The following is a 144,179-nucleotide window of genomic DNA, read 5'->3' on the forward strand; positions in this document are numbered from 1 at the left end:
CTTCAAAGTGCCTGAAGAGGTATGGACAGGTTTGACACCTTCGTATGGTCACCTTCGTGTTTTTGGCTGTGAAGCTTATGTACATGTACCTAAGGCAAAACGCAGCAAATTGGATCCGAAGAGCAAGAGATGTATCTTCTTGGGTTATGGTAGCTCTGGTGAGATGGGTTATCGATTGTGGGATCCTATTGACAGGAAGATTGTGCGCAACCATGATGTTGTTTTTCATGAGGACTCTATGTATAGAGCATCACCGCGAACGGTTGAGGTTCGGCGTGTGATATTTGAGGAGGATGGTCATCGGTATGATGGTCCCATGGCTGCTCGTGGGCAGCCCATTGACCCTCAAGTGGGAGATCAGCCCTTGTTGGGAGATCATGTAGATGTGGGACAGCCAGATCAGCCCTTGTTGGGAGATCATGTAGATGTGGGACAGCCAGATGCACCTCCTGCACAGTCTTTGAGGCGTTCAGAGCGGCGTGCAAGACAGCCTCAGCGTTTTGTGCCTTCTATGGATTATGTATTGTTGACTGATTGCGGGGAGCCATCATGTTATGATGAGGCCATGTCTAGTGTTGACAAGCTCAAGTGGGAGCAGGCTATGCAGTCAGAGATGGATTCGTTGATCCAAAATGAAACGTGGGAGCTTACTCCTTTGCCAAAGGGTAAGAAGGCACTACCATGCAAGTGGGTTTACAAGATAAAACTGTGTTCAATGGATGCAAAGCCTAGGTACAAAGCAAGGCTTGTGGTTAAAGGATTCAAGCAACAGAAGGGCATTGATTTTGACGAGATCTTCTCCCCAGTGGTGAAGATGTCTACTTTGCGTATGTTGTTTGCTTTGGTAGCTACAGAAGACATGGAATTGAAGCAAATGGATGTAAAGACAGCTTTCTTACATCCGGACTTGCACGAGGATTTGTACATGGAGCAACCAAGTGGGTTTGTTATTCATGGTTCAAAGAAGATGGTATGCCGGCTTCTTAAGACCTTGTATGGGCTGAAGCAATCATCTCGTGAATGGTATCGTAAGTTTGATGCATTCATGAGTTCATTGGGTTATGTACGCAGTTATGAGGACCCATGCCTCTATACTCGCAAGGCTGCAGATGGTAGTCTTATTGTTTTGGTTTTGTATGTGGATGACATGCTGATCGCAGGGAAGTGTATTTCTGATGTGGATGCCTTGAAACATAGGCTACATAAGACCTTTTCCATGAAGGATCTTGGGGATGCCAGTCATATTTTGGGTATGCGGATCACTCGTGATCGTTCTCGCAAGATTCTCTTTCTTAGTCAGAAAGAGTACATTGACAGGGTGCTTGAGCGTTTTCATATGGAAGGGGGGAAGGCCATTTGTACCCCGTTGCCTCCATATGTAAAACTCAGCCATGATGACTGCCCTCAGACATATTTGGAGACTACAGAGATGTCTCAGATTCCCTATGCGTCAGCTGTTGGTTCCTTGATGTATGCCATGGTGGCTACGCGTCCAGATCTTGCTCATGCAGTTGGTGTGGTTAGCAGGTACATGTTTAACCCGGGCAAGCGTCATTGGGATGCAGTGAGAGGTATTCTCAGATACTTGAGAGGGACTTCAGAGTTGTCCCTATGTTATGGTGAGAAGGATATGTCTGTTTGCGGATATACAGATTCAGACTATGCAGGGTCAGTGGACTCGAGGAAGTCTACTAGCGGCTATGTGTTCACAGTTGCAGGTGGACCGGTTTCGTGGGCATCACGTTTACAGCCATGCGTTGCTTTGAGCACTACAGAGGCTGAATATATGGCTGCCACTGAGGCTGCCAAGGAGGCCGTATGGCTCTCACGACTAGTGGGAGATCTTGGTATGGCTGGTGATGCTCCGATTCTACATTGTGATAGCCAGAGTGTCATAGCGTTGGCACGGAATCCTGTCTTCCATGCGAAGACAAAGCACATTGAGGTGAGGTATCACTTCATACGAGAGGTGCTAGAGGACAAGCGCATAGAGCTTGTCAAAATACACACTGACGATAACCCTGCTGATCTACTCACGAAGTCGTTAGCCTCACAGCGGTTTGCACACTGTAGATCGCTGATGGGTATGGCTTGACTTCTTTTGCTGTACTTTGGCCACTTTAAAGGCACACTGCCTTTAAGTGGGAGATTGTTGGGTTAAAGGCCCGTGTGCCCGGCTGCCCGTTGTTCAGCCGCCCATGTACAGCCATTCATTTACTCATTCATAATAACTATACTCATAACTACACATTGTAGTGCGAGTACCGCCCCGCCACACACTGCGTCTATCTCCTTCTTCGTGCTGGCTCTCTGTGTGTGTGCTCCCCGATCCCAACACAAGTAAGGGTTTCTCTACTCTCCTCCTCCTGTGTTGGTACTACACTCATCCCCGAGATTCTCAAGAGGTGTCAATGACAATGTCCAATTTTGATAATTCCAATGGGAGATTGTCTTGAGATCTAGGCATGATGTATCTTGGGCTTATCTAGGATGAAGTTAGGCTTAAGGGGGCAATTGTTAGATCTAACCCTACATTCACCTATGAAGAAACCCTCTACACCTTGCACCCTTATCTCCATGCCACCTACAGGCTCTATTTATGAATGCCACCTAAATAAATTATGTGGCTTAATGCTGCACATGACACCTCTAATATTTGCATGCACCACTTTTGTCTCTAAACGGAGGTCATTTATACAAATCCGATCATCCCATGAATCATAATCTATTGCATCTTTTGTATAAAGTTATCAATGTTATTTTAAGTTAATGAAGCTTAAGATTAGTCATCAACTATCATGAATGTCAGCAACACTTATCTGCCATAATGTATAAGCTTGACATTGTTCTCTCTCTAGCTCTACAAAAGGGCAACCAATGTGCATACTCTAAAAGTATTTATCGAGTCTACTTCTGCACCAAGTCTCTCTCTAGATTTCCTTGTGTACTAATATTTAATTAATGCATTAGCCATGAATGGTTAATTAGTCTTTTTGCCATAAGTCTAACATTAGAAAGGTTGAAACAAGCTTGAGACACAAGCGCTTACTGACAATAATTATAATAGTAATGGGTTTGTAGCTACAAAATCACATTTGATGCTGATGAAGGGATGGTTACATATAATGATATGGAATCCATCTCTCTTCCAATCTTTTAGGACAGAGTAAAGACTACACATAATCAATTGCTACACATGCCTTGCAGCAAAATAGGATGCAAGAATAGAATCGATGCTTGAGCTTGAGACAAAGATCCTACTTTTGTATCTCCAGAATGCACACCCACAAGTTATGGTTCCTTTGCAAAGCAACCCCCCATGACTCTAAGAATGTTGTATAGTGAAACATTTGGGAGGTAATGCTACATAAGAGCATTACTAGGATGCATACCTAAAAAAGTGAAACATGATATGTAAGAGGAATTTGATGATTTGACACGACCATTGCATCCAAAATGCCTAAAAATGATTGTCCATATGTTTCTTGAAACTTGGAGAGGGGAAAAAAGGAAAAAAAATCCACCCAAAACCCCTTTGAAACATTTTGTCTCTGCATAGACTATTTTGGGATGCTTTGAAAATTGCCCAAAATAGTCTGTGCCAACATGGATTGTTTTGAGAGGTTTTTGAGTTGAAATTTTGCTTTCTCTCGTTCTCTCGGTGTGAGAATGAGACATGAATAGTTGTTGTAAGGGTGGTTTTTGGGAATTCCATATGCAACAACGAGGTCAAAATTATTAATTTCCTCTTACATTTTATAGTTTCCCATGTTTGACTTTTTTGAATATGCACCCAATAAAAATATTTATGCGGCACTTTCTCTCAAATGTTGCACAAGACGTTATGGCATCCTAAAAAATATGGTATATTGGAGCCACATCGATTACACACGATGTTGCACATATGTGCAAACACCTTTACTACGTGTTCTACCAAGTTCTTAGCTTGGCTCATGAGTTATGCACCTGATTGCCTTGATGAAAGTGAAGTTGCTAGAAGTAGTGAGCTCACACATCATCTGCATGGTTGCCATAAGTTTTGTGTTTTTTTTTTAAGGTCCCTTTAAAACAACCTTTAGGTGAATCCATTAGCCATTTTAATATTTTATGATCATTTAGCTTATTGACAAAGTGTGGTATAGTCAAGATGTTGATGCCTATTATCTACACAACACTACATTGATGTTCTTGAGAGATGCAAAGTGCATGCATTGCAAGCTCTACATCCCTACCCATTGACCTACTTACTTAAGGATTAGGCTTTGATTAAATAAGATGATTTTATCCTCATATTAATTACAAACAGAATCTCAAAGCTTCAATCCAATATTTTGTGCTCATTCTAGCTATGAATACATATATTCATCGACGAAAAGATCTTAAAGAGTCCAATCTTCATACACAAATCACATATACAAATTGTTGATGCACACACAACAATAATCAAATGCACTAGAAACATGAGTAAAAACCTAACCTACTACTACCAATTGATAGATATCACTAGGAGAAGGGTAGTGGCTCGCAATGAGCATGCCCAAGCTCTTATCATTTGCAATCAATTAGTAGCATACTCCTAAATCAATTGATCAATTTAATGCTTAGAGAGGAAGCACTAACTATAGCATAGATTAGAATTAGGATCTAATTAGATTAGGAGATACTAATCTAGATATAGCTCTGATACCACTTGTAAAGTCTATAAATTATGGTGGACAAGCATTGCTAGCATTCACCATGTTTGATGACTAATATTAAGCCTAATGAGCTTAAAATGTCACTAATAGATAATTTTGTACAAAAGATGCAATAGATTAGGATTCATCGGATGCTTAGCTTTGTACAAATGGCCTCCATTTATAGATGGAGTGGTGCATGCAAATACTAGAGGTGGCATGTAGATAGGGTGCAAGGTGTAGGGGTTCAACTTAGGTGAATGTAGGGTTAGACCTAACAAACAATGGGTGGCACACATGCACAACACATTATGTAGCTCGTTTAAAGCCTTGCACATCATTGGGTTGGCTACACTTTTCAACTCGCCTTTCACATCCGATACATCACATGGTTAGGCTTACGCATAAGCACATGATGTGGAGACAAGATTCTCACTACATGAAACAAAACTCACATCCAATATGTAATGGCAATGCCATGCTTTGTAGTGGCTACATGTGTAACTAGGATGATCATGCAATGCTTGAAAAGAATTTTGTTATGTGGGGTTGGTCTTCGTTTCCATATTGTCATACAATTGCAAATATGCCAATCTTACATCTTGATTCTCACAAGTTCATAGTCACATTCTTATGCTCAATAGTAGAAATGTGTGCTTAAATAGATATAGGTGTGTGCTACGCTAGTCTTTGATTGTCGGTTTTTTGTTTCCCACATGGGGACAAGTTTTTGATCCCCTTCCACTTCATCTTTGCTAAAGAAAGATCTAATATTTGTTGTTTTCTTGAAACAATTTTTTTCTTGGCTTCTGTGACACTCAATGTGTGTGTGTGTGTGTTTTTCTTTTTTTGGGGGGGTGGGGGGGGGGGGGGGGGGGGGCAAACTCCCCTTGTTTAAAAAATAATGGAAAAACACATTGTCCTTTTTGGTAATGCAAGGGGAATCCTAATGTTAGGAGCCAAATTTGGGCTTCTAGTGTTGGAAGTAAGAATTTCAAAAAGGGTCAAAAGAAAGTTAGACTTACGTTTCACTCAGTAAGGAGATATTGTTTTTTTTTCACTTATGTAGCTAGAACTACTTGTTTTCACAAAAAATAAGATAATTTAAAACTTTACTATATTAATACAAGATTTAATTGGAAATATGCTTGTTTTCACTTCATGAGTTGGAAAATGCACCACTCACCCATATTTTTTTATCCTTGTTGAGCCAAGTTGCTACATCGTGGCTACTTCCAATAACCTTCTTCATCATCATGCGTCCAATAAAGTGTGTTTGCTTCTATATGCAAGGTTATGAAAGATATATGATGGAACATTACATTGATCTACTTGCTCCATGCTAGAATTGATCCTTCAAGGTTTCAAATTTTTCCCACAACTCTACCTGCTTCTTTTGTGATTGCTGCATTTTATCAATCTCCAATCAACATGTTGGTTTTACTTTTATAGTCAGGTGTGGGAGAAGAGGTGACTTTGGGAGAAGAGGTGATTTGGAACTATGCAATTACTTGCAACAAAACCTTCATTAAAATCACATAGTAAGCATGCAATTGCACTCTTTCATGCTGCATCTGTTGAATAGCTTTACTTGATAATGCATGGGCTGGTCATTTATGAGTTTAACATTTCCTCAAGCTACATTATCAGAGTAAGAAGAAGAAGAGTTTTAACACGATAGGAAAAACCTCAAGGAACCTTAAATATCTATCCAACAAGTCTTGAACCCAAGACTTGTTGTGAAAGTTTGTTTGCTCATGAGTGACTAGGGACCCTCTCCTTTCATCAAAGTTCAATTACCAAACTGAAATCCTCTTGGCACCTTCCTCATGGTTGGCACCTATGATATACATCAAGCTCACCTCTTAGCCTTGGCCCCTAGCCTTCTACTTGGTCCTCTCCCCTCACAAGTGTTGGTTGTCTCCTTATGGGTTGCAACTCCATGGCAACCTCACTGTCTTGTAGCCCCTTTACAAGGCAATCCCACCTTCCTCTCGGAACTTGGTTGAATCCTTTTTCTCTTTGTGGTTGGGCACCCAAGAGCTGGTGCAAGCTTTCTATTTCTCATGCGTTTTTGCTTACTACCCCTACTTGACAACTCCATGCACAAGGCAACCTAGTTGTATTTGAGATTTGAACATTGTGCTAAAATCACAAAATTGCAAGTCTCAACTACTTAGAACTGAAAGGGATGAAAAAATGCACATATATAATGTCATTTTGATCTTACCCTCTGAGGAGAGGTGCCATAGTAGATATAAATTGCAAGGTAGAAGATCTAGAAGGTGCCAATGTTTAGCACAAAGATGCCACCATGTTTGAAGAGGCCATAGTAGGTCTAGAGGAGCCTTGTCAACAAGTTGAATATGTATGTGATTGTGTTTTCATAGATAGTTTGTGTGAGAGAGAGAGAGAGAGAGAGAGAGAGAGAGAGAGAGAGAGAGAGAAGCATCACTTGGACAATAAGCCATCTTTGTTGCCCTTGAAAGGTGAAAGCATCCAAAAATGGGCAAGATACACACATCTCCTAAGAGATAGTAATTGCCAACACATTGTGTTTCACATTTTTACCTAGCTAATTGTGTTCAAACAAGTTCTAGTCATGTTTGGACCTTGCCTACCCTACGTTGTAATCCCAGACAATGCCATTTGCAACCACTATAGTGTATGATATAATTCAGTGGAAGCCTTTCCTGTTGAAGTAGTCCTCATGATTGGCCCAAGGGGTAGTGATTGAAACTAGTTTTCTATCCAAAAGGAATTTCATGGATTGCCTCAAAATCTATGGCATAACTTTGTATTCTCTGTGTCATTGACCGTTTGACAAAAAGATCATGCAAACCAGAAGTAGTTAGTGCATCACAAAATTGAATGACAAAATTTTTTGTACTATTATAGAGATTGTCTATAATAACTTGCAAATTTGACCTAGAATCCAAGTAGTGTAATGCTACACATACTCTTTTCTCAATGGAGATTTGCCTTCCAAAAATTAGTGTCTAAATGTTGCATATTTGGAGCTACCCGTGTTGTCAAGAAGTTGAGGTGTCTCTGCTTACACAAAGCGTGCTCTTAAACATCTTGTTAGAGTAGCTACCCATCAAGCATTCCTCCATGATGTTACCAGACATATGTGGTACTGATGTGTGTGAACACACTTAGGACCGTCGAGGCATTTTTTCCATCACTAGGAGGCTCCCCCCCCTCCCGTGCATTGTTTATACTCCCATCACTCTAGGGCTAACTTATCTTTCATTTGTGCAATAAACAATACTACTCTCTGTTCTGTGCCTTGAGATTCTTTATCTTCTCCAAGCTGTGTGTGTTTTCCTGCAACCCTATTTCCAACAATTGGTATCAGAGCACGTTGCATCCTCCTGGGCATAGTCGTCAACATCGCCATCACATGCCTCCTCACTTTCTTTGATTTTGGTGAGCTTTGGTGAGCATCAGCAGGTTGTTGATAAATGCTTCGGGCTCATTTTGGTCTCCGTTTCCACTATAGGCAATATTGCGTAGACAATTTTGTCCTTTTTTTGTAGATTTTCTATAAGTGAATTTTTTTGCGTAATAGGTCCCTTACAGTCTTCTTTGGGTTGTGCTACATAGCCGTGTTAGTCCTACCTTGTTTCTCCTCTTTTCGTGCAGTTTTCACATCAAGTGCAGGCACTCACCATGGCTAACAATAACACAGATGTGTCAAGATGTTTGTTGCTACAGATAAATTGGATGGGGACAACTACCCAATGTGGGCTTACATGATGCAATATGTTCTTGTTTCAAAGGGCGCTCGGAATGTTGTGCAGGGCATTGATGTATGTCCCAATTCTGTGGATACAGGTGTTGTTGAGGATGTTGCAGGTTTTGGTGGCAGAGTTGTTGTTGCTAGAGTTGTTTTGCCTATGACTGAGCAGTCTTGTTGGGATGTTAGAGATGCACAAGCTCATGCATTGATTGTGTTATCTGTGAAGTGCACTATTAATCCTCACATTTGCTTGACTAAATCAGCTAAACAAGCTTGGGATATTATGGATGGTCTTTATGCAAGATGCAATGAGGCTAAAATTGCATTGTTGCGTAAAGAGCTGGAATCAAAGATTATGCATGAGGAAAATGACATGGACACTTTCATTACTGGTATCAAGGATATTAATGAGCAACTCATTTTTGTAGGTGGTCATTTCTAATAGTTTGCTTGTGCAGACTGTTCTTGATGCATTGCCAGATTCTTACTAGACTTTTGCTAGTACTTGGAGACTTATGACACAAGAAAATCCTGATGTTGTCAAGTTTGATGCATTAATATGCACATTGATGTTGCAAGAGTCACTTTCAAGAAAGAAGAGGGCTAAACATCGTGCAATTGAACATGCCTTTATTGCTGCTCAAAGAAAAGGAGGTAACAACAATGTAGACACTTCTCATGGTTCTTCAACAAGTGGCAAATCACATGTTCCTAATGCTTCTACTGGCAGCACTTCGTTTGGGAATTCTGGTGAAAAAGGCAAGAAGAAGATGCATTGCCATTTTTGTAAAGCTAATGACCACTTGATCAAGCAATGTCCAAAATTGAAGGCAAAAGAGGGCAAGAAGAAAGAGGCTGGTTCCACTACAAGTGTAGCTATTGTAGAATCTTCTGTGAAAGGAGATTGTGCTGCTGATATAGATGTTGAGTGGGAATTTAGTGATGAATGCACTTATGATCCTTCTGTCCATGATGCATGTATGTCAGTTGCTACAGATTCACATGTGTGGTACTTTGATAGTGGTGCTACAGAGCACATTATCTCTCATTTGGTGCAGGCATTCGCCATGGCTGACAACAACACAAATGTGTTCAAGATGTTTGCTGCTGAGAGGATAAATTGGATGGGGACAATTACCCAATGTGGTCTTACATGATGCAACATGTTCTTGTGTCAAAGGGCATTTGGAATGTTGTGTAAGGCATTGATGTATGTCCTAGTTCTGAAGATACAGGCGACGTTGCAGGTTTTGGTGGCAGGATTACTGCTGCTAGAGCTGCTTTGCCTACGGCTAAGCAGGCTCATTGGGATGTAAGAGATACGCAGGCTCATGCATTCATTGCATTATATGTGAAGTGCACTATTACTCCTCACATACGTTCAGCTAAATCTGCAAAACAGGCTTGGAATATTCTGTCTGGTCTTTATGCAAGTCGCAATGAGGCAAAAATTGCATTGTTGTGTAAAGAGCTTGAGTCAAAGATTATGCACGAGGAAGATGAAACAGACACTTTCCTTGCTGATATCAAAGATATTAATGAGCAAATTATCAGGCGAAGTCATTTTTGATAGTTCACTTGTGCAGACATTCTTGATGCTTTGCCAGATTTTTATTAGACTTTTGCTAGTGCTTCAAGACTTATGACCCAAGGAAATCCTGAAGTTGTCAAGTTTGATGCATTATGCACATTGTTGTTGCAAGAATCACTTTCCAAAAAATAGGGCTAAACAACATGCAATTGAACAAGCTTTTGTTGCTCCTCAAAGAAAAAGTGGTAGAAACAATGTAGCCACTTCTCATGGTTCTTCAGCAAGTGGTAAATCACCTATTTCAAAATGCTTCTGTTGGAAGCACTTTGTCTGGTAATTTTGGTGAAAAGGGCAAAAAGAAGATGCATTGCTGTTATTGTAAAGCTATCACTTGATCCAACAGTGTCCAAAATTGAAGGCAAAATAGGCTAAGAAGAAAGAGGCTGGTTTCATCACAAAGATAACAATTGTTGAATCTTTCGCTAAAGGAGATTGTGATGCTGATGTAGATGAAGAGTGGGATTTTAGTGCAGAGTGCACTTATGATCCTTTTATCCATGATGCATGGATGTTAGATGCTCATGTGTGGTACTTTGACAATGGTGCTACAAAACACATTACATCTCATCGTGACTTGTTTACCTCTCTCAAGGATGTGCCTCATGGGAATACAGTCACTTGTGCAAAAAATTCCTCTTATCCAATCAAGGGAATTGGAAAGATTGTGTTGATTTTTGCGAATGATAGTTCTTTCACGCTTGTTGATGCATTGTATGTACCTCGGATCAAAAAGAACCTTTTGTCTATATCTGCACTTTCTAAACTTGGTCTTGTTGCGAAATTTGTGGATGACAAATGTACAATTCATGATCTCAATTTTGGTGATGAAATTGTTGCATCCGACATTTTATGTCGTGTGTTGTATACGCTCACTTTGTATGACAAGTGTGGGCACAATTTTGCAAATGCAGTTGTGGATTCAAAGGTTGTTTCAGATGCATATATTTGGCAAGCACGTTTCGGGCATCCAAAGTATGCTTGTCATTAAATATCTAATATCTAACCAACCCAAATGATTTTCTCGTATTAAACAGATCATTTAATATGAGATAATAAACAGGAACAAGGGTTAGAATATAGACATGTGCTTACGGATCTATCTCAACACGGGCCAATGGTAAAGGGGCCCAAATGAGAGATAGTATGTCAAAGAGCAAGGTTAACTAATGAAGCTTAAAATACCTTAGCTTCATTAAAGACCTCCAATGGTTAGTGTTAAAAGCCCTTTGACCTTAAGCAAGCTAGGGCTGAGCTTGAGGTGGGAACCCTACCCAAACTTGTCTTTGACCTTAAGCAAGCTAGTGTTGTGCTTGAGGTGGGAACCTTAAGCAAGCTAGGGCTGTGCTTGAGATGGAAACCCGACCTAAAATTAAGCAAGCTAGGACTGTGCTTGAGGTGGGAACCCGACCTAAACTTGCCTTTGACCTTAGGCAAGCTAGGGCTAAGCTTGAGGTGGGAACTCCACCTAAGGTGCTTGTCATGCTTGATGACTAAGGTACTTGAGGTACTTGTCACATTTAATGAGGAAGTTGCTTGAGAAACTTCCTATGCATGGGGGTAAGATGCTTGAGTCAAAAAGAGAACCTACACACTTAATGAGGAAGTTGCTTGAGAAGCTTCCTATGCATAAAAATCTCAAAGTTAGGGGAATTCTAAAAGAGCACATAGGGCACATGTCAGACTCTCACTAAGCTTAACCACATGGTGTGCTTGAATGCTATTGGTTGGGCTAAAGAGGGGTCCAATGAGCTTCTACTTCCATCTAACAAATATCTAGATATTTTCAAGCTCTCCCTCTCTAAGGGGTAAGGAGAACACTTGTCAAAAGACTACCCATATACTTGACTGCATGTTGCATGTGATTGACTAGGGGGAAAGGGGTCCAATGAGCTTGCAACATGCAGAAAGGCCACCACTCGCCCAAAGCAAGGAGGGGGGGTGCTAGGGGGATATACTCTACACACACACTCATTTGCAAAGCATTCTCACTTGGTGAAAGTTGAGGAACACCACCTACTTCTCCAAGCTTGTGAGAGCCTACATCAACACTCTTGGCTATGGAATGCAAATCCAACCAAGAGCAATGCTTCCATGCTTAAGCTTGCCATCTTCTCCATCTTCATTACTATGCTATTATGTATGCTAGCAAGAAGAGTAATGATAAGTGAGGAACTATTTCTTTCTCCTATGGAATGTTTCTTCTTCCTCTTCCCTATCCTCATTCCCCGCTAGCTCTCTCCACCTTTGAAGGTGTTTGAGGCCTTGGGACCGAGGCTTGGGATAGTTAATGCTTTCTTCAAGTTTATGTTATGTTTGTGATGCATGAAGCTTTCCATCTTCATTGCATCACCTAGGTCACAAGGAACACAAAGATTGTATTGTACCAAGTCTCCCTTGATGGGAGAAACCATAATACAAATGCCTATTGGAGGGGGGACCGGCTCCATATGAATCCGGTCCTCAACTATTGTCATGTTCTCTAAACTCTCTCTCTTGCAAAAGTATTGTTCATGCCAAGTTAACTAAGTACCATGTTTATGTTGCTACCATCAATTAAGTTCACCCGCTATGCTCACAAAGTAATCTCTTAAAAGTGCTTCACCTAATTTCCTAATTTCGCTGTTTTCAAAGTTCATAGGCAATTTCCATTACAATGCTAGTTTGTTACGTTTGCAAAAATCTGATATGGTTGCTTCTTTGCTGCCTCTTGAAGCACCTGTGAAGCATGTTTTGTGCAAGCTATATTTTGAGTAAGATAAACTGTTTGAAGTTTCCAAAGGATGGTTCGGTTAGGGCTACACGCAGATTGCAACTTGTGCATAGTGATGTTTGTGGGCCTATGCAAACTCCTTTCTTAGGCAATTACATGTACGTGACTTTCATTGATGATAGTTTGCAGTCTCACAGGTCAGCAGATTTATGCATAGCCCAAGGTCTAAGCATTGGTAGACTGTTAAGAGGATCTTTTGCTACTTGAGTGGAATTTTACATCTTGGGTTGTTTTATCCCAAGGGGGGATCATTGGCACCATATTTACATGTATTTTAAACTCATATTGGGTTGGTTGTTTTGACATGCGAGTGTCCACAAGTGGTTTTTGTTTCATGCTTGACAATTCATGCATATCATGGTTGAGCAAGAAGCAACCTACTGTGGCCACTTCCATTTGTGAGGCTGAGTATAGGGTAGTCTTCACAACTATGGTTGAGTTTGAATGGGCTCAGACGCCTCATGGCTGATTTGGGTGTTGGACACGAAATTGCCAACATCGTCTACACTGACAATCAGAGCACATTGGTAGTTTCAAGGAACCTAGTTTTTCATGCTCGCATAGGCACATTGAGGTGCATTATCACTATGTCACGGAGAGACTCTAAGCAAGAGAGACCAGCTTGGCCTACTTGCCAACATAAAACAACCTTGCAGATCTTTTCACAAAGGCATTGTCTCGTGAGAAGTTCGAAGCTTTTTGCAAAACTTTGGGATTACTCCCCTTTGTGGACTGATCATGTCCTCATGGCATGGCACTTCCCTATACACTATGTGCCAGCTCTTGTTCACCATTTCACTCCTAGAGGGGGATTTGTTACCATAAATGTGTGGTAGTGATGTGTGTGAACACACTTAGCACCGTCGAGGCATTTTGTTCCCTCACTAGGAGGTTTCTTCCCCTGTGCATTGTATATACACCATCACTGTAGTGCTAACATATCTTTCATTTGTGCACTAAGCAATACTACTCTCACTTGTGTGCCTTGAGCATCTTCATCTTCCCCAAGCTATGCGTGTTTCCTTGCAACCCTATTTCCAACACATGAACATTTGTGGACTAGGATATGCCCAATATGCTCTATTGTCATATCTTCTGCTCCTGGTGTGAGACGGTTTCGTTGGGAAAACTTATCCCATGATTAGTACGAGGACATGAACTTTGTGTATGTACTCAATAATGCCATCATCGATATACTTTGTGAGCTATAGAGCTATGGTGTGGCCATAATTAATGCAACGAAGCCAGCAAGAACCACCACCTCATCCTCCATGGCCTGAAACAAAAGTCGAGGTCGCATTTCAAAGTCGAATGGATATGAGTAGATGCTACATATGAGAATTATTTAGACAACAAAATATAGGAGTACAACAAAGAATTTTTATTTGATCAACAATTTATATTAAAAAAGAGATCGATACAACATTCTTGCTTGAAAAATTCTAATACATCAAAAAATTAGGCAAATGCACTATTGAGAGATCCAAGAAGTTTGAACTTCTCAACTTTTGTAGCCTTGTGAGCCGCATCTAATGCCCTTTGCTGAGCTGCCATGATCTTCGCAGTGTTTGCACATCAACAAGGAAGTCGCACATTCCCCTCCATCTTCTATAGTATGTGTGTGTGTGAGAGAGGGACTCCTTCAATCTTGTATTAATGTCGTTGGAGCCAAAGCATACATGTAACTCTCTTAGACATTTAGTCTGGTAAGGCTCTTCATATACACAAAAATTCCTTTGCCTCCATATAATTCCCAAGACTTCATGTTAGGTGGTGGGTGGTCATGCGAAACTCAATTATGAGTTATTTGGGAGGATAATTGAGCCCCTTCGTGGTCACATAAATCCTACTATGCCAGCTCTATTCTACCGAGCACTCCCTTTTGTAACTATATGCCAATATCAGCATAGTTGCAAAAGAGAACTGAGAGAGACTTTATGAAGTGCACGTGAAGAAGGGCGGCACTAACGTCATCTTGCCAAAGGAAGCTCTCTTGGTGGCCCTACAATCTGCACAGGATTCAATTCTAATGACTCTCTCTCTCTCTCTCTCTCTCTCTCTCTCTCTCTCTCTCTCTCCCCCTCCGTGACACCCTGTACCAACCATAGTCAATTGTCATGCATGTGCGTAGATTTTTCAAGGTTGCAACTGGTTGGTGTCATGCACAAAACCTCTAGGTGGCAACGAGCTATGCTCAGTTATTTGTGCGTGACCAAAACGACGGCTCAGTAGGTGCATTTTAATTTGAAAAAAAACCAAATTGGCTCAATTATCAATTATCGATAACTGAGCCTCAATTAGGTGCACTTTAATTTAAAAAAGAGCATAGTAGGCTCAATTATCAAATCATAGTGGGAGATAGATTTATTACTTATTACTTACGAGGATGCATTGCCTTCCAGTAGACAACTCTAGATGCTCTCGATCTTAGAACCCCCCACAACTAAGGCGTTTGGATGGAGAGGAGGATTCTCTCTGTCATCCCCCATCCCCCCGCCTAAAGACATTGACCCGCCCCTTCATATCACTCTGAAGAGAAAGTGGAGGCATTAATTGGGACAGTAAAAAGTGGTGCTTTAAATTCAAAGCTATATGGTTTGCAAACATCCCTCCTAAAAAGTCTTTGCTGCTTTGGTTGATTCTACACAAGGCAATCTGGACAGGAGTAAAATGTAGAGATTGTGGTCAGGGTTCTGGACTGTGCTCCCAATGCGTAAATACAGAGGAAGACCTCCCTCATAAATTCCTCAATTGTAGATCCTCTATTAGGATCTTGATTCCACTGGCATAAGTTTTAGGGTTTTGGCCCTCTGCCAAACAGTGGCTCTTGGGAGACAGAGTTAAAATCATCTCTTCATATTGGGCCACAATCCGTTTCGAGTTCATTAGGAATATGTGGAAAGAGAGGTGTGCAACGGTGTTTAAGGAGTCTTACCAGACTAAAAGTCTAAGAATGATTTTTATTGACTTCAATTTGCAGATATTCCAGCTAAATTTGGACCAGTCCAGGATCTAACATGCTCAAAGCAAAGTGCTGGCAGTTGAACAACTGGACGAAGGCAATTCACTCTAGGAGGACTCTACAACAGAGGACCGAGGAAGTAGAAGGAAAGTTGGCAGAATACATAATCCGCTGCGATCAAGCTCATGAGGTGATGCTCAAAATTGAGCATCGAATCCAAATACTGGAAATGGGTTACTAGAGTATTGTTGTGATTGTTACCCTTGTTTTTTTTTTTTTTGGGCCCCTCCTCTACAAACTCTTGTATATCCCCTCACCCCTCCTGGGGTTCATGGATGTATTTTTTTAAAAAGTCTCTCTAATACAAGTCTGCTCTGTTTGGTAAAAATTATCAATTACTGATAACTGAGCCTCGCGTGACCATGCTCTTAGGTTGTTCCAAAATGCACATCAAGTGAGCCTTGCGGTTCATTTTAAGACTTTCTTTCCCGCTTCACTCGATGGATGGCGTCTCAACGGGCACCGAAGGAACTCTACATGCTCATTCTCGCCCTCGAAATTCCTGCTCCTGCAATCTCTGTTGGCACCATGGTTCAAGCTCTCCTAGCTGCCCCAAAACGCCCACCTCGGAGATTAACCGGGATCACCCCTGTTTGCATCATGAACGTTTTCTCGGCGACGTCAATGGATATGGGTTCAGCCCTTCGTTCTGGCAATCATTGAAGTCTTCGGCGCCACATCAACATTCCAGTCCTCTTTATTCACCACGAACCTCCAAATCAGATGGAACGGCTGTACCAGATTCTTGTGCCCATTTTCCTACTTCGGCATGGTTTTCTCCTTCCAGGTTCAGCCAGGTGGGTCTTAAAGCTTCACTTTTAGTGCACTTGTTTGATTTTTCCTGTTCAACTACTGCGCCTTTGGTTTGGAAATTACTTGCATGCACATAGCCTTTTTTCTGGAGAATATTCATTTTCCTGGCCAGAAAATTCTTGTGTGCACGCCCTTCCTTCCCATGCAGCTACATTGTGTCCTGGTACTATATCTCTACTGTTTGTTTGTTGGACCATCAATCCCCTTATCATGTAGTTCTGCCTTTTTTTGGGCCCCAAGTGTCTTATGCTATAAGCCAAATTTCTCATGAACCATAGAACGGTTGTTTTTTCAATAGTTTTATGGTAGCATTATAAAGTAATCCTATTTCTATTCTATTTTCGGGTGAAGACAGATGGTGGAATACTATGGCAGCATTGGTGTGTGATTAATTTTTTTCTTACAGCTGCAGTTAAGTGTGATTGATAATTCTTCTTTGTTTACTCTGAACTCCCATCTTTTCCAGTTAGGGCCTGGCCCTGCTTTTATCTCAAGATGTAATCAAACCGCACCCTTTTTTCAATCTGTAATAAAGTATTTATACTTCACTGGCTGTTGAGCATTTTGGTACTTTGGTTGCCCCCTTGCCCCTTCAGCATTGACATTTTTCTACTCCCTCACTCCCCACCTACCATAGGTATGTAGGTCCTCACCTTGTTTATGTAGCATAGGGTGGTCCTTGTCTGATTTTTTTTTTTTCATGAGAAAAACAGACATGGAGCGTTTCATTCGCTCCACAATCTGTAGAAATCAACAGGTCTATTGCCACCGTTTTTTCTCTACATTTTTCTCTTGAAAGCTCATGAATGTAAGACATAAGATAGCTACATCAAAGAATGGGAGGAAGAGAAAATCCAAACTGGGGCCATGTAGTGCCAATGAAGGCCATGTCACACTGTCAAGAAAGGTTTTGGCCACCACAAACTAATGAAAGCCTGGCATGTCTCTCAATCTTGTTTGCGTTGTCGTGTATGTTGTCATATTGTCCTCTAAGTGTACGTATAAGCTCAAGGCACGGTAAACTCGAGCCTTCTAAATGGATCAAAGGCATAGGCAATTGATTAACTGCCATTTAAGATCCAAACAATTGGTATCCCTATGGGCACCAATTGTGTTGTTTTTCTTGCTAATCTCTATCTTTTTACTTATGACTTTGATTTTATGGAGCGTCTTGTCCTTGCTAACACTTGCCCAATATTTTTGCACAAGTTATGCAATTTAATATGCTTTGTAGATGATCTTTTTGTTCATGACGTTCCTTCTTTTCAAGATTTTATGTACTTGAATTCGAAATCTGTAGGTGGAGGAATTTATCCTAAGGAGTTTGTGAACTTAACTGTACCAGAAATAGTGATTGTTGTCTTTTTTTAAACCTTAAGATTTTTCAGGCTCCCTTGGGATTGGAAGTAGATATCTATGATAAACGCCTTGAACCAGAATATGCAATCTAAATATCATGAGTATGTCTCACATTTCTTCGAACATTCTCTTTTAGCTAAGTACGGTGTCATTTGCTCTCAACTATTTAGAGTTTCTCATCTTTGTTCTAGTAAGTCTGCTTTTGTTGTTCAGTCGTGCCATCTTATTTCTTCACTCGTTGAAAAATGATACTCATCCAAAAGGATCATGAAAAACGTTCGTTCATTTTTGCATCGTAGTAAGTTTATTTTCAATGTTTCTTCCTTTGGAATGTTCAAATAATTAGTAGTAAATTCAATAAAATGGGGAGCTTAAAAGCCCACTATTTGTTTGACTGAGTAACACACTATTTGGATGTTTTGATCTCTAGCGCTTCTAGTATTTTTGCTCTAGCTTGACAAATGCTAGCCTTTATCATGGTTGAGTATGCCCATCAACTCCGAAAGTGATAGAAACTTAGCTCATTGGTTTTATAGAGTACATTCAAAGCATGAATGGCCTCTATACAAACCTGCACCTACTCTTGGGTACCGATGACGTGAGTAGGGATGTCATAGTTGTTGTCCAAGCTATGCATGATAAAGGTGATAATCTTATTCTTCTTGTTTGGACAAGCAACAAAGTTGAAGTCACATATTGTCAAGTTTGGATCTTTGATTTTCAACCTCTTCTCTGTAGGTTTGTAGTAGTATTCATTTCTAGTATTTAGCTTACATTAGGTCTCAAGAATTTGTTCCTTTATAAGTTGCTGTGTGGATTCTGATTTCTAGGATTAAGTCTTTGAGATGTCTTATCCTTTTTAGTTATAAGTTTACTTGTTTCAAGTTTTAGCCAAGTAAGCTGCTTCAACTTGGTTAATAGCAAATAAAGTGTTTTTTTCTCTTTTCCCTTGTGTCTCTTGCTTTTGTAGTTTTATGAGTGTTTTATCCCCTCTTATAATTCGTGAGTTCAAACTATTCTGAACTTATGAAGGTCTCTCTCTCTCTCTCTCTCTCTCTCTCTCTCTCTCTCTCTCTCTCTCTCGCGCGCGCGCGCCCATGGTCTTGTTGAGAAGTCTGACACATGGCATTGCTGAGGGTGCTCCATGTGGAGTCTAGTAGCTAGGTTGTGCTCCATCTCTTGGCCTACTTTTGACCATGAGCTAGCTGACCATGCTGTTGTCCTCCGAATGAAGATCGTGTCTATGAGGATGGAAGTCATCACAAAGAATCCTGAGCTAAATTTGTTGTGCGGCCTGCAGTACCATTGAGTCTCCATTGGATGCCCACTCCAAATGCAAACTGATGGGTGTCCATATTTGGCTAACCAAAATTCGTTGTCCTTGCTTGTGTAAGTAACCAATGGAAAGTTGTATTCTTGTGTGCTCGACGACTAGCCCTGAGTCATGATTAGAAATCAGCTAGAAAATCCTTAATAAATGCTCTATTGTTGCCAAAGCTCCATAGTCTCAGGAACAATCTCTAAGTTGAACATTTTCTAGGGTCCTACTGGGTCCTACACTCTTTAAGGGCCGTGAGCCAAGAGCCACTACCTCCGTCCTCCTACTGGGTCCTACTAAAGTTGCTCTAAGGGCTCCTACTAAAGTTGCTCTAAGGGCCGCGAGCCAAGAGCCACTATCTCCGCTCTCCTTTATTTGCCTCCTTAGTAGTTGGGTCAATAATCCACTAATGCTATACCATTGCAAGAACTTTATTCCTCTAGTAGGTACACTATGAGCATTGAGGCCAAGGAAGACTCACATTACAACGAGTTGCCTCTCCTCTTGAAGAAGCACCATTTTTCAATTGTGCATCTTCAATTGCAATCAACACCTTGAAAAAAAATTCATGAGAAAGCCCCTATCCATGCGGGAGTGTGAAGCTCCAAAGAAGTGTGCCAATCTGTTGGAAGTTGAAAGTACTTCCTGAATGCCTTGTCTCATAGTCAAATCCTCTTATTAGGACCAATTTGCCATTGCATATCCCTTGTTATGAAGTTGAAGCCGCTCCCCATAACTTTGGGCGGAACCAATAGACATAGGTAACCATTTCATTCACAGTGAGACGAACAAATTGAAATCTATTTTCAATTGACATCCAATGTTCCAAAAGTCTTATGTTTATGATCAACAATGTAAGTGGGAAACAAGGTTCATGGTGCCCTGAATAATATATACTCTAGTGCAATTGGTCGTACTCCTTATGAGGCACCTTTAGGTCGACCTCTTTAATCTCTCTTGACTAGGTCAATTTCAAAATTGCTTGATGCTAATCTCACTAGTCAAATGTATGTTGAGATTCTTGGGCTCAAGGCTTAAGAATCAAGATTCCTACTCTAGGCATCCTAATAGGCATCGTCAAGATGTCTCTTTCAAGGAGGCTGATGTTAAAGTTACACCATTGCTACTTCTCCTAGGGTTAGGGCAAGCTTGTGCTAGTGTGCTTTCGCGTTGGCCACCTATGTGCATCACATTTAGGTTGCATCTTGTTTGGGCCGATGTCACGAGGCTGTGGCAACCACTAACCTTAGTTGTTGGTTTCTTTCCCTTGATTTTTATTTAATTTTTGGGACCCTGTTTTTGAAGTCACAAATGGCCGGACATTGTGTGGCCAGTGTGAAACGGTTGACGGCCGAGAGTTTCACCCGCAGTCAGGAAGGGAAGGTCGCCACGAGATGGTCCGGGCCAATCGACACTGGAATCCGAGTAGTAAAAGGATGTCTAGGCTCTCTTCAAGGTCAATTAGGCCCCTCGCTACACTTCATAAGTTGGTGGGTACTAGGAATTTAACTCAAAAGAGGCAAAGTGGACACTTGGCGATTGCAGGTGATTTTGCCTAACCCATCAGGAAAGGAAGTGCCCAATAATGAGAGAGGCTGGATTTCACTCATTTGAATGCTACTGTGTGTGTGAGTAGTGGGTGCAGGTGATCACAGCTTCAATGGAAAGCTTGCCTTCTCCCTTTGTAGCGCGATGATTCTGCTCTCGCGCACCTCTCTCCCCCTTTGAATACAGAAACGTGATGCCTCGCTCGAGGGTTTTCCATCTGTATGTACAGTTGTGTGGGTTCATGCACGATTGCCGAGGCAAGAGCCTCTTGCACAAGTACTGGATTAGCTAGTTGCTAATCCCCCGTAGGTACAGGTCAATTCGGAGAGATTTCACGCAAGAAATTTCGTCCGATTCAAAGGACAAGTAGCCCTACAAGTGCGGGAGCTTGAGGGCTTGCTGCGGATGCGATCGGCACGTGAAACGGAGCCCAAAACAGAAAAATACAGCCTGCTGTGTATTTTTGCAGGTTTAGTGTTTTGGCCCTAATTGATCCTTAATACCCCCAAGAACTTCGGTGAAGCGTTGGGATCACTGTACATGTGATCTGGTGCATTTTTAGGGCATAAAAACAGAGAATTCAGCGTGTTGCAGATTCTCGCCAGGTTTGGAAAAGTGTCCGCATGCATTGGAAAAGAGTCCGTATGCACTAGGAAAGTCACCTTTGGCATGGGGATATTTTGTCTCTGAAGCCTCCTTGTCACGATTGTGACTATGTTGCAGTATTACATCTATTCCTAGTTGTAGATACGCGAAGTCGCCATGCCAAGGAGGACCCCTATGGTTGGATGGTCACACCCCTTCGCCCAAAAGACATGTAAGGTGCAACAGAAGTGAATGTTGAACTTTGCTCAAGATGAGTGCTCCGAACTGTGCTCAAGGTTCCTTTTACTTACGGAAGGGAGAGCCTTCGGTTCTTGAATGAGAGTGCAATGGACACAAATAAAGTGAATGGACACTGTGCATGAAGGTGCTTGAGGCTGAGATAGAGAGAGAAGAGAATATGACGCCGGGAAGTTGTCAAATTCTCCTCCAAGGGCCCCACTCTCGATGGCGAGAGTGGTCTACTATTGATTGCACAATATGATACAATGGCTCATGCAATGAGTCTAAATGCTTGCTATGTCGAGGTCGATGGTGTCGACGACGAGGACGAGTCTAATGCTGAAACTGAATGCTTGAATGTTGAAGGGCTGCTGTGGAAAAACGCTGATTTTGAGGCTGTTTTGTCGCTGGAATTCGGCTGCAAATAACGCTGTATTGCTGGCTGAAATTCTGCTATGGAATCGCTGCCTTGCTGGTGCTGAAAAACGTTGAGTAGGCTGGCTGAAAACGCTGGACAGCAGATCCAAAAAACGTTGTATTGCCGAGTCTTTTGCTTGATGAAAATGCTGGCCTGAGGTGGTCCAAAACACTAGTATGCATGAGGATATGTGGGCTGAAATTGCCAGGTTATATGGCTGAAAATGCTGGCTTTTAGGCTAGATCTCTGGTCTTAGGGGGTTGAAATCGCTGGCTTTTTACTGGAAAAACGCCAGGCTCTCTGGTTGGTCTTGCTTGAGAAGGTGCCTGTTGAGCAAGGTGCTCCTGCTGCCTCCTCTGCCAGAAAGTGCTAGCGCTAGGTTTCTATATATACAAACTTAGTAACTTTGCCCGCTGGCTTTTAGGCTCCAAGATCGCTGGTCTTAGGGGGCTGAAATCGCTGGCTTTTTGCTGGAAAAACACCAGGCTCTCTGGTTGGTCTTGCTTGAGAAGGTGCCTGTTGAGCAAGGTGCTCCTGTTGCCTCCTCTGCCAGAAAGTGCTAGCGCTAGGTTTCTATATATACAAACTTAGTAACTTTGCTCTACCTAGTTCCCAACAAAAGTCACTTAAAAATAATAAGTGAAAAATATCAAAGGGAAAATAGGTCTATGCACTGTAAAAATGCTCCTGATGGGTTCTGATGGAAATCTGATGGTCATGCTGTGTGCAACCAGAGGATATGTATCTACTTCAAGTGTCTGGACATGCACGGTCGGCGAACAAACTCACAAAAATGCCAGATCACTTCCTATTCTAGACTGACTTGACTGAACTGAACCCTTGTCATACTGTAGCTTGTCCAGGGACACATAGGGTTGGATGTGTCACATGACATCCCCTCCTTTTCAAAGTGAGGTACTGGTACCGAATTGTATGGCATCGAGGGAGATCGCCAACAGGGTCTGGAATCCTGTGAAGGATTCTTCGCCGGCCCACTATGATGTGTGGGTCTTGTGATACTTGAACTTCATAAATGCTTGCTTCTTTGGGCCGCGTCGAAAGCGACAAAGTCATCTGTGGCTCCTTCAATGCTTCATCTTCGTCGAGAGTCATGCGTCTAGCTTCATCAAGAATCTCTATGGCTGAACATTCCTGAAACCACTTCCAACAAAAAAACATGAACATATCCATTCCATGTAAAGTGACTGGGAAAAATCTTGTCTTCTCTAAAGACTATGCATGTAATGTAGATGAACAAATAGATGGAGTGCCAACCCGTTCACCACACATACGCAAACAATGAGATCGAATCTTGTGTTTCTGATCTAAATCAATCAACTGTGGCAAAACACAATGGAAATGCCTATGCTTGGTGCTCATACTCTCTTGTGCTCTTTCTACGATTGTGTCGTGCCGAGAAAGACACATGGAATGTGTAACCGGCCCGTGGGGCGGTAGGCGTTGGCTTTCACCCGATATTCTTTACTTTAGACACACACACAGAGCACTTCGCAAAGAGAACCTGCGACAGGAATTAACACTTGAATACACACAGCTCGGAAGCTAGAATGCTCCGAGCAGACACCGACAACTTGTAGGTCCCAAAATTGGCGCCCCTTTCGGTATTTCTTTATTCTTTAGGAGGGTAAATTACAAGGTAAGGTCCTGGGAATCCTTCACGTGTATCCACCTAGATACCATTTGATTTGGCCAGATTTCGGCAGCATAGCAGCCCCAAAACTTGCGCGAAACCAATTCCCCTGCTAGAACTCACTTGCACTGGCGTATATCCTCTGATTCCTGCCCAAAAACAGTAAATTCAGCACGCTGTATCTACTGGTTTTTTGCCATGTTTTCAGCCCCAAACAATCCCCTAATTGTCTTTTGCCAGTGGGGCACGATTCCCAAGTGTCCTGGCGTCCGTATGGCTGAAAAACAGTCAAATTACAACGCATACACAGCGCTGATTTTGCACCTGTATGGTGAGGTTATGACCCTCACCAGTGCCTGCTTTGGAGTAGCAGCTAGCTACCCCTGTTCCTGCTCAAGGAGGTTCTTGCCTCAGCACAAAAGCATGAACCCACACAGCTGTACATCAGTTAAATGAGGAGCCCTCTTGTGGGGCATCACATAACTGCACGTAGGGGAGAGAGAGAGCAGTGTGTAATGTGCAGGGCATCACTCCTAGCACCACACTGTACATGAGAGGGAAAGGAAGCACTCCATAGCTCTTAACCTGTGACAAATGAAGCCTCTCCCTTCTATAAATTCAACGCCAATTCTTCTGCAAGAGGAAAGTCCATGAAAATGTGACACTTTGGCGCATTTACAAGCATTTTCCCGTTTCGGGTTCGCCGCTTAAAAATATCCCAACCGACGCGTTAGTTGACTTCGCGGCAGAGTTATAAAATGTTCCCCTAGTCATACCGGAGGTAATGACACGAACACATTTCACGGCCCAAAATAGCAGTTTCCTAAATTTTAGGAGATGCTTCCATTGGGCTCCCACTGGTCTTCTGACCATCTATCCTCATTGGGACCGCATCCAAAAGTGCAATGTGGCCCAACTGTTGGATACTTTTTGTTGGTAGTCCCACTTTGACTTTACGCCTTAATTGAGTTCACTTCCTAGTATCCACCAACTTGCTAAGTGCGACGGGGGGACCTATATGATCTTGCTCTGAGCCTAGACATCCTCTTACCATATGAATTCCAATGTTGACCACTTCTCGTTTGCGGGTGAATCTACCGTTCACATTGGCCATTCAATGTCCGACCGTTTGCTACTTCAAAAAGAGGGTCTCAAAACAAATAAAATAAACCCCATTGGAAAGAAACCAACAACCAAGGTTAGCAGTTGCCACATCTCTGTGGTATGGTTAATAACTGCCACGTCCTCGTGACATACCTCCCTCTTGAAATCGCAAACGTCCTCGATTGCATACCATAAATACACGCCATTGATGATCTTGTGCTATTAACATTCTTTTATCATTGCATGTATCCGCAAGAAAGGTCGTAACATTCATAGATACAAATGACTTAATGAGACCTTCATACTTTTGCCATTTCCATCTATGGCACTGAATTCATATGTACATTTGATGTACTAGCTCTATCATTACCCCTCCTTTGCACACGTTGGGTTGGGGCATAAGTAGGCTGTAACCCAAAGGCTTCAAGGTAAAGCTGCAATACATTTGGTGACTTTGACAGTTCATGCTCTTCCATCCACTTTGCATCCATAGGCGGATAGTTCTTGAACTTCACCAAATAGCGTCTTGCAACTTGTCCTTTAACTTTTCTGTCCTTATGTGCCAAAACGTGCTCAGGTACCAGGATCTCATCAAGTTCCTCAACTTCTGGCTGATCCTCATCTGGCATATCTTCTGGCACATCATCCACGAAGGGTCTTAGACGACTCACGTGAAACGCATTATGAATCTTCCATGCATCAGGCAATTTCAGCCTGTAAGCCACATCGCTGATCTTGTCAAGCACTTGAAAAGGCCCATAGTAACGCATGCTGAGCTTAGGAAACAGCCGTTCTTTGCCCTTCATCTTCTTTAACCTTGCCTTTTCGAACCTTAACAGAACCCAATCACCAGGTGATAATAGCAATTCATGACGGTCACGATCAGCAGTCTTTTTTTGCTTTGCCTGAGTCTTCTCCAAGGCAACTTTAATCATGTTCTTAACATATCGATCTGCCTCAAAGATCTTGTCCTTTGTATGCAAAATGGGAGGAATTTTTTTGCCGCCTTCAACAATCTCAAAAGGTGCTTTTTCAGTAGACGAATGCACTGTATTATTGTACGCATACTCAAGCATAGGCAAATATTGTTCCCACTTGCCCTTATTATCTAACACATAGCATTTCAGCAGATCTAAGACAATAGAATTAGCCTCTTCTGACCGTCCATCAGTTTGTGGATGAAACGAAGACGAGAACTTGAGCGTAGTACCCATGTTCTCAAACAATCCTCTCCAGAACAAACTGGTCATGCGAGGATCACGATCACTGATAATCGATTGTGGCATACCATGGTACTTAAAACACATTGTACATGAACAAGCGTGCCATCTGATCAGATTTTATCTCTTCTTGACAAGGATAAAATGGGCTTGCTTACTGAACCTGCAGATAAGGGTCCATATACCATCATTCCCTGTTGGCGTCCTTGGAAGATCAAAGATAAAGTCCATAGCAATGCTTTCCCATGGCTTATCCGGAATGGGCAGTGGTTGTAACAACCCTGGTGCCTTTTGCCTGTCAAACTTGACCTTTTGGCAAACTATGCATGCTCGCACAAAGGCATCCACATCTCTCCTCAAGGTAGGCCAATAGAAGAATGTCTCTACCGCTTTAACTGTTGCATCAATGCCACGATGCCCTGCATACGATGGGACATGACTCTCTTCCATGACCTTATGTCGCAGTGGCCTAGTGACACAAAGTCTGCCATGCATCATCATAAAACCATCTCTGAGCAGGTAGTGCTCGTGATGTTGCCCCTCTTGTAACTGTTCAAAGATCCTTGCCAAATCTTCATCAACAGTATACTGTTCCTTCATGTCATCTAACTCATGATGATAAGGAATTGACACAGCTGAAATTTGTGGCTTTCTTGATAACGCATCAGCCACAACATTGTTCTTGCCTTCCACATGCATAATTTGGAAGTGGAACATGGAAAGAATGTTTGCCTATTGCATATGCTTTTCGGATAACTTTGACTGTGTCAAGAAGTATCGCAAGGTCTGATGATCTGTTTGGACAACAAAATCAGCACCTAAGAGGTAGTGCTTCCAGCTAGAAAGCGCATGAATCACGGCCAAGAGCTCTTTCTCATAGACTTGCATAGTCCTCTCTGGCCCTTGCAAAATTCGGCTTTCATAAGCTACTACCCGTCCGTCTTGCATTAGTACTGCTCCGATGCTATTGCCACACGCGTCACACTGGACCACAAATGACTTCCTGAGATCTGGCAAAACAATAATTGGATCTGAAGTCAACTTTTCCTTTGAGAGACTAAAAGCTGAAATCTCTTTTTGGGTCCATCTGAAAGTGACCTCTTTCTTTTGCAAAGCGTGAAGAGGCGATGCTATCTCTGCAAAATTTCTGATAAACCTTCTATAGTAGGAACACAATCCCAAAAAGGTTCTGACTTCGTGCACAGTCTTTAGGTCTGGCCATGTCTTGATAGCTTCGACCTTTGCGGGATCCATTCTAACACCATCCTTTGAGACTATGTGGCCCAGAAAGTGGATCTCTTCGAGGAAGAATTCACTTTTCTTAGGATTGACAAGTAATCTGTGATTGCGCAACTCTTCAAACACAATGGTCAAGTGACGCCTATGCTCCTCTTCATTCTTTGAATACACTATCATGTCATCGAAGAACGTTCCAACAAACTGTTGATGCGAGTGGAAAATCCGGTCCATCATTCTGTTGAACGTGGCAGGAGCATTTGTTAGCCCAAACGGCATCACTAGAAACTCATAAAGACCAAATGTCGTTCTAAACGCAGTCTTGTGCAGATCCTCTGGCCTTATACGAATCTGATGGTACCCACTCTTAAGGTCTATCCTGCTGAAAATTGCAGCACCCTCTAAACGATCGAGAATATCATCAATTCTAGGAATAGGGAACCTATTCTTGATGGTATTCTTATTCAACGCACGGTAATCAATACACATGTGCCATGAGCCATCCTTCTTCTGCACTAGGAGCACTGGGGAGCAAAAGGGTGAAGAACTAGGCTGAATCAGCCCCTTCTCTAATAACTCCTCAACCTGGCCCATAATCTCTTTCTGCTGCGCCGCACTAACCCTGTAGGGAGGTCTATTTGGTTGGCTACACCTTGGCACCAAATCTATTCGATGGTCCTCAGGTCTCTCTGGCGGCAATTGCGACGGTAATGAATCAGAAAAACAGTCACTAAACTTTTGCAAAAATGATGACCTTTCTTTATCTAACACAGATAAATTTGATTGATCACTATCTGAGACATCACGTGCAAAAATCAAGTACAGAGAAAGATGATTCTTTATTACAGAAGTGATAGCAGAAGCAGATACAATAGGGATTGACTCTTCTTTAAGCTTTACATCCAAGATGTGAGTTTTGCCCCTATGCTGTACAGTGATCTTTTTGTTGTAGGCATCCAAGACTCCATGCACTCGGAACATCCACGGGATCCCCAACAAGGCGTCACAACCTTCCAGCGGCATGATGTAAAACTCTTCTGTGTCCACATACGACTGAATATGCAGACGCAGTTTTCCAATGATGGGAGTAACACACTCTGAGTAGCCAGGATATGCCAACCCTGCCTCTGTTGTGTACCCCATCTCTTCAGCTCTGATGCCCAGCTTCATAGCTAACTTTGGTGAGATAAAGTTGGCTTTGGCACCTAGATCAAAGAAGATGAGTGTCGTCTGATCCCTAACTTTACCCCATGCCCTGCATAACTCATTGGCATCTGTGTTGGGTCTGTCGTCCACCATGTCTGGCACTAAACCTGCCGTGGGTTTTGGCTTCTTGCCTTTCTGATCTTCTTTATCCTCTGAGTCAGCTGGCCTTTTCCTTTGTGGACAATTGATAGAAAAGTGACCAGGCTGCTCGCATATAAAGCATTTGTTCTCAGCCATTAGGACCTTCTTTTCCTCAAGCGACTTGCGCACAAAAGGCTTCCTTTTCTGTTTCTTTGCCTGCGCTCCAGAAGTCCCGGTTGAATCCTTGTCTTTGGTGGCCTTTTCTGACCCCTGTGACGCATCAGGAGCCGTCTTCACAAAGGGCTTCTTCGCTGAATTTTTCTTTTGCTGCCCTCCTTTGTCACTGCTCGGAAATCCAGTGTCCTCTCCTTTCAACAAGGCAAGACCAGTGTTCGCAACTTCCATAAGCTGAGTAAGGGTAGCCACTCTGTTCTTTGTACAGTAATCGCGAAGCCCTTTAGGCAGCCCACAACAGTACTTCTCTATCTGCTCTGTCAATGGCACAAATCTGTAGGAGGTCACTGAGAGTAACGCTTTACAAAACCTTCTATTGTACTCCAGCAAGCTCTTGTACGAAGTTGAAGTAAGCTGGTGCCAATCTGTCAGGACGTCGGCTTCAAATTCATTTGATAGCCAAGCAGATGCAAACATTTGCTTGAAGTAAACCCAAGTGGCGGGTGCCTGTCCTTGCATTAACAATGTCGTCCACCATGTAAGTGCATTGTCCTTTAAGAAAGTGGCAGCTTTCCTGACCTTCGAGGCCTCTATAAAATTCCCTCCCGCATAAGCTGTATCAAACTGTTGGAGGAAAGTAAGGGCCTTTGTCTTATCCTCGAAACCACTAAAGGTACTGAACTTTACTGCTGCACCACCTTCTTTGTAAGCCTTCGGCTTCTCTAGTGCCCCCAAGTTGTCATACGGAATGGTTTGCAACATGGGCACTGTAGTAGGCATGATCGGCACGTGTTGGCCATTCACATTTTGCGTCAGAGGTGCGATATCTGGTTGCTGTCCAGAAAAACCAGCCATGCCAAAATGAGCCTATGGCACCCCAAACTGGCCCTGGTTGCAGTGGAAACCTTGTTGCATGCCGATACTACCATACATGGGGTTTGGCATGATGCCTTGCATACCCCCAAACACTGTTTCTGGCATGTACTGCTGACTTCCAGGTGCATAACTAGCCATACTTTGGAACATTGATCCACCCCCAAAATACCCAGGATATACCGTGGGTGGTGGAAAAACTGAATGCATAGCTTGGTATCCAGCTCCCTGCCCATTCAAGACAGCATGCTAGCATGCTGGCTCTGAAAGGTGGCGGGCTGAACTGGCATAACCTGTGGAATAGGCGTTCTAGCCACATGTTCAAGCACGGGAGGAACCTACTTTGCAGCCCCCGACTCTGCAACATTGGAGTGTTCCCTTTCCTCCTGCGCCACATGAAGTACCTGGGCTTGAGCATCAACAAGCTCCGTACGCGGCGTAGATTGCCTATTTTGCTGTTGCACTGGTGGCGCTTGCAAGAATTGCATAAACCTCGGATTTTGCACCAGCTGCGAAAAGACATTCACCGCAGCAACTAACTGAGTCTTGAACGCATCATCCTCAAGTTGCCCCGTCATAAAGCCTTGTACTACTGGAGGGACATTCACGTTGACAGGAGGTATAGACTGACATGGCCGTGAGCTCTCGCCAATCTCAAAAACCATAGGAATCTCTTGCCTGTCCTTTGAAGAGGAACCCTCTTCCATAATTCCCTTCCCCTTGTCGGCCATAGTGTAATCCCCGCGTTCCTGCACTCTGTGTCTTTACCCTAAACAATCCAGGCTCACTCTTTAAGGAAAAAGTGATTGATGTCCCCGCAACGGAACCATGTAACCGGCCCGTGGGGCGGTAGGCGTTGGCTTTCACCCGATATTCTTTACTTTAGACACACACACAGAGCACTTCGCAAAGAGAACCTGCGACGGGAATTAACACTTGAATACACACAGTTCGGAAGCTAGAATGCTCCGAGCAGACACCGACAACCTGTAGGCCCCAAAATTGGCGCCCCTTTCGGTATTTCTTTATTCTTTAGGAGGGTAAATTACAAGGTAAGGTCTTGGGAATCCTTCACGTGTATCAACCTAGATACCATTTGATTTGGCCAAATTTCGGCAGCATAACAGCCCCAAAACTTGTGCGAAACCAATTCCCCTGCTAGAACTCACTTGCACTGGCGTATACCCTCTGATTCCTGCCCAAAAATAGTAAATTCAGCACGCTGTATTTACTGGTTTTTGCCTTGTTTTCAGCCCTAAACAGTCCCCTAACTGTCCTCTGCCAGTGGGGCACGATTCCCAAGTGTCCTGGCGTGATATGTGGAAATAAACCCTATTGTGGCAGGAATTTTTGGTTTGCCCTTCTTTAGCCTTATCCCAATACCTAGTTTTGTAGACATTTTGACACAACTTGCATTTATAGAGCACACACGAACGTCATTGCGGTGGTGAATATAGGAGGGCAAGCACGATCAGGAACTCGTATGAAAGCTTTGCCTTGGTTTATAGAATAGTGAACTAACATCCTTGGAGTGATACTTATGAATTTTTTATCAAGTATAGACCGTATTGTAGGTTTTTGGAATTAAAAAAAAAAAAACCTACGAATTTTGCGTACCTAACAACTCTATCCATTCGGTACTACGTACAGGTAGTACCGAATACGTACCGTACCTTACGTACCTTAACACTTTGGTTTTGTCGCTGGAATTCGGCTGCAAATAACGTTGTATTGCTGGCTGAAATTCTGCTATGGAATTGTTGCCTTGCTGGTGCTGAAAAACGCTGAGTAGGCTGGCTGAAAACGATGAAACCAGATCCAAAAAAAGCTGTATTGCGGAGTCTTTTGCTTGCTGAAATCCCTCGTTGAAAACGTTGGCATGAGGTGGTCCAAAACGCTAGTATGTGTGAGGATCTGTGGGCTGAAATTGCCAGGTTACATGGCTGAAAACATTGCCTTTTAGGCTCCAAAAATGCTGGTCTTAGGGGGCTGAAATCGCTGGCTTTTTGCTGGAAAAACGCCAGGCTCTCTGGTTGGTCTTGCTTGAGAAGGTGCCTGTTGAGCAAGGTGCTCCTGCTGCCTCTTCTGCTAGAAAGTGCTAGCACTAGGTTTCTATATATACGAACTTAGTAACTTTGCCCTACTGTTATGTCCCGCTCACAGGAGGGGATCTAGCCCATATGTCGTCGGGATGGGTGTCCAGTGTCCGGGCAGACGTAGTGTGAACATGGCCAGTGTGGCCGGCCATTATTATAAAAGGGAGGCCGAGGCTTCATATGGAGTTATCGACCCCCACTGGCAGAGTGCCAATGGTTAGCCCGCGAGGCTAGGAGTGCGCGAGGTCACCTCGAGGAGGTGAGGCCGGGTGGACGCTCGGTCTTACAGGTGCACGCCTACGTCCTCGGACGTTGGCCCCAACACGGGGGAGCTGCCGGATGGTGGCTATGGTCGAGTGGTTCGTCCGACGCGTATCTGTAGACGGTCTTTGTAGTCGGGAGAACCTTCTCCTTGTTCGTTTCATGGTATCAGAGCCGGCTTGGTTGCACGTAGGACTGTGTGCACACCTACAGACTGATTCAAGTCGGATAATTACCATTTCATGCAATTTTTGATGAATTAACCGTTTACTTGATTGTTTTCTTCTCATGAGCATGTTTGCAGGTGAAATCTGATGTGCTTTTTGCTGAGTTTTGATAAAATTCAGCAATTCGGTAGGCGAGAATGCTGAAAAATGGAAATTTTCAATGAGTTATATTGATTTTTGACCGAAATTGGAGGATTACCTATTAAATCGCTGGTTTTAAACTCAGCATACTGTATCCTTTTGAGCTACCTCTCTCTGTGAGTCCCTCTGTGCGAAGCAGAGAGAGAGAGAGAGAGAGAGAGAGAGAGAGAGAGAGAGAGAGAGAGAGAGAGAGAGAGAGAGAGAGAGAGAGAGAGAGAGAGAGAGAACTACCTCTCTCTGTGAGCGAGCTTGAACCTGCAGAGGATGCGTGGAGCTTGCGTTGCTTTCCAACGTGGACATTTTTTCCCAAGTGTTGGCTCCAGGGTGGAGCCTCTGGCGTGTGTTGGGCACGCATACCCACAAGCCTGGGAGGGGTGCGTTATTTTTCTCCACGCGTCGCTTGCAGCAGATGGGCGCTCGTTTTTTTTTTCCCAGCCAGCGTTGGAGTTTTTTTTTACGCTACCTTGTTTTAATACATGACCATGGACTTTTTTATAAAGTGACTTGGTCACTTGAGGTTTTTTTTAAAAGTATGGGCAGGACACTTTAATTTTTTAAAGATGAGTGTGAAACCTGCACATTAATAAAAAACTCACATACAGACTTGCAGAGTTTACAGAACCTCACTTTTTGAGCTCCCTGCTCACTCTCCTGTCACTCCTCTCTCCCACCTACTCGCGCTCCCGCGCTCTCGCCATCACTTGCTCGCGTTCAGACGCTCACTCCGATGCGTAGAGCTCTTCAAACTTTAACTGTTCGTGATCGAAAAGTGCAGAAAAGGCTTGGTTTCGCGTGAATTTTTCAGTTTTTCACGCACTTTGCCATGGATTCCTCTAGCTCCGATGTGCAGCGTGACGACGCGCCAAGTAACATCCAAATTCCATTCACGCATGCTCTCTACACATGGATTACAACTACTTTCCAGAGTTTCGACCAGCGTGTTACCGCTCTGGAAAACGCGAATGTTTAAACGAACCTTCGTTTGGTCTCTCTCGAAGGGGCTCAGTTCCCGACTTTCTACTCTCGAAAATATGGCTCAGTCGACGACTGCGTGTATTTCCGAGGGGGAAATCCATCTCCAGCAATTGCGGATGCAGATTGCTGCTTTTGGGCGCTCACAGGGTGGTCCGACTGCCACAATCCCGTATAAAACTACAAATTTCTCAAGTGAAGAGGAGTGTACGGAATTGGCCGTAAATCACTCACTGGCTGCACCAATGGACCACATACTTTGATCTCCATGGGGAGCATGATGAACGGAGGATTCAGACGATTCCTCTCTATCTGCGCAGTAAGGCGCTTACCTGGTGGCGCGACATGACAGAGAAGCCTACGACGTGGGTTGATTTTTGTGTGAAATTCAAGAGGGATTTCGCTAAAATGGACCCTTTGAAAGCTTATGCCAAATTGCAGAGTCTTTCGATGAAACTCTGTCTTTTGATAAATATACGACAGCTTTCAAAGAGGCGCTCACCTTCTGCAAGGTAGATTTTACGCACGTTGTGCACATGTATGTGTTGGGATTGCATGAGGATTATCGTTGGGTCTTAATTAAGGATAAAGCCCTAGCTGACGTCGAGGATGCAATGGCAAAGGCCAGAACGTTCCATTTGATAAATGGAGCGAATTATAAGAAGAAAAGAACTGCAAACCATCAATCCGGTGAGGGTGCTTCGAGGAAGCGACCCCGATTCTAGCATAAGTCCAAATCACCGCCGAGATCTTCTCAGGAGAAGAAGAAAGCCAAAAATGCTTCAGTTGTTGATGCAGTGAAGAAGGGGGCTTGCTTCGGATGTGGCCAGATGGGTCACCAAATCAAGGATTGTCCCAAGAAGAAGAAGACACAGAAACCGCAAGGTCGTCCTTCGGTTCAAATCCACGAGATCTCAAGTAACTCTAATGTTGTTCAAGTTGAAATCCATCATTTAGCACACAGTTCATGCACTAACTGTATTTTTAGCACCAAAGTGTTTGATAAGCACTATCTTCTCCGTTTTCCTGGGAAGATCAATGGTCACGACGTGATCGTACTCCTTGATAATGGAAGCTCACACAATTTTGTGGATGCAAAATTGGTGCAGAAAATGAGTTTGCGGACGCGGGACAGTGACCATGAGTATCGTGTAAAAGATGGCTCGTGGCATCGATACGGATGTATGGAATCGGATGGTTTCAGACTTGTCGCTCGAGCTAGCTGATTACAAAGAGAACTTGGATTTCCACATCATGCGCTTGGACAGCAGATGTTATTTTAGGATTTCCATGGTTTTATGATAAACAAGACTCATTGTATATAGATTATGTACATCACTTTCTTGTTTTTGTTCAATAGAACATGCCTTATGTATCTGTGTCGCTTTGTAATCAGAAGTCTGTAAATAATGGTTTTGCAATACCAATTGTTATTGCTTTGGAAATGTATAAAGAAATAAAGTCTTCTGATGTTTACTTTTATCAATGTGTACCATTGGCTTGGTTTGATTCATTAGTGCTTGGTACTTCTGTCAATGAATTTCGTAAAAATGTTTCATGTTCTTCTGTTGAACTTGGGGATTTCGATGAATCCAACCTTATCCGAGAAATCATGACTAATTTCAAGGATGTTTTTCTTGATGATCCACCTCCTGGCTTGCCGCCTTCAAGAGGAGTAGATCATGGCATTGAGTTGGTGGCTGGTAGTCAGCCCTTCTCAAAGCAACCCTATCGGTTTAGTAAAACCGAGGAAGACGAGATTCAGCGACAGCTGAAGGATTATCTCGACAGGGGTTTTGTTCAACCAAGTAAGTCCCCGTGGGGGGCGCAGTTCTACTTTCTCGAAAGAAGGATAACACTATGCGCTTTTGCGTGGATTACAAGGGGTTGAATAAGCTCCATGTCAAGAACAAGTATCCGCTCCCACGTATGGACGATCTGATAGATCGGCTCCATGGAGCGTTGTATTTTACGAAGATAGACTTGCGATCAGGCTATCATCAGATATGGATCAAACTGGAAGATATTCCTAAGACAGGCTTCTATACGCGTTATGATCACTATGAGTTTTTGGTCTTGTCTTTTGGTTTGACCAATGCTCCAGCTACGTTCCAACAGATGATGAATGATCTGCTGAGACCATTTTTAGGCAACTTCGTTGTTGTATTTCTCGATGATAGCTTGATCTACAGCCGAAGTTTGTTTGAGCACCTAGTGCATATATGCAATGTTCTCGAAGTACTGAGAACTGAGAAGCTTTACGCTAAGGCTTCTAAGTGTGAATTCTTTAAGAAAGAGCTTCTGTACTTGGCTCACATCACTACTCGCGATGGAATTCGCGTTGACACTGAAAAACTAGATAAAGTGCGAAATTGGCCCATTCTGAAGAATGTACGCCAAGTAAAGTCCTGTTTAGGCTTTATTGGATTCTTTCGCAAGTTTATCAAGGATTACTCTAAAGTTGTTGCTCCGCTTACGCAACTTTTAAAAGGAGGGGTGAAAGGGCCGAAGACTTCGGGTCCTCATCGTAAAGGTAATCCCCCTATTGTCTAAAATGAGCGTTCGACGAGAGCTTTCGGACACTAAAGCACTTGGTGACTACTGCGCCAATATTACACATTGTGGATCCTAGCAAACCGTTTGTGGTTGAAATGGACGCTAGTGATTATGCTATTGGTGCAGCATTATATCAGGATGGACGTCCTGTTGCGTTTGAAAGTAAGAAGCTTTCTGACGCTGAGATGCGTTATCCAACGTATGAAAAGTAGCTATACGCTGTAATCCACGCCCTGAGAAAATGGCGGCACTACTTGTATGGCTCTACGTTTGTTGCATGGACGGATCATCACTCCTTGCGCTATATCTGTGATCAGGGTGATCTCAGAGGTCGGAAGGCCAGATGGGTTGAGCTTATGCAAGAGTTTGACTTTGAGATCCGTTATAGAAAAGGATCCAGCAATCGAGTTGCCTATGCACTCAGCAGGATTCCTGAGGTTAATGCCTTGTCTATGGCTGAAATCTCGACGGATTTCTATCTCTCTTTTCGAGGGCTATGTTGTTTTGATGGCCATTTTGGCAAGATATGGAACGAGGTCGAAGAGGGACATGACTCGTATACAGACTTGGGTGGTCCGGAGACCCAAGTGAGTCGTGCCGGAGAGGCAAGACAACGATAATATTCCATTAGAGGTGGACTATTGTTTAGAAATGGTAAAGTTTGCGTGCCGGAAATTGATGAGATTCGACAAAGGATTTTGTGCGAATGCCACGATGTTCCTAGCGCTGGGCACCCAGGCATCCAGAGAACTTTGGCTTTGGTCAAGCGATATTTCTATTGGCCAAGGATGCGCTCTTACATAGAGAGCTATGTGAAGAGATGTGCTCAGTGTCAGGTCAATAAGGCAGAGCGCCTTAGAAAAGCTGGCCTGCTACACCCAATGGAAATCCCAGATGCCAAGTGGCAAAGTATTTCCATGGACTTCATCGTTGGTTTGCCTAATACTAGTCGGGGCAATGACGCTATTTGGGTTGTGGTCGATAGACTCACAAAAATGTCAAAGTTTATATCAACGAAGTCGACAGTAAAAAGACATGAGTTGGCGGTTTTATTTGTCGATGAGCTTTATAAGCTGTATGGTTTCCCAGAGGATATCGTCAGTGATCGAGATACTAAGTTCACTGGTCGATTTTGGCGAGATGTGTTTACTCATCTTCAGACGAAGTTGAGTATGTCGTCTTCTGACCATCTTGAGTCCGACGGACAAATTGAGAGGATGAATCAGACGTTAGAGGACATGTTGAGAGCCTATGTCTCTCACCGGCAGTCTAATTGGGAAAGGTATCTTCCATAGTTAGAGTTTGCCTATAATAGTAGCAAGCATTCTGCTACTGGATTTAGCCCGTTCATGCTGATGTATGGATTTGAGCCTAACTCCCCAATTGCTATTGGCTTAGAGAAAGTCAAGGAACGCCAAGCTTGTGATTTCCTGTATGACATGCAGGAAATGCTCGAATTGGCTAAGGATAGTATAAGAACGGCTCGTGATCGAGTCACTACCTATGCTAATCAAAAGAGATCTCCAAGGACTCTAGATGTGGGACAATGGGTCTAACTGAAGATACCCAAGGATTCCAAGACTATGCGAACAGGAAAGCATTATAAGCTTTCAGCTAGATATTGTGGTCCGCTCTTGATCACAAAGAAAATTGACCAAGTTGCCTATAAACTGGCTCTTCCTTCCGATGTTAGTGTACATCCAGTGTTTCATGTCAGCCTTAAAGTGAAATTGGGCGAAGCCGACGTTGTTGTGCCTATCGAGGAAAATGTATGGCAGGATATGCAAAGTGAGTATATTTCTCGAGAACCCGAAGCAGTTTTGGATCGTCGTACCCGTCATTCGCGCCAAAAGGCTTATGACGAGTACTTAATTAAATGGAAGGGTCAATCTGAAAGGTTTGCTACTTGGGAACCTGTTAGAGCTTTGAAGGCTCAGTATCTCCACTTCATTGATGAGGACATCAATGGTTCTTAAGGGGGGAAGTATGTTATGTCCCGCTCACAGGAGAGGGGATCTAGCCTAGATGCTGTTGGGATGGGCGTCCAGTGTTCGGGCGGACGTAGTGTGAACATGGCCAGTGTGGTCGGCCATTATTATAAAAGGGAGGCCGAGGCCTCATTTGGAGTTATCGACCCCCACTGGCAGAGTGCCAGTGGTTAGCCCGCGAGGCTAGGAGTGCGCGAGGTCACCTCGAGGAGGTGAGGGCGGGTGGTATGGGACGCTCGGTCTTACAGGTGCACGCCTACGTCCTCGGACGCTGGCCCCAGCACGGGGGAGCTGTCGGATGGTGGCTATGGTCGGGTGGTTCGTCCGACGCGTATTTGTAGGCGGTCTGTGTAGCCGGGAGATCCTTCTCCTTGTTCGTTTCACCTACCTAGTTCTCAACAAAAGTCACTTAAAAATAATAAGTGAAAAATGTCAAAAATAGGGAAAATAGGTCTATGCACTGTCAAAATGCTCTTGATGGGTTATGATGGAAATCTAATGGTCATGTTGTGTGCAACCAGAGGATATGCATCTACTCTAAGTGTCTGGACATACACGGTCTGCGAACAGACTCACAAAAATGCTAGATCACTTTCTATTCTAGACTGACTTGACTGAATTGAACCCTTGTCATGCTGTAGCTTGTCCACGGATACATAGGGTTGGATGTGTCACGTGACAAGACATGCCTCTTCACCAAAAGCTACACTCCTTCGATGATTGGTCACACCCCTTTGCTCTACGGGTGCGACTCTTTGCCCAATGGTTGCAACTCTTCGCCGAAAGGATGTGTCTTTACGTCTAAAGTCGCGTCTCTTCACCGTGAGACATGTCTTTTCATTTGTGTTTCTTCGTCTTCTATATAAGGAACCCTTGTATCACACATTCAAGCAATCAACGCAGAGTTTTCTAAGTCTTGTTTCGGAGTACAGTTCAAGTTTCTTAAGTCTTAACCATGAGTTTAAGTAATTAATGAAGGATTAGCAACTAGAATCCTTACAGTGGTATCAGAGTAAATTTGTTTCCCCGGACCCGAAGGTTGTGAGCCTCTCACCCTTGTCACTACGCTCTCCCCCCCTCTCTCGGAGTTGTATGGAAGCAGAAGAAAGATTGAATTTAATCTCTTCCACGATGGTATGAGTTAACATGGTATTTGTTATCCTAATAATAACTACATAAGTACCAATTTGGTGTGTGAATGTGTATTGGAGTCTCTCACCGTGTATGAAGGCTTCATAGTGAACACGTGTACCCCTTTGCAAGAATTGCTGTGAATACACTCCTGATTTGGAAATCACATCTTTTGTGACCCTTTGAGGTACCTTTTCATAATATTAGCCTTGGCATAGATATATCTCAGCAAGCACACATAGAGCAAGCAAACAAAATCGTGGGTGACTTGCCTCTTCGATTACACCCTTTGCCATGACTCTTAGCACGCGGGAGTCTCTTCGTGAGCACACACCCTATCAGCCCTGCCTTCATGCTCTTTCAACATCGTAGTGCCTAGCAAGCACACATAGAGCAAGCAAACAAAATCGTGGGTGACTTGCCTCTTCGATTACACCCTTTGCGATGACTCTTAGCACGCGGGAGTCTCTTCGTGAGCACACACCCTATCAGCCCTGCCTTCATGCTCTTTCAACATCGTAGTGCCTCTTCATGCCTTGCGCTGTCTCTTGGATGAGTTTTTATGCTGGCTGAATTCTTATGTTGTGTTTTTATTCTACGCTGGCTGGACTTAATAATTCAGCCTCAACTTATTAAGTGACCAGCCGCCCCAAAATTGGGTGGCTGGTCACTATACTCACTTCAAGTTATTAAACCAACTTTGGAAGCCAGTGCCATGGGTCTATACCTTGCACTTTCCTTTAAGGGTGAATCTGGGCTTATCCTGGATTCATCTAGGTATATTTTTAGTCGTATAGCGGACATGCAGACTTAACCCACTATTGGGCATTGATGACCCATTACTCTACACCCACTATTGGGCACTGACGACGTTAGTGGGGATGTCGTGGTATTTAGTCAATACTATGCATGATGGAGCTGATGGTTATATTGTCTTGTGGGTGACTATCATGGGTCTATACCTTGCACTTTCCTTTAAGGGTGAATCTGGGCTTATCCTGGATTCATCTAAGTATACACTTTCCACAAGCCTCACATCACTTCACACTCGCTTGGATCGGATGCAGACGCAAAACACTTCTCGAAGTTGTCTTGCTGCTTTTCGGACTACACATGCAGCATCTTCGACACCTTCTTTTGAAGCTTCAGTGGGCGAACCAAACGAACCAGCTCTAACTGAGGAGGTAGACAATCGCGAACTTCAATTACTTTACAAAATTTTTAATGCTGTACAGAAGAAGAAGCTTGGTGTTAAACTGTCGGAACCGTACACTGGTCACCACGACAATCGCGTGCTGGACCAATGGCTATTCAAAATGGAGGTTTACTTATCAAACACAGATTTGGTCGAAAGTAAAAAAGTTGCACTTGCTAGTTCTCTGCTCAAGGACACAACATTTCTTTGGTGGCAACGACGGGTTGTTGATGGTAAACACACACCTTCTTGGGATAAATTCCGGTGTGCTATTTGCAAGGCGTTCAAACCTGCCAATGCGGATTTTCATGCTTGGTCCTCTCTTCGCCGCCTGAGCCAGACAGGTTCATTGGCGCGTACATCATAGAGTATCAAAGGCTAACTCTAGAGATAGAGACCTTTAGTCCCTCTGATAAACTTCATAGTTTTATCGACGGACTCGAACCCAACCTGAAGAACGATGTGCACAAATACAACCCTACCACCTTGGATGCTGCAATTGCCTATGTGGAGCGTCTTGGTGATAATTGGCGCCCTACACGGAATTTTCTTCTTGGTGACAGATCTTCAAATAGCGCTCGCTTTTCACAGCGCGATTGCAGAGACAGCTATAGCCAAAGTCAACATCATCAATCTCAGTTTAGACAGCAAGCAACAACACCTTATTCAACTTCAAGGTTCTATTCTCAAGATCAACAATCTCAAAGCAGATCTTCTTTAAATGTTCCTCTACTTGATCGTGATAAAGGACGTGATTTCTTTCTCAAGATCGGCATTCCAATACTCAGCAAGGCTCTTCCTCAAATGCATCTTCGACTTCAAAGAAGGATGATTTATTTACAATTTGCAGTGGTGACCATAGATGGTATGAATGTCCAAAGAGACCAAATCCGTCTAATTTGAAAAGAAATTCCAACGCGGAAACAACATCGAATGTTGAACAACCAGATTATGCGAAGGATAAAGAAATGAAGCATGCTCAATGCAATTCTTCAGTTTTGGAGCCTCTCTCAAAGCAAGTTTTTAGCCTTCTTGGAACTATCAATGGTCGCCGCATCAATATTTTGCTGGACAGTGGATGCTCGAATAATTTCGTCAGTACTCAGATAGTTCAACAGCTTGGCTTACCTACCTAGAAGACATCTCATTTATATGATGTGAAATTAGCAGATGGATCAATTTTGACTTGTGATCAGACAGTTCGACAGTCGCAGTTCGAGATTCAAACTTATGCAGATCAGACTGGATTTCGAAGTCATGCCTTTGTCTTACTACGACATGATTCTTGGTGAGCATTGGTTATTTCAGTATGATCTCGTAATTAGCTTTTGAGGACATACTATCAATTTGTTCAAAGATAGACGTGAATTGATTTCACACGGGCTTTATCATGCGGAACGAGTGATTCAAGCCTCACATGTACTAGTCAAATGACATGATACAGAGGATTATGAAGCAAATATGATCTCTGATGCAGATGCAAAAATTCTAACTGATGAATTTATGAATTCATTAACTTCTCCTGAATCAATTGCTGAAGACAAAGATGATCTCAAGCAAGAAGTTTCTCCAAGTGATACTTCGTTACCAAACAAAGATAAGAACCTAGTTGGAGATTCCGAGTCTGAAGACGACTATGCTTTCTTTGATTCTTTGCTGGATGATGATATGCCAATTACAAGTCATGAAGTGATAGTTTCTGAAGACGATTCTGAAGAATTTTGGGATTCATTATTGGAAGATGATTACAGTCTCAATCTAAAATCCTCTACAGTGATTCACAAAGTTGAAGTTACCCCATCTAAAGAGTGCCTTGAGAAGATTTCCTCTTAACCAAATATTTTGCAGTTACTGGAAGATTTTGAACCAGAAATCTTACATTGCATGAAGAATTTTAAAGAACAATCTCTTGTTGCAGTTAACTTGATCAAGCTAGATTCTTCTAAAAAGTCTTTGAATAATGCAATGACATTGGATTTAACAGTCAAAGCAAAAACGTTTCGCAAGAAGCAAAAGTTCAAGACAAAGATTTCATATAACTCAAAGATTGAAGATTTTCGACGATTCAATGCTTTTCTAGAGTTCTATCAACATCAAAAGTCATTTCTTTGGGGCTCTCATTTTAAATGGGAGGGAATGTCACGAATGTGACTATGTTGCAGTATTACATCTACTCCTAGTTACAGATATGCGAAGTGCCATGCCAAGGAGGAACCCCTATGCTTGGATGGTCACACCCCTTCGCCCAAAAGACACGCCTCTTCACCAAAAGCCACACTCCTTCGACGACTGGTCACACTCCTTCGCTCTATAGGTGCGACTCTTCACTGAAAGGATGTGTCTTTATGTCTAAAGTCGTGCCTCTTCATTGTGAGACATATCTTTTCATTTGTCTCTCTTCGTCTCCTATATGAGGAGCCCTTGTATCAGACATTCAAGCAATCAACACAGAGTCTTCTAAGTCTTGTTTTTCAGTACAGTTCAGGTTTCTATGTCTTAATCATGAGTTTAAGTAATTAATGAAGGATTAGCAACTAGAATCCTTACACTCCTATTGTGGTTATGTTGCTGAAATCGGGCTAGAGTAGGCTATTTCTAGCTCGGTAAAAGCGAGACAGCTTGTAGGAACTTGCAAGATTTATCCCAAGTTTTAGAAGAACAAAGAAATACCGAAAGGGGCGCCAGTCTTTGGGGCCTACAGGGTGTTGTTGTCTGCTTGGTAGCAGACTAGCTGCCAAGCCGTGCTTTGTTTGAAGTGTTAATTCTAGGCATAGGTTTATTCGTGAAGTTTTCCTGTGTATTGTAAAGTCAAGTAAAAGCTATCAAGTAAAGAATCCGGTGAAAGCTAAAGTCTAGCGCTCTATGGGTTGGCTTCATGGTTTCATCACCGGGACAAATTTACTTTTTCCTTTGAGTGAGTTTTGGTTGGTTTGCGGTAGAGACACAGAGCACAAGAACTTGGAATTACACTATGGCTGACAGGATAAACGACGCCAGGGAAGAGGGTTCCTCTTCACATGATAAACAGGCTATTCCTCCAGTGTTTGAGGTTGGCGAGAGTTCACGGCCACCCTTGTCTGTACCTTTTGTTGTTTTGAATGCCCCATAAGGTCTGACTGGGAAACTAGACGAGGATGCATTCAGGACACAATTGATTGTTGTTGTGAATGTGTCGGTTGGTGCAGAATCCTAGGTTTATGGATTATCTGCAAGCACCGCTAGTGCCACAACAGACAAGGGAACAGTCTCATGCAATAGAGCTTGTTGAGGCTCAAGCCCAGGCCCCTTGTGCGTTCAGCAGGGTGGGGAGCACTCACATGTTGCGGAGTCATGTGGGGCTCCAAGACAAGTTCTTTCTGTCCACGAATAGGTGGTTAGGATGCCTATTCCACAGGCTTTATGAGTTCAGCTAGCCACCTTTCAGAGTCCACATGCTGCATTAAATGGACAGAGAAGTAGTCTCCAAGGTATGCAACAAGTTTTTCCACCACCCACATACATCCTAGGTATTTTGGGGGTGGATGAGTGTTTTAGCGCATGGCTGGTTATGCGCCTGAAACGAGCAATATATGCCAGGAAGAATGTTTGGGGGTATGTAACTATGATGCCAAACCCCATGTATGGTAACATTGGCATGCAACAAGGGTTTCAATGCAATCCGGGCTAGTTTGGGGTGCCACATGGCAATTTTGGCATGGTTGGTTTTTCTGACCAGCAGCCACATATGTTACCAATGACGCAAAATGTCAATGGCCAAGAGGCGTTGATGATCCATATTGCCCATGTTGTAGATGCTTCCCTATGACAATTTGGGAGCACTGGAAAAGCCAAAAGCATACAAAGAAGGTCGTGTAACTGTAAAGTTTGATACTTTCAGCGGCTTTGAGGATAAGGCAAAGGCTCTCACTTTCCTCTAGCAGTTTGATATAGCTTATGCAGGGGGGGATTTTACAGAGGCCTCTAAGGTTAGAAAAGTTGCCACTTTCTTGAAAGGCAATGTCACAATCTTGGTCACCCCCAAGACGAGAATCTGACACGACACATGAGAGAATCACTTAAAACACTTCAAAATTTAAAATCATAGTTCAATTTTGGTTGACATGGCTCTGCGTAGTTCTGTGCCCAGAGAGATTGGCCCCAAGATTGGTGCTCCTATTGGTATTCCTTTTATAAATTTTTTTGATCAAAATACAACTCCCATGGGTCCTCGACTTTCAGACTTTGCGTCTAGATGCCTTGAAGAGTGAGGCCCTTGGGCCCTTTTTATTCTTACAAGGGATGCCAAAAGCAGAGCCCTAAAACCCATATACTCAAAAGCAAAGTACTCCAAAAGCAACTGGTCCTCAAAAGCTGGCCCAAAAAGCAACAACGCAAATTGTGAGAATCCGTACAAGCTGCCACGTCGTCAGAGAGTGCAAACAGCGGGATTTCGTACAGTTTGCCATGTCAGCCTGCCAATGAGTTTTGTGGGGGTCCATATTGTTGCCACGTGGAACTTTTGTCGCAGGGTCACTGTGTGTGTCCAGACAGGGTTGCCACGTCATCATTTTGTGACATACCCCCTTCTTGAAAGAATTATAATCGCCCTCGATTATGCTTGTAAAATCAGACATAAGCCATAAACCAATTTAATAGACATTGACTCTAAGTATCGACGCACTAGACGACACCAATCCACCACTTGTACAAAGACGATATTCACATCACTTCACATTCAGATCACAGTCAATTCATATTCAAATTACAGCCAAATCAAATCAATCACAGAAAAATTCGTTTCAAATCTCAAACCATGACTGCCAACAATGTATTTAGTGATCGCATTTAGATCCTCCCGAACCTCACTGATGTCGAATGAACTAATCCTTATTGCGATCATGTCTATAGAGATTTTCGGCTCAAGCACTGTCGTGTGCGCGTATTTAGTAATTGCATCTAGATCCATCCTGAACCTCATTGATGTCGAATGAACTAATTCTTATTGCGATCATGTCTATAGAGATTTTCGACTCAGGCACTGTCATGTGCGAGTAATCACTCGCCTCAAGCATTATTGTGTGCGAGTAATCATTTTTGGGGATCCCAATCCATCACTAAGTTCATACTGAACAGAGTGATCTAATCATTCAGTTCCAACTTTGTGGCTATCTCATCCTGTAGGAACTCTTGATGTGCGCAAGATAGTTCCATTGAATCGATCGTGATTCAATTATCAGGTTCATTCGCGAGCTGTCACTGCTTCAAAATCATCATCATCTCATTCTTAATCTTGTTATCTGCTCACAAATAGCAGGTTCTTTCATAAAACATTAGTTTCATTTAAAAATCATCTTCATAAAAGTCTTATTTCATAAATTCATAAAGCAAAACAATGCTAATTTATCCATAATTTTCTATCCATAAATTCATAAAGCAAAACAATGCTAATTCATCTATAATTTTCTATCTAAAATCTGTTTTGGAACAAGTATTGCCTCGTCTTGCTGTCCTTTCAATCTGTCAGTCGTCCTGACTCTTGTGCCTTTTTGGGGCTCTGTGTAGCAATATGTCCTTGTTCTCCACATTCAAAACACTTTCTTGCTTTGAAATATTATCTCTTTGGTCTTCTGTCAGTGGAGGTCGTCTATCTCTCTGTCGTTTGTTTTGTTCAGACTTGTCGAAGGTTCATTTGGTGGGTAAGTCAAGTTAACCCAATGTATAGCAAATCTATGAGAGTGAGCAACGGAGAGGGTGTGAGCAACGCACGCCGAAAACGCTTGAGGGAGAGAGAGAGAAAGAGAAAACACAAGTGCTCTACAAATGATGCTCTCAATACACAATGTATGACTACAAGACCCTAACCATTCTATTGATAGAATGTTAGGTTGAGGTAGGGCAAAATGTGTAGCTGGTGCAAAAATCATAAAAGCTCAAAAATGGCTAAAATTGTGTGCACCCAGCCAGGCTTAGGTCGGACACGTGCTAAAGTGTCCACCCATGCAATCTACATGATGTGTGATCGGTTGCCAACCCGGGACAATCACTGGCCGTACAAAATGCGGAAGCAACGGTGATGTAAGTCTAACACCCCCTCTCAGCACCGAATGCTGAGACAACACAGACGAGTCGAAGGTGAGAAGCCAAGGTCCGCTGAGGTACAGCCTTTACGAAGATGTCTGCTGCATTGTGCTGTAGGGACATACCCCAAATGAAGATCTCCAGCCAAAACCCGCTCCCGAACATAGTGGTACTGCACCTCAATGTGCTTTGTCCAAGCGTGAAAGATAGGGTTCGTGGCAATAGCAATGCAACTGTGATTGTCGCACAAAAGACGAGTCATAGTAGCAGTCTGGGGAAAACACAACTCTCCCAGTAATCTCCGTAGCTATATGGTTTCACAAGCAGCATAGCAAGCTGCTTTGTACTTTGCCTCTGTAGAAGATAGCGGCAATCCACTTACTGCTCCATGAAATGGGTCCCGAATCATGTGAAAACTGCTCCTTTAGTAGAGCGCCCAGTATTTGGATTTCCTGCCCAATCTGAATCGCACCAACCAAGTAAGGGGCAACCCTTGGAGCAACATGGTCGAAGGTGTCGTTGATGTACCGCAAAATACGCTGGGCACGTTGCAAATGTCGCTGACGAGGTCGAGTGTTGAAGGAACCGAGGACAAATTGTGTAACAAATGTTTGGTCGGGAATAAGTCAGCCATACGAGGCACCCAACAACATTCCTGTACTGCTCTAGGTCAATCCGTGTTGAGGGATCGTGAAGCGATATGTTCTCCCCGGGCTCAAGAAGAGTGCCAATCGGTCTGCAGCCTGTTATTTGGAATCTCTCCAGCATAGCCTTCGCATACTTCCGCTGAGAAAAGAAGATGCCTTCTGGTGTTTGAAAGATCTTGAATCCAAGACAATAGTGAAGAAGCCCAAGATCAGCTATCTCAAAACGTGTCTCGATAGCTTTCATGATCGACTTGATCTTGTTGGTCCATGAGCCTGTGAAAATGATGTGAAAATGAGATTGTCCACATAGACAATCACTATCGCAACCAAAGAGCCATCAGAGACAACATAACATTTGGAATCTGATGAGGTATGCCGTAACCCCAGCTTCACAAGAAACTGGTGAAGTGTGAGGTACCACTGTCGTCCAGTCTGCTTCAGTCCATACAATCCTTTCCACAACTGATAGACCCAATCCTCCTTGCCTGGTATACGAAACCCATGAGGTTGCTCCACATAAACTTCTTTATCCAAATCTCCGTTCAGAAATGCACTTTTGACATCTATCTGGAAGATAGGCCAACCAAAGTTGGCTACGAGAGCAAACACTGTGCGTATAGTAGTCATGCGAGCGGTGGGAGCAAAGGTCTTGTCAAAGTCCACACCTGGTCGCTGTGTGAAACCCCGAGCAACAAGTCTCGCCTTGTATTTGTTGAGGGAACCATTGGCCTTGTACTTGTCTTGAAAATACATTTCGTAGAAACCACTTTCCGCGCGTTGGGCTTGGGAACCAAAGTCTAGGTTTTATTTCGCTCGATAGCGTCCAACTCTGTCTGCATGGTACGCTTCCAACAATCATGCTGGAGTGCTTCCTCCATCGAGGAAGGCTCAACTGGTGAAGCTTGAATTTGAGACATGAGTGCTAAGTTCACGAACTCTGCGCCGTCATAAACTTGCCTCTGTTTTAGGCGTGCAGAACGTGGAGGCTGTCCAAGGTTTAGCGAGTCTGGTAACTTCGTGACTCTAGAGGAAGAAACCGTAGAGTAGAGCCAACCAAGTACTAACTTCTCCTTGCGAAGCTGGATCGTCTGTTGGGGTTAAGGCCTATGTGCCTTGACCGGTCGCCCAGGTCATGGGCGCCCGTCCACTGTTACCCTATACTTATAGTGAGTATACTGTATAGGGGGAGCTGCCACTTCATAGTCTCCCCACCCACATTGTGTGTGTGTGTGTGTCTCCTTCTCTCTCTCACTCTCCATCTGTGGTGCTCCCCGATTCCCTTCAATTGGTATTAGAGCGTAGGTGCGGAGGGAGCGCGTGTGGAGAGTCACGACGACAACGGAGAGCCAGTTTCATTCCCGAAATCGCGTCCGCGCGCGTGCGCACTTTCAAGAGTGCAAACAAGGTTTCGACTTCGGCATCGGCAAATTCAGCTTTCTGAGAGCGTTTCCAATAGGTGTCCTGGTGTTTTATCCCCCTTTCGAAGCCATTCAAGCCATCAAAAACCTCGTTCGAGCTACGGTTGAGAAGCTGCATTTTTCAGCCCTCTTTTGGCAGTTTATGCTGCGTTTTTGGGTCGAAACGGAGGTTTTTGGCATAGCTTTCACACCCGGACTCAGATACATGTGATCCAGGAGTCTACCTTGGGGTTTTTGCACGCTCCGGACGCGCTCGTCATATCAGAATTTTAAAATTCTGAACGTTGAATTTTCTGCAGCAGCAGTTGTTTATTGTGTGTCGAGGATTCCACACATGGTTTGCCCTCAGATGTGAGAGTGATATTTGCTGCAAGTTTCCTCATAGGTGGGAGGATACGATGTATGCCTTATGTGGTTTGATGCTCAGGGAGACTAATGTGATTGCATTTTGAGCTCGGCAATGTATTCCTCGAGCATGTTTTTTGGCAGTCACAGGTAGAGAGATATTTGTGTACTAGATTTGCAGGTGTTTGCAATGATGTATGCAAAGTGTGGAGATTGGTGTATGTATTTGGAGTGCGGTTTGATGCGCTTTGGTTGCTCATGGTTTTGAGCGTGCAGTCAGTTTGGTTACTGGTTTTGTGGCCGTTTTACTGACGAAACTCTGGCGAAATTTTCCCAGGAGTTTTATTATGCGTATCATTTATGCGATCTAGGTAGAGATTGCGGGTTGCACTCAGCATTTGCGTGCGGTGTTCTCTACAGGTGGGAGATTTGTGCGTGTGTATGCATCGATACCGCACAGTGTGGGCTTGGTGATTAGCTCACAGATTGCAGTTTGATAGTACAGCAGGCGAGGCTTGTATTGACATTGCGGGAGCTCTATTTTGGAGTGTGTCTCACAGGTTTTACATTGTGTTTCTGGCCATATTGGTAGACAGTTTCCAGGTGTTGTTGGTGAGGTGGTTTTGCTTTCTAGTTTGCTACATTGTGCTCATGGCAGAGACAGGTGATCGCTCAGATTATGATCTCTCCGAAATGTGTATGTTTGATGGGTCAAACTTTGCACCATGGAGAGAGTGTATGCTTGATGCATTGACACAACGAGGGTTGCATCGCCCATTGAGTGGTGATGCAGGTAGACCTTCAAACATGTCTGACGATCAGTGGCAGGAGCTAGAGGAGATGACACTATCTATGCTCTCTTTGCACCTTGCGGAATCTGTATATGCTCTTGTTATGTATGAGACTACTTTGAGAGCACTTTGGTGCAGATTATATGATATGTATGATAGATATGAGTCGTCACGGACTCGTGTGAGGCATGTACATTCACGAGTACGCCGACAGGTGACATGTTGGTATTGTGGTCATTCTGGACACGTTAGACGGCGCTGTTTTCGTCGTATGCGACATCGTAGGAGACATGGCAGTCTCAAAGATGTATGTAGTGATGCCATGGACTCAGCTGCTTTGAGAGTTGAGGTAGATGTAGTGTCGGAGTATACTAGTGACAGGGATGTCACTTTTACCGATTGGCTCTGTAAAAGTGCTTCCTTTTTGCATAAAACATATGATCTTTTCGTCGTTTCTTGCCCTTTCTGTCCTCATCACTCGAGTTAGAAGAAGATGAGCAGTCCGAACTGTTAGAAGAAGATGAGGATGAACTTGGCAATCCTTTGAAACGTTACATGCTTCTTTTGTTTTCTAGTGTTTCAAAAGAGGATTTTTGGCCCAAGTAACCGAGGAAATCATTTCCCTTGTTACGTTTCTTCAGTTGCTTTTTATTTTGACCCCAATAGTTGGTGGACCGTCAGCTGTTTCACACTGGTCACACAATGTTTGGCCATTTGTGATTTCAAAAAGAGGGTCCCACAAATTAAATAAAAATCAGGGAAAAGAAACCTACAACTAATGTTAGTCGTTGCCACAGCCTCATGCCAGACCCCCCTCTTGAAATCGCAAACGTCCTCAATTGCATGCTAGATATACATGCCATAGATGATTTAGTGTGATTAGCACCCTTTTATCATCACATGTATCCGTAAGAAAGGTCACAAAGCATAGATACAAATGACTTAATGAAGCATTCATACTTGTTATTTCATCTACGATAGAAGTGAGCATAATACCTTTAGCATTTGTAGAGCAGTGTCCACTTCTATTGCATATAATCCGTACGTACATTTGATGTGCTAGCTCCATTCGAATTGAGTTGGGGCATACGTAGGTTGTAACCCAAAGGCCTCAAGGTAAAGTTGCAATACATTCGGTGACTCTAGTAGTTCACACGCTTCCATCCATTTTGCATCCATAGCTGGATAGTTCTTGAACTTCAAGCTTGGGATGCTCATGAATTCATGTTTTCCACATAGGTTCTATATGCCACGACAAGCTTTGCGCCCAACTTCTCATACGAATTGATGGCCAAGGGGACCTCCTAACGGGGAGGTCACCCATCCCAATATTGTCACCACACAAGCGCGCTTAACTGTAAATTGGTCTAACAATCCAAACCCCAAAACCTTAAGGTGTTAGGGATCTTTGGTCTAACGAATTTATGTAAGTCTTATCACATGCTAGGCTTATCCCAACAAGTTTGAATCAGTCGAGGTTATCTTGTGAGATTTGCTTCACCGCTTTTTGTGTTTTGCAGGTTTCCCTCTTTGGAGTGAGAGCAACAACGATAGAAGGCTTTGGCCTTTGCTAAAGGGATTTTGGTACGGTCTTAGAGAAGAACTAGAAGGGTTGCCACACCCTCAAATATGGTTAAAAATCTTGGGAGTCGAGAGCTTTTGCTCAAGATTCAATCATAGAGAATTCTCCCAAGTACCATGAAGATCGATATTCATAATGGAATATGGGTAACAACCCCACCTTCCGGTTATGTGCTTTCTTCTTTTCTTCCCTATTAGCAAAAATATTCTTAAGGGGGGACCATCCCATCTTTTGGTCCCAATTTGGTGTTGATTCTATCCTCTCTTCTCTATTCTTATCTATCCAGCCTATTCTCTAAGAGATTCTTTGAGTACTAATATTCCATTTTGCTTCGCTTTTTGAACACTCTGCCACTTTACCTCTCTTGTCTCAGTGTATTTTCATGTTCAAGTTTGGTGTGTCTTGTTTAAGTTCAATCTTGTTGCCATAATTAACTACCCTGCCGGTTATAGTCACGCTTCACTCGCTTGATGATAACCTCCACACATTAGCATTTGGCCCCATGATGTCTACCATATTCAAGGCGAGGTTTGCATCCAAATCCACAGCCATTGAAGCAAAATGCCCCATGCCACTGCCCCGTCTACTACGAGATACGAGGCCGCTTCCACTGCTTGTTTATAGAGGGCTTTGGACCACTCTCCAGAGTCATGAGGTACGAGGATCAGAGATGCCTCGGTTTGTTTCTGCTCGAGCTGCACAGACACAGAGAGAGCCTGATGAGAGGAGAGGCTAGCCAGTCTGAGAGACACATCACAAACTTCTTTAGAGCAGACTCTGGACACCCAGAGGAGCTACTACCACAGCAGATCTTGTCGCCTCACACAGAGGCACACGGATCGATCGAGCAACTGAGCTTGGGAGATCGAGACACCCACGACTGCGGAGGACTACATAGCACCGACGGAGGCTACATTAGAGGGTTCGGATCACTTTGGCCCAACATGCACTACGCCCAGTCAGATTGCTTCCATGGAGGAGATTGATGAGATCCTCTAGCGATCGATGTTGGATCTCTTGTGACTTGTGATATAGCTACCCCAGCTAGCTGCTTAGTTCACGCCTACCGGTTTAGGATCCCATAGTACTTTTATTTTATCATTTTGTCATTTCATTTTGTTACTCAGACTTTGTATCAGATTCACCACATTGTAACGCTCTGGTCTCATAGGACATTTTGGCCTTTTGAAGATGTTAATATAACATTTCATTTCATTTCATTTCTCACTCTATTTCATTAAAGGTAGAAGCCAAAATCAATAATTGCAAACCATGAATTAGTGTTAGTAAACCCTAAAATAGTACGTGAAGCCCTAAATCAGCACTTGCAAACTTTAAAACGGCATGTGCAAATTTCTCATGAAAATCCTAAATTAGCACACCTACAAGCCTATAACAGGATTGACAAACCCTTAAATGATAGCAAAATACCCTAAAATAGTGGTTGAACACTCAAACACAGCAATATACAAGCTTATATACGAAAAACAGCCAAAACAGCACCAAGTAATGGTAAAAAGAGAGCGAAACCCCAAAATAACACACACAGAAGTTTTAAAAACCTAAAACATGGAAAATCAGCAAAACAAAACCGTAAAACTCATATGCAATCTCTCTCTCTCTCTCTCTCTCTCTCTCTCTCTCTATGATACCTCAGATGAGATACCGAGAGAGCTAGATGTCAGTGATATGGGGCTTGATAGACACTCACAAGATGAGGAGTACACCGAGTACGGGAGATATGTAATGGAGATGGGGGCCTCACATGGATTGGCCATACTTAATGGCCTACAACAATTCCTTGCAGCAGTTGGTTTTACTTGCTTCCCACACATACGTGGAGCCAGCAAAGTGGACTATGTCTTGACACAGCTGAGCTTCATCCCTTGCATTCAAGATTTCATAGTAGGACCCAGGTAGTGGGTGTAGTAGTGGATCATGCTCTCTTAACATTTTCATCTTCTTTAGTACAATTAGTTCAGATGTCAGGCAAGAGGACACATACCCGCTACACGTTTACACCAGAGATTGACTCTGTTTATATAGAGGAGATCTACGGTCGATTATGTACAGCAACGAGGCCAAGACTCTTGGTGGAGGAGATCACCACTTTGCTGACTGAGACACTGCACGATGCAGCAGTAGAGGCATATCCACATACTCAGCTAGCGGAGACGTCGTCTTGGAAGCATGTCTTAGAACACATAGTATGATGACTGAGAGACTGCATGATGCAGCAGCAGAGGCATACCCACATACTCAGCCTGAGCAGAGAGGTCGTCTTGGGAGCATGCCTCAGATCACCACTTTGCTAACTGAGACACTGCATGATGCAGCAGCAGAGGCATACCCACATACTCAGCCTGAGCGGAGACGTCGTCTTGGGAGCGGAGCATGCCTCAGAACACATAGTATGATGAGGAATGCAGAGAGACTAGAGCACAACTTTCAGAGGGATCTTCTCCTAGGGGTCATCAATTACAGACAGTCTCGGATAGCCTTCCGGCGCCTTGTGCGAGACGGAAGAAGCAAGCATTCCTACCTTAGATGGAGAAAGATTTATACCAGTTCTTCTTGAGTAAAGATTTAGGAGAGGCGTGGTGTCTCTTCCATGAGGACTTTCCTCCAATGATTAGCTCCCGTGATGTGTGGGGTCAATATGCAACATCCTTATATATGGTCCCTAGACAGACACCCCTTCCAGATCCTCCTGAGCCATGCCCATCTACAAGTACCTTCTTTACCACTGAGATGGTAAAGACAGCTATTGACGTGATGAAGACAAGGAGGACGTATGATCATGATGGTCTAGTAGCAGAGCACTTTATACATGCTAGAGATATGCTCACAGAGGTTCTTGCAGTTTCGTTCAATCGTGTCATGTGTGAGTGTAAGGTACAGCGGAAGAGAGAGCCTTCCGTTCCTTTAATGAGAGAAAACGATCACAAACAAAGGGAATGACACTGTGAAGGAAGGTGTTGAGACTGAGAGATAGAGAGAGAAGAATACCAAAATGTTGTCAAACCCCCTTCCAAGGGCCCCACTCTCTATGGCGAGAGAGGTCTATGCTATTGATTGCACAATCCTTGTACAATGGTCTAAATGCAATGGACTTGCCGCCGCCGCCGTCGACGAGACGGGCTGAAAACTGAAAACGCTAGGGGCTGAAATCTGCAAATCTTTTTTTCCCAAGAAAAAGATCCTTCTATTAGTTAATGAAAGTGCCCATAGGGCTACAACCACCTCTCCGAGAGAGGGCTACAACAACCATGATGGGGAGACTCTCCCAATGACAAAACATCATATGTACAATGAAACTAAATCAAGAAATGGGAGGAGGGAAAAGCCACACAGGTGGACGATAGTGTCATCTGAGTACTCCCTGGACCATGGTGAAGAAAGGCCCAGGACGCCAAAGTCGGAGGAAGGCCTCTTTGCGCTCCCTCATGCGGTCGGAGCTGCTCTAAAGTCTCTCGAGCTGTCCTCTGAGAGTGTGGATCAGCTCTAACCAAAAATCACGAACAGTCTCTGCTGGTGGTACATGGCGAGCCTCAAAGATGCGGAAGCAACGGGCCCGCCAAACGAACCAAAGTGTCAGGCCACTGATGAGCTCCCATCACTCCTCTCTCTCACTGCACCACTCTTGTGGAGTAATCTCTGTGGCAGACTGGAGTGTAGGTCGCCCCCCCTGCATCACTATCATCCTGCTGGTGGAAGATAGCTCAAACTGTAGTGCCGGACCCGAGAGTGGACCAAGCAGCTGCCCCCCAAGTGTACTGCCGAGCCGTGGAGAGAGCAGGCATCAGCCGAAGAACACGAAGCCACACCTGCTGTGCCAAGGGACAGTCCCAAAGACAGTGGTGCTGACTCTCCACAAGATGGTCACAAGCTGCACATGCGGCCGAGAGACCACTATGCACAAGCTAGCTCCCAACCCCTGTAGCTCTGTGTGCGACCAGCCACTGAAACAAAGTGACTCGCCTCGACTGTCTGGAGTCCCACAACCTCTCCCAAAAAGCTGCCAAGAACTCATTTGTGAGACCCTCCTCCTGCCAATGAGGTGCTTCAGTAGGGCGAGCCTCTCTATGTGCTGCGAGAATGTGACGTCCCAGTCGAACAGTGTACTGAAAGAAAGGGATACTTGGGTGGTCTATAGAAGAGAAAGGGTCCCTCCATAGCCACTCTCCAGGATCCCACTGTACTCGTGCTAGTGGACAGCACTCCCAAGCCCATAATCTCCAATGTCCAGTCTCAAGAGCAGCTGGGTCAGGATCGATGACACAAGTCCTCCCATAGATGCCCACTACTCGGATCCTTTGAAAACAGCACTCAGCCACCTGCGGGGCCTCTACTGCAACTCGTTGCAAATCTTGTATCTGCTCAATTCTGACTCTATGTCGGTGACAACGACGCGACGACGATGCGCTAAAAACGCAGATGCTGAAATCTGCGAATAGCGGGCTGAATCTGCAAACACTGATTGATCTGACTGTGCGGCGAGGATCTGCTGCGGGACGGTGAGATCTGCAAGGTTTGGGGACGGCGGTGCGGAGTCTGACTGCTGAAATCTGAAAACGTTGATGCAAATGATGGTTCTATCGCCAAGAAATTGAAAACGCTAGGATTGATCTGCTGTTCCAAAAATGCTAGGGCTGTTGTGGTATCTGTTGCAAAAACGCTAGGCAATCTATTGGAAATTGCTAACGCCATGCTGATCTGCAATCTGCAAAACCCTGGGGCTGATTTGCAATTGCTGAAAATGCTAGGCTTCTTGATGGCTGAAAACGCTAGGGATTCTGTGGGTCTTGCTGAGAAGGTGCATGTGAGTTGGACTTCTGTTGCCTCTTTTGCCAGAAAGTGCTAGCACTATTAATAATAAGTGAAAAATGGCTAAAATAGGGAAAACGGGTTCTGTGCATTGTAAATTGCTCTTGATGGGTACTGACTGTAATCTGATGATCATGCTGTGTGCAACCAGAGGATATGCAACTACTCTAAGTGCCTGGACATGCACGGCTTGCGAACTGACTCACAACGGTGCCAGAACACTTCGTAAGTTGACCTAAACCGTGAACATGAAGTAGCTTGTCCACATGCACATAGGGTTAGATGTGCACGTGACAGTGAGGGCTACTTGAGACTTGGAGATTGTCTACTATTGTGCCTATCTTCAAGGCAGGGGATCCTACGGTCTCACGTGACATATCCAACCCTATGTGTTCGTGGACAAGCTACAACATGACCAGGGTTCAGTCAGTCAAGTCAGTCTAGAATAGGAAGTGATCTGGCACTTCTGTGAGTCTGTTCGTAGACCGTGCATGACCAGTCACTTAGATTAGATGCATATCCTCCGGTTGCACACAGCATGATCATCAGCAGTCCCATCAGAATCCATCAGGGAAATTTTCCAGAGCATTAAACCTATTTTTCCTATTTTTGACATTTTTCACTTATTTATTAAGTGACTTTTGTTGGGAACTAGGTAGGGCAATTTTGCTAAGATAATATATAAGCAAACCAGAGCTAGCACTTTTTGGTAGAAGAAGAAGGAGAGCATTAAGCACTCAGTGCAGCAGGCCTCCCAAGACCCTTCTCAGCAAGACGACCCCCCCCCCCCCCCCCCCCCCCCCCCCCTTCAACGTGGTGTTTTTTAAGCCTAACAGCCAGCGTTTTCAGCCTTTGCAATCTGCGTTTTCAGCCAGCCTCATCAGCGTTTTTCCCAGCCTACAATAGGCGATTCTGCTCTAGCAAGATCAGCGTTTTTACAGCAGCTTGGCAGCGTTTTCCACGCATCATATCAGCGTTTTGCAGCAGCCTTTCAGCGCCATAAGGACAGCGTTTATGGACAGCCAGATCCAGCGTTAGAAGGACAACAACCTCAACGTTTTTAGGTAGCAAATTCAGCAGATAGGAAGCAGCGTTTTTGCGGCCATCAAGTTAGTAGATCAGCCCCCGACTTGGTGCAAGAGTTATCGATTCAAAGCACTCAGTTTTCAGCATTAGCCTCATCCTCGTTGTCCACACCGTCGACATCGACATCACAACATTTAGATTCATTGCATCAACCCTTGTATTAGATTGTGCAATCAATAGTAGACCATTCTCGCCATCAAGAGTGGGGCCCTTGGAGGAGGGTTTGACAACTTTCCGGTGTTGTATTCTCTTCTCCCACTATTCTCAGTCTCATGCACCTTCACGCACAGTGTCCATTTACTTTGTTTGTGTCCATTGCATTCTCTCACTAAAGGAACAGAAGGTCTCCCTTCCGTAAGTAAAAGGAACCTTGAGCACAATTTGGAGCACTCATCTTGAGCAAAGTTCAACATTCACTTCCACTGCACCCTACATTGGTATCAGAGCTTTGACAGTGTTCTGTATCACTCAAGGAAAGAACCACAAGAATTTTTTTTGCTTGTTGCCGCACGTAACCCAAGACTTCTTGGGCGTGTCGATTTCTAATCGTGTTTTTGAAGAGTGACAGGAATCCCAAGAAAGAAGGGCTTGTCCAGCCTTCCCTTGTGCCTCTTTTCACTCATTGAGAGCGGACCGTGCACTTAAGGTGAGGTGGGATAAAGCAACCTTGGTGTGAGCGCAAGGCCGCCTAGGGGTCCGCCCGCGCGGAAAAGAGCAGAACTCGGGTGAAGAGAAGATCCTTCTGTAACACAAATTGCAAGCGAAAGAAGAACCTCAAGAACCTCAAGAACCTCAAGAACCCCAAGAACCCCAAGAACCAAGACCCATAAGAACCCAAGTTCCTCGTGAACTTAAGACCACAAGAACCCACAAGAACCCACGACTTCAGAATGGTCATCACCCGAAGCGGAATGGATACTTCGCTCGGAAGTGATGAGCATGAGAGAGGCGAAGAAGAATTTTCCCCATCAAGAGGTTTTTCCGACCCTCTCATTTTCCCATCTACGCCAAGGATTGCACTAGATCCTATGGAGAAATTGGAGCAGATGTTTATGGACAACAAGTTAGAACGCGAAGCAAGGAAGTTAGAACAGGAAGCAAGAAAAGCAGAAATTGATCGTAAGTATGAAGAAAGAATGGTAGCCATAGAGCGCGAGAACAAAGAAAGAGAAGCAAAATTTGATCGCGAGAACAAAGCAAGACAAGCAGAATTTGATCGCCAGAACAAAGCAAGAAAAGAAAAGAGCGACCAACTCATGAAAGAGTTCTTGCGACTTTGTTCTATTGTGCAGGCACAGTTTGCACAGAATCAGGAAAAGGAGACTCTTTCAATCTCTTCTTCTCCCAAGCATGCCACACAAGAATTGAATGACAATGATTTGCATGATGATAAGCATGATGATTTGCATGATGCTCAAGATGTGATTTCTCACGAGCATGATGGTTTGCATGATCAAGATGTGATTTCTCACAAGCATGATGATTTGCAAGATAAAGATGATGTGATTGTTCACAAGAATGATGTGTTATTTGATACTTTTTCTAGTCAAGCTAACCTCATTGCAGATTCGATCAATCAGGAAGAATCGATCTTGGCTTTTGATTCGAGGTCCACAATACCCCCCCCCTGAGGAAGATTCGATCAAACACGACGAACCGATCTTGGCTCTCGAGCCTAGGTCCAAAGAACCCCAACAGGAAGTACTATGTGCTCGCATGATTAGTCAGCACGCATTGTTCGAGTATTTCATTCGTGATCGTTTCCTGTATTTTAGTCAGCGTCTTTATGTGATCCCTTTTTGTAGACATGACATATTGTACGTTGAGCACGTTTCACTCATGAATGAGCACGGATGTATGCGGATTATTCAATAAAAGCTGAAAAGTATGCATTCAAGGAAGTCACATTCCATGCCTCTTCCTTGGCACGACATAGTTGTTTAAAGAGCACAAGAAAGTATGAGCACCAAGCATGGGCATTTCCGTTGTGATTTTCCATAGTTGATTGATTTAGATCAGAAAGACAAGATTCGATCTCATGTTTGCGTGTGTGTGGTGAACGGTTTAACATTCCTTCTATTTGTTCATCTACATTGCATGCACAGTTTTTTAGGATGACGAGATTTTTTCCAGTCACCTTACATGGAATAGGTATGTTCATGTTTTTGTGTTGGAAGTGGATTCAAGAATTTTCAGCCTTGGAGGTGAACCTACGTCCATAGACGAAGTTGAAGCATTGAGAGAGCCACAGGATACTTTGTGTCGCTTTCGGCGCGGCCTAGTGAAGCAAGCATTGCAGACCTTTATGAAGTTCTAGTATCGCACGACCCACACATCAGAGTGGGCCCACGAAGAGTCCTTTGGAGGATTCCGGATATTAGGTGCAGCGGAATGAATGTTGTATTTTCTCAAGATTAGTGATCCTTATTGCTCAAGGTTCCTTTTAGTTCTTAGGGAAACAGAGAGCTTTCCGTCTTGTAGAGTGCTGTGGTCACGAACAAAGTGAGTGGATTGTGCGTGCAAGTGAATGAGACTGAGAGGAGGAGAGAGAAGAGATACGACACCCGAGAGGTTGTAAAACCCTCCTCCGAAGGCCCCACTCGTTGGCGAGAGTGGTCTATTCTTTGATTGCACAAAGGTATACAATGCGTATGCAATGGACTATGCAACATGGTTTATGCCTTTGACGATGACGACGACGACGACGACGAGGATGGTTGAAATCTGAGATCTTCTAATCGCTGAATTTCGGGACTGTTTCAGTGGCTGAAAATGACTGTTTTGACTGTGTTTTCTTGGTTGAAAAATGAGGTTTCTTAGGGCTGAAAACTGATGGTCTTTACGGGCTGAATTTGCTACACTTTAGGTGAATAATGCCGGTCTTAATTTGCTGCTGAAATCCAAAAACGCCAGGGGCTGAAATTGGTCCTTCTGTTGCCGGGGTTCTGCAAATGCAAAAATGTTGGGCATGTGATGGTCTTTCCGGCGACAATCTGATGCAAAAATGCCAAGGGCTTGGCTTTCCGACGATGAATGCTGTTGAAAGCGCTAGGGATAGGAATCTGCTGCTTGGAGAAAACGCCAAGGCTTGGGATCTTGCTTGGAGGGAATCCACCAAGGTTCTGCTGAGAAGTTGCCTGTTGAGCAAGGTGCTCCTGTTGCCTCTTCTGCCATTTAGTGCTAACTTGGGTTTGCTTATATAGAAACTTAGCAAAATTGCCCTACCTACTTTTGTTGGAAAGTCACTTAAACATAATAAGTGAAAATCCCAATAAATAGGAAAATAGGCTAAATGCACTAGAAAATTCCCCTAAGTGATGTGAATGGATTCTGATGGGAATTCCGATGATCATGTTGCGTGCAACCGGAGGATATGCATCTATGCTAAGTGACTAGGCATGCACGGTCTACGAATAGACTCACAAAAGTGCCAGATCATTGCTAATCTAACTGACTTGGCTGACGGGAACCCTACTATGGTGTAGCTTGTCCAGGGACACATAGGGTTGGGATGTGTCACGTGACATCCCCTCCTTTTCAAAGTGAGGTATTGGCACCGAACTGTATGGCGTCGAGGGAGATCTCCCACAGCATCCGGAATCCTGGAAGGAACTCTTCGTCGGCCCACTCTGATGTGTGGGTCGTGCGGTACTTGAACTTCATAAAGGTCTGCAACACCTGCTCTTTTGGGCCGCACCGAAAGCGACACAAAGTCTGTTGAATCTTCTTCCTTGCTTCAACTTCGTCTAGGGATCTGCTTCCTTCATCTTCAAGAATCTCCATGGCTGAAAATTCCTGAAACCATCTCCAACACAAAACCGTGAACATACCCATTCCATGTAAAGTGAAGGAAAAAAATCTTGTCTTCGCTAAAGATTGTGTATGCAATGTAGACGAACATAGAGACGGAGTGACAACCCGTTCATCCAACACATGCAAACAATGAGGTTGAATCTTTTCTGTTTGATCGAAATCAATCAACTGTGGCAAATCACAATGGAAATGCCCATGCTTGGTGCTCATACTATCATGTGCTCGTTCAGAAACTGTGTCATGCCAAGGAAGAGACATGGAATGTGACTTCCTGACATACAAACTTTTCATGCACAATCCGCATACATTCGTGCTCATCGATGAGAGAAACGTGCTCAACATACAATATGTCATGCCTAGAAAAAGGGATCACATAACGATGCTGACTAAAATACAGGAAACCTTCACGAATGAAACACTCGAACAATGCGTGTGTATCAATCATGCGAACGCACAATACTTCCTGTGAGGGCTCTTTGGACCAATGCTCGAGAGCCAAGATCGCTTCTTCGGGATCTATCGAATCTTCTTGTGGGGGATCTGTGGACCTCCACTCAAAAGCCAAGATCGATTCTTGGTGATTGATCGAATCGACAACGAGGTTAGCTTCGCTAGAAAAAGCATCAACTAACACATCATCCTTGTGAACAATCACATCTTCTTCATGCAACTCATCATGCTTGTGAGAAATCACATCTTGATCATGCAAATCATCATGCTTGTCATTGGCATCCAAATCATCATGCTTAGCAATATCATTCAAATCATCATGCTTCTCTTTGTCATCCAAATCATCATGCTTCTCTTTGTCATCCAAATCATCATGCTTGTCATTCAAATCATGATGCTTATCATGGTCAATCAAATCATCATCATGCTTCACACAATCATGCAAATTCAGTGTATCATGCTTTGGAGAAGAAGAGATTGAGAGAGTCTCCTTTTCCCGATTCTGGTGCATCTGTGCTTTGTTCTCGTGATAAAATTTTGCTTCTATGGTTGCCCTTCTTTCTTGGTACTCACGCTCGATGGCAGCCATATCTTCTTCGTAGGCTTTTCTTTCTGCTTCTCTTTCTTGGTCCAACTCCTCCATAGGAGTTAGTGCAATCTTTGTCGTAGATGGGGAAGGGTCGGAAAAACCTCCTGGTGGGGAAAATTCTTCTTCGCCTCTCTCATGCTCATCACTTCCAAGCGAAGTATCCATTCCGCTTCGAGTGATGATCATTCTGAAGTTGTGGGTTCTTGGGGGTCTTGGGTTCTTAAGTTCACGAGAAACTTGGGTTCTTGAGGGTCTTGGGTTTTGAAGTTCACGAGGAACTTGGGTTCTTGGGGGTCTTGGGTTCTTGAGGTTCTTGAGGTGTTCTTTCGCTTGCAAATCGCGTTGGAGAAGGATCTTCTCTTCACTCAAGTTCTACTCCTTTCTGCGGGCGCACCCCTTGGTGGCCTTGCGCTCACACCAAGGTTGTTACCATATACATGTGGTAGTGATGTGTGTGAACACACTAGGACCGCCGGGGCATTTTTTCCCTCTTTAGGAGGTTTTTTCCCCCGTGCATTGTATATACGCCCGTCACTCTAGGGCTATCTATCTTTCCATTGCACACTAAGGAATACACTCTCTATTGTGTACCTTGAGCTTCCTTCGTCTTCTCCAAGCTGTGTGTGTTTCTCTGCAACCCTAATTCCAACAATTGGTATCAGAGCAGGTCACGTCCTCCCGGGCTTAGTCGCCAGCTGCTCCAGCACACGCCTGCTCACTTTCTCCGATTTCAGTGAGCTTTGGCAAGCGTTCGCAGGTCGACAAATATTTTGGGCGAGCTCAAAGAGCTCGGTCTGCTCAGAATTTTGATTTGGGCTCATTTCGGCCTCCGTTTCCACTACGGGCAGTACTGCACAGGTTATTTCGTCATTTTGTGCAGATTTTCTGTCAGTGCCGTTTTCTGCATAACATGTGCCTTATAGTCTTCTACGGTTTGTGCTATATAGCACAAGTTGTTCCCGCTCCATTTCTCCTATTTTCGGGCACTTTTCACATCAGGTGCAGCATTTACCATGGCTGACAACAACAACACAGATGTGTTCAAGATGTTTGTTGCTGAGGACAGGTTGGATGGGGACAACTACCCTATGTGGGCTTATATGATGCAACACGTTCTTGTGTCAAAAGGTGTCTGGAACATTGTGCAGGGCATTGATGTACGTCCTGGTTCTGAAGATGTAGGCGATATTGAGGATGTTGCAGGTCTTGCTGCAAGGATTGCAGCTGTTAGAGTTGTTTTGCCTACAGCAGAACAAGCTCGTTGGGATGTTAAGGATGCGCAGGCTCATGCATTGATTGCGTTGTCTGTGAAGCGCACCATTATTCCTCACATCCGTTCAGCAAAATCTGCAAAACAGGCTTGGGATATTCTAGCAGGTCTTTATGCAAGCCGCAATGAGGCTAAAATTGCTTTGCTGCGTAAAGAGCTAGAGTCGAAGATTATGCATGAGGAAGATGATATGGACACTTTCCTTGCTAGTGTCAAGGATATCAATGAGCAACTCATTTCTGCAGGTGAAGTCATTTCTGACAGTTCCCTTGTGCAGACTGTTCTTGATGCCTTACCAGATTCCTACCAGACTTTTGCTAGTACTTGGAGACTGATGACCCAAGGAAATCCTGAAGTTGTCAAGTTTGATGCATTATGCACATTGCTGTTGCAAGAGTCACTTTCTAGAAAAAACAGGACTAGGCAGCGTGCAGTTGAACAGGCTTTTATTGCTTCTCAAAGAAAGGGTGGTAACAGTAATGCAGCCACTTCTTATGGTTCTGCTGCGAGTGGCAAAAATTATGTTCCTAATGCTTCTGCTGGCAGCACTTCGTCTGGCAATTCTGGTGATAAGGGCAAAAAGAAGATGCGTTGCCATTATTGTAAAGCCAATGATCACTTGATCAAGTCGTGTCCTAAGTTGAAGGCCAAAGAGGCTAAGAAGAAAGAGGGTGGTTCCACTGCAAATGCTGGTTCCACTACAAATGCAGCCATTGTTGAGTCTTCTGTGAAAGGAGATTGTGATGCTGATGTTGATGCAAAATGGGCTTTTAGCGCAGAGTGCACTTACAATCCTGCTGTCCATGATGCATGCTTGTCAGTTGCTGCAGATTCACATGTGTGGTATTTCGACAGTGGTGCTACAAAGCACATTACCTCACATCGTGAATTGTTTACCTCTCTCGAGTCTGTCCCTCATGGGAATTCAGTCACTTGTGCCAACAACGCCTCTTATCCAGTTCAGGGAGTTGGAAAGATTGTGCTCACTGCTGCTAATGGCAGTTCCTTCACACTTGTTGATGCACTTTATGTACCTGGGATCAAGAAGAATCTATTGTCTGTATCCGCACTTGCTAGACTTGGACTTGTAGTCAAATTTGTGGATGACAGATGTACAGTTCATGATCTCAGTTTTGGTGATGAAATTGTTGCATCTGGGCTTTTGTGCCGTGGGCTGTATAAGCTCACTTTGTATGACAAGTGTGGACAAAATTTTGCAAATGCTGTTGCAGATTCAAGGGCTATTTCAGATGCAAAACTTTGGCATGCACGTTTTGGTCATCTGAATTTTGCCAGTTTGCTGCGTTTGCAGAAATCTGATATGGTTGCTTCTTTGCCGCCTCTTGAAGCACCTATCAAACATGTTTGTGAAGGCTGTATTCTGGGTAAAATGCAGCGTTCTAAGTTTCCAAAGGATGGTTCAGTTAGGGCCACATGCAGGTTGCAGCTTGTGCATAGTGACGTTTGTGGGCCCATGCAAACTCCGTCCTTGGGCAATTACCTGTACTTCGTGACTTTCATTGATGATTACTCCAGGCATGCGTGGGTATTTCCGCTTAAAGCGAAGTCCGAAGTTTTTATGTGCTTCAAACAATTTTTGGCTATGGCTGAAAATGTCTCAAAATGTACTATGGGCACCCTCCATTCCGATCGAGGGGGGGAGTATATGTCTCATGAATTTAATGCATTTCTGGCTAGTCGTGGGATAAAACACCAATGTACAGTGCCTTATACACCTCAGCAAAATGGTGTTGCTGAGAGGAAAAACAGGTCACTAACGGAAATGGCACGATGTATGGTCAAAAGTCAAGCTTTGCCGCATTCTTTTTGGCTTGAGGCCATCATGTGTGCCACTTATGTACTTAACAGGTGTCCTACGAAAGCTTTGCAGTCTATTACTCCATATGAAGCATGGCATGATAGAAAACCTTCTATTGAGCACATGCGTGTTTTTGGCTGTTTGGCATATGCTTTGGTGCCACAAGTGCAGCGCAGAAAATTGGATGATAAGGCTGTCAAATGTATTTTTGTTGGTTATAGTGCTGAAAGCAAAGGTTACAGGTTGTATCATCCGCAAACAAAACGTATTTTGGTTTCACGGGATGTAGTGTTTGTGGAAGATTCTGTTCAACCCTTGCTGTCATGTACTAGAGACAGTAATGTAAGCTCACAGGACATTTATGACACTTTGTTGCCTCTTTTCAGTGGTGGAAATACGAATGTAAGTTCCAATGAGGCAAATGTACAGCCTATGGGGGTTTCTGAAAATGTTTTAGAACAGCCTATTACTGATGCAGATGTACATGATGTACTTGATGAGGAAAGGGCTGAAAATGAGCAGGCTAGAGGTATGCCAAAATGGCTGGTGCACACTTTGCGTGACAGTAAATTGGATGCACCTTTATCTAGTCGTACTCGTTCAGGCTCTCGCCATGCATCTTATGCATCAGATTGTTATGCTTTGGCTGTGTCTAGTTTACATGATGTTGAGGAGCCTCTGTCTTTTGATGAAGCACAGAATTCAGAAAATTGGATTGCTGCCATGAAATCAGAATATGATGCACTTATAGAGAATGACACATGGACTTTATGTGATTTGCCTCCTGGCAAAAAGGCCATTGGTACCAAGTGGGTTTACAAGTTGAAACGCAAGCCGGATGGTGAGATCGATCGCCATAAGGCTCGACTTGTTGCAAAGGGTTATGCACAACAAAAAGGCATAGATTATGAAGAGACTTTTGCTCCCACTTGTCGTATGACTACTGTGCGTTTTCTATGTGCATTGGCAGCTCATTTTGGTTGGGATGTACATCAATCAGACATTGTTACTGCTTTCTTGAATGGTGACATATTTGAGGAAGTTTATGTAACGCAGCCTCGCGGTTTTGTCATAAAAGGACAAGAGGACAAAGTGTGCAAATGTAAGAAGGCTTTGTATGGGTTGAAGCAATCTCCTCGTGCTTGGTATGAGAAAGCTGACACTCATTTGGTTAAACGAGGCTTTCGTAACATTCCAACAGAAAGCACATTGTATGTAAAGCGTGAGGATGATGTATTTCTCATTGTGGTTCTTTATGTTGATGATTTGCTGATCACTGGACCAAATGAGAGACATATTGCTGAATTTAAGGCTGATTTGAATGCTACTTTCAAGATGAAAGATTTGGGGCTGTTGCATCATTACTTGGGTATACAGTTTAAGCAGTGTGATGGTGGTATTGCCTTGTGTCAGAAAAGTTACATAGAGACATTGCTATGTAAGTTTGGACTTGAGGATTGCAAACCTATTGCCACTCCCATGGAAACAGGTTTGAAGTTGAGTCTACATGATGCTGGCGATCCTGCTGATGTCACTCTTTACCAAACTGCTGTTGGCTGCCTCATTTATGTATGCAACACGAGGCCAGATATTCAGTTTGCAGTCTCGCAGGTCAGCAGATTTATGCATAGCCCAGGGTCTAAGCATTGGCAGGCTGTCAAGAGGATTTTCCGCTACCTTAGTGGCACTTTACATCTTGGCTTGTTTTATCCCAAGGGGGGATCATTGCCGCCAGACTTACATGCTTTTTCGGACTCAGATTGGGCTGGTTGTTTTGACACGCGAGTGTCCACAAGTGGTTTTTGTTTCATGCTTGGCAATTCATGTATATCATGGTTGAGCAAGAAGCAACCTACTGTGGCCACTTCGAGTTGTGAGGCTGAGTACAGGGCAGTCTTCACAGCTACGGTTGAGTGTGTATGGCTCAGACGCCTTATGGCTGACTTGGGTGTTGGACAGGACACTGCCAACACTATCTACACTGACAGTCAGAGCGCATTGGCAGTTGCGAGGAACCCAGTTTTTCATGCTCGCACAAAGCACATTGAGGTGCATTACCACTATGTCAGGGAGAGGCTCTCAGCAGGAGAGATCAGCTTGGCTTATGTGCCAACACAGGACAACCTTGCAGATCTTTTCACAAAGGCATTGTCTCGTGAGAAGCTTGAAGCTTTCCGCAAAGCTTTGGGCTTACTCCCCTTTGTGGACTGATCCTGTCCTCAGGGCATGGCACTTCCCTTTACTCATGTGCCAGCTCTCGTTCACCGCATCACTCCAGGGGGGATTTGTTACCATATACATGTGGTAGTGATGTGTGTGAACACACTAGGACCGCCGGGGCATTTTTTCCCTCTTTAGGAGGTTTTTTCCCCCGTGCATTGTATATACGCCCGTCACTCTAGGGCTATCTATCTTTCCATTGCACACTAAGGAATACACTCTCTATTGTGTACCTTGAGCTTCCTTCGTCTTCTCCAAGCTGTGTGTGTTTCTCTGCAACCCTAATTCCAACAAAGGTTGCTTTTTCCCACCTCACGTCGATTGGCCGGTCGCTAAGTGCACGGTCCGCTCTCAATGAGTGAAAAGAGACACAAGGGGAGGTTGGACAAGCTCTTCTTTCTTGGGATTCCTGTCACTCTTCAACAAAGCACGATTAGGAATCGCCACGCCCAAGTAAACTTGGGTTCGTGCGATCACAACAAGCAAAATGATTCTTGTGGTTCTTTCCTTGAGTAATGCAGAACACTTCCAAAGCTCTGATACCAATGTTAGGTGCAGTGGAATGAATGTTGTATTTTCTCAAGATTAGTGATCCTTATTGCTGAAGGTTCCTTTTAGTTCTTAGGGAAAGAGAGCTTTCCGTCTTGTAGAGTGCTGTGGTCACGAACAAAGTGAGTGGATTGTGCGTGCAAGTGAATGAGACTGAGAGAAGGAGAGAGAAGAGATACGACACCCGAGAGGTTGTAAAACCCTCTTCCGAAGGCCCCACTCTCGTCGGCGAGAGTGGTCTATTCTTTGATTGCACAAAGGTGTACAATGCGTATGCAATGGACTATGCAACTTGGTCTATGCCGATGACGACGACGGTGACGATGACGACGATGACGGCTGAAATTTGAGATCTTCTAGTCGCTGAATTTCGGGACTGTTTCGGTGGCTGAAAATGACTGTTTTGACTACATTTTCTTGGCTGAAAAATGAGGTTTCTTAGGGCTGAAAACTGATGGTCTTTACGAGCTGAATCTGCTAAACTTTAGGTGAATAATGCCGGTCTTAATTTGTTGCTGAAATCCAAAAACGCCAGGGGCTGAAAGTGGTCCTTCTGTCGCCGGGGTTCTGCAAATGCAAAAACACTGGGCATGTGAAAAACGCCAGGCATGTGATGGTCTTTCCGGCGACAATCTGATGCAAAAATGCCAAGGGCTTGGCTTTCCGGCGATGAATGCTGTTGAAAGTGCTAGGGATAGGAATTTGCTGCTTGGAGAAAACGCCAAGGCTTGGGATCTTGCTTGGAGGGAATCCACCAAGGTTCTGCTGAGAAGTTGCCTGTTGAGCAAGGTGCTCCTGCTGCCTCTTCTGCCATTTAGTGCTAACTTGGGTTTGCTTATATAGAAACTTAGCAAAATTGCCCTACCTACTTTTGTTGGAAAGTCACTTAAAAATAATAAGTGAAAATCCCAATAAATAGGAAAATAGGCTAAATGCACTGGAAAATTCCCCTAAGTGATGCGAATGGATTCTGATGGGAATTCCGATGATCATGCTGCGTGCAACCGGAGGATATGCATCTATGCTAAGTGACTGGCATGCACGGTCTAAGAATAGACTCACAAAAGTGCCAGATCACTGCTAATCTAACTGACTTGGCTGACGGGAACCCTGCTATGGTGTAGCTTGTCCACGGACACATAGGGTTGGGATGTGTCACGTGACATCCCCTCCTTTTCAAAGTGAGGTACTGGCACCGAACTGTATGGCGTCGAGGGAGATTGCCCACAGCATCCGAAATCTTGGAATGGACTCTTTGCCGGCCCACTCTGATGTGTTGGTCGTGCGGTACTTGAACTTCATAAAGGTTTGCAACGCCTGCTTCTTTGGGCCGTGCGAAAGCGACACAAAGTCTTTTGAATCTTCTTCCTTGCTTCAACTTCGTCTAGGGATCTACTTCCTTCATCTTCAAGAATCTCCATGGTTTAAAATTCCTGAAACCATCTCCAACACAAAACCATGAACATACCCATTCCATGTAAAGCCAGATCACTGCTAATCTAACTGACTTGGCTGACGGGAACCCTGCTATGGTGTAGCTTGTCCACGGACACAGGGTTGGGATGTGTCACGTGACACCGGATGTTGTTGGCGATCTCCCTCGACACCATACAGTTCGGTACCAGTACCTCACTTTGAAAAGGAGGGGATGTCACGTGACATATCCAACCCTATGTGTCCGTGGACAAGCTATAGCATGACCACGGTTCAGTCAGTCAAGTCAGTCTAGAATAGGAAGTGATCTGGCACTTTTGTGAGTCTGTTCGTTGACCGTGCATGACGAGTCACTTAGAGTAGATGCATATCCTTCGGTTGCACACAGCATGATCATCAGCATTCCCATTAGAATCCATCAGAATCCATCAGGGAAATTTTCCAGAGCATTAAACCCATTTTCTCTATTTTTGACATTTTTCACTTATTTATTAAGTGACTTTTGTTGGGAACTAGGTAGGGCAATTTTGCTAAGATAATATATAAGCAAACCAGAGCTAGCACTTTCTGACAGAAGAAAAAGGAGAGCATCAGGCACTCAGTGCAGCAGGTCTCCGGAGAGCCTTATCAGCAAGACGACCTCCCCCATTCAACCTGGTGTTTTTGGAGCCTAATAGCCAGCGTTTTCAGCCAGCCTCATCAACGTTTTTCCCAGCCTGCAATAGGCGATTCTGCTCCAGCAAGATCAACGTTTTACAGCAGCTTGGCAGCGTTTTCCGCAACATCATATCAGCATTTTGCAGCAGCCTTTCAGCGCCATTAAGACAACGTTTATGGACAGCCAGATCCAGCGTTAGAAGGACAGCAACCTCAGCGTTTTTAGGCAGCAAATTCAGCAGATAGGAAGCAACTTTTTTGCGGCCATCAAGTTAGCAGATCCGCCCCCGACTTGGTGCAAGAGTTACCAATTCAAAGCACTCATTTTTCAGGATAAGCCTCGTCCTCGTCGTCCACACCGTTGGTGCAGCCAAAGTGTGTCGACTGTAGAAGGTGGCATGGGCAGATATATGCAGGCGAGCAGAAGCATGGCAAAGGGCTGTAGCAGCTAGGAAAATTATGGGATGACAGGTAGCAGCGCAATTGTATGCCTGATGCGGCTTATAGGCCAAGGAAGGCTCCATGAGGGGCTAATTTGGGTAGTAGATGAAGGAGATGCAAAGTGCAGCTTTTGGGTCTAGGAATGAAGAGCTTGAAGTGCTGAAGGAGTAGGTCTAGACGGCTCATCAAACGGAGCCCCGTTGTGCAAGTTTAAAGTTGGACTGTGTAGCAGATCTCCATCGAACAGGGCAATTGGGGACAGGTGGTCCAAGTGGAAGTTGAGGTACAGGTGTGTAGAGCTCAATTTATGGAGCCTACCCGTCTTTTCAGATTGCGGATCAGAGGCATGGTTTGCATTTTATGGCGAGTTGAATTTTTTTCGGGAGTCGGGTTTGAGCCCACTTGGCTGCATTGGAGGATGTGCCATCTGGCATCTTTTGGGCCTTGCCAAAGTTCTCGGTGATAGTGTATATCATGTGGAGTTAGCACGAAGTCACGACACGTGATTCCGATCCTTGAGCATCGAGTTATGGCTTGGGAAAACCTAGGGTTGTTGAAGATAAAGTGTTTGCAGAAGATTTTTCAAATTTTTGGTCGCCTTGGATCGCGGACCCAAGAAAGTTGAAATTCGACGAGCACGGAGAGAATTAAAGCCGACGATTGAGGCGATCGGGTGGAGGTTTTACTCTGGTCATTGGGCTTCTCAGTAGAAAATGGTAGGGTTATGAAGTGGGCCAAAAAAATAGTGAGGATGTGCATTTTTTATATGGCCTTGGAAGACATTCAAAGAGGGGATACTCCCCACAACTGCCACGTGTCGGAGGGATTATCCTATATGCGCAATGGAGATCCGGGGGGTTGCACTATATCATCAGGGCCGTGAGCCCACATATGAACACAAGGGAAGAGAGAGTGGAGCTCTCTCGTTGGCTATGGCGTGCGGGCGGCTGCCCTGCTAGGCGCTGTGCGGGGCGGAGCTGGTGATGGTTTTGGCAAGGCGAGGCGGCACGGCTGTGCGCGCCCGCGTGGAGTGGTTGATGACGTGGCGCTCGACTAGCGGTGAGTCCCGCGGGCCTTGGGGCCCCAAGGTTTTGAAGGAAAGAGGGAGGGCAATAGCGAGGTCCCCTTTCATGGAAAAGGGTGGTCCCACAACAGTGAGAGGGGGCCAGTTTGGAGCACGAAAAGGGCTCAAAAGGTCCGGCCAAGAGGCCAATCCCGCCAAAGTGTTAGGGAAGAACAAAATGGAAGAGAGAGAAGGTATTCAAAGGGTTGAATTGCCAAATAATGCAAGGCAAGTCGGACGGCCAAATTGAGAGGCTAAAGGAGTCAAGATGGTTTGCACTATGCAGATACCAAAAGGATCAAATGTGCCAAGTGGTGGCAATGCAAGGAAATTCTAAATGAAGCTACAAGTGAAGTGCACGAGAGGAGAAGCACATTCATTATTTCTTTTTTAAGTCTCCTAGACACACCCTTATAAAAGGAGGTATACGTTCATTTTTTGGGGTCTTTGACCAAGGTGGGCTTTTTTTGCCTGAGAGTGTGATTGAAAGTTGCAAGCCTGGGTAGTGCAAAGCTTGCCATTGAAGTTGCATACTTGATTGTACTATTCCCCTATGCAATAATACCAAATATTTGCCCCCATTTCTTGTGTTGCTTCTCCCCATTCCCCTCCTTTTGCTCTCGCTCTTTGTGTATTTGCCAGTGCTTGCACAAGGTTTACCTGCAGCTTGAAGGGTGTAACCAAGAGGGCAGAATCGAGGTGTTTTGTGAGTCGGAAAGGTTGAGTTGAGCAGGGTGGGTGCATTTGTGCTGCGAGGTGTTTTTGCAAGGTAGGAGATAGTTGTTATGTGTGCTAAAGTGGAGTTGTTAGTGCAAATTAGCCAATTTGAAGGGGTTATTTGAGAGGTTAGGGGTGCTGTGGAATCCCTGGGCTATAGAGAGGCAGACATTGGTGTGCTGGGTGTGTTCCCTATTCCCCCTCTCCACTGTTGACATCGACATCACAGCATTTAGACTCATTGCATCAGCCCTTGTATCAGATTGTGCAATCAATAGTAGACCATTCTCGACATCGAGAGTGGGGCCCTTGGAGGAGGGTTTGACAACTTTCCGGTGTCGTATTCTCTTCTCTCACTATCTCTCAATCTCATGCACCTTCACGCACAGTGTCCATTCACTTTGTTTGTGTCCATTGCATTCTCTCACTAAAGGAACGGAAGGCTCTCCCTTCCGTAAGTAAAAGGAACCTTGAGCACAGTTTGGAGCACTCATCTTGAGCAAAGTTCAAGATTCACTTTTACTGCACCTTACATATGGTGCCCGGAGACTACCGTACTATTATAATTGGACACACATTGGCACGGTTGTATGTATCTATCCTTGAGCAGCAATTGAGTAGATGGGCAGAGAGGGACTGCACACGGGCAGCCGGACAAGCTGATTTCAGGAGCGGCTTTTCCACACTCGGCCATATTTTGACACTTAGAGCCATCATTGAGGAGGGTAGGGCACATGGGAGACAAATCAATTGTAGCTTTGTGGATTTTTGCAACGCATTCGACATGGTGCCAGAGCCAGATTGATACGCTGAGTATAGGAGATGGGAGTGCCTAATGAGTTGATTTGGGGGATCATGGCTCTATACTGATTAGTGATGGGGCATGCACGTACTCCAAAGGGGGTATTTGACTTAGTTCACTCCACTTGGAGTGAAACAAGGTTGTCCATTGTCTTCTACTCTATTTGGTATGTATGTAGACGAGGTTTCGGATTACATTGACAGAGAGGGTGATAGAGGTGCCCAGCTAGCAGGGACATGGATTCCATTGTTATTTGCTGATGATATTGTGTTGATCTCTGACTCACTGGAGGGTATGCAACGACATTTGCATTCACTACATAGGTTTGCGGAGGATAGCGGATTGTTTGTAACCTTGGTAAAACCAAGGTTATGGTGTTTAACACCACATCGCAGTGGATCAGGAGATCAACACCGACATTCACTTATGGTCAGGGGATCGTGGAGTACACAGATTGGGGTAGTCTTCATTGGCCAAGGTTTTCTTTGAAGAGAGCAGCAGAGACTAGGCTGACCAGAGCGTATGCGGCCCTTGGAGGATCGGAGAGAATGTGTTCGTAGGTGTAGTTCCAAGAACCCCGAACAAAATTTTGGCTCTCTGATGCCTTGGTGGCTTTAGCTATGCTCTATGCGGTTCAGGTTTGGGACCCTCTCTCGGTCAGGATGGGTGGAGAGTCATCGAGAGGCCCTTGGTGTCTATGATTTCCCGATTGATTAGAGACAAGGCATCCATGCCTCACGAGATCATTAGAGCGGAGTTAGCAGCCCTCCCTATGGAGATAGAGGCGCTTACCAGAACAGTCTCCCTCATGCACAACTTATGGGATACTACCAGAGACAGATATCCCATATAAACCCCTTGAGTCTTCCAGACAGTTAGCGTCACAGGGGGACACATCTTGCTGGTATGCACAAATGTCAGCATGGTTCTAGACATATGGCTTCAACATGGAGAGCTCACCGCTCTTTCAATACTCCCTTGATGCACCAAATTCTGCCTCTTACTCAGATGGAGATTACTAGACTCATTCGCTATGATCTCTCACCAATTGGACACCAGGAGGACATGGATAGAGCCGGCACAGGAGTTGGACATGAAGATGGCTTTCTATAGAGAGCATCTTTTCCAACTCATAGGGGATGGATTTGTGATTCGACCTAGCTATATGGATACACATCTATCTCATGGGTTAGGGTGTGCCATTGGTCAGATACGAACATCTTCGTACCAGCTCGAGATTGAGACTGTAGATTCAGAGGGATTCCAACAGCCAACAGGATATGCCGCCTATGCCACACGAAGCCAGAAACGGAAATGCATTATATATATCATTGCACAATGTATTATGAGATACTGGGTCGCTTCCACTGTCCATTCAGAGAAGGCTTTGGACCTTTCTCAAGAATCATGAGCTATCACGACCAAAGATGTCTTGGATTGTATTTGCTAGCGTTACATAGACACAGAGACAGTGTACTGAAGAGATCTGGAGAAAGACAATCCCAAAGGCAGATTACTGATTTCTTTACACCTGACACTAGATAGATAGAGGAGCAGCCACCACTGCAAAGCTCAGCCCAGACTCACACCCAGGGCACTCTCATTGACTGAGCATTGGAGTTTCATTGACCGAGCATTGGAGTTAGGGAGATCAAGACCCCCTGAGTGAGCAGAGGAGCTTCACAACATCGATGGAGACTACAACAAAGGATTTGAGCCATACTGTCTCGACATCCAGAGTGCAAATAAGAATGGATTCAATGATCACTCATACTCCACACAGTTCCAGCTAGTAGTACCTCTAGTTTCATTTCATTTTTTGTACCTAGACATGGTATCAGATTCACCAGTTTGTAACGGTTTGGTCTCACAGGTCATTTTGGCCTCTTGAAGACGTTAATATATCATTTCATTTCATTTCATGTCTCTCTATAACCCCTTCTCTCTGTCTTTCTATACTTTATAAAGGTGAAAGCCTCTATTTCTATATTTTGGTCTCCATCTTTGTCACACTGTCTCCTCCATATTCAATGCGCTTTTCCTCCTACACGTTGCTCTCACTCTTTAGAAAGCCCATTTTGAAATTGATGAAGATTGAGAGTTCAAGAAGTCAATGCTGGTAAAATCTCAGTCTCTCAACAATTAGTGGGATAGTTTCAATTTTATTGTTCAGGTCTGAAGCTATTATTGCCAGCACCTTGATCCAGGCATTTTCGCTTTCTTGTATCTGTGCTTTTGTGAATGAGTCCTTTTCTGCAAGTGCCCTCTTTCTCCAATGCAGTTGATGACACAAATTCTCTTTGCGAGTGGGAGGGGCAAAAAGAAAGTTATCACCTATGCTTGGTTTGCACTTTCTAGAGCAATGGAAGCAATAGTGGTGCTTAATAGAAGAATGCACTTGCAAGATTGCTCCTCTCTTTCCTGCCCACATTCTTCAATCTATTGAGCATTTTGTAAGTATAAAGAAAAGGTTTTGCTTAACCTAAGCTGAAAATTCACGTCTGGCGAAGATTGCGTGGTGCTAATTAGTCTAATTGCTGGGATCAGCCAGTTTAATGATTTTAACGTTTTTCTGCATTTTAGGAAAAAGGCCAGGAGCAGAGAAACCTCGGGATGGAACCCCCCGCAGTGAAAGGATGTGGGGCTTGTGGTGCACAATCAACTCAGGTGCCTTGAACAATCTGTAAACTGTTTATTGAGAGGCTCAATTTGCAGCAATGACAAAGTCAGATTTGTTACAGATCACTCTCCACAGCTGGTACTTATTGAGGCGTGCTGGCTGTTCTGATAGTGTGGAGGTGTCAGTTGGAGGTGTCATTGGGTATACTATCTCCAGTTTCAGGTTTAACGCCATACCATATTTCTTTCTTGAAAGGGGGCAGTGCTTAATTTCTTGAGCTTTGTTCAGGACAGGAGGTATGGAAAGATTTGAGACAGGAGCAATCGTGCGGCGCTTAGAGAAGTGTAGACTGTTGGCACAGGATAAGGTTGAAGTTCGGCTTGTTGGACTGATTGATGATTGCACATCTGTTTCTAATGGTTTCTCTGTAAATGTGAGTTTGAAAGGCGTTGTTCATACTTGCTTCCTGATAAAACAACTCATTTAATTGTAGCTTTGTTGAAATGCTGGCAGTTAGTCCAATCATTTCTCTCAGGGTTCCCGTACACGTGGAACCACCTCCTACACAAGGAATTTCATACGTCAAGCACAAGTGGCGGGGACCATCAAGTTTTAGGGGACTGTGGCTTGGATGCAGCTGCTGAGGTGTCTCAGCTAAGTTCTGAAGGCTGCTGTTTAGACCAGGAAAGAAAAGCTCCATCCTTAAGCCAGAAAGAGGTTTCTTGTGACCATTTAGAGACTTGCACTGATGTGGAACTGAATACAAAACAAAGCATGACTGAAGAAGCTCAAACAGAAAAGGAAAGTAAAAGTTTGAGCACCCAAGCTGTGTCAGAAGACAATGAAAAATTAGAAAAGGGGATTCTGAAGGATGACCAGCTCAAAATTTCGGATGTGACTGGTGCAGTGGAGCAGTATATCCTTGATTCTAGCAATAAAACCATGGAAGGACTGCAAGAAAATGTTCTCATAGATCAGAGCAGATGCAATGCCAAAAAGAAACGAGTGAGTTAAACTATTTCTATTTCTGCTTCAAAGTTTTTTTGTCTTCTCTGAGGGTAGCCTTTATTAAGCGTCTTATTGAAAGGCCAAGAGCCAAAGTGTCTGATCAGTTGTCCAGGTTGTTTGCAACTAGTACGGCATAAATTCAAGCCTTGACACATTAAGGGTCTGTGTATCATTGTATGTGAAGGATCATTCTCCTACGTAACCGTAGACTTTTAAGGTGAGCTGTTCTTCAAAACGCCGGGCCTTTTTTTATACAGGTCAGAAAGTTTCGTCCTCATATTAGTGGAGATCAAGGTGACAATCGAAATACACCGATTGATGTCAGCAGGATTCAATCACCTCGCATTACACGATTGAGTGTCAAAATCAGCAGGCATGCTGTAAGTTGCCTGATTTTGATTACTCTTACCGTGAAAGTTGATTTTGATGTAAGGTTTGAACCGCATCTTTGCTTTTTTGGTATGACATCACATCTGGCTCTTTTGTTTTTGTTCAGGCTAGCAATGATGAACAAGAGGTTTTCAGGTCCCTTGTTGAATCAGAGATCTGCTCCTTTTCAAGCTCACTTATTCAGGAAAATGTGGATGAGGACAGTCATTCTGCAAGAAGATTCTCAAAACAGAACGTAAGCTTGATGTTTTATGCCGCTGCTGCCATGAGATACTTAAGCAAACTAAATATCTTTTGTGCGATGTACTACAGAATATTGACAAGGGTGATGGTAGCAAGGCTCTAAAGGCAGGTCCATGCCATAATCTAGAGGGCACTGAAACACATGTTGAAATTGAAGCTCAAAGACCAGAAAGGTCATTGAATGCTGAGGGTAGCCAGAGTTTTGAAGATGATGGTGCAATCATTCAGGTGTAACTCCGTGTCTGAATGGTTTTATTGCTCAAAGCCCTTTTCATATTTATGTATGATTTGCCATTAGGTGGCAAGATAATCATATCATTGTTTCGAACATCTTTGAGTTTTCAATCCCATTCGTCATGTAACTTTACTGGAACATGTCACAGGAGGAAAACATCGCTACAGAGGCTTCACCAGAAAATGTTTGTAATGCTGTTGCTGAGAAAGAAAGCTTACATATGGTCACCCAAGCATCAGATGTAATGGAAACTCTAGTTTCTAAAACATGTCCAATTAATCATAAAAAGGTAAAGGAATCCAGCAAGGAGGGTTCGATATCAACAAGGAGCTCAAGACAATGTAGCAAGCGACAGGTGAGCTGCTTGCTAAATTACCCAGTATTCTATTTTCTTTTATTGCTGGCATGTGACAAATAGGCCAAGAAAGTCTTCTTTGTGTTGGTTGAATCAGCTTGTAGAGAATTGTGAGATTCTGTTTTTACTCATGGCTCATCCAGCCTCTGCTTGCTATAACACACATGTCAAGTACTACCTCCTTAATTTGTTTTTTTGAAGACAGTACTGAACCTGTGGTTTACAAGGTTTAAAACACTCTGTATATATGTGGACTAATGGTGGGCTTTTGTTTCGTCAGTCCATACCACCACTTCCTTGTCCTAGAGTACCAATAGCGAAGGAGCTTATTTCAACAGCATTTGGATTGAAAACTTCACGCTCTGGTATGCTTTCTGTGGATTTCTGCATGTTCAACAGTTAGATAACAGCGGCAGTGGACATAGTATGAATTGCTTGATAAGTGTGTAACAGGAAGGTTGCTTGTTCCACCTTTAGCTCATTGGTGTGGTCAAAGTCTTTTACGAGATAAGGTGACTGGAACTCTGCATATGATGCTTGAGGTTTCAATATTCTGATTTGATTTTTCACATGGTTCCAATCATCTGCCAGGATGGAGGAATCATTGCAATTTCTGACGGTTCAAAGGACGTGAACAATGATGGCGCTGGTAAGATCCGTATCTTACGGGGCTTGTGATCTGTTGCCTAGTCTCATCTGAAGGGTTATTTCAAACTTCACTTTGTAGCTAGCTTAAGACAAGCACATGCAACCAGGCTACTTTTCTAGAGCACAAAAGTCAAAGAAGTACAAAAGAGTCAATGTTAAAAAGTAAGAACATGAGATCAGTCCTCATCTCACCACGGATACAATGTTGAATCGAGTCTTCTTAATAATATTTATTAAAGTAAGTAGCTCGATTGTCTTATTGTCTCTTTGCTCACATCATCTCCTAAGATTATACACTTTAAGTAGGCACCTCAATCAACAAGTTCCTTTCCAATTATTGCTGGCAAATCAGTTGCCTTTAACAAATGTGAGGCTTTATGTGCCTCATGAACAGTCTGTAACTACGTCAAAGTGCATTGACGTCTAGAAAACCCCAACTGATTATATCTGACGAGCCTTTTCTGTAGCTACAGTACAGTAGTGGAGATTTATAGAGCAGCTACAAAGTGTTCTAGTGTTCACAATGTGCAGACTATGCTAGACATTAAGGAATACTAGGGCTACCGTGGACCACAGTAGGTACAATTGGACACTAGAGAGTACTAGGCCTACTATGGACCACTAAGATTAGGGTTGGAATTTTGAAAATTGCGATTAAGTCACATTGGCCTTTCTAGATCACACCATGATATCCTGTTATCCTACAATTACCTTGAAATATAGCTTCTATGGCAGACTCGCTTCTAGTGTCACACAGTTTCATTGCACTCTCCATGCACAGTTGAGCCTCTACCTTTACCCTGTATGGCTCTTTCTCCATGCATAGTTGAGCATCTACGTTTACACTGTATGGTTCTATGCTGTGGAGTTGAGGGTGCTGCCAATACTATAAGGTAAGTGTCCAACTGGTCATTCAGTTCATCAGAGTTCTTTAGTGTTATTGTTGTCTACTGCGTTATTGGCATTGTACTGTGGTCTACTTGTTTCTGCCTACTGCGGCATGCTGTTGTGTACTATTGTACACCGTTTTCTATTGTGTATTCTTGGGAAATGGGCTTTAGCATATGAACTTAGACCTTTCTCTTGCATCCAAAGATCACCCCCATGAGATATTTTTTCTATGAAATGATTACCCCCATCTACTATGTGAACGCTCATGCATGCATGCTTACACAACCACAAAGAGATACATAGATTGCATTATCGTCCACGGACGTCAAATATGACCTAGGGGACCGGAAAACAAGATAGTACAATGGTTCCTTCCAACTGAAGACGTCAGATACATATCAATTAAGGATCGAGGGTCCATCAAAAAAGAAAAGAAAGGCAAAGACAAAACCTAAGGAGGGTCAAGAGGGGGCAGAGCCGGTCGTTGAGTTCGAAACTCTTGAATGACCACTTTGTGTAGCGGAGATAATGTGTCGTGCCCTCTTTAGTGGGTGCTCCTCAGTGCAATGTGCGTGATATCTCACTCCACAGAATGAAAACACAGAAGACATAGAACAACAGAGCAACAATAGTACGACTCAGCAGAGGAACATCACAAACATCGACAAACTCAAAGAAATCGATACAGACTCTGGCATGGCAACACACTCAGCTCCGGCCCAGATCTCATAGGTACAGTGGGGATGTCGAGGCTTAACTGTGCAGGGATGGTGCAGGCGTGCTGTGTACAACTCTATAAGAGACTCTAGATGACTGACCACACAAAAGTAGATAATCCATAAAAACCCAAACAACTAAGGATATATACAACCATAAAGAGCCACCAACGGCTCACCAATATCTTGTCCAGCTAAGCCTATCTCTGAATTGTGGTGGTGGTGCGTTGGCCACGGTGTCGACTGGACCACCGCTCGTATCCTTGCCACGTGTCACCGACCCGACAAGAGAGTCCGTCCAATGTGAAATTTGACCAACTGTGACTAACTGTCTGTCCGTGCCAGTGACACTGTAGCCCTGCTACAGGTTGCCCGCCACAAAACCACTCAGCGTCTCGGTGAGAGAAACACTGAAACTGTTAATAGATCGTAAGACTGCAAAATAAACCACTACTGCACTGCCCTGCCATGGTGAAAAGACTGTCATGCAGTCACCCAAGAGAAAGATTAGTCGCCACACCACCTGAAGTATCAGTCTTTGGAGGTGGAGTCATCAAATCAATGGTGGAACCCTACTGTGGGTGGGCTCTGTTGTCCATAACTTGGCCGCCTAAAAAGGGAGCAGCCACCTGTTGTAGGTCAGAGGGTAGCACCTCTCCTGTAGTGTACTCATGGACTTCGAGTAACACAGCCATGGCGGTGTGCATCAGCAACACTGTCGCAACAAGGAACGTTTTGCATCTGAGGCAATGGCAACGACTGCAACCCTGAGGATACTGTTGATTGTAGTATTGCACTGGAGGCTGTGTGTAGAGTCCCATAAATTGTTGAGAAAGACCTGTTGTTGCATTCTGCATTGGTGTATCTAATCCCTTCCATCCATACCCCACGCCCATCATTGTAGGCGGTTGGGTAGCCCGATTTTCATGTAGAAACAATTCTCTAAATCCTTGTACCTGAGCTTTAAGGTCATTAATCATTTGAGACTTTAACTTCAAGGCTTGCTGTTGTGCGAAAATATTAGCATCCCGATGGGTGATGCCACTCTCAGCGACTCGCTGAGATCCCTCCATAGCTACGTAAGTAGCGGAGCGACGCTGGTATGTAGCCACTAACTGCTCTGCTCCTAACTCTATGGTGGCGATAGCATTCTTGGAGTCCTGTAATATTTTCTCCGAAAGCTGAAAGGGAGAAGTAGAATCCGCCACCATTGAAGACGCAACAGGTGCATTGGTGCTGGAGGACATGCAGGACTAGGTGGCACTGTTGGTGGGTTGGGATTGTGTATGGGTGAAGTGGTTACTACTGGTGTAGTGGATAGATCTGGGAGGGTTGGTGCTGATGGGGTGGGAGATATATTTACTCGGGGAGGTGTAACAAACTGTTGACGTGTCAAAGCCCTGAAGAATGGAGTCAACTTGCAGATGCCGACTGTTATGTCGCGCTCACGGGAGAGGGGATCTAGCCCAGACGTCGTGGGGATGGGCATCTAGTGTGCGGACGGACGTAGTGTAAACCCGGCCATTATTATAAAAGGGAGGCCAAGGCCTCATTTGCAGTTATCGACCTCCACTTGCAGAGTGCCAGTGGTTAGCCCGCGAGGCTAGGAGTGTGTGAGGTCACCTCGAGGAGGTGAGGCCGGGTGGTATGGGACGCTCGGTCTTACAGGTGCACGCCTACGTCCTCGGACGTTGGCCCCAGCACAGGGGAGTTGCCGGATGGTGGCTATGGTCGCGTGGTTCGTCTGACGTGTGTCTGTAGAAGGTCCATGTAGCCGGGAGATCCACTCCTTGCGTTCGTTTCATGGTATCAGAGCCTGCTTGGCTGCACGAAGGACTGTGTGCACACCTATAGACTGGTTCGAGTCGGATAATACTTGTTTCATGCAATTTTTGATGAAATGGTTATTTAATTAATCGTTTTTCTTCTCATAAGTGTGGGTGCAGGTGAAATTTAATGTGTGTTTTGTTGATTTTTGATAAACTTCAGCAATTTAGCGGGCGGGAAAGCTGGGAAGTGCAAGTTTTTCATTAAATTTACTGATTTTTGGCAAAAATTAGTGAATTTCTTATTGAATTGCTGATTTTAAATTAAAATTCAGCATACAGTTAAAACTCTCTCTGTAATGTTCTCTGTGCGAAGTGTAGAGAGAGAGAGAGAGAGAGAGAGAGAGAGAGAGAGAGAGAGAGAGAGAGAGAGAGAGAGAGAGAGAGAGAGAGAGAGAGAGAGAGAGAGAGAGAGAGAGAGAGAGAGAGAGAGAGAGAGACATAAGAAGTTTGGCTCTCCTTCTTTGTTGCGTCCAGTGTGGAGCGAAGAGAGGGGGCTGCTCTCTGTATGTAGCGAAGAGTTCTTGCACTGCAGAAGAGGAGAGAGAGAGAAAGCGTAAGAGGAGAGAGAAAGCGCAAGAAGAGAAAAAGCCAGCGCGGCTTTTCTCGCGTGGTTTGCACAAGCGGGCACACGCCAAGATTTTTCTCTCTCCTCCCACGCGTCATCTGCTACCCACTCGTTGCTTGTGTTCGATTTTCTTTATCGCTGGCAGCTTTGCGTTGGAGTTATTTTAATGCTATGTGCTGGGAAGTTTAATAAGCAGCCCTTTTATTTTAAGTGGCCTAGTCACTTGGGGTTTTTTTAAGTAAGGTCTGAAACATGTACTTCATTAAAACTCACTTACAGAGAGTGAGTTTTTTGTGCAGAAACTCCACTCTTGAGTCTTCTGCTCCTCTCCCATTGCTTCTCTCTCTCAAGCGTTCGCACTCCCGTGCTCCCTCCATCACCTGCTCGCCTTCGGACGCTCAGGCCAACGCGTAGAGCTCCTCGAAGTTTATCTTTTCGCGACGCGAAAAATCCGAATTCAATCGAATTTCAATGTTTCTCTGAGTTTCTCGCAATGGAGTCCTCGACTTTTGATTTACCAGACGAACACACTCCAGGTAAGAAATTATTTTCTGTTTTTGCGTGCCATTCTCATGGAATACCAACATTAATATTTGTCATCTTGAGGGAATTATATAGCCTTTTGATACTCATATTTTGCTCCCGAAAACACAGCTCAGTCGACGACTGTGATGTTTTTTGTGAGCGGATTTGACAATCGACAATTGCCGATAATGCACGTCCACAGTTTGGACGAATCACTCAATTCTCTGCTGAGGAGAGAGTGCACAGAGGTTGCAGTTAATAATTGGCTTCGCCAATGGACAACCTATGTTGATTTCCATGAAGAATCAGATGCACAAAGGATGCAGATGCTTCCTCGATACTTGAAGGGTGCCGCACTCATCTGGTGGTGCAACATGACAGAAAAACCCGCGACGTGGGTTGATTTCTGTGCGAAGTTCTTTGATTACTTCGCCAGAAGGGATCTGTTGAAGGCATATGCTAGGCTTCAGAGGCTGTCGATAAAAACAATGTCATTCGACCAATATACTACCGCCTTCAAGGAAGCCCTCTGCCTTACTAATTTGGACTCCGAACATGCTGTCCACATGTATATCCTCGGCTTACATGAGGAGTACCGTTGGGCATTACTCAGAGGTAAACCTCCGACGGATGTCGAAGATGCTGTGGCTAAGGCCACGATGCTCTACAAGATAAGAGAAGAAAGTAATATTGTACCCATCCATCCACTCGCAGCCTTTCCAGCAGTTAATATCCAAATTTTTGGTAAGCTCATTTCAATTTGAAATCCATCATTTAGGGCACAGTTCATGCACTAATTGTACTATTAGCACCAAAGTGTTTGGTAAGCACGATCTTCTCCGTTTCCTCGGGAAGATCAATGGTCACGACGTGAGCGTACTCCTTGATAATGGAAGGTCACACAATTTGTAGATGCAAGACTGGTGCAGAAACTAAGCATGCGGACGCCGAACAGTGACCATGAGTATCGCGTGAAGATGGCTCGTGGCGAGGACACGAATGTATGGAATCGGATGGTTCAGACTTGTCGCTTGAGCTAGCTGATTACAACGAGAACCTGGATTTCCAGATCATGCACTTGGACAGAGCAGATGTTATTTTTGGAATTCCATGGTTTTATATAAACAAGACTCATTGTATATAGACTATGTACATCACTCTTTTGTTTTTGTTAAGCAGGACATGCCTCATGTATCTATATCGCTTTGTAATCAGAATTCTGTGTAGGCCACACAGGGTATCATCGCAGGTTTATACGCATGTATGCACAGGTGGCTCAACCCCTGACCCGTCTAACCAGTGCTGCTGTTCCCTTTCAATGGTCAAAGGCAGAGTCAGAAGCTTTTGCATACCTTAAAAAACGCCTTACAGAGGCGCCTATCTGAGTAGCTCCCGATTGGTCTCTCACCTTTCATGTGCATACAGATGCCAGTCAACTGGCTGTGGGTGCGGTGCTGACTTAGCCTAGTAAGGAGTATAACCTGGATCGCCCTGTTCACTATGCAAGTCGCCTACTCACCAAGGCAGAGTGTAACTATAGCACCACAGAAAGGGAAGGTTTAGCCATTGTGTATGCTCTGCAAAAATTTCGGCACTACTTATTAGGGGTCCACTTCACAGTTATTACTGATCACCATGCCCTCAGATATCTGCTCAACAAGCCGCAGGTTGCAGGTAGAGTATGGCGATGGCTACTCTTATTTCAAGAGTTCGACTTCGAAGTGGTACTCAGGCCCGGCAAACATCATGTCCTCGCCGACCATCTTTCTCGCGTTTACATTGGTGAAGAAGCAACAAGGGTTGCTGACGACTTTCCGGACAGCAGTCTTTTTAAGGTGGATACCACACCGGAATGGTACGGCAATGTTTTGCATCTGCTTTCTAGGGGCCTTTACCCTGAGAATGCTTCTCCCGTACAGAAGAGACGCCTGTTGCTAAAGTCTAGACCTTTCACTCTCATTGGGGGCCAGTTATACAAATCAAGGCAAGATGGTGTTCTGAGGCGGTGTGTCTCCCCTCACGAAGTCGAGTATATTTTAGAGGATGCCCATAGTGGTCCCACTGGTGGCCATTACCCTGGCCATATTACTGCACAAAAGATTCTCCAGTGTGGCTTGTGGTGGCCCTATATTTTCCGTGATGCAATCGCCTATGTAAAGGTATGTGATGTATGTCAGCGTTGTGGCCCTAAACCAAGCAAACAGTCAAACCGTCCTCTGCAGGTCTCTATGGCATGGCAACCCTTTGAGAGGTGGGGCATAGATTTTGTAGGCCCAATTACTCCCTCTGCCCAACCCGGCAATCGGAAGTATCTCTTGGTGGCTACCGACTACGCAACAAAGTGGGCAGAGGTACTTGCCACAACGGACTGCACTGGCACTACAGTAGCCAAGTTTCTCTATGAAAATATTTTGTGCAGGTTTGGATGTCCATTGGAAATCACCAGTGACAGGGGTAGTCACTTTGTGAATGAAACAATTTCTACCTTGCTGGCCAACTACAAGATTTTTCACAGAAAATCTTGTTCTTATTACCCTAGAGCAAATGGGCAGGCAGAGAGCACTAATAAGGTTCTGATAGCACTCCTGCGGAAAGCATGTCATCTTCATCCATCAACTTGGGCTCAAGCTATCCACGGTACACTTTGGGCATATCGAACTTCTTTCAAAGCCACAACCAATCACACTCCATTTCAATTGGCGTTCGGGTTGGAAGCGATAGCACCTTTCGAATTCAACTCAGGGTCCCCGCGAGTGGGAAGTCTTCGTGCCAATGGAAATTTGGGGTCGGCAGCAGTCTCTCGTCTTTTCATTTTGGAGGAAAGCCGAGGTTTGGCTTCGTTGGCTCTAGAAGCAGAGCAGCTTCGTCGTAAAGCCTGGCATGATCGCCATCTCAGGAATCCGCAAATAACACAAGGAGCACTTGTGCTACTTTATCAGGCCAAGTTTTTGAAAAAAGCAAAGAAGCTGGTTCCAGCTTGGCAAGGGCCCTTTAGAGTACAGGAGGTTTTGCCACAGGGGGCTGTCCAGTTAGTCACTTTGGAAGGCGTCCCTTTGCCACTGGTAAATGGCTCCAGAATCAAGTGCTATTACTCCTCTGAGTAAAGGGTATGCAACTTTCCACCATCTGTAGGTTTTATGGCCCATCTCTCTCCTCCCCTCGAGCTTTCCACCAGAATAGATGTTCTGTTACTGTCTCAGTTTTTGCTATGTTTGTAAGTTTCTGCCTTTCCTCTAAGATATCTTTTCTCCACTAAGTCCTCTTGGTAATTGGGTATTATCGGGAACTTCTGCAAGAGTCACTCCTCCTCACTGGACTCCTCCTATAATTAGTCACTCTTCTAATTTCTCTAATGGTTTCTATCCTCTGTGCTATTTGCAGTTAAGTATTAAGATCCTTCCAAACTGCTTTCAGTCAAGCTTCTTGCGTGACTTTGTTCAGTCTGACAACTGGAATCTGCTTGGGGACTAGTGGGGACTCTGCTTAGATGGCAATTGGGATAATGAGCAAGGTGTAATCAAGGACTTGGCTTGATGGGACTCCCAATGCCATACTGTCTCTGGGAAGAATATAGGCTTTACTGCAGGAACCTTAATCTCCCAATGAGTCAAAATTACCCTCCCTTTTATCTGCTCGAAAATTGTAGCTGCTAAAAAATTAGCACTTTGTACCTTCTATTTGCTTCTGCTATCACTTTGTACCGAGTACCGAGTGTGATCATCAGCCCTACCCTCTCCCACACCCCCTCTCGCCCTACCCTATACTCTCACCCCCTACCCTCTCCCACACCCCCTCTCGCCCTACCCTATACTCTCACCCCCTACCCTCTCCCACACCCCCTCTCGCCCCTACCCTATACTCTCGCCACTATCCTCCCCTCTCGCCCCTATCCTCCCCTCTCGCCCCCTACCCTCTTCCTCACCCCCTACCCTAAACTCTCGACCCTATCCTCCCCTACCCTCCTCTCTCGCCCCCTACCCTCTCCCACACCCCCTCTCGCCCCTACCCTATACTCTCGCCCCTATCCTCCCCTCTCGCCCCTACCCTCTCCCGCACCCCCTCTCGCCCCTATCCTCCCCTCTCGCCCCTACCCTATTATCTCGCCCCTATCCTCCCCTCTCGCCCCTACCCTATTATCTCGCCCCTATCCTCCCCTCTCGCCCCTACCCTCTCCCGCACCCCCTCTCGCCCCTATCCTCCCCTCTCGCCCCTACCCTCTCCCACACCCTCTCGCCCCTACCCTCTCCCACACCCTCTCGCCTACCCTCTCACAGCAACCCTCGCCCCTAACCGTCCTCTCTCGCCCTAACCTCCCACTCTCGCCCCTACTCTCTCTCAGCACCCCTCTCGCCCTGCCCTCTACTTGCCCTACTGGTTCGAATTTGCTGCCCTAAATTGTGTTTTGCAGCAAAACTAAAGCATCACGTGCTTTTCCATTGCCAGCCTAAATCGTTTTGCAGAAGAAAATCCAACCTGACCTTTTCTTCCAACCTGGCCTATATCTGAGTGCTTTTCCATCACTTGACTACTCAGAGGCTCGGTTTGTCATCCGACCTCAACATGGCAGGGGGTAGCAAGCAACAGGAGAAACAGCAAGAAGGAAGTAGCAAGAAAAAGGTAGAGTTGAAGAGGAGGAAAGCTTTGGTTGCATTAGAGAGCGAAGCAGATGAAGTATCTGCAAGCAGCAGCAGCCATGACATAGAGAACTTTACCTCCAGTGACCCAAGTGATGAGAGCTACAAAGCAGACTCAGCAGCATCTGATGATTCCGATGTCAATTCCGAGTCAAGTGCATCCAGTGATCACGAGGAACACTCAAAGGTGGCTCAGAAAAAAGAAAAGCAGCAAATTATCACTCATGAAATCAAGAGGCCTGCTTCTTCAAAAAATCGCACAGCATTTTCATTACATTTTCATATGCAGCAACCTCGACCATCTCTCAGCTAGGTGCTGTCGACTGCTCAGCTACGGACTCTGGGCCTCACAGAATTGGCTGATGCAAATTTACCTGATACTATTCCAGCAGAACTGATACATCAACTGCTGAAAAACTTTCCAAAGGTCCGGGGCCTCAAGCTAACAGCTACAAGGCTTGGCCATGCCATGGGTATGACCAACTTTCCAGCTGTGAAGTCTACTACTCGCACTTTCTCTTTGTTGTCCAAGGACGCGACAATTCAAGCATGTAAAGAGCTATTGAGCTCGGATCACCCAAATTATGAGCGAAACAGACGGCTTCTCGCAATCTTCAGGTATTACTTTCTGGCTTGGGATGCCAAAGAAGACAAGGTACAAACAGATATTCTCACTACATTCTCCCACTGCGACGGGCTATACTGTTTAATCCACACTATCCCATGTGGATTCCACCAAATTCTCTTCAGCTCTCTGCAGTCTAGGGCTAAAAGATTTCGGGCCCAAGTGCAGTCTGTGCAGTTAACTTTTAGATGTTTTGCGGCGCCTCTCTTGGCATGGATCATAAACATACCTATTAACATAAATGAAGTGGATGAGGAACAGGGAACCTCGAAAGGGAAAAGGAAACCCGTGAGCATGCAAGTAGACCCCACAGTCACCAAGAAAAAGAAGATAAAGGCGAAAGTGATGAAGGATACAATGAAGTCTCTACTCTCCTTGCCAGTTTCTGAGAGACAGCAGACTAGGGTACATCTTCAGCGTCATACGTCTACTGCTACACCTGGTTCTGTTGTGCCGACACTAGTGTCTATTGCCGCTCCTCAGGACAGGATGGTCACTTCACCCTTACAGGATCCTCTTCCTTCTTCTCCCATCTTCACTCATACACCGGTCAACATATCACTCGCTGCACCTACAACAACAATCTCTGAGGCACCTTCTACACCGAGTGTCCCTACTTCTAGCTCGCCGGTTGTGCCACCATCTGCACCTACTTTTAGCTCGTCGGCAGTGCCACATGTGCGCCCTCTAGCATCACATCCATCTGAGGGATCTTCAGGTAGGACCGACTCCACTTCTCTGTTTCAGCTTTCAAAGAAGTTGCTTCAGGACTCCAGAGCTGCTATTGCCACCATCGAGCTAGGCGTGGAGCAGCTAGCTGCAACCCACCAGCATCACTCCGCCACATACGCAGCTATGGAGGGATCCCTGCGAGTTGCCGAGAGTGCCATCGCAGATCGAGATGCAACGATTTTTGCACTACAGCAGGCATTGAAGATAAAGTCGAGAATTATTGATGACCTCAAAGCACAGGTGCAAGGATTTCAAGAAATGCTTATGTATGATAACAGGCCTACCCAGGCTACTGTGGGATATGGATGGACTAGGCCAGGGATACAGGTCCAAAGTCCAGCTACCTTTGCAGCGCCAGCAGGTCCCTCTCAGCCCTCTCAGCAGTTCATGGGACACTACCCACAGCCCCAGGTCCAGTACTTCACTCAGCAAGAGTCTCAGATCCAGATGCCACACATGCAGAGCCAGAGTGTTCCTTGCTGTGACGGTGTTACTGGTGCACACCGCCATGGTTGCGTTACTAGGCGTCCGGAGTTCACTTCAGGGCAGGTACTCCCATCCGCTGTGCAGCAGATGGCTGCTACAACCACAGGAAATCAAGGTATGCAAAGCACAGGACAGCAACCGCATGGTTACACTATTGATCTGATGGCTCCTCCCGATCCGGAAGCTTTTGGAGCAGCAGTGGGGACGACCCTTTCCCTTGGGTGACAGGACTGTGCTCTTACCTCATCTTTCATGGTACATATAGTTACTGTTGTAGTTTCATTCAGTTTTGGCTTACCGAGACGGTGACCAGTCTTGTGGCGGGCAACCTGTAGCCTGCTACAGTGTCACTTCACAGGACAGCAATTGGACAGTTAGCTACAGTTGGTCTGGTTGACACTGAACGGACCCTTTGGCTGGGAGTGACACGTGGCAGGGTACCTACGGTGGTCTAGTGGACGTCATGGCCAGGTCACCACCACCACTCAGTTTGGAGATAGACTTAGCTGGCTGGACATTTATGGGCCGTTGGTGGCTCTTATGGTTGTACATATCAGTAGTCGTTTTGGGGGAGTTGGGGCTTATCTTGCACGTAGTCGTCTAGAGAGTCTTACACAGAGCACTGCTACACCATCCATGCACACCTGAGCCTCGACACCCCATCTTGTACCTGTGAGTCCTGGGCTGGAGCTGAGTGTGCTGCCACTCCAGAGTCTGTACAAGGTCCTTTGAGTTAGTCGAGTCTACATGTTGTGGTCTACTGCTGTGTCTCTGTTATTATCCATTGTTTCTTGTATTTCATTCTGTTGAGAGAGTTTCTGTTTGTTGAGTGAGATTGTCATGCACATTGCACTCGGGGACACCCACACTGTAGAGAGCACGACACATTATCCGCGCTACAGCGTTGTATTTTACGAAGATAGACTTGCGATCAGGCTATCACCAGATACAAATCAAACTGGAAGATATTCCTAAGACAGGTTTCCATACGTGTTATGGTCACTATGAGTTTTTGGTCTTGCCTTTTGGTTTGACCAATGCTCCAGCTATATTTCAGCAGATGATGAATGATCTGTTGAGACCGTTTCTAGGCAACTTCGTTGTTGTATTTCTCGATGACATCTTGATCTATCGCCGAAGTTTGTCTGAGCACTTAGCGCATATACACACTGTTCTCGAAGTACTGAGAACTGAGAAACTTTATGCTAAGGCTTCTAAGTGTGAATTCTTTAAGAAAGAGCTTCTGTACTTGGGTCACATCATTACTTGTGATGGTATTCGCGTTGATCCTAAAAAGCTGGATAAAGTGCGGAATTGGCCCATTCTGAAGAATGTGCCCAAGTAAAGTCCTTTTTAGGCTTTAGAGGATTCTTTCGCAAATTCATCAAGGACTACTCTATAATTGCTCCTCCGCTTACGCAACTTTTAAAAGGAGGGGTGAAAGGGCCGAAGACTTCGGGTCCTCACCGTAAAGGTAATCTCCCTGTTGTCTGGAATGAGCATTTCTACAAGAGCTTTCGGACACTAAAGCACTTGGTGACTACTGCGCCAATATTACACATTGTGGATACTAGCAAACCGTTTGTGGTCGGAACGGATGCTAGCGATTATGCTATTGGTGCGACATTATACCAGGATGGACGTTCTGTTGCGTTTGAAAGTAAGAAACTTTTTGATGTTGAGATGCGTTATCCAACGTATGAGAAGGAGCTTTACGCCGTAGTCCACGCTCTAGGGAAATGGCAGCATTACTTGTATGTCTCTAGGTTTGGTGCATGGACAGATCATCACTTCTTGCGCTATATCTGTGATCAGGGTGATCTCAGAGGTCGGAAGGCTAGATGGGTTTGGCTTATGCAAGAGTTTGACTTTGAGATCCGTTATAGAAAAGGATCCAGCAATCGAGTTGCCGATGCACTCAGTCGGATTCTCGAGGTTAATGCCTTGTCTATGGCCGAAATCTCGACGGATTTCTCTCTCTCTCTCTCTCTCCGAGGGCTATGTCGTTTCGATGGCCATTTTGGCAAGATATGGAACGAGGTCGAAGCGGGGCATGAGTCGCGTACAGGCTTGGGTGATCCGGAGACCCAAGTGAGTCGTGCTAGAGAGACGAGATAGCGACAATATTCCATTAAAGGTGGACTATTGTTCATAAATGAAAAAAGTCTGCGTGTCGGAAATCGATGAGGTTCGATAAAGGATTTTGTGCGAATGCCACGATGTTCCTAGCGCTGGGCACCCAGGGATCCAAAGAACTTTGGCTTTGGTCAAGCGATATTTCTATTGGCCAAGAATGCGCTCTTACATAGAGAGCTATGTGAAGAGATGCGCTCAGTGTCAGGTCAGTAAGGCAGAGCGCCTTAGGAAAGCTAGCCTGCTACATCCATTGGAAATCCTAGATGCCAAGTGGTAGAGTATTTCCATGGACTTTATCGTTGGTTTGCCAAATACTAGTCGTGGCAATGACGCTATTTGGGTTGTGGTCGATAGACTCACAAAAATGGCGAAGTCTATACCAAAGAAGTCGACAGTAAAAGCCATGAGCTAGCGGTTTTATTTGTTGATCAGCTTTATAAGCTGTATGGTTTGCCAGAGGATATCGTCAGTGATCGAGATACTAAGTTCATTGGCCAATTTTGGTGAGATGTGTTTGCTCATCTTCAGACAATGTTGAGTATGTCCTCTTCTGACCATCTTGAATCCGACAGACAAACTGAGAGGATGAATCAGACATTAGAGGACATGTTGAGAGCCTATGTCTCTCACAGGCAGTCTGATTGGGAAAGGTACCTTCCACATTTAGAGTTTGCCTATAATAGTAGCAAGCATTCTTCTACTAGATTTAGCACATTCATGCTGATGTATGAATTTGAGCCTAAATCCCCAATTGCTATTGGCTTGGAGGAAGTCAAGGAACTCTAAGCTCGTGATTTCCTGTATGACATGCAAGAAATGCTCGAATTGAGTAAGGATAGTATAAGAACGGATCTTGATCGAGTCACTACTTATACTAATCAAAAGAGATCTCCAAGGACTCTTGATTTGGGACAATGGGTCTATTTGAAGATACCCAAGGATTCCAAGACTATGCGAACAGGAAAGCATTATAAGCTTTCAGCTAAATATTGTGGTCCGTTCTTGATCACAAAGAAAATTGGTCAAGTTGCCTATAAACTCGCTCTTCCTTCGGATTTTAGTATACATCCAGTGTTTCATGTCAGCCGCCTTAAAGTGAAATTGGGCGAAGCCGACGTTGTTGTGCCTATCGAGGAAAGTGTATGGCAAGACATGCAAACTAACTATATTCTTCGAGAACCAGAGGCAGTTTTAGATCATCGTACCCGTCAATCGCGCCAAAAGGCTTATGACGAGTACTTAATTAAATGGAAGGGACAATCTAAAAAGGTTTGCTACTTGGGAACCAGTTAGAGCTCTGGAAGCTCAGTACCCCCACTTCATTGATGAGGACATCAATGGTTCTTAAGGGGGGAAGTATGTTATGTCCCGCTCACGGGAGAGGGGATCTAGCCCAGACGCCGTCGGGATGGGTGTCCAGTGTCCGGGCGGACGTAGTGTGAACCCAACCAGTGTGGCTAGCCATTATTATAAAAGGGAGGCCAAGGCCTCATTTGCAGTTATCGACCCCCACTGGCAGAGTGCTAGTGGTTAGCCCGCGAGGCTAGGAGTGTGCGAGGTCACCTCGAGGAGGTGAGGCCGGGTGGTATGGGACGCTCGGTCTTACAGGTGCACGCCTCCGTCCTCGGACACTGGCCCAAGCATGGGGGAGTTGCCGGATGATGGCTATGGTCGGGTGGTTCATCCAACGCGTGTTTGTAGGAGGTTCGTGTAGCCGGGAGATTCACTCCCTGCGTTCGTTTCACCGGCCGAGGTGCCTATACCCTAAGAGAACAAGCAACAGAAGAAGAAGTCCTTTCAACTTATGGGGACCCCGTCCGATGGGGCCCCAGTGACATAAAGAAGCTAAAATAAAGCAGGATTCACACGCAAAAATTGATGACGTTGCAGATTTCCCGAAAATTGCGCTGGCATGATGACGTGGCAAGCTGTACGGATTACCGCGTTTTGCGCTGGCTGATGACGTGGCAAGCTGTATGGATTTTCGTAAATTACGTCGGTAGCTTTTTGGCTTTGCTTTTGGACTAGATGCTTTTGAGTTTAAAGGCTTTTTACTATGAACTGTTTTTGGGGCCAAGGGCTCTTAAATATGAGGTTAGGGCTCATTCTCTGGCATGCTTCTTGGAGAAGGTGTAGAGTTTGGAGTACGGGCTTGTACTGTGTTGATGCAATATAAAGAAATACCGAAAGGGGCGCCAAGGTTTGGGGCCAATACTCTCTGGGGTGGAATATTGCCACTCCGTGTCCCGTGTCGTCTCTCTCTTTCAGTTCAGTTGTTATTGAAGTGCTAAAGGTCTGCTCAGTCTATTCTTTTCTATTGGCACGTGGTGCCGGCCTTGTGACAGTGGTATCAGACCATCAAGCGTGTGCTTTCCTGAAAGCATACCGGTCCTACAAAAGAGCAGACAGAGCTATTTGAGGTATCTTCGCCCTCCAACCCGGACTTATCAGCCACTCCCACCCTTACTTCATCGCGCATCGCGCGTGCTCCCGTCTTCACCGCTCATGTCTTACAGGACATAAGCCATTAAGATCACTTGCAAGAGAAGGATCCCAGATTTGTTTCGAGCTGTTATTTTTCTCAGAGGCAGTGCCATGCAGATGTTGATGTCTATAGCTACCAAGCCGTACACTTCCAAGGACGTGGCAAGCTTTCAGGAAAAAATTTGCCCGAAGTTATATGGTTTCTGACATCTTCCTTCGGAGTGCAACTTTTGGTAGAGTGGGGTATCTTGAAATGCTTGCCATGGAAACCCTAGCAGATTATAACTTGAATTTCTCGACATCTCTGAGTAGATGTATCTTCACGAGCAGATGACCTTGGAGGTCCAGTGCGATTGCTATCTTGGGACTACTATTGCCGCCAAAGAAACTTTGTTTGTCCAAGAGCTGATGGACCATGTTGTGCTCGACTACGACCTTATGGAAGAAACCGAACCCTAATTTTTGGTGCAAGTTTCAAGATGGAAAGTCAATCGACTTTTCGAGCTCGACTGATATCGAGATTGCTTTTTAAGTTTGAAATGTGTTTGAGAACTTGTTTGGTGATCCTGTTTGAAATTTGTTTGAAATGGATGGTATTTGATTTGAACCTGTTTTGGTGCCGATTTGAAATGTTTGACTCTGGTTGTAATACCGGTTTCATTGATTGGTGATTTTTACTCCCGGGTGGAGAAGTGAAAACTGTTTTGGTATTGTTTGAACCTCGGAACGACACAAGCCGATGCTTGGGAAGCGTTTCGTTGTATGTTTGAAAACCTCCGAACGACGCAAGCCGATGCCTGGGGAGCGTTTGATTGTATGCTTGTAAATTAATTGTTGTTGTGACTCCCGTCCCGGATTGGATGGTTATGCGGGAGGAGTATTAAGAAGTGTGAGCTGTGGTTACTCTGAGCACCTCCAAACGACGCAGGCAGTAGTCAATGGCCGGTGGTCGGTGGTCGGAAGTCAATGGCCGGTGGCCGAATTCAAAAGCGGATTTGTCTACACAAGGGCGGCCACACATGTGCCAATTGGAGGGTCCGATTTGGACTTATTCACACAAGGGCGGCTACACATGGTTGCCTCTCATAAGAGAGGGTAGCCCTTTTGGCCTATAAAAGGAGGCCATTTCTACACACATTTCATAGTGTGAAGTTGATGCAACAAGGTGGGTGTGAGGTGGTGAGAGTGAAGCAAGGCGGGAGCTCTATTAAGGGTATAATCCCTTTGTAAATTACTTCTTGTTTTGAAGTACTAAAGCCATTGAGTGGTTGCTTTCCCGTGGACGTAGCCCACATTGGGTGAACCACGTATATCGTGTGTACTCTCTCTCTCTCTCTCTCTACTCTATAATTTCGTGTATGTAAACCTGTCTCTCTCCATTAAGTAATCTACTCAATTATCTATTTAGCTACGTCTTATTTCCTAACATCTTTGACCTTTGCAATGATCGTAAAGACTCTACTTAGTCCTTAACCACCATGGCTTTGATCTTCTTTTTCTTCTTTACTGTCTACTAAGTCTCACTAGCTAGAGATTTTCTTTTCTCGATTCGCAACACTGGTTGGGTATCCTCGTCCAGCGGGGCAGGGGTTACATGAATATTTATTACCCATGCCTAAAGAGGTGCTGCAAAACATTTGAAGCTCAATTGCACAGACTGCATCTGGGTCCGAAATCGTTTGGCCCGAGATTGTAAGGATGTATAGAGGATCTGGTGGAATCCACAGGGTAAGGTGTTTAACAAACAGTAGAGGCCGTCCAAGTCAGAGAATGTAGTGGGTAGGTCACACTTACCCTTATCTGCTTTTGCTTCTCTGGCTAGAAAATAGTACCTAAAGTTGGCCAGGAGTTGTTTGTTTATTTCGTACTTGGGGTGATCCGTGCCGAGCAGCTCTTGACATGCTTGAATGGTTGCATCCTTGGATAGCTGAGAAAAAGTGCGTGTAGCAGGTTTCACCGCTGGAAAGGTGGTCATATCCATGGCATGGCCAAGCCTTGTAGGAGTGAGTTTGTGGCCCCTTACCTTGGGAAAATTCTTCAAAAGCTCATGGATCATTTCAACAAGAGCTATGGTTGGTAGATCGCTGGCAGCCAGTGCTGTGAGACCTAGACTTTGTAATTGAGCATTGGAAAAGACCTGCTCAGAGATGGTCGAGGCCGCTGTAGAAAAAAATCCACAGAGAAAGTTGAGCGACTTTTAGCTGTTGAAGGCCTCCTTATCCATGAGTGATGACCTGATTTTCCCCCCCTTAGATTGTTCCGCGCGATCACTTGAAGCCTCCGAATCATAGTCAGCTTCAGAATCTGAAGTTGAGTCTGCTGCTGGTGAGGCGTTGTAGCTTTCATCACTGAGGTCACTTGAAGTGATGTCTTCGAAGTCTTTGCTACTGTTTCCTGAGTCGTCATCACTCCCTATCTGCAGCCACAATTGGCTTTTTGCGCAAAGCTGCTTTTCGCACTTGCTTGTTGGTACTTGCCATACCAATTCAATGAAGAGAGGTCTCTGATAGGAAGTGACTCCTTGGCTTGGTGTGTAGGGCGATGGAGAAAAGAAAAAGGCGTATCTGCTGTTACGTGGAGGACTTCGATTGATGGCGAAGGGTTACAGATGTGGCGAGGGTTTAAAGAAGGTAGGGTCGATGGGTTGGGGCAATCGAGAGAGTTGGGAAGGGTTCTGGAGAGGGTGAGTGGAATAAGCAGGACTTCGATTGATGGCAAAGGGGTTACTGACTTGGCGAGGGTTTAAAGAGGGTAGGGTCGATGGGTTGGGGCAATCGAGAGAGTTGGGAAGGGCGAGGGAGAGGGTTCTGGAGAGGGCGAGTGGAATGGGCAGGGCGAGGGGTAGGTAGAGGGACGAGGGTGGGTGGTGAGGGCCGAGGGGGACAAGGGTAGGGGCGAGGGAATAGGTGAGGGGCGAGGGTAGGTAAGGGGGGCAAGGGATGAGGGTAGGGGCGAATGCACGCAAGGGTAGTGGTTAGGGGCGAGGGCTATGTAGAGGGACGAGGGTGGCTCTGGGTAGGGGTGAGGGCTAGGTAGAGGGACGAGGGTGGGTGGTGAGGGGGACAGGGTCGGGGCGAGGGTAGGTAAGGGAGGGGCGAATGCACTAGGTAGGGGGCAAGGGTAGTGGGTAGGAGCAAGGGCTAGTGGGCAAGGGCGAGATGGGGAGAGAGGCGAGGCCAGTAAGTAGGAGGGACGAGGGGCTAGTGGGATGGGGAGAGAGGCGAGGCCAGTATTTAGAGCCTAGCTGGAATAAAGGGACCAGAGTTTAAATAGCCATGCACAAGGCCAAAGAGGGCAATCAGGTAGAAACTTTGGATTTTTAATCTGATGATGCTGTGTGAGACTAAGTGATTTGTGTGAGGAAGACTTTGAAGACATTGCACTACTGGAGGTAGGAAGGGCGAGGGTTATGGTTAGATCAAGGTGTAGAATGAACCTGGCAAGGGTGATTCTGAGAGAGGGAAAACTCGGTTGATGATGGCAATCTGAAGTGCTACACAGAGAGAGAGAGAGAGAGAGAGAGAGAGAGAGAGAGAGAGAGTGGGTATAAATTTTACGGAGAGAGCAATGGTAATAGAGTGCACTTAGAAAACATTGGACGAAGAAGACGAAGAAACTCAGTGCTACTGGAAAGAAGAATGGAAAGAGAATGATTGCATAGAAATGTTTCCTAATGACCTAACGTGTGTGACATTAGAGAGACCCATTTTGAGTGTCAAACAAGACCGACGATACAAAGCAATACAACAATATAGTTTGGAAAGAATGAGCTGATTACAAGAAGTTTAGGACGAAACAAGCACCCCAGATACACAGTAGTAGATAAGGTATATTGCAGGTGGAGATGTGGAGACACTTACAGGCATAGCAGAGATTGATAACAGAGACTGAGAGTGTGCAGGGATATTATCTAACATCGGCTCCGGTAGGAAGTTAAGTGAAAAAAGAGAGAAGGGTGGTGCAGAACCTATACTATAGGCAAAACAACTATAGATCTCGAAACAGCTGCAAACGGCTTACTCAGAGGGATAATAGCATTTGATTCTAGAGCCATTTACCAGCGGCAAGGGGACACCTTCCAAAGTTACTAGCTGGATTGCTCCTTGGCAAAATTTCCTGTATCATGAATAGGCCTTGCCAAGCTGGGACAAACTTCTTTGCTTTTTTCTGATATCTAGCTTGATACAATAGCACCAGTGAGCCTTGCATAAATTTTGGCTTTTGGAGATGGCGATCATGCCAAGCCTTGCGACGAAGCTACTCTGCTTCAAGAAATTGGGAAGCCAAACTGCGGCTTTCTTCTAATAGGGTGAGATGAGAGACAGAGGCATACCCCAAACCCCCATTGGCACGCACACTACCTACTTGCGGAGATCTTGAGTTGAATTCAAAGGGTGTTATTGCTTCCAAATCGAAGGCTAACTGAAATGGGGTGTGATTGGTCATGGCTTTCAAAGAAGTGCAGTAAGCCCAAAGGGTGCCGTGGATAGCTTGAGCCCAAGACGTTGGATGGAGATGACATGCTTATCAGAACCTTGTTGGTGCTCTCGGCTTGTCCATTTGCTCTAGGGTAATAGGAACAAGACTTACGATGAAAAATCTTGTAGTTGGCTAGCAAGGTTGAAATCATTTTATTAACAAAGTGATTGTCCCTATCACTGGTGATCTCCATGGGACATCCAAACCTGCACAAAATATTTTCATACAAAAACTTAGCTACAATATTGCCAGTGCAATCAGTTGTCGCCAGTACTTCTACCCACTTAGTTGCATAATCTGTAGCCATCAACAAATACTTCCGGTTACCTGGTTGGACAGGGGGAGCAATTGGATCCACAAAATCCATGCCCCATAGCTCATAGGGCAGCCATGCCATAGAGACCTGCAGAGGACGGTTGGATTGCTTGCTTGGTTTAGGTCCACACATCACATACTTTCACATAGGCAATTGCATCACAAAAAACATAGGGCCACCATAGACCACTCTGTAGAATCTTCTGAGCGGTGATGTGACTAGGGTAATGGCCACCAGTGGGACCATTATGGGCATCTTCCAGAATAGACCTAAAGACACTATAGTGAACTCTGGCATCAGATTGATCCCAGATCCACCATGCACTATGACGCCTGAGAATTGATGCCCAAGAATAGATACAGTGAGACGAGGACTTTTGTAATCTGTGAGGGGAGCAGCTGGATAAGAAATCATGTAAGACTCTGAGGGCTGTACGGGGAGGTGTCCGCCACTAGGCCCAGCACTCGGATACAGAGAGTGAATGATTGAGAAGGTGTCACTTCTGAGGGTTGCATCGAGCCGGAGCATATCGTAAAGGGACACTTTTTGAAGGTGTTCTTCAAGATTGCTTCTGGTGTGGGCTTAGCTCCTTCAATCTGGGCTTCCTCTAAAACTTTGACATGTTCCAAGTCAGCCATTGCTTCTAAGAAGGCTCCATCAATGTTCGAAAGCATAGAGACTGGTCTGCTCTTAGCACCAATGAAGGGCTCGTCAGTTGGGTCAGGTTGTGGAAGTGGAGATGGACGAGATGAACCTGTTGGCAAGCTGAGACCAAGAGCTGCTCTTTGTGCCCGAGTGAGGACGCCAGCGGGATCCCCCACTTGTTGTGGCCTAACCGTATTAGTAGCAGGTGATGGTTGACGGATGGTGTTCACTGTGATCAGATTTATCTTTGGGAATGTAAATTCTTGTTATTTCTGAGTTGGTGAGGGTCAAGTAGGGAGCTGGACAGACCACGTTGGACTACTCTAGTCCAGACCAGCACATGCGAGAGCTTAAACGAGCTAGCTCCTCGACTTGTAGGCACAAATGGAGTGGAGTGAAACTTCAGTTGAGGTCCCACGGGGCGTGCCAAAATGAGAGCACCTATAGCGAGAATAATGTGTCGTGCTCTCTACTGTCTATACTCAGTGCAATATGCATGAAATCTCACTCCAACAGAATGAAAACACTAACAAAATGAAAACACTACATTGCAAAGGATGAATAATGTAACAACAAGTAACTCAATAGAACAACAGATTCAACATAGAACCTGAACACCATGAGACTCGACTAACTTAGGTGGACCAATACAGACTTTGGAATGGCAGCATACACTCTACTCCAAGCCCAGAACTCATAGGTACAATGGGGGTGTCGAGGCTCAAGATGTGCAGGGAGGGTGTTGTGTGTAACATAGACTGACTTGACGCTAGACTCAAAACTATACCTAGAACCATCCCTCTGACTGAAGCACTGTGAGAATATATACAACCCCCCAAAAAGGTAACCAACAGATAACATCAAATATCTCTGACTGTCCAGCTGCACATATCCCTAAACTGTGGCGGAGCTGAAAGGGCCATGGTGTCGTCCTAACCACCACTCCTGCCACGTGTCAAGTCCATAAGTTTGAACCCACGACCAAGTGTCAAGTCCACCAAGTGTGAACCCTGACCAACTATAACTGTCTTCCCGTATAGAGCGACTCTGTAGCCTAGCTACATGACCAAAGTTACATGTGATGTAGTATGTGTGTGGATGATAAGTGATTCTCGATGCTCCAAAATTGTGGTTAGGAGAGTCGCAATGGAGAGCCCACACTATTGTGGCTGGGAAAGGAAAGTGTGTAGGTCTATGTCATGGCTAAAAATGTGAGGGAAGCAAGTTCGGATTTGACCAAAATATGCACAATTGATTTGACTCTTCTCCATTGCCCCAACGGCCTGTCTCGCATTGAAGGGATTGGGAGCTAAGCCAAATGATTTAAAGGTGAGTAGGGTTTCCTCTATCAGCGAAGGACATGATTTTGTAGTTTGGGGGCAATATGGGTGGTGTAATGTATGAAGAGTGACCCATCGGATTCCTCCTAGGCCGTAATACATTGGTGTTGTAGGAAAGCTTCATTCACTTGGGGGCCAATTGAGGCATCATGTAGCAGGTGTAATGCATCCCATCTCCCAAGCCACTTTTTTATGTCTTGTATCCATTCCGTGCTCAAGATCTTGCTTTTATGCGTGTTTTGAACTTTATTGCTTGCTTCCCATGTAATTGTAGGAAGTTGATGTGAGGGGTTTTGATGCATATTTATCGTGTACTCCACAACCCTTTCCATGCCCATAACCTAAATTGAAAGGGATCCCGACTCAAGAAGTAGGAGCATATATGGTGTTTGTGTCTAAACTAGGAGAAAGTTTGTAAGAAAACGCTTTTGGACTTTCTCAAACTCTTTCCAAGTAGACTTTGAGATTCTCCCACGGTGTCACCGATGTGTCAAAATGGTACTTCTTGAGAACCCCACACTCGCCCGAATGGAGAAAATGCTAGGCTGAGAGCCCTCCTTGCCGCCCATATGCAACCCTAGGGTTGCCGCCTAGGGGCACCCTGCACTCTGTAGGCTTGTGCACTGCTACTATCTCCTTGTCCGCATATATGTACCCACCTATATCCAGCTCGGCCAGCTGTCCACCAGCCCCCACGACTTGGAAAATGGGAGGAAATAGCAAAAAATGGGCACCAGAGGTAATGCTAGCAGAGGGACTGACAAGGCTGGGAAAAATACCCCCAGCCTGTAGGAGCCTAATGGCCATGGAACTGAGCCAAAACCCAAGGCTATACATGGCTAGACACAACCCGACATGAGAAACCTACCTCACACTAGCCGGACTCAACCTCAAAACAGTCCTCACTCCCTGGCACCTGTCCCTGGGAGAAACTCGGACCGACTAGACGAATCCATAGAGATGCGTGAACTCCAACAAAATGGGCGTCCCATGTTATTATGACCAAGATATATTTTATCTATCCTATGGCTCAAGTTGGGCTCTTAAGGACGTTAAGATGATATCTGTCTCTAGTCATACTCTCTCGACAGCAGAGGATTTGAGCCATACTCTGTCGACATCCATAGTGTAGATGAGGATGGATTCTATAGTAGTATTTTTGTTCTAGTCTTTTTGTACCCAGACATGGTATTAAATTCAGTATTTTGTAACAGATTGGTCTCATAGGTCATTTTGGCCTTTTGAAGATATTAATATAACATTATATTTTATTTCATTTCTCTCTCTCTCTCTCTCTCTCTCTCTCTAGATCTACTCCAGGTATCCTCATTTATTTTGATTTCTATGTTCCCTAATGTTTGTAGCATGCTGTATGGATGACCCCCACTTTCACACACACGCATATATTTAGATATAGATTAAAAAAAAACCATATATATTATATTTTATATCACCAAAATTAAAGGTGGGAGTGAGGGTGGTTTTGAATTTGACCAAGTAGCCTCTTTGTGCAGAATCTTTCAAGTTCAAGCCACCTGCTGAGAAAAGTCTAAAGAAATTGCAGAAACAACTGCGTGAAGCGGCAATCGATTGGACTCCCTCCAAGAAAAAGCGCTGTATCTGGAAAAAGATTCATTAGGGGTTCTGTTTTGGTATAATCTAAAGAAGGTCGTGGTATGCTTTTCCTTTGTATGGCTATGGGGACAAGTTGATCATGTGGAGCTGTAGTTGTGTTTTTAGTAAGTGATCGTATAGGGCTTAGATGTGTCCAGAAAATGACTGAATGTAAAGTATCCAAACTTTCAGTTCTCAAGTGGTGACTTTTTAAATTTACAAGTTCATCAAAACTCTATTTTTCTATTGATAGATACTAAATAGTAATTGAGTTCTGTAATTTCAAAACCTTTTTACCATTTTTTTAAAGAAATCGAAGAAAGAGAGATAATAGTCGTGCGTGTGCTCCCTTAGTCCTTGTATTGAGATAATATGAATGCTTATTTATGAGCTTAATAAAGCGGGTAGTTAGTCATGGCATGTTTGTCTGATGCACATTTGCCTTTCACCCAAGAACATACCACTTAAAGGCCAATGGGCTATCAAGCAAGCTATGGACATATGCACACACCATGTTGAGTTTGGATTTGTACTTAATGCCCGTAAGCAAGCTAGAGTTGGATGTGTTGGCTAAATCTATGATAAGATTGCAAGCTAGAGTTGGATGTGTTGGCTAAATCTATGATAAGATTGCACTTTGCTAAATCAATCTAGTTTACAATCATCAATGAGAAGACCATGTCGCTTTGGTAAAAACTGTTAGCACTTATGCCAAAGAGATAGAAAGTTGTTTTTGGAGAAGTCCCGTGAGAGAATGAAGTCTTGTGGCAATTGTAGTAACTCTAGAAATAGGTTAGAAATTGAGTGCTTGCATTGTAAGAAGAGAGTGCACAATAAGGAACGATAGAAGTCAAAGAAGAAATTAAAGTTGTTGATGACAAGAAAGTGTACAGGGTAAAGCCAAGGTTGAAGAGGTCAATGCAATCACAATGTATGATTGACTCTTGTTTGCCTCTTCAATAATGCATATTCCTTGAGAAGCTTTTATGCAACATTGGATCTTGTATTTTGGTGTTTCCTTTCATGTTACTCCTTGTAGAGGGTGGTTCTCTGCCTATGATAGTACTTTGGCAATGACGCTTGGAAAATCTAGAAGGAAGCTTTTATTTTAGCTAGATGACATCCGTTAGGTATATCAATAGTGCAAGATCATGTTATAATCATAAGTGAAAAGCCATATACCTCTTTGTAAGCATAGCTAATTGGGCCGAGTTGTTGAATGGCTTTTGGGATGAAGCTATAAAAACCGCAATCTCATATTAGTAATAGATCATGTGGATTTAAAAGGCGGTGTTAGTTTATCTTGGAATGGATGTAAACCTCCATATGATCAATCTTTGGTTGTGAAGCCTTTTTGCATGTGCCAAAGGAACCTAGAAAGCTTAAACCAAAGTCGTAGCATAACATTCTCCTTCGCTTTGGTGAAGATGTGAGATGGGATATCGTTTAACTTGTAGATTGTGATGTCATCTTCAACGAGAAGATGCATAAGATCCGTCCCAAAAAGGTTGAAATGAAGAAGGCTACCTTTCACAATGTTATGCCACCTATTCAAGAGCAAATGACATGTTGTCATGTACCTCAAAGGAAATGTGTTGAGTGATGCTCCTAGTAGCTCTAACCATGCACAAAGTACGGATGATTCATTGAGTAGTGCTAAAAGACCATTGGACAAGTGATTTCTTGTGAAAATCTATTGCATTGGGAATGCCAACTAGAGTTTTTATGCTTCTTGAATGGTTTGTGTAGAGCTTAGACTATGTCATACTAACAAATCATGTTGAGCCCTCATGCTATGGTGAGACTATGTTGTGGGGTGGTAAGCTTAAGTGGGAAAGTGCTACAAAATCAAAGATAGATTCTTGGTAGAAAGATATTTTCTAAAAGAGAACACAAATTTTTCTTTTAATGCCTACAACGTGAAGGTCACGTCCATTGATAGAAAGCCTAAGTACAAGGCTAGATTGCTTGGCAAATATTTCAAGTAAAAGCAAGGCATTTATTTTGATGAAATTTTTTATTGATCGTCAAAAAGACTACTTCACGGATAGTCTTGATGTGGTTACCGAATTGGACATGAAGTTGGCCCAAATTGATGAAAACAACATTCTTACATGGTGCTCTTCATGAGAAGATTTACATGCAATAGTTGGATGTTTTTGTTGAGAAATATAAAGGGTTACATGGAAACTATGACATGAAGGATTTGGAAATATCAAACCATATTCTTAACATGCGCATTATGTGTCCAAGAGTAAATTTAAATTTCAATATGGAGGGGAGAAAGCCGATATCTACTTCACTGATGTGAAACTTTGTCAGCAAGATTGTCCAGATCTGATAAGGAGAGGACTGATATTGCCCAGATTCTATCAGCACCTAATATAAGCCCTTGCATTTGCATTGAGGATTGTCAACAAATTTATGGTGAATCCTAGCGAGAAGAATTGAGAGACAATGAAAAGTTTGGTGAGATATTTGAAGGGCACAAAAGAGTTGTTGATTTACTTTGGAGGCAAATACATATTTGTAGAGGTATCACTTCAGATTGATCACAAACACATCAGGCTTGTGAAGAGTCCCACAAATGACAACCATAATGATCATGTCCACCCTTCAAAAAAAACACATAGTAGGTGTGAAGAAGCAAAAATGCTTCTAGTGAGCTTCCAATGCCACATAAAATCTACCAAAAAATGGCATCAGAGGACCATGAGCCAACTCATCTCATCAACACAAGAAATTGAGCGAAAAACAAGAAACCTTTAACGCCATGGACCCTTACTCAAAAAGCTTGCCACAAATAATCAAGAGCATCACAAATTGTGTCATGTATGGTGCTCAAAACATCAAGGAAGTGGTATCTAATCGCGTCAATTCACATATTCATCAAAGCATCAAAGACCTGACATTAACATTGGCATAAATTTAAACGCAAAATAACCCCTCATCAGCATCGTTTAAACAAGAGGAAGACCTTGGCAGCACATAGGGAAAAAAAATCATCTCAAGGCACGTAAGGAACATCAATATGGCATGTTTTGACATATTGTAGTTTTGACATGGTTTTTATAAGCGACATTTAGAGTGTAGTTGATGAGCTCAATCTCATATATGCTTCAAGCTTTTTTTTTTTGCTCACTTTATCTCTTTTGCTCTACATGAGAGAACTCAAGGTTTACCGAACACCCTTTTGCTGTGACAAATGCAAGAAACCAACGTCTGATACTACCACTAGCAAGATTCTAAAAAAACATAAAACAAAGTACAGTTAAAGATTCCCTCCTTCCCTCTCAATCCCCTCCCCACCTCCCTCTCCGCCCCTGCCCGCCGATGCTCTTTCTCTCTCCCTTTCTGTCACCCGTGCGGTAGATTGGTTATGCTATTTCCCTTTTGAATAACAGGTCTTGAGTTCAACTTTCCTCGTCGGATAGATCTTTAAGGTCTCTTGAAATAGTTTCCTACGACGTTAAAATTCTCTTCTTCTTCTCCTTCTCTCTCTCTCTCTCTCTCTCTCTCTCTCTCTCCATACAACCCGTAGCAGGCTGTTGGATTACCTGCTTGTTCGGATCATGGGCTTCGGTTCTCCGTGCTCCTTGAGTTCTTTCTCCCATCACATGTTCGACCTTACCTCCCAGATCTAGTAAGCACACAACAACACTTCATTTCTCTCTATGTCGATTGCTCCTTAGTCCACTTGCACATGTTGCTTCTCTTTCCTTCTCATGGTCCATAGTCTCCTTCGTAGTGCCTCGAGATGCACTTCACGAGTTAGGATGCTCGTGTCCATTAAAATAAAGAAGAAGAAAACACCATACATTGTATGGTGTGGAGTTGGCACCGTCCTCCACATTGTTAATAATACCACAAGGAATGTACCCTTCTCCCACCGTTTTTATCTCATTCAGTGCTCAAGGAGGACTTATGCTTTCTCTCTAGTGTTAGAGGACCTTTTTAAACATTATAGGTAGATGTATAGTAAGTCATTGCCTTTAAGCTTATGTCGTTTGGTGAGCTTCTTGTTGTTATGGATGCCATGTCATTGCTATTTTCTTTTCCTTCATCATATGCACCATTTCTTATTTTGGACAACACCCAAATGATGCCCCTATACCAAGTTTTCATAGCAAACAAATAGTCTCAACTCTTTGCATACCCAACATGTTTTCAACCCACACTCCTATCATCATACATACTTGTTGAAGTCTTGATGGATTTGCGACCAATGTACAAAATTCACACGAAGAGAACATTTGATCTTCTTCTCCTTTGCTTTGACATAAGCATGAAGAGACATATTGATATCCTTGGCCTTCAGCATGGCATTTAATAGGTTGTTGTGAATGGGATGCTTTCCCTCTCCTCCACCTAACTTAGTATGACAAAACCTTTGTTAACTTCCTTGGATTTTAACATGCCATCCATTAGGCTTTGTAGTAGATAACAATGTTCTGGGTGCATCCCCTCATACCCTCATGAGTTAAGGCCACAAGAGCCTTGTCGAATTTCTTTTCCTTGAATAGGCCATCTATGAGGGTGATGTAGGTAACCTTGTTTGAGGTGCTTCCACTATTCTTCGTCTGAGTCAGCATGGAAAAAGACACATTAACTTTTAATATTTATCAAGAGATTTGCAGTTGCTTTGTGGAACACAATCAATGGCACTTGCAGGATATTCATCCTCGCCATCTATTGTCCTTGTTCTATGCATGTTGTGATTTTGCTACTATTGACTAGCGTGGAATGTGATGTTGGTGTATCAATGCTTACAGTTTTTGTTTTCCTCAAATAGGGTTGATACATTAGCGATGAACACAAGCTGCTAGACGTGACCACGTTTGAGATACATCCCCACTCTCCATTTGAGAGTATATCTCAGTAACCTTATTGACGGGCCCTGTATCGGCATTATATGTGACCATGTTTAGGAATCATCCTCTCTTCTTATTTGGGAGTATAGCTCAAGAGCCTTGCTAACTTCATTGGCCTTTGAGAGGCCATCTATCAGGTTAGTGTTTGCGACAATGTTGGGGATGCATCCCCTTTTCTCCATGTGTATCTCAAGAGCCTTGCTGACTTCGTTGGCCTTGAATAGGCCATCTACCAAGCCTACACTACCTCACAACCACACATACACTTGGAAATATAAGAACAACCTAGTGGGTAGGATCGTGACACCATCCAAGTAGTTAGAGGTTGGGGCGAGGCAGAATAGACACAGCATGTGTTCCCCTTGTATGTTCTAATTGACATTTTGGTTGCAACCACCACTTTCCTTGTTCTTGGTGGTGCTTGGTAAAAAAATTGTGTCTCTTTTGACTAGGAAGGGCTCTATAATATGGGACTATAGTGATCTTCCGAACAATGCCTTCATTCTCGCATGCAAGATCTAACACACTTTATGGATTGTCATATTAAAAAAGAAGGTAATCAATTAAATATATATGCATAACAATAGTAAGTGCATGAACATTTGCGGATAGTCACTGTGTGGTTGTTTTGCATACGCTATCTCATCAAGGAACGCCCTTCCTAACATGAAAAGGTTACAATTAAACAAGTGAATGTAGCAGGGCTACAATGTCACTTTCACAGGACATACAGTTAGTACAGTTGGTCTGGTTTGGTTCACACTGGACGGACTCTCTAGGATGGACAGTGACACGTGACAGGATACGGACGGTGGTCTAGTGGACATCATGGACAGGTGACCACCACTCAGTTGTGGGATAGACTTAGATGGCTGACATTTATGAGCCGTTGGTGGCTCTTTATGCTTGTACATATGAGTAGTAGTAGTTTGGTCATTGATTATTTTCTTTTTACACCTGGTCCAGCGTCGTGGTCGAGATTCTAGAGTCTATACACAGAGCACTTATTCACCATCCCTGCACATCTGAGCCTCGACACCCCATTGTACCTGAGAGTCCTGGGTTGGAGCTGAGTGTGTTGCCATGCCAAAGTCTATATCAGTTCTTTGAGGTAGTCATTTGTTGTGGTCTTCTGTTGCTGTTGTGTCTCTGTGAGCTCAATTGTTGTCTATTGTTTTCTGTTTTCAGTCTGTTTAAGTGATATTGTCACGCACATTGCACTGAGGAGCACCCACAGTAGAGAGCACGACACACTATCTACGCTACAGGTGCTCTCATTTTGGCGATCACGGTGGGACCTCAACTGAAGTCTCACTCTCTGTGAGATACAAATCGTGAAGCTAGTTGGGTTTATCTAGCTTCGTCTACTTTGCCTTGCACTGTGTAGCCTGTTCATCCGGTCCTCTCTCGCCCTGGTCCATTTGGTCTGGTCCTCTCTCGCCCTCGTCCAATTGGTCTGGTCTCTCTAGCCTGGTCCAATCAGTACTCGTCCTTGGTCTAGTCCCTCCTCCTCCCCGGTCAAGCCTAGGGTCTAGTAGAGTCTAGACCTGTTTTCAACCAGTTACAGGTTTTCTTGCCCAAAGCTTGGTTGGATTGGTGGTCACTGCATGACACATACAAGGCGGTCAGTCAAGCGTCAAAGCGCACTACTGAGCCCTCTGAAGTACTATCACAGAAGAAGACCTTTGGTACCTAGTAGAAGTCCATCAACCTCATCACCCATACCTCCACATACAACATCACCCATTCCTTCAACCGGTTCCACATCTTCCAGATCACCTTCTCTAGTAAAGCTCTCTCCCATTCCTTCATCCAGTTCCACATCTTCCAGATCACCTTCTCCAGTAAAGCTCTCTCCTATTCTGCTACTTCAGGCTATTGAGCAACAGGCTCAGCAAGGGGCCATGGAAGCTTTGGCAAGTGTTTTGGCCAAGGTGAACATCAAGTTTCCTACCTTCAAAGGACTCTCTTCAGAAGATGCTGACGACCATGCAAGGAGGTTTGTATCTCTTTGTAGGGGTCTTGGTCTTAATAGAGAGGATGCTAATTTAGTACTCTTTCCATCTACTTTGGATGGCTTAGCAGACAAATGGTACATCCAGTTTGGAGAGAACCATTTTGCAACTTGGGCAGCCTTAAGACAACAGTTCTGTGCAGCTTTCAGGCCAGGTGACTACCAAGAGAAGGTGTTGGCTGAGTTGTCCAACATGGTGCTCCAGCCAGAGGAGACTTTTGCAGAGCTTATGACTTAAACCAAGTCTCTGGTTGCCAAGCTTCCCCAGCAACCCGATGAATTCATGGTTAAGAAGTGGGTGGAGAAGGCGCTCCCCAAAACCTCTCAGCAAAAACTCCGAGAGAGTCTCCGACTAGACGCCACTCTGGAGGAATTCATCGTAGCTGCTACTAGGATAGAGGGGGCTAGGAAGCTGTTCAACAACTCCCCTCACATAGAGACTCCCTCTGTGTTCTCGGAAAGTAGTCCTACTGATCCATTGAATTCTCTGCGCAGAGAACTCGAAGCCCTAAAACTACAACGCGCTCTCCAAGAAGAGAAATCAATCTCTCTTAGACAAGAGAAATCACCACATCTTGAGGCCTTGGATCAAATCAAGAGAGAGCTAGAAGAGCTTCGGTCTCAATAGGAGACTAAAGCTATGGTATGGTGCAGCTCTTGTCGCTCTTCAGGACATCCTCCACAGGATTGTCCCCTTCGGGCTTATTGCCACTTCTGCAAAAAATCTGGGCACGAAGACAAGGATTGCTACTATGTCAAGGGATTGCGGTAAATACAACAAAGTCTAGGTCCTTCTCTCCAACGAGGGCTAGCACCTGCATCCAACATAGTCTCACCCTATGGCCATCAAAACCCGTTGCCACCTCTGCTGACAACTCCTCCTATGCAGCTGACAACACCTCCAAGAGCAAGGTATGCACAACAACTTTGCATCCCCCAGCTTTTATCATGCTAGTACTCCTTCAGTTCCCCAAAGCTTCTACACGTCAGCATCCGGTCCCATGCAGCAAGGGCAGAGACCACCTCGTCCCTCAAATAGGCCAATTTTGTGCTACAGGTGCAGGGAGTATGGACATTATTAGAGCAAATGTCCGTTGCCAGAAGGGTCCCCTCCTTGCCGACGTTGCCCTGAAGCTAAGGATCACTATAGTAAGGATTGCCCAAAACAACGAGCATCCACATCGGCAAGCACAAGCCAGAACCAGCAGGAGTTTACATTTCCAAAGCTTAACCTCATCACAGTAAGCTCCATTCCAGAGGCCCCGCCTTCCACTCTTGTAGTTGCCTCTTGAGATGGGTCGAAGCAAGTGGAAGAGCCGGCTAGTGTGCTCACACGGGCATAGAGAGCTGCTCTTGGCCTCAGCCTCCCTGGTGGTCCAATTCCATCTCCTGTCACACAAATGAGTCAAACTCCATTAGTAGCTGACAAACTAGCAAGTAGTGTCAAGAGCCAACCTACCTCGCTTCTATCAGATATTGATGGTGCTTTCATGGAAGCAGTAGAGGACTTGCAGAAGCTTAAGATACCAGAGCAAGATCTAATTAAAGGAAACAAGACCACAGAAGAGTCTAAAACACTTTTCAGCAAGTGTCAATGTATGACATGCTTCGACTTGATGCAAATTTTAGAAGTGACACCCTTTCCATCATCCACTCTCTGTACCCTGGTGCAGGGCCTAGTGGTGGGCACCTACCTGTGTAGCCCTTGGAATCCTGCATGATTTCATATCCAGCTGCTCCCCTCACCGACTACAAAATTCCTCGTCTCACTGTGTCTATTCTTGGGCATCAATTCTCAGGCGTCATAGTGGATGGTGGATTTGGGATCAATCGGATGCCAGAATTTACTATGTTGGCCTTAGGACTGCAGCCTAACCGCCCTGTTCCATTCAGTGCTACATTGGCAAACCAGAGGATAGTCTACCGTGTGGGCATAGTAGAGAAGGTGCCTCTGATGGTACAAGACTTCACATTTAGCTTGGATTTTGTCGTGGCCAGTCTTCCTCAGGTGGAGGGAGGATTTTCTTTGCTGATTGGTAGACCATGGTTGCGGCATACTAAGGCACTTCATGATTGGGGAAACGACGCCATGTGGATACATACTCCTGTCTCCCCCATGCAACTAATTTGGTTCGAAGGAGGTATGGATCCAGTGGTTCATCACAGCTCATTGTCAGTACAGTCCAACCCGGCCTTGAGCAGCCCATCCCACTTGACGAATCTGACGAAGACCTGCTGTAGTGGGTGGAAGCTACCACCTTGATGCCATGCTATGTGGTCTCTATTCAAAACTCACCTGGGCCGGTAACACTCTCTCTCCCAAATCCTCAGGCGGACACAAATGTCCCAAGTCCTACAGCAAATAGTAGTCCTACAACAGACAGTGGACCAGTCGAAGAAGTAAGTGGGTCAGCCCCAAATTCTCATGATTCAGATGATCCTCTCATAAAAGCCGTCGGCGTCGGGGAACCTATAACACATCACCAAAGGGGGAACAAAACTCCTCTGCAGGAACTCGCTAATGATTCCCCCTTCCTCTAACATCTCCCAGGTTGGACACCCCGCCCCCTCAAAAGCACTTTGTTATGTCTGTGCTTGAAGATTTACCCTTTGAGGAGCTTCCACCAGGATGGTTACAAGAAGAGTATGCAAAGTTTCCAATCGATAAAACACCAGCACATGATGTCTCGAAGCTCCAAGAGGCAGCTCAGTTCTCAACTTCTGAAGTACCCTTCACAATCACCTCCTGACCCTATCAAAAAAGTCAACCTGGGCGACTGTGACAACCCTCAGCACGTCCTTTTAGCAGCTTGGTTATGGGAGCATCCCGCATTACTTGATCATGTAGTTTCTTTTATTCACTCTTTTAAGGATGTTTTTTCTTGGTCCTACAAGGATTTGGAAGGGATCCCACCAGAATTGCGTCTCCACACAATCCCTCTGGTTGAAGGGGCTAAGCCTGTCAGGGGCCGAGCTTATAAGCTCAACCCAAAGTATGCAAAAAAATGAAAGAGGCAGGGATCATTGTACCTGTGGAGCACTTTGAGTGGATATCACCCATGGTGATAACGCCTAAGAAGCAATCCAATAAAATTTGCGTCTGTGTAGATTACCACGCGCTAAATAAGATAACTATTCCAGATGGTTTCCCCACACCTTTCACTGAGCATGTGCTCGAAGATGTAGCATGGCATGTTTTGTACAGTTTCATGGATGGGTTTAGTGGATACAATCAGTTGGGCATCCATCTAGGTGATCAGCTGAAAACGGCCTTTGTGAGTCCCTGGGGTATTTTTATCTACACTAGAATGTCTTTTGGGTTGAAAAACGCTCCACCTTCTTTCAATCGGGCAGTATATCTCATCTTTTGTCCTCTGCTTACGGATCATCTTCACATATTCATGGACGATTTTTCGACCTTCTCAGGTGCTCAATGTTCAACCCTAGTGGAAAATCTAGAGGAACACCTCGCTCAGCTCTCTACTGTCTTCCTTAGATGCAGAGAGGCACGCCTAAAGCTAAATCCTAACAAATGTCATTTTTTGGTCACTGAGGGCACACTTCTGGACTATGTGGTGTCTGCTAAAGGCTTAGCGCATGATCCAGAGAAGATCATGGAAATCTTAAAGTTACCACCTCCCATCAGCCCAAAAGGGGTGCAGAGCTTTGTAGGTCATACATGCTATCATTGCTGGTTTATACGCATGTATGCACAGGTGGCTCAACCCCTAACTAGTGCTACTGTTCCCTTTCAATGGTCGAATGTAGAGGCTGAAGCTTTTGCATATCTCAAAAAATGCCTCACTGAAGCGCCTATCTTAGTGCCTCCAAATTGGTCTCTCCCTTTTCATGTGCATATTGATGCCAGTCAACTGGCTGTGGGGGCTGTGCTGACTCAGCCTAGTAAGGAGTACAACCTGGATCACCGTGTTCACTATGCCAGTTGTCTACTCACCAAGGCAGAGCGCAAATATAGCACCACAGAAAGGGAAGGTTTGGCTATTGTGTATGCTCTGTAAAAAATTTGGCATTATTTATTAGGGGTCCACTTCACAGTTATTACTGATCACCATGCCCTGCGCTATCTACTCAACAAGCCGCAAGTTGCAGGTCGAGTATGGCGATGGCTACTCTTAATTCAAGAATTTGATTTCGAAGTGGTACTCAGGCCTGACAAGCATCATGTCCTTGCCGACCACCTCTCTCGCATTCACACGGGTGAAGAAAAAACGGGGTTACTGACAACTTCCCAGATAGCAGTCTCTTTAAGGTGGATACCATTCGGGAATGGTACAGCGATGTTTTGCATCTGCTTTCTACTGGCGTGTACCCAGAGAACGCTTCTCCACTGCAGAAGAGACGATTGTTGTTGAAGTCTAGGTCGTTCACTCTAATTGGGGGCCAGCTATACAAGTCAGGACAGGATGGTGTTCTGAGGCGGTGTGTCTCCCCTCATGAAGTGGAGTATATTTTGGAGGATGTCCACAGTGGTCCCACTGGTGGCCATTACCCTAGTCATATTACTGCTCAGAAGATTCTCCAATGTGGCTTATGGTGGCCCTATATTTAGAGATGCTATTGCTTATGTGAGGATTTGTGATGTCTGCCAGCGATGTGCGTCCAAGCCTAGCAAGCAATCAAATCGCCCTCTTCAGGTATCTCTTGTGTGGTTGCCCTTTGAGTGATGGGGCTTGGACTTTGTTGGTCCATCTGCTCAACCAGGCAATTGTAAGTATCTCCTGGTAGCAACGGATTATGCAACAAAATGGACCGAAGTGGTGGCTACCATCCACTGTACAGCCGCCACTGTCGCAAATTTTTTGTATGAAAATATTTTTTGCAGGTTTGGGTGTCCTCTGGAAGTCACCAGTGATCAAGGTAGTCATTTTGTCAACGACCTGATCACCACTCTCCTCACGAATTACAAGATTTTTCATCGCAAGTCTTGCTCTTACTATCCTAGAGCAAATGGGAAGGCTGAAAGCACTAACAAAGTGCTAATCACGCTTCTCAACAAAGCTTGTCACCTGCATCCAACATCTTGGGATCAGGCTATCCTCGACACACTTTGGGCTTATCGCACCTCCTTCAAGGCAACCACTAACTACACCCCATTCCAGCTAGCTTTTGGCCTAGAAGCAATTGCACCATATGAGTTCAACTCAGGTTTAGCAAGAGTGGGAAGTGTTCGTGTCATAGCGGGGATTGCTTCAGCAAACCTCTCTCGTCTCTCAATGTTAGAAGAAAGCAGGAGGTTAGCTTCACATGCTCTCCAAGCCGAGAAACTTCGTCGCAAAGCGTGGCATGATCGCTATCTCCAAAAGTCAAAAATAACGCAGGGTTCCCTGGTGCTACTCTATCAAGCTAAGTATCTGAAGAAAGCTAAAAAGCTGGGTCCAGCCTGGCAAGGGCCATTCATGGTACATAAAATTTTACCACAAGGAGAAATTCAATTAGTAACTTTGGACGGTGTTACATTGCCTCTGGTAAATGGCTCCAGAATCAAGTGCTATTACTCATATGAGTAAACAGTCTGCAACTATTTCGCCATGTGTAGGTTCTAATATCCCATCTCTCTCCTCCCAACTAACTTTCCACCATAACGGGTGTTCTGTTATTGTCTCAATCTCTGCTAGGTTTGTAGAAGTTTCCATCTTTTCGTCTAAAGTTTCCTTTCTCCACTCAGTCTCGGTAATTGGGTATTGTCTTGAACTTCTTACAATCCAATCACTCTTTCTCTAATTGTTTCTATCATCAGTGTTATTTGACGTTAGCACTAAGGTATTTCCAGTTAAGCTCCTAGTCTCTTTTGTGATATTTTCTTCAAGTTTACACGCTTCTCTCTGTAGCATAGAGTTGTCTGTCTCTATGGTAAACCCTTACCATCTCTACTCTCTAAAGTCCTAATCAGGTGCCTTGGCATTGGTGATTTCCAAGCACATCCTCGGCTGTCTTTGAGACAAACTTAACCTCTACTTACTCCAAGGAGCTATGGTTGCAGTCTCATCCCAACCGACTAGCAGGCTCCTATCCTCCAGAAGAACAACCCCGCCTGTAAGAGCATCACCCATTCGACCTCTACTCTTGTATAGGCATAACCAAGGGATCTCTTTGTAAACACGGCCAACCCTAGTCGACAGAATTTGCCTGACACTGGTAATCAAGTCATAGATCTGTGCTTCATTGGAATTGGGATCAAGGTCTCCCACATATAAGGAGTTTGTCCTGTAACAGTGGGTAAGTAAATTCTTAGCTTTGCTTGGCCTTCCTCAAAGATGGCAAGCATTGTTCCCATTGTGGTCACAATAGGCAAAATTCAAGGACATGCTTGGACAATCAAGCAGGGTTTAAGCTCTTTGGTGTACACCTCTCTACAGAGTGTTGTATGATATCCTTACCGGCGGGCATAGCCTCATAGTGTTCGTCTTTATCATTAACTGCCAATCACCCCCTCCCAAAACTCGCCCCTCCTCTTCCTATTCGGCCCCTCCCAATTCGGCCTCCCAAATGTCCCCCTCCCCTCCCAATTCATTCCCCTCCCCTTTCTCTAAAATTTGCCCCCTCTTCCCCCTCCCAATTCGCCCCCTTCTGCTGCCCAATTCGCCCTCCCTCCCTACCAATTCGCCTTGCTATCAAATTTTCCCTACTTCTTCAATTTTGTCCCCATCTCTCCTCTCCTATTTCGCCCCTCCCTCCCTATTCGCCCTCTGCAAATTCGCCCCCACCCCAATTTGTCATATTAGTCCCCCTCCCAATTCGCCCCCTTCTCCTGCCCCATTGGACCTCCCTCCCAATCCCTCCCCCCCTACCAATTCGCCCTACTTCTTCAATTTCGTCCCCCTCTCTCCTCTCCTATTTCGTTCCTCCCTCCCTATTCACCCTCTGCAAATTCGCCCCCACCCCAATTCGGCATATTAGTCCCTCCCTCCCTATTCACCATGCCTTAGCAAATTTGCCCCCCCTGCCCAAATTCGCCCCCCCTGCCATTTGAATTTCGACCCTCTCCCAATTCGTCTCCCCTGCCCTCCCAATCGGTCCCCTCCCCTCTCCTCCCAATTCGTCCCCCCTCCCCTCCCAATTCGCCCCCCCCTCTCTCCCCAATTCGTCCCTCCCTCCTTTTTCCCAACTCAATTCCCTTGCCCAACTCGCCTCCCTCCCAATTTATTGTTGACCCGTTCCCAATTTGCCCTGCCCTTTCCCAATTTGCCCCCTTCACCCCAATTGGTCCTCCCCTCATATCTACCCAATTCAGCGTGCTTTCCCTTATTTTCAATTTCACCCACCGTTCCCAATTGGGAAGTTTCCAAATTCGCCCAATCGTTCCAAATTTGAAACCAGGTCGCCTCGGCCATCTCTAGTCCCATCACGGGTTCGTCAAAACCAACTCGACTCGACATTTTTAAGATGGTAAGCTTTGCTTCCAAGCGACCGCGTCCCTGATAGCGAGCATCCGCGCCTTTGTTCAACAATTCAAATTTTAGGAGTTCTGTGAAAGTCTGGATATGTAAGCAGTTGTGGATTAGTTTTGGAATTTGTTCAGTGTCTGACATTCTTTTGCTCTGTATTGGAGCAACTTCAGTCTCTCTGCACGAGGTGTGCACATTAGTTAGTTCAAGAAGAATTGTAGTTATCATGTCAGGTACAAGCAAACCCTCCAGAAAAGCAGTCAAGAATCCACCACCTCCGCAGCTGAGTTCTGCTGAAGAGGAGGAGGATTCGAAAACTAACAGCCAAGATGTGGATGACTTCACTTCAAGTGATGCCAACGATGAAAGTTACAAAGCATCCCCAACTTTGGAGTCGGAGTCAGAAGCTGTCTCTGAATCGGATGCATCAAAAGGAACAAACTTGAATACAACAGGTGAAAAGAAACGCAATCAAGAAATCATCCATTAGGAAATTGCTAGGCCGGCTACATCTAAAATTCGCACACCATTCTCCTTGGCTGTTTATCTACATCCACCTCGACCGTCTCTCAGCCAAATCCTCTCCAAGGATCAGTTATAGACTATGGGTCTCACAACATTGGCCGAAGATCTCCCAACCACTGTTCCTATAGAGATGATTCACTATCTACTGAAGAACTTTCCCAAGGTCAGGGGTCATAAACTCACCACTACAAGGATAGGCCATGCCATGGGTATGAAAACCTTTCCAGCTGTGAAGCCTGCGACTCGAATCTTCTCTTAGATTTCTAAGGAGGCCACAATTCAATCATGCGAGGAAATTCTCAGTACAAATCATCCGAATTATGAAAGAAATAAACAGATCTTGGCAATCTCTAGATACTACTTTCTAGCTAGAGATGCCAAAGAAGATAAAGGGAAATGTGAACTGCCCACTACAGTATCTCATTGGGACGGTCTTTACTATTTACTCCATGCCCAACCCTGTGGATTTCACCAGATCCTTTTTTCATCTTTACAGTCTCGGGCCAAAAGATTTCGGACCCAAGTGAGATCTGTGCAGCTCAGCTTCAAATGCTTTGCAGCCCCTCTCTTGGTGTGGGTTGTAAGTATTCATGTTACACCAGATGAAGGAGATGATAATACGCGAAGTGTGCAAGGGAAAAGGAAACCACTAAACATTCATGCTGATCCTACAATCCACAAGAAAAAGAAGATAAAAGCAAAGGTGGCCAAAGATACACCAGAGTCTCTAATCTCTTTGCCAATATCGGAGAGCCAACAGACTAAAGTAACACATCTTTCACGACGGTCTCTGTCTACCAACTCTCTGTACGCTACCAGTGTTGGCTCCTGAATTTCAGGACAAATCGGCGGCTTCTCCCTCGGAGATTCCTCTACCTTCTTCCCCAATATTCACCCATATGCATCTGACTCCACCTGCAACTACCATCTCCGATCTCGTATCAACTCCTATTTTTAGCTCCTACTCGACCAATCGTACCTCCTCGTAGCGAGCCACTTGTGCCACTTGGGACATCATCAGGGGTGGCCGACTCTACTTCTCTAGTACATCTTTCGAAGAAAGTATTAGAAGACTCCAAAAATGCTATCACCACCAAAGAGCTTGGAGCGGAACAATTAGCTCCCACGCACCAACGCCACTCTGCCATATATGCAGCTATGGCGGGATCTCTGAAGGTGGCTAAAAGTGCCATCTCGGATCGGGATGCTACGATTTTCACGCTATAGCAAGCTTTGCAGATAAAGTCGGACATCATTGAAGACCTTCGGGCACAGGTACAAGTGTTTAGAGAAATGCTTCTATATGGAGATCGGTAGGCTCAGGCTGGTGGAGGGTTTGGATAGATTGGATCGGGGCCACCATTGCAGACTACAGGTCCTTCTTATCACTTTATGGGACTATACACATAGCCTCAGCCTCTAGTTCAGTACTACAGTCCACAGTACCCTCACGAGTTTCACTCTTCATCGTCCCACATGCATAGCGTTCCTAGCTGCGACGGTGTTGCTGGGGCACACTGCCATGGCTGTGTCACTCGTCGTCCTCAGTTCACTTCCGGATAGGTGTTACCCTCTACCGTGCAATAGACAACTGGCGGCTCCTTTCACAGGCGGCCAGGTTATGGACAACAGAGCCAAGCAGCCTCTACCAGCTCAGCAGTCCCTACAACGAAGTTCCACCATTGATTTGATGACTCTACCTTCGGAGACCGATCCTCCGAGTGCAGCTATAGCGACTACTCTTTCTCTGGGATGATGAGTGACAGTCTTTTCACCATGACAGTCCAATAGTCATTTATTATTGCAGTTTAGTCTTTTAGCAGTTTCAACGGTTCTCTCACCGAGACGGTGAGTGGTTTCGTGGCGGGCAACCTGTAGCAGGGCTACAGTGTCACTTTCATAGGATATACAGTTAGTACAGTTGGTCTGGTCTGGTTCACACTGGACGGACTCTCTGGGCTGGATAGTGACACGCGGCAGGATACGAACGGTGGTCTAGTGGACATCGTGGCCAGGTCACCACCACTCAGTTTCGGGATAGACTTAGATGGCTGACATTTATGAGCCGTTGGTGGCTCTTTATGATTGTACATATGAGTAGTAGTAGTAGTTTGGTCATTGATTATCTTCTTTTTACGCCTGGTCTAACGTCGTGGTCGAGAGTCTAGAGTCTATACATAGAGCACTTATTCACCATAATTGCACATCTGAGCCTCGACACCCCATTGTACCTGAGAGTCCTGGGCTGGAGCTGAGTGTGCTGTCACGCCAAAGTCTGTATCAGTTCTTTGAGATAGTCGAGTCATCTGTTGCTGTTGTGTCTCTGTGAGCTCAGTTGTTGTCTATTGTTTCCTGTTTTCAGTCTGTTTGAGTGAGATGGTCACGCACATTGCACTGAGGAGCACCCACTGTAGAGAGCACGACACACTATCTATGCTACAATGAAAGGGTCACGACGTCTTTCAAAAACAATAAGAAAGTGATAAAATTGTTAGGTTGAATTAAACTGGTATCAGTGTTTGGGAAAGGATTGCTTCAGCTTAGTCTTGAGCCAATTGAAAATCGAGATTAGCTAGCTGCAAACCATGGTAAATGGAAAAAAAACTGATGAAATATGTGCGAAAGTTGTCCAAAAATTTTGCAAATCTCAAAATTTATGCTAGTATTTTCGATTTTTTTCTTTGTAAGGAGAAAGCTCGATCAACAACCGCTTAATAAAAGAGACTTTCTTGAACGTTAACACTGAATGAAATCAAGCTATAAATTGCAAGAAATGTAAAGCCATGTGAAGTTGTGAAATGAAAGATGAAATAAAAAGAACTAATCAATATATGAGTGTGTGTGTGTATATAATTTATTAGAATTATGCAAGGTGAAGCTTCACTTTAGCATTCTAAAACAATAGACTGCGAAAAAAACATATGTGTCTGTGTATGTAAAATTTATTAAATTTATGCAAGGTGAAGATTCACTTTAGCATTCTAAAACAATAGAATGCAAGAAACGTAAAGACATGTCACGATGCGAAATGAAAAGCAAGTCTCCATTATGCACCGAAAACAATGAAAGTCTCCCTAACCCAACACAAACACTAAGGATTGCTTTTAGAAAACCAAAAAGTACCCAAAAACTTCGTAGAGCCTGTGCATCACGAATATTTGTGAGATTTATTTAATCTTCCAAGGTAATGGTCAACCATCACTTCAATTATTTTAGTGGTGTTAAAAGACATCGTTGTTTAAAATCGAAAAGCTACTACTACTAGTAGATCCAAATTTCATTGTATTAAGAGGTTTCAAAATGCATTAACCTATCAAAATGCTCTCCATGCTTCTCGCTGGACGTCGGTGCTCTCCTTCTTTACATCTTTAGCAACCCCAAACTTTGGCTTATCTTTTCACTTTCATGTGAGCACTTCTTTCATTTGTTTTCTAGAAATTAATAAGTATTTCTAATGGATATTTCTTATTCAAAGATCCCCTTGAAAACAACAAAATTGATGCACTAGTCTATAGCATGCAACAACGGGCGGAATGACGAAGCACGTAAATTTGCAATAGTATCAGTTAGAAGGGAGAAGGATGGATACAATATTGTCTGTCTCTGTATGTGTGTGTGTGTGTGTGTGTGTGTGAGAGAGAGAGAGAGAGAGAGAGAGAGAGAGAGAGAAAAAGAAGGGTCACTTTAAAGAAAAACAAAAAAATCGAGGAGAAGAGAAACACAAATATATTGAAGTGAAGTCGACCACCTCTTTATATGGACACAAAAGATCTTTTGACTTTTCACTTCATATGTTTTTTGACTTTCCAAAACTCACACTTTACTTACACACTTAATATGTTTTGAAAAACTTTTTATTTTTTTGAGATTGAGGAGACCTAATACTAAATCAATGAATCATTAGGTGGGATTGAGCTACATGAGGTGACTGTTACAAGATGAAAATGTGTTTGCCACCTTCCTAGGTCCTTCAACAGCCCAAACAACACTTCAATTTGTGTTTGTGCTTCATTGAGCATGATAACGAAATATACTGAAAATTGGCAATCCACAAACACTTCTCTCAGAAGCATTTCATATGTCATACACTTGACTACTATCTTAGACCCTCTATAATCCTCAAGCCTAATCGCTTCACCAACCTCTTCTCTATGCTTGCAACTAAATTCGTCACCAACCCTTTTGGCTACATACATTGCTGCCACTCTTCGAGGTTGTGGACAACTGATCTTTCCTTTTGTTTTGTGCCCCGATTTTGCTAGATATTGTGAGATTGTTATGCTTCTCTTGAACCAATTTCTCCAATCGCAAACTAAAACCTGGTTCTCATGGACTGCTCTAACCAACACATTTTTCAGCTTGTAAATGAGAAGACTTTGCCTTTTCTCTTGTATTGATAGCTTTGAATGCTAGCCAAATGTGGGTGCCTTACCAAATGCATCCTTCTTCCACTTCGGCATGTCATACATAGAGATTCCTATAGCACAAACACAAGAAGATTTAGAAATTTTCTCATGTAGGAAAACGGAGTCTTTTCCAGTTTTTTTCATACAATGAATAACCTCATGAGCTTTTGCTCGAGAGGCACCGCATACCTAGCTAGGTATGTGGTTCCTCCCTCACAGAAGCTCATGATGTTGAGGTAAGTCACAATGTGGGAATTATTGTGAGAATTTGTCCAAAACTTCTTGTGAAAGTTCCTGAGTGAGATGTCATTCATTTGTTTCTGGCATGGAAATTTTCCAAGGATGATTATGATCCTTCGGGATGGTATCAAGCATGGCCCTTTGTTGCTACTCTCACAATTCTCTCGTCTCTTTGGCTAAAGCAGATTGGGTCATTGGAGCTCTCTGAAGTGAACCATCTCGTGCTGTTCACATTCAAGGAAGGTTGTCAACTTGTTCGCAACATGCAACCGCTATGTTCATGGAGTGAAGCCATCCAGCTAGCTTTCCAGCTCACCTTTCCCATCGTTTATTGAATAGAAGTATTCGCAGTCCTTATCCACAATTGCGCTTTTGCTCTTGCTCACCCCCTTGAAACTCCTACCGTCCTCTTTATTGTCCTTTCATGTGCTTCATCAAGCACAATAGCATAATATGCTGAGAGATGGCTATCCACAAGCACTTCTGTCAAAAGGATTCCATCTGCCATATACATGATTATTGTCTGAGGCACCGTACAATCCTCAAGCCTAAATTAAATTGCATAACTAACCTCTTCACCAAACCTACAACCATCTATTGCATCATTCTTGCATTCATTATGCTCTCTATGAGTCCTTCGATCACCATCCTTGTGGCTACAATCCCTTCTGGTCAAAATCAAGTTAAGCACACAACAACAACATCGGTTGGAGTTGTCGAATTACAAGTTGCATCAACGGCAATAAATTACACACCAGAAAGCTCCTACACTCCGACATTCATATGCAGGGAGTCCTACACCACAAGGGTTCTTTGATGCTGCTCATGAAACTCTCTCCTCTCTTTGGCCAAAGCAAATTGTGTCATTGCATATCTATGAAGTGAGGCATTCACATCAATCGAGTACCAATTTGTTTGCCCTCATAAGAAGGGTGGTTATTGAGCACATTTTCAAGATCCTCTTGATCAACACCATAGTCTTCGGAAAAGAGTCTAGATCCATATCGGGGAAATTAGCACATCCAAGACCCTTGACATATGAAACCCTATCTCAATAAACAGTGAACAACTCAAGTTCTTGTGGTTGGTGCTAGCATGAGTTTGTCTACCATCACCACTACTTCTAATGCTCTTGCTCTTCTTTCAACTTACCCTCATGCTCCAGCTCGTTTTGCGATCTTTGATGGTATAACCTTTCTAGCACCCAAGTGTGGTAGATTGGTTATGCCATTTTCGTCTTGAATAATAGGTCTTGAGGTCAAATCTCCTCGTTGGATAGATCTTTAGGGTCTCTTGGGATAGTTTCCTACGATGTTAAGATTCTCTTCTTCTCGTGCGTATATGTGTGTGGGTGTGTGTGCTAATAAAAAGAGGAAAATGGTATAACCTTTCTATCACCCAAGTGTGGAAGATTGGTCATGCCATTTCCCTCTTGAATAATAGGTCTTGAGTTCAACTCTTCTCGTTGGATAGATCTTTAAGGTCTCTTGTGATAGTTTTCTACGATGTTAAAATTCTTTCCTTCTCGTGCATGTGTGTGTGTGTGTGTGGGTGTGTGTACTAATAAAAAGAGGAAAATGGTATAACCTTTCTATCAACCAAGCATGGAAGATTGGTTATGCCATTTCCCTCTTGTATAATAGGTCTTGAGTTCAACTCTCCTCGTCGGATAGATCGTTAAGGTCTCTTGCGATAGTTTCCTACAACGTTAAAATTATCTTCTTCTTGTGCGTGTGTGCTAATAAAAAGAGGAAAATGGTATAACCTTTCTATCACCCAAGTGTGGTAGATTGGTTTTGCCATTTCATTCTTGAATAATAGGCCTTTCCCTCTTGAATAATAGGCCTTGAGTTCAACTCTCCTCATTGGATAGAGGTTAAGGTCTCCTGGGATAGTTTCCTATGATGTTAAAATTCTCTTCTTCTTGTGTGTGTGTGTGTGTGTGCACGCATGCGCGTGCTAATAAAAAGAGGAAAGTGGTATAACCTTTCTATCACCCAAATGTGGTAGATTGGTTATTCCATTTCCCTCTTGAATAATAGGTCTTGAATTCAACTCTCCTCGTTGGATAGATCTTTAAGGTCTCTTGGGATAGTTTCCTACGATGTTAAAATTCTCTTCTTCTCGTGAGTGTGTGTGTGTGTGTGTGTGTGTGCGTGCGTGCGTGCTAATAAAAAGAGGAAAATGGTATAACCTTTCTATCACCCAAGTGTGGTAGATTGGTTATGCCATTTTCCTCTTGAATAACAGGTCTTGAGTTCAACTCTCCTCGTCGGATAGATCTTTAAGATCTTTTTGGGATAGTTTCCTACAATGTTAAAATTATCTCCTTGTCATGCGTGTGTGTGTGTGTGTGTGTGTGTGTGTGTGTGTGTGTGTGTGTGTGTGCTAATAAAAAGAGGAAAATGGTATAACCTTTCTATCACCCAAGTGTGGTAGATTGGTTATGCCGCCATTTCCCTCTTGAATACTAGGTTTTGATTTCAACTCTCCTCGTTGGATAGATCTTTAAGGTCTCTTGGATAGTTTCCTACGATGTTAAAATTCTCTTCTTCTTCTTCTTCTTCCGATCTCTCTCTCTCTCTCTCTCTCTCTCTCTCTCTCTCTCTCTATGTTGGCCGGCTACTATGCTTATAACTAATTTTACCCTTACTGTGTGTTGCTTCAGTTGGTGCAATTGTTAGCACTAATTTTACCCTTACCACGCGTACAATTTGGCATGCCCTAGCAAAGCCTATATGACACGGGCATGGGGGGAGGGGATCTATGGTGGGGGTCACTTTCGGCACCCAGGTGGATCACGGGCCATTGATCTAGCGGCCCGAATTTACAAAATCTCCTGCATGTACAAAAACTAAATTCAAATTTACAAAAAGTTCTTTATACATAAAAAAGATGAGCAGGTGAAGTGGTTAGGACACATGGGTCCGAAGGCGGAGGTCTTGGGTTCAAGTTCGCTAGCGCAGCTTGAATTTACGTGCTTCCCCAAATTTACATGATTCCCCAAATCTATTTTTCATCACGAATCTGCAAAATCATCCGAATTCACAAATCACATCTAGCGGCGATTGTGCTTCCAACTGCTCCCGATTTGCCCGTGTAAGATAGTGCATAGGGTTTTGTACTAATTATTTAACCTTCAATAGAAGCCAATAGGTTGTTTCCAAATGGCACAACTCTCCTTGCAACATTTCCAAAATCTCTTCACCTCAATAGAAGCCAATTTTACAAATCAAGGTAAACTAGTCTTGCTTGGTGAACCTTTCTCGTACATAATTTGGTAGATTGCTGTCGCCTCGGGTTTTTTTGTGGAACATGAGTAGATGAATAGAACTGATTGATAGGCACCAATAATAGCTCAACTTGGGACTTGATGAGCATTGGGAAGAAGCAAGTTGTGTCCCATAGCGTTCTCTATACAACAAAGGGCTACTAAAGAGGGTAATTGAATCGAGCAAAAGGGTTGCCGCTTAACCTACTCCTTAACCTACTTTGGTAGTTGTTTGCAGATTGCCATTCAACCTACTAATATTAATTGACCAATTAGTCTCTAGACCATGGACCCATCTTATTCTCAATCTTTATTTTTCATAGAACATGAGAGAGAGAGAGAGAGAGAGAGAGAGAGAGAGAGAGAGAGAGAGAGAGAGAGAGAGAGAGAGAGAGAGAGAGAGAGAGTTACATGTTGTCACAGTCAGAGGGAGAATGGAGTTTTGGCCGTCGATCATAGGATTTGGTGCAAAACATATCTAGAAGGAAAATGATGAGATAAAGGATTATCCTCATGCTACATAATAGTTATATAGAGGAAAACATTGGGCTGCATTATATAAGATGCATTTCCATAGCAAACAAGGACATACGTAGATTCACATCAATTACCTGGGAATAAAGTAATAAACATGTACAGATTACATTGAGTATTCCAATAGATAAGCTGAATTGTCAAAATTTGAGAAAAGAAGTGCGTTTCTATTTGATATATAGATACGATGATCAAGATTGAGCATGTACGGTGAATAAAACATGTGGCTAATCTAAACAAAAGGAAGCTTTGACAAAATCAAAAAATATAGAAAGCAACAACATACTCCAATTGTGCAAGCTGGAGGACAATGTTTGAGTCAAGCTGCAAAAAAGCAATGTGAATAGTTAAACATTTTGTCTTGCAATCAGGTGCAAAGTGAAAATGCTAGTTAAACAGTGCACGTCATGCATAAGTGCCATACAAAAGTACAGTGGGGAGTTGGCACTATGGTCTCTCCAGAAATTATAGAAAACGCAAGCCTTGCCTTGTCATGGATCATTTATGTGTTGCACCAATCAAACACATAGGCATGGGGAATTGGATGTAGATAACGAACCTCGCAGTGTTGTCAAGCTGGAGTTCTCGATGTGCAATCAAACCGTCCACTGTTGTGAATATATGACCTTCCTATCACACACAAAATAGGAGTGAACACAATTATCATTGCCTTCATCAGGTGTGTGCCCTCCCTGAGGGGGTCACCTAATAAAAATGTAACCTATCACGTCAGTTCAACAGAAGGGTATTTAAAGTTCTTGAAACTTACAGAAATATATATACAGAAGGGCATTATTTTTTCAAATTTGAAAAAAACTTATAGATTTTAAAAGAAAAGGCTACATTATATTCTTAACAAAATTCACAGATAAGGGGTTTTACAAACATGTCTTGAACGCACGTGATATGGTAGTTTTACACATAGTGAACCCCTCAAGGTGTCCTCAGAGAAATCTACAGTGGTGTTTTGGGATTATGCTATGTAGAGCATCCTCTACCCTCCTTTCAAAAAAATCTTTCAGGCAGAACATATAATATAGCGAGCCTCAACTTGCCCCTCCACATGGCTCACTCTTGTGGCGATGAATGTGGAAAACTTTTTATACTTCCTTGCTATATGCCAATCATCGGTGTTGCAAAATACAATTTCGTGCAGTCCCTTGGTAAAAGAAGCGTCAAGTTATAGAATAGGAGGCCGTAATTGGTTGTCCTGTTAGCTTCCTTCAAGGCAACCTTGTGTACCTTAGTACATGTTGAGGGTGGGAATGCGTCTCTGCGAATCAAGACACTAGTAAGAGACCTCTTTTTGAGCAAGGGCTTCCCTGGTTGCCTCCAGTGTTTGAAGGCTTGCATCATCAAGTCTTCCACTGTAGGTGTACGTGTATGATGCTGCTTGTAGATGGAGTTTTCATATAGCAGGTAGGTAACAAGTTGTTGAATGCATGCTATGCTGAGGTCAATAAACCTAAAGATAGGTTGTGAAAAAGCAATGCTAGGTGATTTTTTGTGCTTAGCCTTGATGCCAATACTCCTTAAAAAGCCCTGAGCATGGGATTTAATTACAGTCCTGAAAAGTGATGCGCGCATTATTTCAGTCCAAAGAGCACTGTACAATGAAGCTCAATAATCGACGGTAGGATGTTGATGGCTTGCCCCTTCACGTGGCTCGCTCTCGTGTGAAAGAAGTGAAAAAGGATATTAGACTTACCAAGCAACAAGGTGAGAGTTCTTGGGTAGTGTAGTGTAAAGAATGCATGCAAGAATCCTCAAAGGCACGCTCTTACCAATTCCTTTTCTGCTCACAATGAGGAGTTTACATGCGGGATCTAGTTCTTCCCATGCTTGGAGCATGACTTGAACATCCTTCATCCCCATAGCCAGTCTATCTCCTCCTGGTCTGTTGGGAGGAGTTCCGAGGCCTGGGTAAGGTAGGAGCATCACTTTTGATGGGTTCTAAAGATCACTTTGATCAAGCTCACGAATCCTTGCTCACACTCTCTTGGCATCCTCCAACGGGTTCTCCACTATCACATGCAAACGGCCCAAGGTATGCTCCTTACACTTCATCGTCCTCAGCCTTGGTGAGGTGCATGAACTATGCCAAGGTGCAACAGATTTGTAAAGATTTTGCAGACAGGTTGACAAATTGACAAAAATAGGCAAAATAGTGGTATCGCTTTTCAATGATAGCGGTTTTCAACGTTGTTGTTTTTCTTGAGAAGATGCTTTTTAGCGACATTCTTATCAGCCTCATCTCCTGACTGTTGGGGTATAAAGCCCAATGTGGTCGCCCAGGTAAGTGGGCGGGCCGCCAGGTATGTACACATATTCTTTTGTAAAAACCTAATAAGAACTCACTATGCTCTACACATTACAGTAGAGCGAGGTCACCATATCGTCGTGCTCTTCTTCTCGCACTCTCTCTCGCGTCGCACTTCCGCTCGTACTCCTTCAACTGGTATCAGAGCTCAGATCGAGGCTCGGGGCAGCACTGCAGGAGGCTAGAGTCACCAGCTCAGATTGGAGTGAAATTCGACAGGCAAAGACACGGCCCCAAATCTCGTGGGGGAGCCCACAAGGCTTGGTGTGCTCAGAAATTCATTCTGAGGTGATCTCGGTCACTGTTCGGCTTCGACAAAGGTTTGCGCAGGCCATTTTCGACTACATGGTCTCGGCGGGTGCAGATCCGACTCTGTAAATTTGGGGTTTTCGGCCAACGACTGCAGGTGCTGAGGTTATCGACACTCCCAGAGTGTTGATTTGTGGCTGTCTACACATCGAAGGACGGCTCACAGTTCTTGGAGGCGTGTCACATACGACACGGGCGCATCTACACACAGACTGTAGGAGACATCCACTAGTTCATCAGGTAGCTTGTGTTTGTTGCTTGATATTCCAGATTTCATCCTGACATTGCAGGTACTTCCACATGGGATGTATTGTCAGAGATGATGTATGTCTGTTGAGGGTTTGCTGGCTGTGAGTCACGCAGCAAACAACCGCCGCAGCGGTTACAGCATACAGTGAGAAATTTGTGGATGTATGACTTTGTGGGAAGTCTATGTACTGTCAGATTTACTGCAGGCTTTGTTGAGGGTCGAGTGAGGTTTTATTGAGCTGGGGGATTCTCGAATGTTGAGATCCTTTCGGTGATACAGGTCTTGGAGCGATCCCTCGAGCAACCTTAGATAGGCAGCTAGGATGTATTGATTGTGAGTTAGACAGTTGGGATTGCATCTTTGCTTTATTGCCGTTGAGGCATTGTCACAGTCTATGCTTACAGGGCAATGACAGGACAGTGAGAGACAGTACAGGTGAAGAACAGGTTTACCCACAGCTTACAGTGTTAGAGAGACAGTGTTTTTGAGCTGTTTTTGGTGTGTTTTTGAGTACACCAGAGCCATTTTACAAAGGAGACTCTGCCGAAATTTATGCAGAATCTGAAGCTTTCTTGGTTCATTTGATAGGTTGATATTGGTTCAGAGGTCAGTTTACAGGGGAAACTCTACCGAATTTTTCCCAGGAAAGTAAACTACTGTGAAGCGTAGCTATGGCTGGATCACAGGACACTGCTCTTTACAATATCAAGAACCTGGATGGAACCAATTTCCCATTGTGGAAGAAGCAGATTTGGCACGTGTTGGTACAAAAGAAGCAGATAAAACCTATAAAGCTCAAGGGGATAAAACCAGAAGATATGGACGAAGATGAATGGAACGAAATGGATGAATTGGCACTTTCTACCATTATGCTGACTTTGGCAGAAAGCGTTTACTTCAATGTAGCAGACGAGATGTCGGCTTATCAAGCATGGTTAAAGCTGAGTGATCTTTATGAGAAGCAGAGTGCAGCTTCACAGGTATACTGGCTTAAGAAGCTTGTTGACTTGAAGATGAAAGAAGGGACACCTATGTCCAATCATCTGAATGAATTCAACACAATCTACAGTCAGTTGTCAGCTCAAGGTGTCAAGATTGATGAACCTGTTAGAGCTATGTTCCTGTTGATCACATTGCCGGAAAGTTGGGACACTTTTTGCACAGCTTTGAGTAATTTTGCACCTCCAGATGGTTTGAACATAGCAGGTGTAGAAGGAAGTCTGCTTATTGAAGAAACCAATAGAAAGACAATGGACAAAGGCAAAGGAACAGCCTTAGTTGTCAAGGGAAGGACCAAAGAAAAGTACAAAGGTGGAAAGAGGAATCAGTCTCGTAGCAAGTCCCGCAGTGCTAAAGGAAAGAGTGACATAGAATGCTACCATTGTGGCAAGAAGGGTCACATGAAAAGAGACTGCAGAGAATGGAAAGCAGAAAAAGGCAAAGAGAAAGCTGAAGACCATAGTGAGAAGAACAAGTCCTCAGTGAAGATTCAAGAAATAAATGTGACAAACACTGTTGCAGAGGATGACAATCTAGTGTCAGGAGACATCTACTTCTTGAAGAATACAATGGACTCAGCTCTTCTTACAGCATCTGATGGAAATGCACTGAGTGACTGGATTATCGACTCAGGGGCATCACTTCATGTGTCTCCAAACAAGGAGTGGTTTACCTCTTATGTGACCACTAAAGATCATGTTCGGCTAGGCAATGGGCAGACATGTGAGATCTTAGGTGTTGGAGATGTTCAATTGAAGTTTCAGAATGGCTCTTCTTTCACGCTGAAGAATGTGAGACATGTTCCCGCAATTACAAAGAGCTTGATCAGCACAGGTTTACTTGATGATGCTGGCTACGTCACCACTTTTGGACAGAACATGTGGAAGATATCCAAGGGTTCTATGACAGTAGCACATGGAGTAAAGTCTGGAGGACTTTACATGATTTATGTATCAAATGTCTCTAAAAATGTAATCAATGTGACCGAGCAGCCGAACGTTTCTTTGTGGCATAGCCGGTTAGGACATATGTCCAAGAAGGGAATGGAAATCTTGTCTCGTTCTGGTTATTTGCCTGTCTTTTCATTTAATGATTTTGAATTCTGTGAACATTGTCTGTATGGTAAGCAAACACAACAGCCACATAAGCATAGAAGCAGTAGAAGAGATACACAGTTGGCACTTGTTCATAGTGATTTGTGTGGACCTATGCCTAACCTATCTCTAGGGGGAGCTTCTTACTTTATGACATTTATAGATGATTACTCGAGGAAAGTATGGTTTTACTTTCTCAAGCACAAGGATGAAGCGTTTAGTGTTTTCAAAACGTTTGTGACACTTGTGGAGAATCAGAGTGGCAAGAAGCTTAAGCTTAAATGCTTACGCACTGACAATGGTGGAGAGTATGTTTCAAAGGCCTTTCAGGACTTTTGTGAGTCAAAAGGTATAAAACGTGAACTTACTGCTCCTTACAATCCTCCTCAAAATGGTGTTGCTGAGAGGATGAATAGGACCATACAAGAGAAGGTCAGAAGTATGTTGTCTAATGCACAACTGCCAAATGGGTTTTGGGCTGAAGCTGTATCAACAGTTGTTCATCTTGTAAATAGATCTCCTAGCAAGGTTTTGCAGAAGGATGCAATTAGAATGAAGGGAAATCTATCTCATGCAATGTTCCCTCTTCCGATCAAAACATCCGACATTGACTTCAAGCTCTCTGCATAATGAACTCTCTCAACACTTTGTCAGGATACTCAAAATGTTGGCTTCTAGCCTTGTGTATATTTTTGAAGGGAGGGGCAAGTACTCAAAGCTTTCAACCCATAATCACCCGTCTGCATGCTTTTAAAACGAGGGGCAAGAACTCGAAGCTTGCAACCCATCGTCACCCTTTTGCAACACGTCGATGTGCAGAAACGTGAACAATAAGACTAACACAATTATTTCCTGCTTTGGTTCAACCATCCGAAACTCTTCCGTTTATGCTAGCAAGAAGTTGCCCCTACTCCATAAGGTTCTCTCTTTGGATGAGTACAAACGGACAGCTCACAATAGAAACCACTATTTTAGCATCGTGTTTAGGGTGTTGACGTTAGACATGAAGAAGGGAAGGAGAGGCTACAAATTTGAAAGGCCTCTTTGCTATGCAGTAAAGCGGCAAAGATGGCTACTAGAGGAGCTTCTCAAGGAGTATCACGGCCCTCGTGGGGCAATAGAATACCACCGTATGAAAAACTCATCGCCTTGCTTTCATGCAAGGATTTCATTCACGTCTTCACGTGAAGTGTGAAGTGGTAATAACTCACGTTATTAACACCCCATGGGAGTGTTAATAACATTAAATTCACATTGACTTGCTTAAATCGGGAGTTCTTGTTTGCTCATCAGGATATTTGATTTGCTCGACGGGCCCCCTTAGTAGCCTGACATGCTCAAAATTGCGTCAAAATTTTCAAAGAGATGCCAAGTTTGGAGGGGCCTATATAAACAATGGCCCATCCTCTCAGAGACCCCTTTTGGCACACTCTCTAGAGTCCTCACCAGAGCTAATATTTGAGGTTTATCCTTGGCTTTATCATGTAAAATTTTTGCGTCTTTTTTTCACTATAAAAACGTCCACATATATTTACCTTCCTTAGAAGCAGGTTTGTGTAAGAAGCATTCTCATGGAGGGTTTACGTGGTGCAAGTGCTTGGGGCTCATTTCTATTGTTGGGATGGAGCGCTTCTCATCACTACACCAACATACTTGTATTTTATGACTAGTTACGTCCCTTGGGTGTCTATCCGTCGCCTGGAAATAGGTTTGGGTAGGAAGCATCCTTATAGAGCGTTTAGGTGGTGCAAGTGCTTGTGGCTCATTTCTATTGTTGGAATGGAGTGCTCCTCATCATTACACCAATTTAACACTATTTTACTTTTTTTTTAATGCCTACATATCACCTTTGTTGGGGTATTGATGTTTCCCAAAGGGCCCTTGATGCTTCTTGGAGGGTCCCTCATGTTGCCCAGAGGGCTTGAAGAGCTAGGGCTTTATATCAGACGGCCGCCGGAGCACCAAGGCTGTTGCCCGGTGGAAAAAAATGACTCGACCGTCTAGTACCCTTCAAATCACATGGTCCTTTTTTGTGAATGTAAAGAATTGTGAATTGATAATTTTATTAATTAACATTGTGATCAGAGAAAAAAAGACATAATTATGTGAATATGAACTTTGCACACTAGTCCCTTCATTTACCCCGTTGTCAACAATCAAGGCAGGCGATGCGATCACCTGCGTTGAGTGCGCTACTTTTTTTAAAAATAGCACTGATGTTTAGCATGAGACTCCTTCTGTGCAATTGTGTAAAAATTCGCTAAATTAATAAATGCCCTTGTGGTTTGAGACCATCCAATTTTGATAAAGGGCAATGGCTTAGATCGCGCCAAGTGGTCGCTTCCAGGCTCAAGAACACAAAATAGTACAGTAGGCTCACCAAGGAGTCAGATGGAAACGATCGCCGCCTTTGCATGTCTCTCTGAGCTTTGATCTCTTGCCCTCGTATCCCCCCCCCCCCCCCCAAAAAAAAAAAAAAAACACCCCAAAAAAAAAAAACCGCGACACCTATCTTGCTTCATGCCTTCATCTCTCTGCTAGTGCTGGCCTTTTGCCATCCTTAGCTCCTCAAATCAGATCATCATCCGGTGCCATTGGTAGCCCCTGGAAGCACGTCCCCTCCAGCTGCTGGAAGAGCGGAGGTAGAGACGGGTGTGAGGTGGGGTGGGTCCCCCTGGTAGTTGCGCCAGAGCGGTCTCTTTTTGGAGCTTCAAGCGCTTCACCCCACAATTACCTCCATCCATGCCACATCTTTGGCCCAGGTCATGATCAGGATATTAATGCCGTGGAGTTTAGCAGAGAATCTACAACATGCCAACCCCTAAACATCTTGCATAAGAACACATGCCTTCACGAGCTTCACAATGCAACCAAAGATGATTGCATCTGGAGAAAGGACCTTGTGTGTGTGATGCAAAGACCGTGCGTGTGTGTGTGTGTTGCACTTGGGAAAAGGACAGTTTGTGTGTGTGTGTGTGTGTGTGTATGATATTCCTCGTGAGAGAGGAGAGAAAAAGAGATAGAGAGAGAAGATATTCCTCGTCAAAAGAGGAAGAGAGAGTGAGAGAATAATATTTGTATGACTTCTGCGTGCTTGCTTTTCTTTTTTCAATCAAGCAACGAAGATTCTATTCAAAAGTGAATTTTTCAAAAGCCTACATGCCTTTTTTTTTTGGTAACTATGATATTAAAATCAAGAGAAAATTACCAAAATACCCCTCAAATTTGTGGAGATTCCCAAAATACCCCTTGAATTTAAAAATTCCCAAAATACCCTTGTATTTATCTTGGTTGGATTCTTCAAGATTTTCCAATCTTTATTCTTGTTTGACAATTGATATCCGTTTTTGAGTGTTTAGCATGTAATTTGTCACAAATTACCTCTCAAAGAAAGGCAATTATGTCTAAAAATAATGAAGCAATTTCGTCTCCAAAGCCTACATAACCAACTCAAATGCTAATTTTAGAATCTTGTATGATATACAATCACTCTTCTTATGAAAAGCTACCAAAAACAATTATTTTTGGAGAAATTTACTCTCACAACTAGGGGTATTTTGGGAATTTTTGAAGTTTGAAGGGTATTCCGGAATTTCCACAAATTAGAGGGGTATTTTGGTAATTTTCTCTAAAATCAATAGGAGCGATTATACTTCCCCCCTTGCTCGTTGCATTCCTGTATCCCAAAACATGCCGATTATTGGCCGAAGATAACATCCTGCAACAGGCTCGTCGCTCACTGCCTCTACTTAATTTTGGCCTTTGTTGCCCATTGATCGCTTGAGCACCATCCTTGACTTACCCCTAACAATGGTTATCAGGGTGCTTGCCTCTCTATAGGTGGGGGCTAGCACATCTTTTCAAGCTATAACAAGCTGCTCGCTGCATTGAGCGTGTGCGCAGTGCAGCGGGCGGTAGAGATGCTACCGTAGAGCGAGCTGATACAGGGTACGATGACGCGTTGGCTACGCGTTGACTTATATTTTTGTCAACCTGTTGTGACGCAATGGGGGTGACTGAAAACGGGCTGGGGGTTAGTGACGAGGCTTGGGGGTTGCTTACCACGATGGCAAGCGCCCCGATATCTAGTCAAATCACTAAACTGCCTGTGTCATGTAACAACACTCACATCCAACTACTTTTCATCAGCCTACTGCATACGGCTCTCGACTCCCTCTAACACTTGATTCCCACATTGCCTTCATTGCCTATCCCCTTAGCCACTTGCAGTTTGCCACGACATATGTGTGTGTGTGTGTGTGTGTGTGTGTGTGTGTGTGTGTGTTGGGGAGAGAGAGAGAGAGAGAGAGAGAGAGAGAGAGAGGGGGGGGGGGGGGGGGGGGGGGGGGGGAATATGGAGAGATTCCCTTGAAAGTGCCATTTAAAATGAATTTTCCCACCTACTTTGGATTAAATATGAACAACTAGTATCAAACGTGTGTGTGTGTGTGTGTGTGTGTGTGTGTGTGTGAGAGAGAGAGAGAGAGAGAGAGAGAGAGAGAGAGAGAGAGACATGAGGAATCACACCAGTGTCGGTGGAGCAATCCTACCATTTTTGCTGCTCTACGCGTCTTATCTTTTTTACTTCGTTAGTGTAGCAGCCTCTTTTGAATTTTGAAGCTCTCAAGCCTCCACGTGGTAAGAGCTTTTTCTACTATTTTTAATCGTTATTACATAAATTAATCAAGGTAAAACGATTTTATGGCCTTCATCAGTCGACTTGTCAAGACGTGCAACTGTTCAAATATTCTTGCTCTAAACTACCCTCTTTTGTCTTTCTCATCGCAAACTAATAAATCGTCAGAATTGCAGCATCTCAATGAAAGCAGGGGATCGTGTTCCTTTGTTCTTTCTTGGTACCTTCACAAAAAAACCACAAGATGGGTAATCACTTCGAACGCGTCGATTGCAGGATGTTGGCAAGAAAGCTCATCAATGTTATTCTAAGCATATGCAAGCAGAAGTCCTTTCTCGAATGCAAACATCTATGGAAGCAAGCACCTATGCTAGCATCTTGAAAGCCTTCGTAATATGCTGACATGGGTGAGAGAATTTATGATGAGAGTGCTAGTCAGTCACAAGCTATTCAGAAACAGGTTGTTCTTGGCAAGGCTTTGCTTTATATGTATGCCAAATGTGGTGCCCTTACAATGTCCACAGAAAGGTAGCAAATCCACTAACAACCCCAGGAAAGAAGCAATACTCGTGATACACATAAAGCATGAGAAGTTCTCATGTCCGAACTATCATCACTATTACAGATAAGCCCAACATGGCTGTTTCAACGAAGTACTTTGTTGTTCTCACGGGATAGCGAAGGCCTCTTTCCAATTGTCCCAATGCAATCACTTACGCTTGCACATTGCAGGTGTGTGGTCTTATGAAAGACGTTGACATGGGTGAGAGAATTCATGATGAGATTACTAGTCATAGACTATTTGCAAATTATCGTGCTTTGCTCGATGTTCTCATGAAAGCATGAAAAGATCCTGATGGGCATTCTGTTCCAAAATGTTGGGGTGCGTTGAGTGCACAATATGCCCATCAAGAACCTTTTGTAACATACCAAAGCTTCCGTGCCGCGATTGGTCGATATGAATGCCAAATGTGGTGCGCTTGACAAAGCACAAAAATCGCTTCCTGTCTGGAATGTCGGCACTGATTGCGGGATGTGCGCAACGAGAGTAGGGCTAGAAAGCTCTCGGCTGTTTTTAGCAGATGTGAAGCGAGGGCCTCTCTTTGGATGCAACCTCTATGCAAGATGCTGATATGGGCACAAGATGATGATATGCGCTTGAGAAAGCACAAAAATTGCCTCAAGAGCTTCCCGTATGGAGTGTTGGCATTGATTGCGGGATGTGTGCAATGATGCAGGGCTAGAAATCTCTAGGCTGCTTTCAAAAGATGCAAAGCGAGGGCATCTCCAGATGCAATCACCTACACATGCATCATGAAGGCATGTGGCTCTACGCAAGATGCTAATATGGGCACAAAACTTAACAGTTAGTCAGACACTGTTGAAAAAAGTTGTCGTGCTTGGCACTGTCTTGCTGGATATGCATGCAAAATGTGGTGTGTGTGAGAAAGCATCAAAAGTGCTTGAGGAGCTTCCTGTCCGGAATGTCGCCTCTTGGAATGCACCGATTGCGGGATTATTTTGTTAGTCAGAGGCTGTTGAAAAAAGATGTTGTGCTTGGCATTGTCTTGGTTGATATGTATGCCAAATATTGTGTTCTTGAGAAAGCACAAAAAGTGTTGGAGGAGATTCCTGTCTGGAATGTCACCTCGAAGGAATGCTCTAATTGTGGGATTGTGCAACAAGAGCAGGGCCAAAACTCTCCAATTCCAATCACCGACACATGCATCTTGAAGGCATGTGGCTCTACGCAAGATGCTAATATAGGCACAAAAATTACATTGTTGAAAAAGATGTCGTGCTTGGCACTGTCTTGGTCGATATGTATACCAAATGTGGTGCGCTTGAGAAAGCATAAAAATTGCTTCAGGAGCTTTTTGTCTGGAATGTCGACAATGATTGTGGGAAGTGCACAATGAGAGCTGGGCTAGAAAGCTCTAGACCATTTTCAGCAGATGCAAAGCGAGCGCCTCTCTCTAGATGCAATCACCTACGCATGCATCTTGAAGGGGTGTGCCTCTATGCAAGATGCTCGTATGGACACAAAACTTCACAATTGGTCAAAGACTGTTTAAAAAATTTGTCGAGCTTGGCATTGTCTTTCTTGATATGTATGCCAAATGTGGTGTGCTTGAGAAAGCATAAAAAGTTCTTGAGGAGCTTCATGTTTGGCATGTTGCCTCTTGGAATGCACTGATTGCAGGATTATATTGTTAGTCGGAGGCTGTTGAAAAAAGATGTCGTGCTTGGCACTGTCTTGGTCGATATGTATGCCAAATGTGATGTGCTTGAGAAAGCACAAAAAGGATCTCTAGGCTGTATTCAACAGATATGAAGCGAGGCTTACCCATGTGGGTCAAACATCAAGACACCCATAGCCTCGTTCCACTCATCAGAGTTTCTCCATTTCCCATTGGCGACAATCGATTCCTTACTTTCTTGTATGATCTCTGTGAACCTAGCTGTTTCAAGGGCGTTCCCAAAGAGTCGATAGTTTTGGCCTTTGACATGTGTTAAAAGTAGAAGAATCTAACAATTTTCATACTAATAAGCAGCGGTTGGCTCTTGAACACCTTCGCACCCAAGAAGAGATTGTTCTTGTAGAACCCAATCTTCCATGTCTTTGAGCCCATTTGCAAACCTTTCCTGCCAAGCCATAGATCGTTGGACAGTGAGGGAGGTCATCACTTTCAGTTTTGCATTACAAGCATCTATCTGGAACAATACCATTGGCTAGGACCTTCACACTAGTCAGTAAGGATCTCAAAAGTACCTTTCATAGAAAAACCTTCATCCCATGTGGCCATTGTGGGCACCATATGTTCTTTATAATTGTCACCCATCTTGATTCCAACCATTTCTTGCCCCACTGCTTGTTCAAGGGGGAGAACCAATCCAAGGAGACCATGATGGTGTTGGACACGTCCTTGGTATGCTCTTTTAGGAAGTGTATGTTCGTGGGCCACAGCCATGCTTTTCACTCAAACCTAGACTGAGAGGTCAACAAGCATCAAATGTCTAGCCATTATAAGACTCTATTGGCTAGCAATCTTTCAGCCCCACTGAGATGGAGCTGGGAGGCCAATTGGTCCGACCCTTTCCAACCTCTACTGCTACTGTCCCAAAAGTGGCCCAATCATTATAGTCCTTTGTTATTCATCCTTTTGGCCACTTCCCTCCAAAAAGGGTTCAACAGGATGCTTCCTTAGACTCCAAGGGGACCAACAAGTTATCGAGTTGTGAAAGTACCTAGTTATCTCTCGCCATTCCAAGGCCCCTCCATTGATCTGTTACTCTTTTGAACTAGCTGGCCCATTGTGCCCCCAAGTTTCAGATTACACTAGTGAGGGGCAAGCAACTTGTTGTGCATCTCCAGCCCTTTCCAATGGCCACCTTGCGAACTTTATCCAGATCTAGTTGCAATAGTATACACTCTTTCTTAGAGAATGATGCATACTCTTATGTCGACCATTGATGCCAGAATGTTATCATAGATTGATCTTCCCTTGATAAACCCATGTTGATGGGGGGTGATGACCTTGTTCGGGAGGGGAGAGAGACTAAGGGCTACATTTTTGGCAATTATTTTGTATGCCACTAACGTCATAGTTATGGGATGCCAATGCTTCAACTGGGAACAACATATTTTTTTGGGGATATGTTTGATGAGGCCTCTTTTGATGCTCAAGTCAAGGGCTCCCTTGAGCAGAGCTTGGTTAGCCATTCTTGTGATTAGGGACTTAAGCTCATCTCAAAATTCTTTGGAAAACTCCGTAGTCAAGCCGTCCCATCGAGAAGACTTCTCTTTGCCAAAGATTGCATTGCGAGAGTGAATTCCTCCCCAGAGAACACCTTCTCCAAGAGGTTGGCGTCTTAGTGGGACACCGTTTTTTTGACACTTCCAAGAAGATTAGCTCTAGCTTCATCCACTTCCAAGAAGTGGGCCTCAGACTGGCCAATGATCTATCATAAGTAGTCTAGCAGTACTGGACTAGCATCAATTGAGCCATTTCATCCGGGCCCTTAACCCCATTTCCTTTTGCATCAGCAGAGAGCGAGTGGATGATGCCCCAATTTCTCTTGACTTTAAGGGCCCTAAAGAAGTGAGATTGATTAGCCTCCTCTAGCTAGATGAAGGTTTCTTTGGATAATATTCCTACCTCCTCACCTCCTTTAGTTGTCGTTCGGTCAAGTCACATTTTGCTGCAAGCCACCTTTTATGCTCAGCTTCAGAACCCGACCCTTTGGGTCTTTTGGTGATTTATAGCTCTACTTTGTCAGCAAGTTGCTTCAAGTGCTCTTTGTGGTGTTTGTTCCTTCTAGAACATGAAGTCTTGATTTTTAAAAAAAAATTCTTGAGAAGATATCGTAGGCCCTAGGGGTTGCCAAATCAACATCTTTATGAAGCTTGCTCATAGATTTCAAGGTCAGGATTTTGAAGACAAGGTCTTTGAAAAGATGAGCCCTTGTCGTCAATAGCTTCTTTGACCCTCGGGGGCAGTGACCTTCTGTTGGCAGCTAAAACAGTCAAACCAATGAGAGACGGGTGCCCTTTGAGTGGACCCCTTCATTTTTGAGTCCCAAATTTTGATGTCCATTATTTGTCAAAAAACTTTTGTAATTATATGAGAATCTATGATGTTATTTAGATCATCTTGAGTCTGTCTGCGCTACATTGAATTGTAAAATTTGTAAATGAGTCTGAGCCTTGTAAAGTTGGCCACTAGCCAAGAGAGCCTTAGATATAAAGCTCATTTTGTAGAGTGAGGAAAGGGACACTTATCATTATCAAAGTTAGAGTTTGAAGCATACGGTTGAGAAGGGCTACTCTCATGCGCCTTGTAATCATCATATCTTGAGCTTTGGTAATCACATTTTGATTCTGAAACTTGCAATGTGCTCCTTGTTCTTTCTTTCAAGTATATTCATTGTTGATTTTGTTGTGGTTTATAAATACGTGTTAGTAGGATAAATCTGCTATTTTGAGAGCATTAATGACTATTTTTTGACATTCCGAGAGTGTCCCTAGACCCTAGGGAGACCTTTCTAGTATGTTCTGTTGTAGTTTTTAGGTCCTTGATCATGATGGATCATGATTTTGGCATCTCCTTAGAATGAAATTAAACTTGATAGGTTAGTGCCCCTAAGTGTCTTAGACATCCTCCCAAAGTTTCATAGCATTTGGACTTCGTTCGTTAGGTGGTGAGTGACCTAGTCATAGCTTTTTACTTATAGAGTTTTGATTTTTTTTTCCAATTCATGTACACTGTAGAAGTTAGGAATCTAGACATGTGATTTAGTACTTGGTAGAGGCTAGAAGTCGGGGACTTGCTAGGTCTACTCTTGAGAGATATTATGAGTTGTGAGTGAGATACAAAAGCGTTTCATTATGCATATTATTTGATGCTTTGAAAGTAGTGCTCCAAATTTTGTTTTCTTCCAATTTTGCACCGTTTAGTCATAGGATTCAATTCTGCAATTATGAGTAGGTTAGGTAACATCAATAATCATCAAATTGAGCAAAAAGGATCATGGAAAAAATTGCCAAAACCTTATTTTGATTGCCGAGACCATAAACTTTGAAATTTTAGAAATCTGATGGCTGAAGGTTAAAAAGAAAATTCAAACCCAAAAATAAATGGGTAAAGGGGTCAACCAAGTTAAAGAGAGCTGATCTGGAAAGTTTAAGGCCAAAAAGTGCAGGAACATGGATCACAATCCATGACCCCTAAGACAATTTGGGCAGAAACCGATACCAGAGGGTTCTCTTGGATTCCAAATCTCCAGATTCACACTTTTGGTGGGAAAATTGACACTCAAAATTCACTCAACTCAAGAAATCGAGCAAAAGACACAAAAACCTTGGAAATAAACAAAACTTGGGTTTTTTTGACTTTTTGGTGTCCAAACTCAAAAATAATTGAATCTGACCTTTACACTAGGCATACAATATAGCTGACCAAATTTCATGACCAGATGAGGTGGAACATGGATCACGATCCATGATGTCCTGAAGGATCTGAGGCTGAGATTTAGGCAGTGAGTAGCTAACATCATTGTGACAACTTTTGTAAAGGTCATCATAGTAGGAAACAACAAAAAATTGACCAAAACACCAAAATACAAGTTGCAAGTAAAAAATCGCGAGCAGCCACAAAATTTTTCTTTTGGCCAAGAGAAAGGTTTTCAAATCCAGAAATAAATGGATAGGTAAAATCCATAGACCTCAAGTAACCACCAGAACAAGTTTGGAGTTTAGACATGGTGGAACATGGATCACAATCCATGTCCCCTTGCTAGATTTTGGGATTGTAACCTTACAGACTTGTAGCAGAGATCAACACAAACAACTTATCCAAGAACAGGGATACCAAAAAACTTCAAGAAGAGGCTCAAACAAGGTCAGAGTCAATCAAGACTAAAAACCACAAAAGAGACCGACAAAGCGACTTTTGGGAGACCTAAGGGGATCAAAACAACTAAAATCCATATAACACGGATCAGGAGACTATGAGAGACCTGTGTACCAAGTTTCAGGTTATTCTGGCATTGGGGTACATGGAGTGCGATCCATGATCCCTTGACACAGAAAAAGCACAGATTGGCACCAGAGTACCACTAGTCCCTAGTAGCATAGTGATGTTTTCAGAATTCAATTTGGAGTTGATTTGTACATGTTACAAGAAAAATAGGGATTTGTGTCAAAGTTCGATAAAATCTTGATTCTAATAGATTTTGACTAGCCCAACGGCTGTAAAGCTATAGCCACCAAATGATTTTTGTACAAGTTCTGGGAGTCAGAATTGCAGCAAGTTGCTTTTGATCGAAAGGTTGAATGCACCATAAAAGGTAAAACGGCAGGAAAGCGGCCAGGAAAGCCTTATCAAAGTAGAAACCTTAGCATTAGAGACCAATCAAGCCATATTTCAACCAAGGATAGTGTCAATCAAGGGACCATACCTACCTTAGAGCCAATCTGTCAGATACTTTTTCAGAGAGACCATATACCTATATGGATGAGGGATCTAAAAGTGTGAGTTTCAAGGAAGAAACCAAAATGTAACTTGCACCAAACCTGAAACTTTTGCACCTGCAATATCAATTTGAAATGAGTAGGGTGCTCAAATCTATAAAGACGGTATGGATCGTTACTGTGTTAAAATTGAAGAGAGGCCTAGTGAGCTTAAGCTCGTAGTGCCCGTAGATTATAGTGGCGATTGACATTTTAATGAAGAGGGAAACATGTATGTAGTTGTGCTTAATCCCTTTATCATGGACAAGTGGTTATTAACCGCCACAAAAGAAAAGGTTGACGTAGAGCTTGAGGAGAATCCGCCGAAGCTAGACATTCTTAATGTCAACCTTAGATTAGTAAATATGGCTACTCATGTCAACACTGACAACACGCATATGGGCCTATATAAGTATGATATGGAGAGAAAATGCTCTATTATAGGTGTGAGGAGCGCAATGCCACTTCTTCTTGATATGGTAAAGGATTTTTCTTATGAGAACATTGTTACAATCCTTTCTAACAAATATGGTCTAGATTTTGACCATACATACATATCTTTAATTGAATACTCTTAATGTCAAGAATGGCCTAATCATAGTCATAATGTAGCTATGGTTTCACAAGAGGAGTCTACATCACATAAGTTGGAACGTGCTTTCTACAGTGTTTGAAGGAATTCATTCCAACAAGCAAGCTACACACTCATTCAATCGACCACATCTCTTTGAACCTAGACCAATGGGATTCTTGGATTCGCAAGTTCTTATGTATTGAGGTAGTGAAATCCTAGGCACGATTTTCAGCACAAGGGTATCATAGATTATAGCCAAAAGTCGGGATGTAAGACTCAAAGGAAGAGTGATTGACCGAACCCCTTCCAGAGCACCTGTCAGTGGTTATGAGACGAGAGATGCAATGGTAAGAGAACCTAGAATGATGAGAATGGTAGCAAAAACTCAAAGAATGTGACCTTCTCAAGTGGCTAAGTGTGTGCCATAGAAGTATAGTGGATCTGGGGCCATACGCGCATGTTTCTATTTTTAAGCAAGTCTTAAGAGTAGAACAAGTAGCAAATTTCCACACACAATATGAGGGATTTGGGTTAACATTGGAGGGAACGATGTTGACTTGGTTATTCCAACCACTAAATAGTAGGGATTTCTTGAGCATCAATCAACTCATACGAGAGTTTGTCGAGAAATTCTCTAAGAGGGGAATCAAGCACAACACGGTTTCTCAAATCTATGCCTTCGAACAAAAAGAAAATGAAAAGGTGAAAGAAGCTTCACTTTGCTTCAAGCAATACCTCAAAAGATGTCCAATACAAGAGTTCTCGTAGGACAATTGATTATCGGTTCTCTTTATTGAGGGCTTGAGAAAAGAAACTCTAAAAAATGACTTACACTTAAAGGCATGCTCAACATCTGAACAAGTCACTAGGGAAGCATTATACCTGGTTGACAATTGCAAAACATACAGGGATGGTAATGGAAGATGTGAAAATAAACACTAGTAGTGCCTCGTCTACCACCAGTGAGTCAACCGCAAAATGTAGTTCTCCGGCTTCAATCACACAAAATGTAGATCAACTAGGCGAAGAAGTGGTCTGTAGGATGAATTAGACCTATAGACAAAACCCCAAGTGAGGCCGCAAGCTATCGATGCTCCAAGAGTGTTGAAGTGGTGTGTCATTGAGCAAAAATACACGAACCATGACAGTAGTGAGTGCTTCTATAACCAGAATTACGAGAGGGAAAGGTCGTATGGACCGCGGACAGTACAACAATTACCACCACCTCCAAGATATCAGATCGGACCCAACAACACAATACAAGGAGGAGACAAAACACAACATGTGTTGGGGAAACAATCGCCTTTGCCTCATGATAATCGGGGCCATTGTGTGTTATACGCAACCGGCGGTGGAGTCACTCATAACTCAGCCGATGATGCCATCAACTGTTTACTATGAGGACCCAATCAAAATGTATGCAGAGAG

General features: G+C 44.1%; 1 protein-coding gene across 4 annotated transcripts; it reads left to right on the forward strand.

Moving 5' to 3' along the window:
- Positions 1-16,229: 16,229 nt before the first annotated feature.
- Positions 16,230-102,621, forward strand: LOC147455096 (uncharacterized). Of its 4 annotated transcripts, none has more exons than XM_086515199.1 (14): positions 16,464-16,601; positions 18,006-18,077; positions 75,358-75,441; positions 75,516-75,616; positions 75,683-75,827; positions 75,908-76,399; positions 76,660-76,782; positions 76,899-77,027; positions 77,105-77,263; positions 77,419-77,625; positions 77,906-77,990; positions 78,079-78,137; positions 78,217-78,274; positions 102,191-102,621. In XM_086515199.1, the coding sequence occupies exons 3-14, from the start codon at positions 75,388-75,390 to the stop codon at positions 102,313-102,315; spliced, it is 1,737 nt and encodes a 578-aa protein (XP_086371325.1). In that variant the 5' UTR covers positions 16,464-16,601; positions 18,006-18,077; positions 75,358-75,387; the 3' UTR covers positions 102,316-102,621. The 4 variants fall into 4 exon arrangements, with proteins under 4 accessions (XP_086371323.1, XP_086371324.1, XP_086371325.1 ...); XM_086515200.1 differs by having other exon boundaries at positions 16,482-16,601; positions 17,997-18,077; XM_086515197.1 differs by lacking the exon at positions 18,006-18,077 and having other exon boundaries at positions 16,230-16,601.
- Positions 102,622-144,179: the final 41,558 nt, after the last annotated feature.

Source organism: Adiantum capillus-veneris, chromosome 6 (genome assembly GCF_014529385.1).
Source record: "Adiantum capillus-veneris isolate H3 chromosome 6, ASM1452938v2, whole genome shotgun sequence".
Lineage (NCBI taxonomy): Eukaryota > Viridiplantae > Streptophyta > Polypodiopsida > Polypodiales > Pteridaceae > Adiantum > Adiantum capillus-veneris.

Bases quoted from the DNA above. Each gene is read 5' to 3' on its own strand.
- LOC147455096 (XM_086515197.1), top strand. From the start codon at position 16,245: ATGGATGGCGTCTCAACGGGCACCGAAGGAACTCTACATGCTCATTCT. The intron at 77,028-77,104 runs GTAAGCTTGATG...GATGTACTACAG, and splicing joins GAAGATTCTCAAAACAGAAC to AATATTGACAAGGGTGATGG. The intron at 78,275-102,190 runs GTAAGATCCGTA...CTCTTTGTGCAG, and splicing joins CGTGAACAATGATGGCGCTG to AATCTTTCAAGTTCAAGCCA.